Source organism: Panthera tigris, chromosome A2 (assembly GCF_018350195.1).
Source record: "Panthera tigris isolate Pti1 chromosome A2, P.tigris_Pti1_mat1.1, whole genome shotgun sequence".
In the NCBI taxonomy this organism is placed as follows: Eukaryota; Metazoa; Chordata; class Mammalia; order Carnivora; family Felidae; genus Panthera; species Panthera tigris.
In genome coordinates, this window is record NC_056661.1 from 7,443,320 (window position 1) to 7,554,748 (window position 111,429).

General features: G+C 52.3%; 4 protein-coding genes across 10 annotated transcripts; 2 read left to right on the forward strand and 2 right to left on the reverse strand.

Annotated features, from left to right (window-relative positions):
* Nucleotides 1-4,378: 4,378 nt before the first annotated feature.
* On the reverse strand, nucleotides 4,379-8,249 carry FBXL12 (F-box and leucine rich repeat protein 12). Its single transcript, XM_042978108.1, has 3 exons — nucleotides 7,927-8,249; nucleotides 7,737-7,809; nucleotides 4,379-5,332 (listed from the first exon to the last, which is right to left on the reverse strand). Exons 1-3 carry the CDS (start codon nucleotides 8,010-8,012, stop codon nucleotides 4,511-4,513), a joined length of 981 nt encoding a protein of 326 aa, XP_042834042.1. The 5' UTR covers nucleotides 8,013-8,249; the 3' UTR covers nucleotides 4,379-4,510.
* A 6,055-nt stretch (nucleotides 8,250-14,304) lies between these two features.
* On the forward strand, nucleotides 14,305-19,201 carry UBL5 (ubiquitin like 5). 6 transcript variants are annotated; one of them, XR_006214659.1, is made up of 6 exons: nucleotides 14,305-14,377; nucleotides 14,654-14,720; nucleotides 14,895-14,978; nucleotides 15,138-15,175; nucleotides 15,789-15,903; nucleotides 18,931-19,201. XR_006214659.1 is itself a non-coding variant. In XM_007079365.3 (5 exons), the coding sequence occupies exons 2-5, from the start codon at nucleotides 14,665-14,667 to the stop codon at nucleotides 15,830-15,832; spliced, it is 222 nt and encodes a 73-aa protein (XP_007079427.1). In that variant the 5' UTR covers nucleotides 14,305-14,377; nucleotides 14,654-14,664; the 3' UTR covers nucleotides 15,833-15,955. The 6 variants fall into 6 exon arrangements, 5 of the variants coding, with proteins under 5 accessions (XP_007079427.1, XP_007079428.1, XP_015391804.1 ...); XM_007079365.3 differs by lacking the exon at nucleotides 18,931-19,201 and having other exon boundaries at nucleotides 15,789-15,955; XM_007079366.3 differs by lacking the exon at nucleotides 18,931-19,201 and having other exon boundaries at nucleotides 14,319-14,389; nucleotides 15,789-15,955.
* A 3,898-nt stretch (nucleotides 19,202-23,099) lies between these two features.
* PIN1 (peptidylprolyl cis/trans isomerase, NIMA-interacting 1) lies at nucleotides 23,100-35,494 on the forward strand. Its single transcript, XM_042978111.1, has 4 exons — nucleotides 23,100-23,206; nucleotides 25,245-25,457; nucleotides 33,886-33,996; nucleotides 34,872-35,494. Exons 1-4 carry the CDS (start codon nucleotides 23,149-23,151, stop codon nucleotides 34,979-34,981), a joined length of 492 nt encoding a protein of 163 aa, XP_042834045.1. The 5' UTR covers nucleotides 23,100-23,148; the 3' UTR covers nucleotides 34,982-35,494.
* Nucleotides 35,495-39,095: 3,601 nt separating this feature from the next.
* On the reverse strand, nucleotides 39,096-98,573 carry OLFM2 (olfactomedin 2). 2 transcript variants are annotated; one of them, XM_042978113.1, is made up of 6 exons: nucleotides 98,481-98,573; nucleotides 43,803-43,952; nucleotides 42,335-42,481; nucleotides 41,652-41,871; nucleotides 41,213-41,319; nucleotides 39,096-40,235 (listed from the first exon to the last, which is right to left on the reverse strand). In XM_042978113.1, the coding sequence occupies exons 1-6, from the start codon at nucleotides 98,556-98,558 to the stop codon at nucleotides 39,558-39,560; spliced, it is 1,380 nt and encodes a 459-aa protein (XP_042834047.1). In that variant the 5' UTR covers nucleotides 98,559-98,573; the 3' UTR covers nucleotides 39,096-39,557. The 2 variants fall into 2 exon arrangements, with proteins under 2 accessions (XP_042834047.1, XP_042834046.1); XM_042978112.1 differs by lacking the exon at nucleotides 98,481-98,573 and adding an exon at nucleotides 82,560-82,694.
* Between the last annotated feature and the right edge of the window lie 12,856 nt (nucleotides 98,574-111,429).

Genomic DNA, 111,429 nt, shown 5'->3' on the forward strand with positions numbered 1-111,429 from the left:
ATTCCTACAAGAGCTTGGATAAATCCTAAAATCATCATAATGAGTAAAAGACAAGATACACATGTGTCAAAACTCATCAAATTATGCACCTAAATATGTGCTGTTTATTGCTATGAATTATACCTCAGTAGAGCTATGCAAAAATTTATTTATTTTTTTAAAATATTTTTATTATTTTTGAGACAGAGAGAGACAGGGCATGAGCAGGGGAGGGGCAGAGAGAGAGGGGCACAGAGAATCCTAAGCAAGCTCCAGGCTCTGAGCTGTCAGCACAGAGCCCGACGCGGGGCCCGAACTCACGAACCGTGAGATCATGACCTAGGCCGAAGTCGGACACTTAACCAACTGAGCCACCCAGGCACCCCAAGCTATGCAAAAATTTATATGTCTAGTCTTTGTCCCTTGATGGGGCACAACTGTTGGGCCAGGCTTTTAGAACTGCTACCTATCAGCTAGGCAGTTTTGCCTAATGGTTAGGATGTAGGATAAGATTACTCAGTTCTGCTACTTCTCTAGTTGTGTGACTTTGGGTAACTTAACTTCTCTGTGCCTCAGTTTCCTCCTCTGTACCTTCCTCACTGGGCTGCTGGTAAAAGTCCATGCATGAAGGACTGAGCATAGTACCTGACACAAAATAGACACTCGAGAAATGTTAGTTCTTGCGATTGCCCTTTACTTCCAATGGAGGGTGTATTCATCCTGTTTTTAATTTTCTATATTTTGTGATGCTTTGACACCTTAGGGCCTTGCAAACCTGGCTCAGGACCACCCCTCTGAGGGTTGGGTAATTCCTAGAGATAGGAAACAACTTGCTTTTGAGCACACTTTCATATGCAAACCAGCCAATCCAACTACCTCTGTTATCTCACTCCTAACACAGCAAGCCAATATTTCCTCTGCCCTAAATCACGCCAGGGCCAAGTAACAGACAACTAGGAATGGCCTCTAGAGCCTAGAGCCCACCAAAATTATTCAAAGTAGTCAATTCTAAGCTTGTTCAGCTTGCCTACCCTGCCTCGCCTATTTCTTCCTGCAAAAACCATAATAAAGGCGCATGCCTGTGCTTTCCTCCTACTTCTCCTGCCTCCTACAGACCCCATTATGGTTTTTCCCCATAATGGCTCTGTGAGACATTCCCCTCCTCTTGGGAATCACAAGTACTGTACCTTTTAGGAAAGAATCTGCCACTCAAAGCCTTGCTGGTTATGGATAATGCCCCTCCTCATCCTCCAGGCTTCGAGGATGACTTACTAGAGGAATTCAAGTTCATCAAGGTCAAGTTCCTTCCTCCCAACACCACTCCAGTCCTCCAGCCCATGGATCAGCAGGTCATTGCGAACTTTAAAAAAGTTTACACTAAAGCACTATTTCAGCGATGCTTCGAGGTGGCCCAAGAAACAAACCTTACCCTCCAAGAGTTTTGGAAAAAATCATTTCCACATCGTGAACTGCCTCAAGATCATTGACAGAGCCTGGGATGGGATCACCAAGAGAACCCTCAATTCTGCTTGGAGAAAACTGTGGCCTGATTGTGTTCTTAGATATGACTTAGAGGGGCTTGCTCATGAACAGGAGCCACCGGTGGTCGATGAAATTGTGTCCTTGGGGAAGACCAAGGGGGGGACTGGAGGTGAATGAGGATGTCATTCAAGAGCTGGTGAAGGAACATGGCCAGGAGCTGACCACTGATGGCTGATGGATCTGCATCACAAGCAACAGCAAGAGGTTATGGATGAGATCTCGTTTGCAGAGGAGGAGGTGGAGGAAAAGGCGGAGGAATCCCTCACCCCAAATGAGATTAGGGAGACGTGTAAAATGTGGGAAACAGTGCAAGATTTTGTAGAAAAGCACCACCCGAATAAGGCTGTAGCAGTGCGAGCGAGGAATCTGCTTAATGACAATGCGATGCCACATCTCGGCGAAATCCTCAGATGGAGGCAAAAGCAAGTGTCATTGGCTAAGTTCCTTGTTAAAGTTGCACAAGAAAAAGATTCCATGGAGCCAAGAGCAGTGATTCCGTTAGTGATAGTGAAAGTCGGTCGTCCTAGACAATCACCCTCCTCTCTCTTGTCTCCCTCACACCAGCCGTGAAGGTTTTCAAAGGTAAGTGCAGGTTATTTTTTTACTTATATTTTGCATTTTCTTTACTATTTTGTATTATATTACAGTATTGTAATCATTTTTATATAAATATTTTTGGGTTGTGGAATGAATCATCTGAGTTTCCATTCTTCTGGGGAAATTCGCTTTGATATACAAGTGCTTTGGATTACAAGCATGTTTCCAGAACAAACTGTGCTCGCAAACCAAGGTTTTACTGTAATCAAGTTTTCTTCCAAAGACACTTGTCTCCGTGTCCATCGCCATACGTGATTTTTGAAAAAAGATTTTTTTAAGTTTATTTATTTTTGAGAGAAGGAGGCAGAGCATGAGTGGGGGAGGTGCAGAGAGAGAGGGAGGCACAGAATCTGAAGCAGGCTCCTGGCTCTGAGCTGTGAGCACGGAGCCCGATGCCGGGTTTGAACCCATGAACCATGAGATCCTGACCTGAGTTGAAGTTGGCCACTCAACTCACTGAGCTACCCGGGCGTCCCCACCATATGTGATTAAAACAGATCTCAGGTACATTTCATAACAGAGGGCATCCTCAAGCCCCTGGCCCCTGGTCACGAAGGCGGTGGTCAGGCTCTGCCATAACCCTACCAGCCCTCCGAGCTAAGCCCAGAAAGGGGTCACTGAAATCGGGTGAGACCGGGAGAAAGACACCTCTTCAGTACCAGTGCCCCAGCCTGGAACAATCCAGTCCCCCAGGTGCCCTGGCCTGGCGCTGCCAGATTTGATCAGCACGGGACAGGTAGACACTCACCGTGGCCACACTGGATGAGCACTCATACCATAGTCCTCAGGTGGCCAGATGGAGAATTTCTCCTCCACCCCCTAGCGGGAAAGCATGAGAGAGACACCAGGTCCTCTGAGAAGTGAGCTTGGAACACGGAACCAAGGGTATCAGTTCAACCCCATCTTCTCTTCTGGCTCTGGCCCACCACGGAGCAGGCAAGCTGGGCCAGTGGGCAGGTGGTGATCCTGTCGCGTTCGTACACGCCCTCCTCCCCAGCTCGGGTCAGAAGCGACACTCCTCTCCTGATCACTATCGGCCTGCCACCTGCATCTTTCAAGTGGCTCAGACTCAACGGGCAGGAAAAGGAGTTGCTGCTTTCTGAACCCCTAAAGCCTGTGCCACCTGTGGGGACCCTCCAACCTCACCCCATCAGCTGACTTCGCTTCCTATTGCTCACCTCTTCTTCCCTCAGCCACGCAGATCTTCTTCCTGATCTTGAAAGAGGTCAAACTCATCCCTATCTCAGCCAGTGTCTTGGCCGCCTTCTTCCCCCCGCACTTCCCAGAGGGGGTTCCTCCTCACCCCTCAGGTCTCCAAACTTGAGAGGCTTGCCCCACCCACTCCACCAGGCACAGGCACCTCCATCATGTGAGCCTACTTCAAAACCGTCTCAGTCTCAGGGCGCCCGGGTGGCTCAGTCGGCGAAGCGTCCGACTTCGGCTCAGGTTGTGATCTTGCGGTCTGGGATTTTGGGCCCCGCGTCGGGCGCTGTGCTGACAGCTCAGCTCCAGGCTCCAGGAGCCTGCTTCGAATTCTGTCTCCCTCTCTCTTTCTCTGCCCCTCATCTGCTCACACGCTGTCTCTCTCTCTCAAAAATAAACATTAAAAAAAATTTTTTAATTGTCCCAGTCTTTAAAACCATCCCATCAATGTGTTCACCTGCAGGTCGACCCTGCCGTCTGCTCAGGTCTTGTTTTGTTCACTGCTGCAGCCCCAGGGCTTCGACCAGTGCTTGCAAAATAGTGGGCAGGCAAGAAACGTTTGTTGAATGAATAAACCAAATGCTTTTGGGAAAAAAAAAAAATTATTTTTCTTTAATAGCAAAATAATATATATATTGTGGAAAAATTTGAAAATATAGAATACCAAAATACCGAAAGTACAACTGAGAACCTTCACTGACACTTTCAATCGTCAAAGCAGAAGTCTTCCTGGGCTTTCTCATCGCATCCCTCGTGTATCAATGGCGTGTCAGCGTGGGGGTGCACATGCATAGGTAGTCTTGCCAGGCCTCCTAAAGGGGCCCTGGCCCCTCAGCTCCCCCTAACTCTTAACCCCACCCTGCTGCATCCATTCTGTTCCTGAGAATGACCCATCGTCGAGGACCTTTTTGGCCCAGGGGCTGGTAAAGAGTAAGGCTTCGCGACATAACCATGAGGTAGCTATGATCTTCCCCTCTTCCAGATGTGGGGATAGGCCCTCCGAGAAGCTGGCTGATGTCACAGAGGCCAAACAACTGGCAAACAGGGATTCCAACTGTCCGGAGGCCCCAAGGCCTTCGTTCTACCTTGTGGCTTTGGGCTCTCTCAACCTGGTTACGGGCCCTCTGCAAGGTGCTGTCCAGAGGGTCTGGGGCTCACCCATGAGAGCCAACATGGATGGATGGTGCAGTCACATCCACCAGTCCATGGACTCTTTGGGGCAGGCCCTGACGATGACCATACAGTGGGGCAGCCCCTTACACAGGATCCTCTCGGCCTCCTGATCCTCCCACCCCAGCCCCTGCAGCTCAAGGACCCTGAGCTTGGGCATGGCGAGGCAGGAAGAGAGGATCTCAGCCGGGGAAGGCATTTCTGGGGTGATGAGAGGGCCCAGCAAGCACAGACTCTCCAGGGCTGGCATGCCCTCCAAGACGGACAGGCCGGGGGCAGAGAGGCCCCTCACGGTCAGCCGGATCTTCCGCACATCTCGGAGGTGGCGACTGACGGCCAGGAGGGTGCTGTCAGCTGAGAGGGTGCAGCCCAGCACCTCCAGCCTCTGCAGGTAGCCCAGCTCCTGGAGGCCCGCATCCAGCCCCGTCTCGGTCACGCGGTAGGTACCGCCCAGCACCAGCGACCGCAGGGCGCGGAAGCGCGTCAGGCCCTGCAGGTGCTCATCACGGAAGGCAGGGACCCGGTCCAGCACGATGCACTCGAGCAAGGGCAGCACGGTGGGGTCCTGCTCCTTGAGGAGCCAGGCCATGGAGATCTCGCAGCTGTGCAGCTCCAGGGTCCTCAGGGTGCAGGGCAGGCTGGTGATGGGCACCATGCTCAGGTCAGCCACGTGCAGGCAGAGACGCTTCAGGTTAGGGCACTTCTGGCCCAGGGCCCTCATCAAGGCGGGGGACAGCCGGGGGGCCTGGGAGCCTGAGAACAGGTAGCCGCCCACCCGCAGGGAACGGAGCCGAGATGCCATGTAGCGGCGAAGGAGGTGCCACATGACTTTAGGCCGCATCTGTAAGAGCCAGAGGCGGGGGTGACAGGGTGAGAGATACAGAGAATATCCCAAGGCCCCTGCCTGCCTGGAGACGGACCAGCCCCAGCTGGGGCACTAGTGCTCCCCTGGGCTTCTGCCCGACCCCTGCCAGCCTCACCTCACCGTGCACCTCCCCAGGAGTAACAGGCCAAGTGAACCCCATCGTTTTGACTTCTAGGTTTGAACAAAAGCACTGAGAGAAAAGGGAAGATCATAACAGATCTGTCTTCAGCAACAGAGTGGGGTCTTTGTAAGTAAGAAAGCAGAACAAGTCACCAGCATTTATCCCTTTCTTCGTGGCCACTGCCACTAGGAATAAGCAACACAAAGCCCAACTGAAAAAGGCTACAACTGTCCAGAGTAAATTAAAGTCATCTTAAAAATAATAATAATAGGGGCATCTAGGTGGCTCAGTCGGTTCAGCGTCCAACTTCAGCTCAGGTCATGATCTCACAGTTCGTGAGTTCAAGCCCCACATTCGGCTCTGTGCTGACAGCTTGAAGCCTAGAGCCTGATTCAGATTCTGTGTCTCCCTCTCTCTGCCCCTCCCCTGCTCTCTCTCTCTCTCTCTCTCTCTCTCTCAAAAATAAATAAGCATAAAAAAATAAAAAAAAATAATAACAAAAATCACAGCCTAGTAATGGTGAAAACTGCAAAACTTAACCCCAGGAAGTTAATTACTGCAAAACAAACAAAATGTAAGTGGAAGCACCTTGCATTTCATTGTATGTACATTTAACCTTTTTTAAAAAAAGACGGTAGGGGTGCCTGGGTGGCTCCATTGAGTGTCCACTTCAGCTCAGGTCATGGTCTCACAGTTCATCGGTTTGAGCCCCACGTCAGCCTCTGTGCTGATAGCAAGAATGGAGCCTGCTTTGGATTCTCTCTCTGCCCCTCCCCTGCTTGCGCTCTCTCCCTCAAAAAATAAACGTAAAACAAAACAAGAAAGAAGAGAGCAAAAAGAAACTGAATAGTGTAAAATTTGTGCATAGCATAAAACCTGAGGGGCTGTTAGAAAATCAGAATCTGGGGCCCCACCCAGCTCACTGAATCAGAATCAGCATTTTATTATTTTCTTAAATTATTTTTTAAGATTTTTATTTTTAAGTAATCTCTACACCCAACATGGGGCTTGAACTCACAATCCCGAGATCAAGAGTCACATACTCTACTGAATCAGCCAGCCAGGTGCCCCAGAATCAGCACTTTAACAAGATCTTTAGGTGATTCATATACACGGTGAAGTTTGACACTATTTTATAACACTGTTTGTGAGAGTAAAAAGTTGGAAATAACCTAAAGGTCTGTCAACAGGAAAACAGGTAAACAAATTGTGGTATATTCACCTAACAAGTTGAAAGGAATGAGCTAGATTTACATGTGTCAAAAGCAATGTTGTGTAAATAAAGCCATCGGTGGATATATAATAAATAGCATTTAATTACCTAGACAGAACAGCATTATTTCAACTTTAGAAACACATTAACAAAATTGTATATTGCTTATGGGTAGTCACACAGGAAGTAAATAAAAACATGAAAGGAATACTACAAATCCATTTTATAATAGTGGTTACCTCTGAGAAGGGTTTCAAAAAATGCAATGAATACATCTATAAATGATGTATGCATATGCATATACATAAGTCTTTGCATGTATGTCTCACACAATCTGCAGCAAAAATGACCAAAAGTTTGGGGCGCCTGTGTGGCGCAGTCCTTTAAGCATTGGACTCTTGATTTCAGCTTAGGTCATGATCCCACATTGGTGGGTTTGAGCCCCAGGTTGGGCTCCACGCCTCAGAGTGCAGAGCCTGCTTGGAATTCTCTCTCCCTCTCTCTCCCTCTGCTCCTCCCCTGCTCGCTCTGTTCTGTCTCTCAAACTAAATAAACTTAAAAAAAAAAAAAAAAAGACTAAAGGTTAAAATGGGTTAAATCTAGGTGGTAAGTACATAGTTGTTTCAGATTATCCTCTATACATTTCTCTGTATATTTGAAATAGTTCATAAGAAAACAAGAAAAATACAATGCAAATGGGAAAACGTGGAAAAGGTTCAGTTGCAATACTCAGTAAATAAATTCTGGAAATTAAGTTGAATCTGGAGAATGATTTCTCCAGAAAAACTCATTAATAGCTAATGTAATCAAGAGGCATTTGTCATAGGCTCACCGTACGCCAGACACTGCTCTAAGCTCCCTGAACGAACTTGGCTATCCTCATTTTGGAAATGGGGAAACAGGCCAGGAGGTCACCGAAGGGCAGCTAAGGGACGCTGCCGGGATGCACCCTGGACTGCCAAGCTCGAACTCTAGGGTGCAAGGAGTGGTCCTTGCGGCCCAGAGACCCCACCGCGGCCCATGCCCGCCCGGTCGACCCCGTGTACCGTGTACAGAGTCAGGTCGACGTGTCGCCAGAGCCACCGGTCGTCCACCAGCCTCTTCCAGCGGTGACAAACCCTGGGGGGAGGGGACCCGCCGTTAAAAAACTAACCGCGGCCCCCCGGGGACCGGATTCGCATCTCCGGGTGCTCCCCCCGCCCGGCTCTTCCCCCCACCCGCGGGGCGGGGCCGCACCTGGAGATGCGAATTCGATCCCGGACCGGGAGGTAAGAGAAGATCTCTAACAGGACTGAGTCCGGCAGGTCCGCCAAAGTCGCCATGATCCCGCCGACACGCACTTCCGCTTGTGGCTGTAAGGGGATTCACGATCTCACCCTCCGGGGGCCAGCAGGCGGCGGGTGGCTGGGGGTGCCGGCAAGGCGGAGGCCGCCGCCTCCAGCAGCCGGCGGAGAGTTTCAGCTTTTCTCTCGCGGGGACAGGGTTGGGCCCCGGCGACAGACCCGCCCACTATCTGGATGGAGCGCAGGGGACACGCTGGGAACCAGGCCTGAGCCCGGAAGGCGTGGCTGAGGCGGTGACGCACCCGGAGGCGGGGTCAAGGGCGGGGACAAGGCTGTGGGCGGGGCTGAGGTTAGGGCAGAGCCCGGAGGCTTGACGGGGCAGTGACTAGGGACCCGAGGGCAAGCCTGGTGGGGTGACGGGAGACCTAGGGATGAGCTAGGGGCTGGAACTAAACCACGGAGCGGGATTAAGGGCGGGAACAAGGCTCGAGGCGGGGCTGGGGACTGGGATCCAGCCTGGAAAAAGTGGCTCGGTTGTTGACTGGCGGCCCCGGGTGGGCGTTAAGTGCGGTGACAGGCCCGGAGCGCGGCGAGTCTTCGGAGCGCCGGGCTTACAGACCCCAAGGCCAAGCCCGGAAGGCGCGCTCAAGCATTGGGGCGCCTTGACCGCGGGGGTTGGGGCGGGACGACCAGCGGCTGGCCTAAAGGAGAGCGAGGCCCTAACTTGTTTTTAAACCTAGTAATGCTTTTTGATGCCTATGAACATGAATAAATTTGTAGAACTGAAACAGCTTGTTAAAGGGTGTGTTCAATTTTTCGTTCTGATTGATAGTGCTAAGTTGTTCTCCACAGAGGGGGAGTTGACACTCCCACCAACTGTATATCATTCACTTCTAAAACATTCATTTTGGGAGCACCTGGGTGACTCAGTAAATGGGCATCTGACTTCGGCTCGGGTCATGATCTCGCAGTGGGTGAGTTCAAGCTCCGGGTGGGGCTCTGCGCTGACAGCTCAGAGCCTGGAACCTGCTTCAGATTGTCTCCTCTCCCTCTCTCTCTCTCTGCCCTTCCCCCGCTGTCACTGTCTCTCTCTCAAAAATAAAAACATAATTTTTTTTTTAATTTGTTTTTGAGAGCGTGCTTGTGTGGGGGCGGGGCAGAGAGAGAGAATCTCAAGCAGGCTCCAAGCCCAGCATGTTGCCCGGATGCCTGGCTTCATCCCACAACGTGAGTTCATGACCTGAGTGGAAATCAAGAGTCAGATGTTTAACCAACTGAGCCCCCCAGGCGCCCCTAGGATTATGTTTTATTATTTTTTTAATTTATTTATTTTGAGAGAGAGAGTGCATGCACGTAAAAAAGAGCAGGGGAGAAGCAGAGAGCAAGGGAGAGAGAGAATCCCAAGCAGGTTCTGTGCTGTCAGAAGAGAGTCCAACACGGGGCTCAGTCTCACAAACCTTGAGATCATGAGCTGAGCCGAAATCAAGAGTCCGATGTTTAACCAACTGAACCACCCAAGTGCCCCCTTTAATACTTTAAGCAATCGCTATACCCAATGTGGGTCCTAAATTTACAACCTGGAGATGCATTTTAAATTTTGTAATTTTAAGTAGGTTCCATGCCTAACATGGGGCTTGAACTCACGACTCTGAGATCAAGAGTCACATGCTCTACCGACTGAGCCAGCCAGGTGACCCATATCACTCTTTTTTTTTTTTTTTTTTTAAGATTTTATTTTCAGGTAATCGCTACACCAAACGTGGGACTTGAAACCATAACCGCGAGATCAAGGGTCACATGCTCCACTGATTGAGCCAGTCAGGTACCCCATCACTCATTTTTAAACTTTTTTTTCCTAACATTTATTCATTTTTGAGAGACAGAGACACAGTGCGAGTGGAGGAGGAGCAGAGAGAGAGGGGGACACAGAATCTGAAGCAGGTTCCAGGCTCCGAGCTGTCGGCACAGAGTCCACTGTGGGGCTCGAACTCACGGACCAGACCGTGAGATTATGACCCGAGCCGAAGTCAGATGTTTAACTGACTGAGCGACCCAGGCGCCCCTCACTCATTTTTAAATTAGCAATTCATAAGGGCAGTGAATTTCATTCAAACATTCCTGTATTGAGGAGTATTCAAGTTGTTCCAGATTTGTTACCACAGACAATATCGGAGCTAGGCGTTATTTTATATACGTATGTACGTGTACACATATATCCCATGTCTTTATTTTCATTGGATAAATAACCAGGAGCTGGTTTGATGGGTCAAAGGGGCATGTGAAATTTAATTTTGAGGTTTTGCTAAATCACATCCCCAAGAGCCTATAATGGCAATAAATGTTTTCAATACATACACACAGGTGCAGAAATTGGAGATGTTGAAAACTGTTTAAAAAAATTTTTGTTTAATGTTTGTTTATTTTTGAGAGAAACAGAGACAGAATGCGAGTGGGTTAGGGGCAGAGAGAGAGGAGACACAGAATCCTAAGCAGGCTGCAGGCTCTGAGCTGTCAGCACAGAGCCCAACACGGGGCTTGAACCCCTGAGCTAAGAGATCATGACCTGAGCTGTGAGATCATGATATGAGCCGCGGTTGGTCACTCGGTCACTCAACCGACTGAGCCACCCAGGCGCCCCATTGAAAACTGTTTTAAAAAGGAATGCATGGGGCACTTAGGTGGTGAGTCCGTTAAGCACTGACTTCGGCTCAGGTCATATTTCGGTTCATGAGTTCGAGCCCCTTGTCAGGCTCCACTCTGATGGCACCAAGCCTGCTTGGATCCTCGATCTTTCCTCTCTTTCTCCCTTCCCCTACTCACGCTTTCTCGCTTTCAAAATAAACTTAAAAAAAATTTTTTTTTTAATGCAAAATAGGGGCTCCTGGATGGTTCAGTTGGAAGAGCATGTGACTCTCAATCTCAGGGTCTTGAGTTTGAGCCCTAAAATGGGTGTAGAGATTACTAAAAATAAACTTTTTTAATGTTTATTTTGGGGAAGGGGGAGAGAGTGCACAAGCAGCGTGTGCATCCACAAGCGGGGGAGGCTCAGAGAAAGAGGGAGATAGAGAACCTTAAGTGGGTCTGTGCTGACAGCAGAGAGCCCTATGTGGGGCTCGAACTCATGAACCATGAGATCAAGACTCGAGCCAAAGTTGGACGCTTAACTGACTGAGCCACCCAGGCACCCCTAAATATAAATAACTTTAAAAAATACATAATTAAACATTAAAAATTTTTAAAACATGCAAAACTTATTAAGATGTAAATATTAAATGTGTGTAATTTTGCCTATCAACTGTACTTCAGTAAAGTTAAAAAATAATACATCTCTATGCTCACACTTATCCATAAATAAATACAAAGTATGGGGCACCTGGGTGGCTCAGTCGGTTGAGCATCTGACTTCGGCTCAGGTCATGATCTCGCGGTCTGTGAGTTCAAGCCCCGCGTCGGGCTCTGTGCTGACAGCTCGGAGCCCGGAGCCTGCTTCAGATTCTCTGTCTCCCTCTCTCTCTGACCCTCCCCTACTCATGCTCTGTCTCTCTCTCTCTCTCAAAAATAAACACTAAAAAAAATAATAATAATAAAAGTAAAACACTATGGTTTCCATCTATCAGGTTAAAAAAGATGAAGAAGCCAGAAAATACCCACACTGGCCTTGGTGTGAGGAAACAGACTCTTTCAACCCTGCAGAAAGGGCAGAATTGATTCAAACTCTTGAAGGCAATTTAGCAATATCAGATTGCAGCCTCTATTGGACCCAACGATCCCATGTCTAGGATCTCAAATTGCTAAAAAAAAAAAAAAAAAAAAAAAAAAGAGGCAGGTCTTTCAATGCTATTTGGAACAATCTCCAGGATATTGTTTGCTTTATTTTTTGTAATCTTTTTTTAATGTTTTATTTATTTTTGAGACAGAGAGAGACAGAGCATGAGCAGGGGAGGGGCAGAGGGAGAGGGAGACACAGAATCTGAAGCAGGACCCAGGCTCTGAGCTGTCAGCACAGAGCCCGACGCGGGGCTCGAACTCACAAACTGCGAGATCATGACCTGAGCCGAAGTCAGATGCTCAACCGACTGAGCCACCCAGGCGCCCCGATACTGTTTGCTTTAAAAAGCAAAGGGTGTTGGGGTACCTGGGCAGCTCGGTCAGTTGAGCATCTGACTCTTGACCTCGGCTCAGGTCATGATCTCGTGTTCATGAGATCGAGCACCACATGGAGCTCTATGCTGACAGTGCAGAACCTACTTGGGGTATTCTCTCTCTGCCCCTCCCCTGCTTGCCCTTTCTCTCTCTCTCTAAGTAAATAAACGTTTATTTAATTTAAAAAAAAAGGGGGGCGCCTGGGTGGCTCAGTCGGTTAAGTGTCCAACTTTGGCTCAGGTCATGATCTCGCAGTCTATGAGTTCAAGCCCCACTTCGGGCTCTGTGCTGACAGCTCAGAGCCTGGAGCCTGCTTCGGATTCTGTGTCTCCTTCTCTCTCTACCCCTCCTCTGCTCATGCTCTATTTCTCAAAAATAAACATTTAAAAAAAAAAAAGGACACAAATGCTTAGACAGCATTGTTCATAGTAGCAAAAAACTAAAATTAAAAAAATGCACACATGATTTATTATGTGTCTCACTCTTTTTTTTTAAATGTTTATTTTTGGGGCACCTGGGTGGCTCAGTCGCTTAAGCGTCCGACTTTGGCTCAGGTCATGATCTCGCGGTCTGTGGTTTGAGCCCCGCGTCCGGCTCTGTGCTGACAGCTCAGAGCCTGGAGCCTGTTTCAGATTCTGTGTCTCCCTCTTTCTCTGACCCTCCCCTGTTCATGCTCTCTCTGTCTCAAAAATAAATAAATGTTAAAAAAAATTTAAAAAAATAAAATGTTTACTTTTGAAATTTTGAAGTTTATTTTTGAAGTTTGTCCCCATGCGGGAACCTCAAGATCATGACCTGAGCCTAAGTCAAAAGCTTAACCGACTGAGCCACCCAGGTGCTCCTTGTGTAAATTCGTAAAGGACTGTCAGAGGCTGGTCCAAGACCCATTCTTACTACAATCCCAGGCTGGGAATTGCTGTCCCCTTTCCATAGATGAGGAAAATAAGAATAAGTGTGGGTAACTGTATTCCTTGAGATCATACAGTGTAATATAAAGCGGTAATGTTGAGGTTTTGACTCATCTAAATCCAAAGCCTGTGTCTCCAATCTCAGTAAGTTTTCCATTCAGAGTCCCTCCCCTCTCAAGCGCACTCAGAAGGGCTCTCAGAGGAATGACAGGTCAAAGTTCTGAACAGAAAGGCCCCTGAACCTAGTGTTTGTGGTAGGACCTCCTGGGCCAGCTCCCTACACCAGGTCAGCCCCACACAGGGTCACAGAGCATCTGCCCTTTCCACAGGATGACCTCTCATGTCTCCCACCTAATCTCATAGCCCAGTTTGAGAAGGTGGATTGGGCAAATCAGAAGTGGTGGCTCATTTTCAGGGCGAATGCCTCCAGGGTCACCAAACTGGGAAAATCCTGTCTGCCGAGAAAGAACGGTTGACCAGTTCCATTGGCAGCTGTTTGCTCGAACTCAGAGAAGGGTACCCCCTGTCCCACCAGCTCTGGGGAATCAGACCAGTCCAGGGGCTTCTTCGGGACTGAAAGGCAAGGCTGAGATCTGGTACAAAGTGCTCTCTGCAGGGCGGGAGCGTCCTTTCTTGAAGACACAAACGTTGGGTGGTTTTGCCCTTGTGCCGTTTTCAGTTTACTTGCCGGTGTTGACAGGCTGGCGTGCAACCTGGACTCCATTCTAAGTGCTGGCGTCCAGGACGAGATCAGGCGGCGTTTCTGCTTACTGACTGCGGTCTGCGCCCAGGTGTCTTGGAGGGGTGGGGTGGGAGGGGGGCGCTCAGGCGCGATAGCCAAACGGAGGGGTGAGCGAAGAGGCCGGAGGAGGTGACTGCATGACTGGACCCAGGCTCCCCATAGCCCCGAAGCTGCAATTGAGAGGCTTCGTCGGGCTCAAAAACGGGATGTCCCCGGAGCCCCCTCGCCCGCCCCATGTTCCTACCAGAAGCCACACAAGACGGCGTCTCCCCACATCTAAGGGGCCCCAACCGAAGGCTTCCAGCGGGCTGGGCGCCGGCCCCTGACCTCTGGCTTTCCTTCCACGCCCCTTCCCCGACCAGGCACGGGCCGGGACGCCGACTGGGCCCCACGCACCCACGGCAGGCGCCCCCTACCCAGCCTTGGGACCCTGCACCGCTCCTGGGAACCGCAAACCCACCCTGGGCCTGGGACCGGAAAGAAGTCGTAGGGATGTTGAGCAGGGAGCACGGACCTACGCTTCCGGTTGCTCACTTCCGCTTCCGACTCTGACCGGGGTTCCGCCTTCGAGAGAGGGGATTGTGGCGTCGGCGGATTCCAAGCGTTTCGAGGTCAGGGGCCAGGTAGAGAGGTCCGCAGTTGGGGAAAGCTGGTGGGACCCGGCCATCAAGGGTCTGTGCCCCTGCGAGAGGCGAGGCTGGGCCTTCGGGCGACCTGAAGAGGGGAGGCGCGGCTCCCTGGGGTCCGCGGTCCTGAGACTGGGAGGCCCGGGAGGACACGGATCTGGGAGGTTGAGGGGTGAACATAGAGCCCAAACCCGGGGTCTTGGGTCCTGGGAGACCCCTGAAGCCCTGACTCTGCTGCCTTCCACCCTGCGCCCTGTGTAGCTCCAGACAGGATGATCGAGGTTGTTTGCAACGACCGTCTAGGGAAGAAGGTCCGCGTTAAGTGCAAGTATCCACCGGCGGCCGAGAGGCAGTGGTTCCTGGGGCACCTCAGTCTGTGTTGTAGGGGGACTTTCCTGGGGGAGGGGGCGGATGGGGTCCTGGTAGAGTGCATTCAGCCCTGGAATGCCCTCTTCCACGTTCTACCTCCCCCTTCCATTTTCCTTAACTCCTCTGCGCCCAGCACTGATGACACCATCGGGGACCTTAAGAAGCTAATCGCAGCCCAAACTGGCACCCGTTGGAACAAGATCGTCCTGAAGAAGTGGTAAGTACAGTGGTAGAGCTGGGCGCTGGACAGGATCAGTCTAGAGGTTTGGGTTCCAGAGCCCTGCAGGCAGCCCTTTGCTTAGGCAGGGCTTCCTCGGCTTGCCTCTAGTATGAAAAGCCACCTCAGGCTTCTGTCTAAAAGGTTTCTATCCCACAGGTACACGATTTTTAAGGACCATGTGTCCCTGGGGGACTGTATCCTTTGTGTGACTTCTTGAGGAAGGGTCTGCATACCCACCTTGGTTCTCTTTGTTCCGTGCTGGAATCTATGTGCGATTGTGCATATAAAACGTTTAACTTAGTGCGCAGCACATGGTAAGCATTTCGAAAATGGGAGCCATGTAATTATTTTGTTGGGGGAGGAGGGTGGGTGGTGAAATATTTTGACTTGGCTTAGAAGACACTTGAAGGTCAACATGTTTCTTACTGAACTCTACCTGAGTGTGGACAGGAGGCCAGGATGGAGTGAGACTCAGGCATGTCTGTTGTGCAAAAGGAGCATCAACTTTTCTTTCTTTCTTTCTTTCTTTCTTTCTTTCTTTCTTTCTTTCTTTCTTTCCTTCCTTCCTTCCTTCCTTCCTTCCTTCCTTCCTTCCTTCCTTCCTTCCTTCTTTCCCTCCCTCTTTCCTTCTTTCTGTCTATCTGTCTGTCTTAAATGGTTTGGATTCTTTCCAAATCAAAATGACCCGGTTCAAAATGCCTTCCTTGGGCCTGGGTGGAGCCCTCAGGCCACCCTGACCCACCTGTGCAAGATGAGGGGGGTGGAGCTGGAACCCACAGTGAGAATTCCTTAACACCTTCACTTCAGATGAAATCCACGATGGGATGAACCTGGAGCTTTATTACCAATAGAGCAGAATTCCTTCCTGCTGACCATCCTCCCCTCCTGTTTCCTCTCTGCTCCCACCCTCATCCCCACACTGGTATGGATGCTTGTTTTTAAAAACTCCTGTTAATAAAATATTAGAAGTTGCATCATTGTTGTCCTCTTTGAGCGAGGCCTTATCTAACATGGGGAGGGTTGACATCTGGTTGTCACTCTACTTTCTATGCAGCTGCTCAGTGAGAGTTCAGGATCAACTGGGTGTGACCCAACCCGCAGCTCTGGGTTTTGCCATGGGTCTGTGAAAGAGGTCGTGGGATTATCGTCATCCTAATAGATTAGCGAGTGTCTGGGTAAGGACACTGGATGTAGTAGTAAGGAATACGGGTTCCGGATTGAGACCAACCATGGTTGGAATCCTGGCTCTGCCACCAAGAGTGATCCTGAGCAGAGTAGTTAACTTCTCGAAGCCTTCATTTCCTTATCCAAACTGGAACTGAGAGTGTTTACTTCATTGTGAAATGTAGATGAGCTAAAGCAGGGTTAAGCATCCACAGGTCCTCAACTTTTGAAATCCCAGAGGACAGAGTGTGGCAGGGGCTGAACTTTGGTCATTAGTGGTGGGATTTGGGGAAGTCCGCCTCTTCGATTCGAGGTGTCCTGCTCTAAAAAGGAGCACCATGATGGCACTCACATCTCAGAGGCAGTGCAGTTAAAATAGCGGGATGTCTGGCACAAAGTGTTTTCACCTGTCTCCAGCCTTCCCCCAGGTATGAGTAGACAGGACACCAAACACCCCATCTGTGTTCCCTGGGCCACAGATCCCAGGTAGATGTTGGCCCTTCCCCAGAGCTGCATTCTGGATCCTTTTTCAGGAGCTTCACCCAGAAACTTGCGCTGTCCCTTTTCCCCACTCTTACTGACCTGGGTGATTTTCTGCAGTACGTTAACATGTTCGAGTCTAGCCTACTGCTCCTCCCCTCCCCCTAAATTCCACCCAGTCTTCTGCCTCCTCCCTTCATTTCATTACCAAGCTTCTTGGGCGGTGGACCTGCCAGCCGCCTGGTTTTGCTGGCCTGTAGTTCATGGAGGATGATCTTGCCTTGGTCTCCATTAGACACCTCCCTACCTGCCTTCTTGGCTTCCCTTCTTAGGACTCCCCTCCCTCCTGACATCAGAAATAACTATTTCCTGGGGCACCTGGGTAGCTCAGTCGATTAAGCATCTGACCCTTGATTTTGGCCCCGTGTTGGGATTCTTTCCCTCTCCCCTCCCCCCGGCCACACGCACTCTCAAAAATCAATAAACAACAACACATTTCTGTTTCCTGATACCTTGTTCTTCCTAGTCTTAGAGTTGTCTCTCCCCATATTTGTTTATTTAGAAACATGGGGCGCCTGGGTGGCGCAGTCGGTTAAGCGTCCGACTTCAGCCAGGTCACGATCTCGCGGTCCGTGAGTTCGAGCCCCGCGTCAGGCTCTGGGCTGATGGCTCGGAGCCTGGAGCCTGTTTCCGATTCTGTGTCTCCCTCTCTTTCTCTGCCCCTCCCCCGTTCATGCTCTGTCTCTCTCTGTCCCAAAAAAAATAAATAAAAAACGTTGAAAAAAAAAAATTTAGAAACAAACCTCAGTTGCCTGGGTGGCTCTGTCGGTTAAGCGTCTGACTTCAGCCTAGGTCATTATCTTGCCAGTCCTGAGTTCAAGCCCAGCCTCCAGCTCCATGCTGACAGCTCAGAGCCTGGAACCTGTTTCAGATTCTGTGTCTTCCTCTCTCTCTCTGCTCCTTCCCCACTCACACACACACACACTCTCTCTCTCTCTCTCAAAAATAAACATTAAAAAAAAAAAAAAACCCAATAAGGTTTTTAAACATAATCAGTCTTTGACAAGGTGGTTGTTTGTTAATTTCAAATCAGCTAGAAAAGTACAAGCTGAAAATAAAACCCTTCTAGCCCCATTCTCTCTCCTGAGGTCAGGTCTTTTCCAATGCATTTATAGAAACTTCCAATTTTATTTTTAAAAGATGACTGCTGGGGCGCCTGGGTGGCTCAGTCGGTTAAGCGTCCGACTTCAGCTCAGGTCACGATCTCACGGTCCGTGAGTTTGAGCCCTGCGTCGGGCTCTGGGCTGATGGCTCAGAGCCTGGAGCCTGTTTTGGATTCTGTGTCTCCCTCTCTCTCTGACCCTCCCCCGTTCATGTTCTGTCTCTCTCTGTCTCAAAAATAAATAAACGTTAAAAAAAAAAAATTAAAAAAAATAAAAGATGACTGCTGAGGGGCGCCTGGGTGGCTCAGTCGGTTAAGTGTCTGACATTAGCTCAGGTCATGATCTCATGGCCTGTGGGTTTGAGCCCTGCATCGGGCTCTGTGCTGACAGCTCAGATCCTGCAGCCTGCTTCAGATTCTGTGTCTCCCTTTCTCTCTGCCCTCTCCCACTTGTGTTCTGTCTCTGTCTCTCTCTCAAAAGATAAACATTAAGAAAAAATTTTAAAAAATTGATAGCTAAAAGATGACTGCTGATATTTGCTTGTAAAAACAATCCAAATGTTTTGTTAAAAATTAAGGTTTTTTTAACATATTATTATTGAGAGAGAGCATGAGCATGGGAGGGACAAAGAGAGGGGGAGACACAGAATCCGAAGCGGGCTCCAGCCTCTGGGCTGTCTGCACAGAGCCTGACGCAGGGCTCGAACTCACAAACCACAAGATCGTGACCTGAGCCGAAGTCAGACACTTAACCCACTGAGCCACCCAGGCACCCCTAAGTTTCTTATTTCTCAACAGCACCCCTCCCGCCAGTAACAATTGTTAACATATTTAAATGAATCCAGAAATCTGAAATACAACCTGTAGTTTTTATACAATTGGGATAATTATGTGTTCTGTGATATACACTCTTCAGTGCTTTATTTTTTTGTTAAGTAGGCTCTACACCCAACGTGGTATTCAAACCCATGACCCCGAGATCAAGTCACATGCTCCACTGACCGAGCCAGTTAGACACCCCAGTAGCGTTGTTTTTTATGCTTTAGTTTTCACCTTTCTATATAAATTATCCCATTCTTCATTAGTTTGTTGTGTTTTTTTTTACTGATATTTGCTTGTTTTGCTTTTTTTTACACAAAAAAGGCAGTAGGAGGGATTTGTGATGATGGAACTCCCCTGCCTGGAACTGTGGATGCAGGACTTTGCATTTGTCACTCAAGATGTAGGAGGAAAGATGGAATGCAGCCTGTATTATAAATGAATCACATGACTACACCTAAAGGGGTGAGGAGAAAGGAGCTGACCCAAACAACTTCGGAAAAAGCATTTTGACTGGATACTGTAAGGCTAAAGACAAAAACAATTATACACAAACACTGTACTCTAGTTAAATAAATTCCTCACAGCATGGTGACTGAGCAATTCTGGAACGACTTTTGTACATACATAAACACAGGGTGGAACAGAGTGGTAAATAAATATATTGTAGATAGTGAAAGCCAGATTTCTCACTGCTGGAGAAAGAAGTTAACGGTGGGACGGAAGTAGATAGAATAATCCAGCCCTGCGAGGCTGGATTAGAGTGGGAAGCAGCAGTATGGACTCATGTTTGTAGTTTAGTGTGCAGATACCTATGTATACACATATATTTCCTTGCTTTATCCACTTGGGCCCAAATGAGTGACACCCCAGTAGCAATGGACATACCCAGCAACTAGATCTTGGTTTCTAAATACCATTCTCCAATGAAAGGAACCAAGGCTTGCAGAAGTGATTGGTTCCAGAGCTGGGACAGAGAATATACAAGCTGAGCCTGGAATATCTTGTGGTGCCAGGAAGTAGGAAGTGCTCAAATAAAAAGGATGAGAGCATGTAGAAAGGGCACAGAAGCCAATCTGTGAAAGAGCTCCCAGTGGCCAAATTTGGAACAATGTGCACAACAAAATAATGATAGTATCGGACTATAAACAGAAGAAAACAAATATCTTTGAGCCCATGCTGGTATCAATAAATAATTGAATATATAGGGGCGCCTGGGTGGCTCAGTCGGTTAAGCATCTGACTTTGGCTCAGGTCATGATATCACGGTTTGCGGATTCGAGCCCCACATCGGGCTCTGTGCTGACAGCGTAGAGCCTGGACCTTGCTTCAGACTCTGTGTCTCCCTCTCTCTCTGCCCCTCCCCCACTCACATTCTGTCTCTCTCAAAACTAAACATTTTTAAAAATTTTTTTTAATAATTTAATACATAAATGGGGAGAAGGGACAACTCTTATTTTTAAAAAAAATTTTTTAATGTTTATTTTTATTTTTGACAGAGAGAGAGAGAGACACACAGATCATGAGCAGGGGCGGGGCAGAGAGAGAGGGAGACACAGAATCTGAAGCAGGCTCCAGGCTCTGAGCTGTCAGCCCAGGGCTTGACGCAGGGCTCGAACTCACAGACCATGAGATCATGACCTGAGCCGAAGTCTGATGCTCAACTGACTGAGCCACCCAGGTGCCCTGGAACAACTCTTTATGACAAAAAGATTCCAGTTAAATGTAGAAGGAAAAAGGGAAATAAATCACCATAGTAAGAACTGTAGACCAGAAATACCAATAGATGCTAAGATTGGTGGGCAAAAGTTTAAGCAGAAGTAGGATATTTGCACAGTCTCAAAGTATCTCCCAAAAAGTAATTCATTACAAAAAGGAAAATAGTTGCCTTAACCAATCAATCAAAGTTAATAACATCACGAATGGTAGGCAGACTCTAAGATGGTCCCTAATGATCCTCTTGTCCCAGTATTCACATCTTTGTGTAACCCTTTCCTCTTGAACATAGACCAGACCCAGCTTCTGACAAATAGAACATGGCAAAGTGATGGGATATCACTTCTGAGATTAAGTTGCAAAGAGACTGTGGTTTCTGTTTTGCCTGCTCTCTTGCTTTGTCACTTGCTCATTGATGAAAGCCAGCTGCCTTACGGAGAGGCCCTCAGCCAATAGCTAGTGAGGAACTCTTCTTCAGTCTGTCATCCCCTCAGTAACTAAATCCTGCAGGCAACCACATGAAGGAGCTTGGGAGTAGATCCTGCTCCAGTCAAGCCTTCAGATGAGACCACAGCCATTTCTGCTGACACCAGCTAAACTGTGCCTGGATTCCTGACCCATAGAAACTGAAATAATATTAGTGTGAATACACTAAATTGTGGGATAATTTGTTTTGCAGCAAAAGATGCCTTAATGCAGCTAGTAATACATTGCAACATCATTGATCACCTGGTATGATGCACTGAGAAGGGCACATTGTCTCTGGATAGCCTTCCCAATAACACATAGCGTCAATCAGATCATGAGAAAAATACCAGACAAACCCTATTACAACAAAATATCAGAATGAGGGACATTCTGCTTTTTGAAAGTATCAAAGGTCATGAAAGACAAGAAAAGACCTACATGTTATGTACTGGAGGAAACTAAGGAGACATGACAATGTGGATCCTGGGAAAGCTGGGGAAATTCTTTTCTAGAGTTTAGTTTAATTAATGGTATTGTACTAATGTTGATTTCCAATTGTATTTACAAATGCTTGATCATTATTCTAAGGCAGGGTTTCTCAGCTTTGGCACAGTTAACATTGGGGCTGGATAATTCTTTGTTGAGGATGCTGTGCCTTGTAGAATGTTAAACAACATCCTTGGCTTCTACCTACGAAATGCCAGTAGCGTCTCCCTCCCTACCATTTGTGACAACCCCAAATGTCTTAAGACCTTGTCAAGTGTCCCCTGGGGAACAAAATCACCCCTGGTGATCTCTGTTTCATTATTTACTTTTTTAAAGATTTTATTTTTAAGCAAACTCTACACACAATGTGGGGTTTGAATTCATGACCCCAAGAGCAAGAGTCACATGCTCCATCGACTAAGCCAGTCAGGTGCCCTAGCTCTGTTCTATTATTATGTAAGATGTTAATATAAGAGATGGCTGGGTAAAGAGTATATGAAAAATCTACACTATTTTTGCAACTCTGCACTAAGTTGAAAATCATCTCTTTTTTTGAGAGAGACGGATTTTTAGGTAGACTCCATGCTCATTGTAGAGCCAGACGTGGGGTTCAATTCCATGAGCCATGAGATCATGACCTGAGCCAAAATCAAGTTGGATGCTTAACCGACTGAACTGCCCAGGCACCCCTGATAAATATTATTTCTTATCCTCATTTGCATATGGAGAAGCTGAAGCACAGAGGTTAAGTAATTTGTTCAAGGTCATAGCAAATGGAGGGCTGGGCTTTGAACCAAAGTAATCTGGCTCCTTAATGCTCTTAACCTACTACATCCTGTCTCAGATTCCTTGTAGACATATTTCCCTGTATTTCATATCACTGCGCCCCATTCTTTTTAATGGTCACATGGGCCTAGTTACAGATGAACTATCATCGAATTCTTCCCTGTTGGTGTCTGTGCTCTCATATCTGTCTCCAGCCCGTCCTCAGGCACCTCCTCAGTGTCCCACAGGTGCACACTCAACTTTAAATGGATTCAAACCGAGCTCACCATCCTCCTAATCGGTGGGTCCTCCTGTGTCCCTAGCTAAGTGGTAATGCCAACACCCACCAGTCACCCAGCACAGAGGCAAGAGCCAGACTGAGAGGGAATAAGTAAAGTAGGTTCCAAAGGAAGTAGAAGATGTTTGGGTCAGTGGCATCGGACAGGGTTAGCCTTGCCCCCCCCCCCCAAAAAAAAAAAAAGAGAGAGAGGTGGGAAGATAGCTTTGGACATCTGGAGAAAGCAGGTGGGTAGAGGGAGGATGGAGGAGCCAAATTTAGGCTTCTGGGTTCTTCGCGGCTCATCACCAAGGCGACTACGTCGCTATGGCAACAACTAAGGCAGCACCAACTCTTTCAAATACCTCGTGGGCTGCCGTCACCCCCAAACCACCCAGGCACTTCCGCATGGGGGGTTGCGGGAACGGTTTAGGAAGGCGGGATACTGACGCAGGGACCAATCGGATGGGGCCTGTGGCGAAGGACGCAAAAGATGGGGTCGGGACTTCTTTGTAGCTCGCCAAAGGGCGTTGAGAAGGACGGGCTCCTTTCCCTTCTCTACCAGTTAGGGGCCGAGTGAGGAAGGGGGCGGGACCGGGGTGAAGCCGTACGGGGGCGGACCCCAGGTGAAATGAGGGGAGGATCCGCCCAGTCTTGGTGCTACCCAATAGGAGGCCAGAACACCTCTCCGGACTGTTGGGGTGCCCAATGAGCATCGTCGCCGGGCCCCGATGCGAGGAGCTCCGAGCCAATCGGCGGCGGCGGTGGGTGGGCGCGGGCGGCATAGGCGGTGCGGCGGAGGCGGAGCGGGCGCTGCGGCAGGAGGGAAGATGGCGGACGAAGAGAAGCTGCCGCCCGGCTGGGAGAAGCGCATGAGCCGCAGCTCAGGTGCCGCGGGGGTCGGGGCTGGGGCGGGGCCGCGCGGGCCCGCGGAAGCAGGGCTCGAGCTCGCCCCTCGGGCGCAGCGCCGCCGCCCGATTCCCGTGGGGTCTTGGCTTCTCCGCGTCTTCCCAGGGTAACGGCCCGGGCCCGCCCCGTGGGGGCTGCGAACCTCTGGAGCGGGGATGCCGGAGGAAACTGAGGCAAGGGGCGGGCCCGGAGAGACCCTGCGCGCTGCCGGGGGGGTAAAGGGCCCGTGATTCCGCAGCACTCCCCCGGGTGATGGCCCTAGCCCTGCCCATCCGGCTGACACCTTTTGGCCTAATGCACCTGACGTCCCCGGGGAACGCCTGTGCACCCCGCTGGGCCCGGGGGACACTCCTGGGGAAGGACACCCCAACCCCATGCTCAGGGCGTGGCTCCAGGGTGGTGCTCGGCCTCGGGTGCACAGTCTACTCCTGCCATACCCACCTAATGCTGAGTCTGCGATATCCGCTCGGTGGTGTTCTGCCTCAGGATGGTCCCTGTGCTGGGAGCCCGATTTCAGGCTTATCCACAATAATAATATCAATAACAGGGCGCGTTCATCTCACCGTCCAGCATTGTGCCAGGTGTTTTAAGTGTGTTCTCTCTCTCGCTCTCTGAATGACCACAACTGTAGGAGGTAGGTAGTTACTATCCCCATTTTGCAGGTGAGGAAACTGAGGTCGGGAAACTTAAGGAACTCACCCAAGGTCATTCATTCCAGGGGGGGCAGGGGTTAGATTAGAACCCAGTCAGTCTGACTGCAGAGCCCCCTGCCCTTGTCACCGCAAACTCCTGAGGATCAGGCCCAGCATTTCACTGCACCGCCTCCATAACCCATAAAAATTGCAGTCACAGTTATTTCTGTTAATTGAATGCCAGGCACTCTGGTGACCGCTTCATGTGTATCATCACTATTCTCCACATTAACCCCATGAAGTTATGTCCTTATTCTTTTGCTTCACTCCCTCTTTTCAGATGAGAAAACCAAGGTTCGGGGGGATAGAGGCCGTTGCCAAGGTTTTAGAGTCGGTCAGTGGCTCAGCTCTCACCCAGCCTGCTCCAGCCCTGCTCTGTGGCTGCAACCTCGTGATGAATCTGATGCTCGGCCCAGTTCTGGGCCCCCTCTCTTGCCTTTTCTGCCTGCCCCCTCCCTCCCTGATGGTCTTCCTCAGGGGTGACACTCAGCTCTTCATGGTGCAGGGTGCACGTTGTCCACGCAGCCCAGGCAAAATGTCAGCCCCCGGAATGGTGCCTGGGCTCTACTGGGTCCTACTTCAATCTTCTTCTTTGCAGCCTTCAGTCCTTCATGCTCCTCAGGCCCTGGGTAATGTCTGGCCCCCAGCCGTGCTGGTCCCTAGTTGTGCAGCACTGTGCACCGAGTACGGATTAAGAAGAGAGCTTTTGTGTTTGACACCCTGGGTGTAATTCCTGCCTCCAACCCGGTGTGCCTGGCGCAGAGTTTACACTCAGGAAGCGTTACCAAAGATGGGGAAAGGGAGGCCTCGTTTTTGTCGTCTCTAAAATGGAGGTTATAGCTGTCACACTCTTCAGGTGTACCGGCCACTATCCTAAGCATGTTACAGATGCGAACTCATTCCCTTCGAACAGCCCGACAGGCGGGTACCGGTGTCTCCATTTTATGCGTTGAGAACGTGGAGGCCCGGGGAGGGGAGTTCATCCAGCGAGTGACAGAGCCAGATTTGGACAGGCAGTCTGGCTGCCGAGTACGTGCTCCGGTCCGCTCCGTGTCCCCCTGGCTTCCTCTCTTCTGTCACCCTGGGTTGTTTTCCTCCTTGAAGTTACCAATAACTAAAGTTGTGATGTTGTCTTATTTGCTTGTCTGGTGCCTCTCTGCCCCCACCTAGAATGTTAGCTCCCTGAGGGGCCAGTGGCACGTGGTGTAGGACCCAGTGGATTTGCTGCATGAAGGCATCCCATCGGCCAGTCCCTTATCTTGGCCTCAGGGTGGCGTCCTGTGAGCAGGTCCCAGCTGAATTCCTGCCCCCGCCCCCCCCTCCAGGCAGGGTGTACTACTTTAATCACATCACTAACGCCAGCCAGTGGGAGCGGCCGAGTGGCAACAGCAGCAGCGGCGGCAAAAATGGACAGGGCGAGCCCACCAGGGTCCGATGCTCACACCTGCTCGTCAAGCACAGCCAGTCACGGCGGCCCTCGTCCTGGCGGCAGGAGAAGATCACCAGGACCAAGGAGGAGGCCCTGGAGCTGATTAATGGTGAGCAGGGCTGGAAACGGGTTGTGGGGGGGGGGGGGTTGTGGAGGGGTCTCCGCTCCTTGGGGGCCAGAGCTGGCCTTGTGGAAATCACCCCAGCTAATTCAGCCGTCAGCGTTGGCTGACACAGAAGTGCCTGTACCCGACCTGAGCCTCGCCCACCCGGCTGCCTCTCCTTTTTCTTTCTCTCTGGCATTGGGAGGGTGAGCCAGGTTAGGAAGGGAGGGCCCAGCCTTGGGGGCTGGCAGACCCGGGTTCAGATGGTAGCCATGCCCCATAAGCTCTGTGACCTTGGGGGAGTTGTGCAACCTCCTTTGAGACTCAGTTTTCACCTCTGTAAAATGGGCACCGTCACATACCTGCCTCTGAGGCCCATTGTGAGGATTCAGTGAGGTGAGAGTGTTTGGTGCACGGTGGGCCCTTGGCCAGCGGGAGTTATTGTTGATGGTAATGTCATCGGTCAGGGTTCTGGGGCACATATGTGGGTGGGTCAGGAGAGAGGTTGGAAAGGTAGCAGCTTAGAACTTGCTAGCAGACTTTGGTTAATTAATTCTGCCCTGAGAGAAGAGGCTGTTCCTGTCTCTGTTCCACGGTTCCTCCATGGTCTAAGCAGTAGTGAGCAGACAGACTTTGTCTTAAAAGGTCAGGTAATAAATAGTTTAGGTTTTACAGGCATACGGCTCTGCTTTGTAACTGATAGCAGCTTGAGATAATATGTAAACAAACGGCTGTGTATGTGCCAATAAAACTTTATTTACAAAAGCAGAACTTAGCTCATTAGGGGCCATAAGTTGTAAACCCTGGTGTAGAGCTGCTGGGTATGGCCGCCACTCCCCACACAAGGCTGTTTTCACTTAAATTAATTAAAACTAATATTAGAGACTATTCCTCATACTGGCTGCACTTCAGGTGTTCAGTAGCCACATGTGGCCAGCGGCTGGCATCTTAGCGCAAATAGAAAACATTTCTATCCTTACGGCAAGTTCTTTTGGGTGGTGCCGGTCTGGATCTCGCGTGTGGTTTTATCATCCATTCAGGCTCTGCCACCGCAGACCCCAGACCCCTCCTGGGCTGCTCTTACCCCATATAACCAGTGCCTTACCCAGACCCAGACAGCCCGGGTTCCCATCTGGCTCTGCCCCAGCCCTGGCTCTGTGACTTCGGGAAAGTTACTTAACATCTCTGAACCTGTCTTTTGACTTGTAAAATTAGTATTTTGACCATTGAACCTATCTCCTAGGGTAGTTGTGAGCACTCTGACCTAATTAATGCAGTAAAGCCTGAATAACAGTTCCTGGTGTGCAGGAAATGTTCTCTAGTTGCTAGCGGTCATTAGGGTGGTTGTTCTTAGCCCAGGCCTGGCCAAGTGCACACTTGGTCAGTATTGGCTGTTGTTTTACTATCCCATCCCAGTATTTGGCCTATAGGATATTACTTACCCAAAACCACGCACCTCCCCCCCCCCCCCACGGTGTCTAGCACGATCCATGCATGGCCCCCGTGAGCCTCCTACCTCAGCATTATAGAGAGGAGCAGAGTTCATGCACAGAATCTGGACTGAGCTCCGTGAAGGCAGGGACTGGCTTTCTTCCCACCATATTCCCAGCGTTCAACACACAGCCTGGCCTACAGTCCCTGCTCACAGCATTGTTTCAGGAAGCAGCGGGAAGCGAGAAGGATTCCTAGCAGAGGAAATGGCAGAAGTAAAGGCCTAGGGCAAGGCTGTAGCCAGGACTCTGGGGAAAGACCCTTCAAGGGCATGTCCCAGCCAGGTTGAGGAGGGCTCTGAATGAGTTGAAGAGTTTGGGTCCTTTCTGGAGACGGCAGGAAACACACGGCTCCGTGTGCCTGGGGGATGGGCCTGTGACGCTTTGCTTTCAGGAGAGAGCTGTGTGGCTGGAGGGCGAAGGGCCGGGGAGGCCGGGGGTGCCCGGAGCCCAGCTGATTGGGTCTAGCAGTGAGCGACGAGGGGGGGGTCTGCCCGCCTCAGGGGAAGCAGAGGAAGTAGGTGGGGAAAGCCCAGAGAATCACGAGGGGACTTCTCGAGTCCTCCCAGCTCCAATGGTCCCTGTCCTGAGGCTCTTGGAGCCACGAGAGTGGGCAAGAGGTAATAGGCATTTGGAGATCGAGTGGCAGGAGGTGCCACCACTGGCGGAGGGGACTCGAGAAGGGGCGCAGTCTGGGGAGGGACTCCTGAAATCCGAGGAGCCCGAGGAAGAGCTGCTGGGGGCAACAGGCCAGAGAGGGAGACCCTTGGAACGATCCTGGCGAGAGATGGCGGGAGGCTGAGGCAGGTGGGCACGGGGAGATCTGAGCGCAGCTTGGAAGGAAGGCTGTCACACCCTGGGGACTGCCTGGGAGGGGCAGGTGAGGGTGCCTCCCCGTCTCCAGGAGGGACGAGTGTGTGCCTGGTGGGCTGATACTGTGGTGGGAGCGGGGGGAGGGGGGGGGTGCTGAGGTCAGCTTAGGCCTTGGCGAAGGGGTAACTGGGAGGTGCTCCCAGGAAGTAGCTGGGCTCTGGGGCCTAACCTTAAGTTGGTGCAGACTTGGGGGTGTTACTAGGGGCTGGCTGCACGTGCCTGCGCGGATGGCCTGGGGGCCCTGCGGCTCCAAGCAGTGTGACCTGATGGGCCAGGGAGCGGTGAGGGGAGCAGATTCTGGAGAGTTGAGAAGGCAGAATCAGGAGGACTGGGTAACGGATTAGTTGGGTGGGAGTAGGGTAAGGTCAGAAGCAGTGTGGCCCGTCCTGGAGTCACACGGAGATGGAGCCTGGTGCCAGCTGTGAGGCCTTGAGCAAGTGTCTTTATTCTCTGAGCCTCAGCTGCATCATCTGTAGAATGGAGACAGGATGGCCTGAGATCCAGGGGCCGGCAGCTGACTGCCCAGCAGAGCACTGGGCTCGGGGCCTGGCGCTTGCTGTCCCCACACGACCCCCGTCACTCGGGCACGCGTGGCTGGGCGCGGAGGTCTGGGCAGGGGTTCGGGAGCCTGGTGTGCTCAGCGTGCAGACCCTCCGGTGACCCTGGCCTGCTGACTCGGCGTCTTGGAGCGGGGCTGGGACAGGCTCCCGGGGGGGTCGTTGGGAGAGCGCAGTGAGATGGCCCAGGCCGCGGTGCGCTTCGTAACCAGACGCTCGGGTGTGCCGTGCCAGCAAGCTTGGGGTGTCGGGGCCCGGTTTTCTCTTCGTGAAGGTGGATGTTCCCTGCGTCCTGGGCTCGGTCCGGGTGATCAGGAGATCAGGATTTGGGGTTGACTCTCATCAGTACCCATTTAGATCCGGCGCTCCCCCACTGCCCCGAGGGGACGGGCTGCCCGCGGTAAGAACCAGTGTGCGCATTTTCTGCTGAGGCACCTTTTCCCAGTGTCGGCTCCACTGCAGCTGCTGGGCTACGGCCAGGCCCTGCCAGGGATCTGAGGACCAGCTGCCTGTCATTGCCAGTGTCCTTGTGTAAGGAGGCCGGGCTGTGGACAAGCCCTCTCCACCTGCTCCCCGTCCCTGGGGGTCCCAGGGAGGCCCCGGTGTGAGCAGCAGTCCCCTCAAACATACTCACACCCGGGGTCTGAGGGTCAGTGAGCACCTTTGACCTAGTGTCCCCACACAAGGTCAGTGACTCAGGAGTATTGCAGGGGCTGGCTGCATGTACCTGCACGGATGGCCTGGGGCCCTGCAGCCCCGAGCGGTGTGACCTCGCGGGCCAGGGAGGGGTGAGGGGAGCAGATTCTGGAGAGTTGAGAAGGCAGAATCAGGAGGACTGGGTAATGGATTAGTTAGGTGTGGGGTGGGTGCTGGCTTCAGGCTGGGTCTCTGGCCTCTCTGGGCTCCTCCTTCTGGATCTTGGGTCTTTTGGGACAGCAGACCTAATCCTGTCACCTTTTTCTCTGTCCAGGCCCCTTCCCTAGTTTGTCCCTGAACCTTTTTAGAGTCAGAGGCCACCGCATTATTCACTCACTTTCACCTAAATGATTATGGTGTATTAGCTCGGGGTGTTCTAACAGAATACCACAGACTAGGTATTTATTTGCCACAGTTCTGGGGCTGGAAGTCTGGGATGAAGGTTCTTTTTTTTTTTTTTTTTTTTTTTTTATGTTTATTTTTTTTTAATTAATTTTTTTTTTTTTTTAACATTTATTCATTTTTGAGACAGAGACAGAGCATCAACGGGGGAAGGTCAGAGAGAGAGGGAGACACAGAATCCGAAACAGGCTCCAGGCTCTGAGCTGTCAGCACAGAGCCCGACGCGGGGCTCAAACTCACGGACTGCGAGATCATGACCTAAGCCAAAGTCGGACGCCCAACCGACTGAGCCACCCAGGCGCCCCAATGTTTGTTTATTTTTGAGAAAGAGTGTTAGCAGAGGAGAGGCAGACAGAGAGGGAGACACAGAATTTATTGAAGCAGGCTCCGGGCTGTAAGCTGTCAGCACAGAGCCCAATGCGGGGCTTGAACCCACGAACTGTGACATCATGACCTGAGCTGAAATCAGACACTCAACTGACTGAGCCGCCCAGGCACCCCTGAGATGAAGGTTCTGACCAATCCAGTTTCTGGCAAAGACTCTTCCTGGCTTGGAGACAACTGCCTTCTCGCCGCGCGCTCATGTGGCCTTTCCTTGGCGTGTGCACGTGTGGAGAGAGAGACGGAGCTCTCTGGTGTCTCTTCTTATAAGGACACTAATCCTATGGGATCAGGGGCCTCCCCTGTGACTTCATTTAACCTTAATTACTTGCATGGAGGCCCATCTCCAAATACAGTCACATTGGGGGTTGAAGCTTCAACATATGAATTTGGGGGGACACAATTCAGTCCCTGACATATGGACTGACAGGTAGTAACTATCAGGCTTGTTTCACCCCAGCCACTGTTCCAGCAGTAACTACCCCTCCTGGTAGCCCTTCTGGTGGGAACTGCTAGAATCAGCCCATTTTACAGGCCAGGCAAGTAAGGCTCCGAGAAGCAGTCACCCCCACAGAGGGTCACAGAGCTCAGGATGGGAAGAGCTGAGGTCTGAATGCAACAGTTGGGGTCCAGAGTTTACCCTCCTTAGCCTCAGAGACGCACTGAGCCGGCCAGCCCATGATCTGTCAGCAGCGACAGGTGCCCTGCTGTCGTGCACACAGTTTCCAGGGCTCCTGATCTCCCCTTCCTGAAGCAGGTAGAAGTTCCCCACTCCAGACTGGGAGGTCCTTGAGAGGCTGCCCCTGGGTCTGCCTCACTCTCAACTGGAGCCCCTTTGGATGGGTGCCGTCTTGGTGAGGGGTGTTATGTGGGCAGGTTAGGCCAGGGCATTGCCAGGCGGGCAGGCGAGGGTTTCCTTTTCACCCTCTCTTGAGCATTTGGATCTGAGATGCACAAAAAAAAGACACGAGGTTCCAGCATTTCTGCCTGAAGAGCTGAGGGGGATCCCTCTCCCTCCTTCCCCGTGGCCTGTTTCTGTCTCATTTATTCATGAATTTCTTCAGCATTAGCACCTGTTCTGTGCACAGAGCCGGGAACTGGGAACCCAGCAGTGAGCAAGGCCAACCCAGCCCTGCCCTCTCAGTATGAGGTGACTGACAGACCACAAACAGGACATTGGTAAATGCACGGAGGCTTCCTCATGCAGTGGGGGTCTTAGGAAAGGCTCCTTGGTGAGGCCAGAGGACAGCAGGCAGGAGGAGACCATTAAACAAAGGCCTTGAGGTGCTGGGGGCAGGGCAGGACTGGGAGGGGCGTCATGGGGGATGGGGTAATACTGAGCTGAGGGGATGCACAGGGGTCTGAGGGTTCCCTTGCATCTTGGCTTGTGGGCCAGACTCCTGAAGGTCAACTTCTAGAAAGGGGAGATTGGAAAGGAGTGTTTTGTTTTTAATTTTTTTCTTTCACATTTATTTATTTTGAAAGACAGAGCATGAGCAGGGGAGGAGCAGAGACAGAGAGGGAGACAGAATCCGAAGCAGGCTCCAGGCTCTGAGCTGTCAGCACAGAGCCCGACGTGGGGCTCGAACTCACGGACCATGAGATCATGACCTGAGCTGAAGTCGGACACTTTACCGACAGAGCCACCCAGGCGCCTGTTTTGTTTTGTTTTTAAGTCACTTAAGGCTCCTGTCCAAGCAGAATGTTTTCTGAGAGTTGGCTGGCCAGGGAAAGATTTGCGTGCTGTGAATGGTGGTGGGTAAAAGCTTGGCTTTTATGAGATTTTTAGGCTGCTTTCAGTGTATGTGTACCTTGGCCAGGCCGTCTAGTCTCAGGGATCCCTGCTGACTCACGGCCCCAGCTGCTGGAGGATGTGGCAAGGAGGGGCTCACCCTGGGCTGGGGGGGCTGGGCCTGGCCCTGCAGGTGCGGGGCCTGTGCGGACAGTTATGCTTCCCGGAAGCAGGCGGGTACAGCGGGGAGCACCGCGCTCCGGATTCTCCGGCCAGCGTATTGGGGTCCACACAGAAAGGAAAGGAGGCAGAATCTTGAGGCTGCCCAGGTGAGGCAAGGAACGATAAGCAGAAGTCCAGGGAATGGAGAAGGAGGCCTGTATTCATGATGTCCGGTTCAGCTTGGATCACGGATGGACGCAGCTGGCACAGGGGGGCCCCCTAGCCGCCCCAGGGACGTGTTCGACCACACCAGGGCAGTGCAGGCAGAGGCCACCACAGCCTACAGGGGGTGGGGCTTGTGTGACATCGGCGAGCCTTTCTGACCAGGCAGCGTACACTGACGGCCGGACCAGACTGAGACGTGCAGGCGAGGGAGACCAGGGATGGGCAGGGCAGATCAGACAGAAATAGGGGTGGCGTTCTCACTGGGATGCACAGCCCTCACAGAAGGGAGAATTGTGACAGCAAGTGACATTTGTCAAGGTCTCCATGCCGGGCACTGTGCTGTGTGTCGCTGTGGCCTGCTGGAAAGTGGCTAATGGTTCAGAGGCAAAGGGATGGTCAGGACATGACAAGAGTGACAGGAACACGGGACAGGCAGGGTGGTGGGGACAGCCGTGGAAGCAGCCAGGCAGATCAGGTTCCAGGACATCGGTTGCTGCCTTGACGTGCAGCAAGATGGAATGATACGTGTGTGGTCATGGCTGTGTGTTTTGGTTGTGGTCCTCGCAAAGTCTGCGCTAGCTCAGCGTCAGGCAGATGGCCCTGCCTGGGTCTCTGGGCTTCAGTGCACGAGAGAGAGATTAATCAGCAGTGTCTCTGGCGCTCACACAGGATCAGTGGAGGGAGCGTCACGGTGGTGTTCAGAAACCCACTGGCAGGTAGGACAGGGTGATCCTCACCTGCGGTGTGGGCTGGGTGGGTGTGTGGAATGTCCCCAGGAGAGCAGCTGTCAGGGAAGCCACGTGGGAGCAGCTCAAGGTGAAGGGCCATTCTGGTGGTCTGGGGCTGGATGTCCTGGGGGCCCCGCCCAGTGGCTGCACCCGAGGTGGGGTGGGGGGTGGTGGTGATGCAGGGACCAGACTAGCAGGAACACTCACTCATGTGCCAGGCCAGCTGGTTGGAGGGAGGCCCTCAGGGGAGGAAGGGATGGCTTCTGGCTGCAGGAGCTCCTGCCTGGACTCCAGAGCGACTGGGGGCTCCTCCCCACGGTGCACACACAGTCCTCCCGCGCACTCTGCGCCCCACATGTGAGTCACCCAGGTGCGCTGTGCTGCCCCGGCCTCCCCCTCCCCGCAGGGAGAATCGGCACCCAGTGGGGACAGTTCGCACCCCACAGAGGGTGAATCCAATGCCTGGTACCAACACATCCTTTAGGGGCAGCTGGGGGAACTGTGTCAGCCACCTCTGGGGCCATAGTCGACGTGAACAACACGTGTCCCACCTAAGCTGCCTTGTGGTCTCTTCACAATGCCCCAGTGAGCAGCCTGGACCTTCATCCCGCTTTTTATACATTGGACAACTGAGGCCCAGGGGCTGAGGAGTTAGCCGGCTCCTGTGGCAGAGCTGGCCTGGTCCCCCGGGCTCCTCCCTTTCTCCTAAAAGTCTCTAGAAAGTTTCCCCATCACTGCTCCTGGGGGATCTTGGACTGGGTGGGAGGGGAAGCCTGGGTCCCAGCATCTCTCTTCAATGTCAGCCCAGCCTTCTGCTGTCCTCCCCGATGTATGTGTGCAGGGTAGGAAGAGGTCATGCTGTGTTCATGTCCCGTTTGTGGGGCGAGGCGGTGGAAGTGACAGCGGGGGTGGAAGAATGGGGGGCGAGCCCAGCATGGCTGTCGAGGCCACTGCAGGGCCAGGGTGTGCACACATGTGGAAGGCACCGTTTCATGGACAGTGTGACTGCACACACGTCAGGGGTGAGGAGGCGTTCGTGGATGTGTGTGAGGCCAGTGTTCACATGTGCATGTGTGCAAGGTAGGGCAGGGGTTGCATGCCGCCCTCCATCTGGAGCCCTCCACCTCGTCCTGGCCTGCCTTTGACGCGCCGTCTCCCTGTGTGTCCCCGTTTCGTGTATGTCTACAGGCTACATCCAGAAGATCAAGTCAGGAGAGGAAGACTTTGAATCTCTGGCCTCACAGTTCAGCGACTGCAGCTCGGCCAAGGCCAGGGGAGACCTGGGTGCCTTCAGCAGAGGTGCGCAAGGAATGGGCGCTGCCGAGCTCTGGGGGGGCTTCTGTCCCATCAGTGGGGGTCCCCTAGCCAGGTAGAGGTTGGGAGGGGCGGTCCCTGCTGCAGAAGCCTTGAGGCTCCACCAGGTGGCAGCACAATCCCTCAAGCTTCAGTGGTTGCCCTGCTTGGGGGTGGCTGGGCCACAGAGCCTCCTGCCTGGTGTCCTTCAGTCCTGGGGTGGGGGGGTCGGTCTGCGTGTCTCTGTGCAGTTGTCCCCATCAGGGACCCAGTAAGGTAGGTACTCTCCTCCTGTTGGGGGTATAAGGCTGAGTCCCCTGAGCGCCCCAGGGCCTGTCCCCTAGAATGCCCCTCCCAACACCACCTTCAGGAGTGGGGACAGCAGGAGAGAGGGGAGGAGGGTGAGGGGAGGGTAGCAGCCCTGGCTTTAGGCCTGTCTGGCTCAGGCAGTGCAAGGGGAGGAGCCACCACCCCCTCCTTTTCCTCCTCTCCCCCTCCATACTGGGGTCTGCAGAGCATCAGGGCTGGGCCAGAGATGGGGTGAGGCGGGAGGGGGGCGGTGTCGGCAAGGGGCTGTGAGTCGAGGCAGGCAGGACAGATGATGTGGCGGGGGCTGGGATCGGGGGGCCCAGGGAGGTGAGTTCATCACTGAAATGTGTCTCTAAGTGCACAGCAGCACCTCTGCCGGCCATCCTTCATGCTGTCCTCAGGCTTCCTGGGGCTTCTTAACGGCCCTGCCGCCCCACAGTGACAGGGCCATAAACCGCGTGATGGATGAGCAGGAGGCTCGGCGCAGGTGGGAGCCCCATCTGCCCGCCCTGCCCGGTCGTGGCCCGCGGCCATGTCTTGACCCCCACGCCCCATCCCTCACGCTTCCCCAGGTCAGATGCAGAAGCCGTTTGAAGACGCCTCCTTTGCACTGCGGACGGGGGAGATGAGCGGGCCCGTGTTCACGGATTCCGGCATCCACATCATCCTGCGCACGGAGTGAGGGGTGTGGGTGGCCCAGGCCCGGCCTGCAGGGTAGGGCGGGGCTAGACGGGTGGCTGGGCCCACGGACCCTGCTGCTCCCTGCTGGCCACCAGGTGCCCCTCCCTGCTAATGTCACAGTATTTATTGTTCCCAAAATGGCCAGGGGTGGGGGAGCTCTTCACCACTGGGGGCTCCCTCTCTGCCCCCAGTTGGGGCTGTCCCTGCCAGACTCCTCTCCCCTTTAGGAATTGACTTCAGAAGGGCGGCTGCGTGGGGAGGCTCCCAGACGGAAGGGGTGGGGGTGACCTGTCCCAAAGAGAAGGCCTAGTCAGCTGAGCTGTCCCCTGCGTCCCCCGACCCAAGTCCAGGATGGGGGCAGGAGGCCCCCGGTTGTTTCTGGTTATGCTATGTTCCTCTATTCAATTGCAAAAAGCACATGCTCCACTTGGGGCCCAGGCCGCCCAGCCGCCTTGGGGCCTCGCTGAGCATCAGTGCAGCACCCCCCTTGCCCTCCATTAAACTTGGAACCACTGCTCTGCTGTCCTGTGTCTCGTTCCCTCCCCGCTGAGGCGAGGGGGCAGCTGTCGGAGTGGCAGTCGTGTTCCGCCGACCCTAGTGTCCAAGCTGCATTTCCTCCCTGAGAAGCTTCTCTTCATCCTGGGCCCCGGGGGCTCCTGGCGGGGAAGACACCAGTCAGCGCCAGTGGTCCTCGAACTCGGGTGTTCAAGAATGTTCTAGAAGGCAAGAGCAGTGCACTGGCCCCACATCTCTGCATGCAGCAGACCCAGGTGGAGCTGGGGATCTGCAGGGGATCCTTGGAGAGCCAGACTGAAGCCTCCCGCCCCCACTGCGCTGGGTGCCCTCCACACACACACACACACACACACACACACACCCCCATACCCTCCACGGGCCACTCCTAAATAGAACAGATTACATCCAGCACTCTGATGCCTGCTTCCCTGTTACCACAAATGCTTCTGGCAGGTTGTTCCTGGGTCCTGCCTCCTCCTCAGATGTTGTTACCTTAGCAACACGGAACCGGTGGGAAGGGAGAAGGGCCACTGCCAGGCACCTCTGAGAGCGGGCATCCCACCCGGCCCTCTGGAGGAGGGTGTCCCTGGACTGGACCGTGGGTAAAAGGCTGTCTTGGGAGCAGAGGGGATCCCTGTGGCACATCAGGTGGACGTACCTGCCCGGTGGCCTCTGGGTGTGGCCCCCCTGGTTTCCGTCACCTCGCAGCTGCCCCTGTGCCAGGGCCTAGGCTGGGGGCCCAGTTCATTCAGGGGGTTTGTGGGTTTCACCCACTTTGCCCCCTCAGTTAATGGGAACCAGTCCGGATCGGGGGGTGGGGGATGGCAGGCTAGCAGGGCTCTGGGACCTGAGCAAAATAAAGGCCTGCCCAGCCCTACTGACCCCAAGGGAGGCCCCCGAGACTGTGTCTCATAAACAGTCACCTGGGCCAACTCCCATCTGGCTGGTTTCTGGAGCAATCACTCTCTGCTCACTGCCTGCCAGAGTGTCATTAGGAAGGTTTAATGGGTTTCCTCTCGGCTCTGGCAAGCTGTGGGGGGAGCCGGCGGGCTGGTTGCACCTCCAAGCAGAATCTTAACATCGCCTGTGGGGGCCGCGAGGCAGATAGCAGCCCGTCCCTCGTTTGCACCAACAATTCTGTGGGGTCCCGGAGGGCCCACCCCACTGAGACAGCAGAGCCTCTGGGAAGGGGCAGGAAAGAGGGCGGGGCGGGGGGGGAGGGTGTGGAGAGGGGGTTGAGACACCGCTGGGGAGTGTGATGTGTTTTCCTGGGTGGGGTTGGCAGGGAAATGGTCTTTGTGGCATTCTCTGTCACTTTGGGCGTGTGTGTGTGTATGTGTGTGTGTGTGTGTGGCCATGTGACTCTAGTTATCCCTAGGTGTGTGTCCTGGGTGACACTGGGAGTCCCCCCCGACTGGATGTGACCACTCCTCCTCCGTTTGTCCAAACAAAAGAATATGGCTGTTAAGTAAACGTGCCCGGAGTCGGCTCAGTGTCAGGCTGTGGCTCCCCTCACCTGCTGCACATTCCCACCCGCTGCCTCCTGCCTGGAGGTGGGGCTGTAAATCCCAGGCCTTCTGGGGACGACGACAAAGGTGCATTCGTCCCTCCTGGCCCTTTAGTCGGGCATTTCCCCGCCCCAAATGCCCTGGGGACGGGGGTGGTTTCCACTCTCCTGCCACATGCACCAGCTCGGGCTTCTGTGGCCACGCGGCAGGGCCGGAGTAGGTCACCTCAACTCGGGGTGACGCGGGCTCTGCCACGAGATGGGCTGCAAAGCTTCTCCAGGGAGGCCAGGCCCACGTCCGTCCGGAGGCGGAAAGCCAGAGTTGGCAGCAGGCAGCCTAAGGCACACAGATCCTGGCCTGGTCTGGGGAGGAGGGGTATTCCTCTCCTGCCCTACCTTGGTCGGCACAAAAGCTACAAACAAGCGTCAGGAGCACTGGGGCCTCCCTCTGTGTGTGACGGGGGGAGAGGGCGCTTAGGGCGCCAGGCGCTCTGGGCATCACTCGGGGGACAGGCGAACCGACGGGACGGACACCCACGGCCCGCCCGGTACTCTGCCCGGTTCCAGGTTTGTGTGTGTGTGGGACAGAGACTCAGCAGCCCTCAATCCCCAACCTGATTTTGGGAGTTGGAGAGACCAATGAACTTCTCCCCGCCCCCACTGTGAGCTATCTGGGGGATTTGCCTCCAAATCAATGTATGGGGGCGGGGGCTCAGGGGACCTAAGTGTCCCAGCCCTGTGTTTTTTTTGTTTTTTTTTTTTTTAAGCAGGTACATAGTGCCTCTCCGTGAGCTTATCTGGGAATCAGTTCTTTTTCAATGTCAAACTTGTCAATTTAAATGGAAATTAATTGCTTTTCTTGAAGATTTCTTTAAAAATTGGTTTTAAATGAGTGCATTAGGCAGTCCCATTTATTATTCATTGGTTTCATTCGCAGCATGGCCCTGTGTCCCGAGTTCCCGGAGATGGCAGCATGGAGCGGAGATGATTTAATCAGAGGTCATTAATTAGAGATGGGGGTGGGGGGTAGCTCCCAGAAGAGCGGTTTCGCCTCCTCCGTGGTCCCGGTGGGCTGGGATCTAGGCCTGTGGGGATTCTTTGCATAATATTCCTCCCTGGCTTCAGTGGGGGCCTGTGGTGGGGCGAACGTGGGTGGCGGTCAGCACAACCTTTGTTCCCGATCACCTGCCCCAGAGGTGACTCTACCCTCTCCTGCAGTCTGTCTCACCTCGGCCACCAGGGATCTGGCTAAAATAAAGCCCTCATCTGTTCTTTCCCTTCTGTGCAAGCCACCCCCCAACACCCCCCCCGGCACCCCCCCCCCAGTCACATTACCAAGGCTCCTAAGGAATGGGCCTCTGCTTCTCCGACCTCTTCAACTCCCTCTCATGCCCCTTCCTGCCTCCCATACTTCCTAGCTTTTCCCATCCTTCCCTCCAGGAGCTCTAGGCCCATCGCTACCCCAGTCCCCTCGAGGTAAATGGGCTCCAGGTGTAGGGTGTGGGTGTGTTCGGCTGAAGGTACCCAGTGCGCCTTCAGGCTGTTTCTTTTTTTTCAGTGAACTAGGAGCAGGTGCAACTCATGTAAAATGATTTTGAAATCACAAAGCAAAAAGAGAAAAGGAAAAATACTAGTGTCCCACTCTCTCATACCCAAATTCTTAAAAGCAGCCAAATTGTTAAAAAAAAAATTCTCTCTCTCTCTCTCTCTCTCTCTCTCACACACACACACACACACACACACACATTTAAAAAGTGGCCAGATGGCTCAGTGATGCAAAACCAGTGATGGAGAATATTCATCTGAGGCCTGTTTTCATCTTTGTGATAGAATTCTCGGTTGTTTGAATCAAATTGCTTTGAAACAAATTGTTTTTGAACAAAGCAACTTTGGATGGGGGTCTCTTCGCCCGTCTTCCCAAAGGGCTCGCCCAGCCGTGCCCCCCTCCTGCCACACCCCGAGGCTGGGCTTGGGACAGCTTGTGGCATGGGACACAGGGGGGCACAGGCTGGGATGGGTCTCCAGGCTCGGGCTGAGCCTCCCTCCACCTGGCCTCCTCTGCCCCGTCTGGACACACAGAGCAAGGAAAGCATCAAATGTCAAAGGTCCCGTTTATTCCAGCAACCCGGAAAGAACGAGTGTAAATAAAAAAAGAAACCGATCCATGCACTCAACTCTTAGTGGGGGGCAGGGAGGCGGGGCATGGAGTGAGGGAGTGGGGAAGGAGTGGGAAACAAGGAGGGAGGGGAAGAAGGAAGAGAGAGAGAGAGGCAGACAGGGAAAGAACTGGAGAGTCAGATCAATGAAAAGAGACGGACGCTAATAAAAAGGCAGAAAGAGTGAAGGATCAAAATTCGAGACCAACAAAGGAGAAAAGACACAGAATGCACTAAGAGAAACGGGGAGGCAGAGAACGAAAGCCCGGCCAAACGGGAGGGAGAGGAAAAAACGTACGGGACGGGGGAGAGCGAGGGCAGAACGGAGACAGAGTAAGGGACAAGGGTGGGGTAGAAGGGCCCCGGCCCTCGTGTGGCAGCCTGAGCCGCCGCGGCCCCTAGGGGTCCCCGGCGGTGCTGATGACGTGGAAGAGGGTGACGTTGTAGAGCACCTGGTGGCCGTTGTTCCAGGTGTAGAGGGCCCGCTCCCGGGGGTTGTAATCCAGCATGGAGATGTGGGAGTACTGGTTGTGGAAGGGCACGTCCGTGTACTCGTAACTGGACGTGTTGGTGAAGTAGGCGAAGTAGACCTTGGCCCCGGCCAGGTGGGAGTTGGTCACGTAGAGCACGCCACAGATCATGAAGGCCTCGCCAGCGCTGCGCTTGGGGTAGCCGGTGTCCCAGGACCGCACGACCTCGAGGGTGTGCGGGTCCAGCCGGCTGACCACGATGTTGCCCGCGTTCTGGTTGGTGGTGTAGACGGCCCAGAGCCCGCTCTCGTCCACCATGAAGTCCATGTCCGAGAAGCCGCCCCAGGAGTAGGGGAAGGTGTTGTTGTAGCCGGCCCCCGGGAGGCTCCTCTGCACCAGCACGGAGCGCGAGCGGAAGTGGTACTTGACCACCACGTTGCTCTGGTACTTGTTGTAGAACAGGGAGCCGTTGTATACCACGTGGCCCGTGCCCGCCCACGGCTGGGGCAGCAGGTGCTGGATAAAGTTCTGGCCTTTGATGAAGTCTCCCAGAGTGCGGAACTCCAGGACCCGCCGGCCCTTGTAGTAGCCATCCATGTACCAGACCTACGAGAGAGCCGCTGGTCGCTGCGGGACCACCGCCAGGGACCCGAAGGCCCCAGCAACCACACGGGAACCACCCACGGTCATTAGGGATCAGCAGTCGCTGAGTGGCCATCAGTCAGCCGTGGGATGTCCGGTGACCCTTCATGACCCCTCAGAGCCCCAGTAGCGGGATCGTTTGGTCGGGACCCGCCACCGGTCTTAAGACAGACACCGAGTGGATGGTGTTTGCTACCTAAGGATCAGGGGAAGTTGCAGCCCCTGGTGACTCTCGGGGCCCAGGAATTCACCGGTCATCGGAGACGGGATGGTTAGCGGTTACCGGACAGCCCTCGGGTGATGAGGTCAGTTGCGCTCACTGCCTGTGGGCAACCCCTGTAGCCACGAGATGGCCCTCCCTGGGGCAGACTGCTGGGCTAATAAGCACTTTAAAACCCTTAATGCCAACGGCATCACGACCATTTTGAAGATAAGGAAATCGAGGCTCAGAGACCTTAAGGAACCTGCCCAAGGTTCTCTAAGAATTGGTGGCAGCGGGATGCACATCCAAGTGTGATTCCCCATCCCAACCTCCTAACCCCTTGGTTGGACCTCATAATCCCTGGGAGGCCAGTGATCATCGTGAGGCACTGGCTGTTCACCACCTCTAATCCGGGACACTCAGTGGCCACCTCGTGACCAGTATCAGTCACTAGGGCAGTTAATGGATGGTTCCGGTTAATGGGTCAGAGGTGATGGGCAGTCGTGACCACGGGGGCCACCAGAAGTCCAAAGGTCAACAGACTTGGCGATTTTCAGGGCTGGAAGGCCCTTGGTCACCTGGTGGTTACGAGACAGTCAAGGGGAGGGTCAAGGGCCCCGGAGATCTTATGACACTTGAGGCTACAAGAAAAGAATTGGTGTGGAATTGCTGGGCACCTGTGGGTGGTCACAGGCTGTCTCCCCAGGCTCTGACCCCTGGGGTGGGCACAGTCACTCACCCGGCTGTCCGCACTGGGGGCCATCGTGTCGGTCATCCAGGAGCCGAAGCGGGATCCCATGGCCCGAACGGTGATAGGGTTACTGACCCCAGTCAGCTTCCCACAGCCTGGGAGGCAGGAACAGGGCCGATGAGGGTGGAGAATGGGAAGAGGCAGGGCAAGGACGGTGCGGTTCGATCAAACCGGGAAGAGCTGGGACCAGGGCTGAGGGAGGATCCAGAAATCTGGTCCCAAGATGGAGTCAGGTTGAGGGTAAGAGACTGGAAGTCAAGAGTCAGGGCCATTTCCAGTTTCTGGGTCTATTTTGGGCCTTGGGTAGGGAAGTCAAAGGTCAAAGTTCAGAAGTTGGAAGTCAAAACCGTGTCCAGCTTCTGGGCACACGGGTGGCATTAGGGTTGGGCGTGCAAGTCAGGGGTCAAAGTCAAGGGTCAAGGCATACCCAGCTTCTGGGCACAGGCATGGAGCCTGGCCTCCAGGGCCATCACCCGCCGCTGCAAGTCCTCGTAGCCGTAGGCGCCCATCTCCTCCTGGATGGCAGCAAGGCTGCTGGAGAGATTCCGTACTTCCTCCCGCAGGCGCACGATGGTCCGCGTGTCCGCCTTGTACTGCTCCAGGACTGAGCTCAGGGGCAGCAGCTCCGACATCCTGTCCTTCAGTTCCTGCCCGCCAACACGGAACCCTCACTGATCCTAGCCCCTGACCTTTGACCCAGGCCTGACCCCAACCTTTGACCCATAGCCTCACGCCTTATTATTTTTTTTTTTTTTGAGAGAAAGAGAGAGAGAGCGAGAGCTCACATGCATGAGCAGGGGAGCGACAGAGAGGAAAAGAGAGAGAATCCCAAGAAGGCTCCATGCCATCAGCACAGAGCCCGATGCGGGGCTCGAACTCACAAAACGAGATCGTGTCCTGAGCCGAGAGTCGGACACTTAACCGACTGAGCCACCCAGGCGCCCCCTCACCCCTTATCTTTGATGCACCCCTGGCTCTTGACATTTGGTCCCTACTAGACCCTAGATCCCAGCCTACCCTTGGTCCTCCTCAGACATGACTACTCTCAGAAGTAATGGGCGCTGATCCCAATTCTTTCCTCGGCTCCTGAGCTGACCCAGAAGGACCCACCTGGAAGCTCTTGGCCGAGAGGGACCCATCGGCCGCCCGGAGTCGTGCGTCCAGGCTTCGCATGAGGGTCTCCATGCTGCGCACGTACTGGAGGTCACGGTACGTCCGCAGCTCAAGGACCTCCATGGACTGGGAGACGTTCTGGACCTAGGAGCTTGGGAGGGTTAGGGAGAGCCAGACTCCTGCCCTCCCCGCCCCCCTGAGATGCCACAGACCGGGCCTGACGGAGCCAGAGGCCAAACACCCAGCCAACCGCCTCCCCTGCTCTTACCGGCAACCTCCCAATGACACGCCCAGGCGATCGTCAGCTCCCACCTCTCTCCCCTGCCTCCCTGCCTCCCGGTCTCCCTGCTTGCACTGTGGCCCCCAGCGGTCAGTTCTTCACTCGGCAGCCAGAGGGAGCTTTGCGAAAGGAACACGGGATCACCCTCCCCTGCAGGCCCTGCGGGCTGGTCCCCCCTCCTCACCTGCCTCCTCTTCGTGTCCTCCCACTGCGGCCACCAGCCCCCTTTCCCTCGCAGACTCCAGCTCCAGCCCTCTGCCTCCTTCAGGTGGGGTCCTCGCAGGCAGGCCCCGCGTCTAGCTTGTCCACAGCTAAATCACCGGGGCCCGGCGCTGGCCTAAACTAGACGCTCAGCAAGTGCTTTCCAGCTTCCCTTGCCCCAGCCTCTCCTAACGCAGAATGAGGACCCCCGGCTCCCGCTTCTCCCTGCCTAAGGTGAACTCAGAGACGATCCCGGCTGCTTGTCACAACACGCACTCTCCTGAACCCCTTGTTCACACGACACTTGGAAGGTCTCAGAAACCTAACGGCCTGACGCCCACCCCGACGCCACAGAACGTTTTTAGAGCCATTGTCAACAATCAGGGGATGCCACACGGATGTCCCAAACTGGCGGGGAGGCCAGTTCCGGTGTCGCGGGCAGGGCCAGGATCCTGCAGGGTTAGTGGCCGGGAGACTCCAGTGCTGACCAGGGTCTCTTCCGTTCCCTACGAAACCCTCAGCTTCCTCGTCTATAGGGTGATGACGAGAGGTAGCTGGTCCCTTTCAACACTGACATCGGAGCTGACTAGTGAGCAGGTCGGCTGGATACTATCAAGGGACAGCAGTCAGTCCACAAAGGGCATCAGAGCATCCTGGGGGCGGGCGAGGTTGAATGGGGACTGTTTTATATCAGCCCCAATCACAAGGGGATGGAATCTTACATAAACCTCTTGGGGTTGGAGGGTGAGACCCCTCCCCAAGGGACACACAAGACACTTTTTTAGCAGGCGAGTCCGGTGACTCGGATGCCGCCTCCCCACGCAACGCTCAGCTTCGCCTCCAAAGAAGAAAATATCCACCTGGAGGGCAGCCGGGTTATCCACCAGCTCTGAACAATCTGGATGGCTGGATCTGGCCCCGGCTGACCTGGACGGGGGCCGAGGGCAGGGTGGGACCCGAGCGCTTTTCACAGTCTGCTCTTACCTTCCCCATCAGCTGCCGCAGCTCCCGGCTCCGGCCGTCGCGGGAGCAGGTGCTCTGCGCCGGGATCACAGCCGTGCAGATGCATTTCCCGTCGGGCGCCTGGGCCGAGGTGTAGAGCTGCCAGCCCTCCTCGGGGCTCTGGAAGAGGGTCTGCGGGGAAGTCGGGGGGTCAGAGAGCAGGAGCCCGGTAGGGGATTCCCCCGGCCCATGCTGGGGGAGAAAGGGGACCCAGGGAAACGACAGATGCCCTGGAATGTGCTGGACCATGTGCTGAGCGCCTGGTGCCTGTGATCTCAATCCCTCCTCAAGGAGACCCATTTGCCAGATGATGAGACAGGTATGGGGGGGGGGGGTGGCGGTTCAGGAGCGCGGCAAGGAGTTGTGGGATTCGAGCCCTTCCACAACACAGGAATTCATCCTCGCACACGTGTTCGCATACACACAGCACTGCCTCCGTAACCGCCAGTGGGACGCAGACCCACTCGTACTGATCCCCAAACCTGGAGCTCCCTCTCTGCTTTCCCAGCCCACGGTGACACATGGACTCTGGATATACTGTTGTCATCTCCACCCTCCACCCCTGCTCCTGAGAAGCCCAGATAAGGTAACGGCGAGAGGGCGACAGAATCCTCACAGAGACTTCCAAGCCCTCGAATAGAAGGCATCACTTCAGACTCCTAAATTAAACTTCAGGTCGGGGCGCCCGGGTGGCTCAGTCGGCTAAGCGTCCGACTTCGCTCAGGTCATGATCTTGCGGTCCGTGAGTTCCAGCCCCGCGTCGGGCTCTGTGCTGACTGCTCAGAGCCTGGAGCCTGCTTCGGATTCGGTGTTCCCTCTCTCTCTTGCCCCGCTCCTGCTCTGTCTCTCTCTCTCTCTGTCTCTCAAGAACAAAATAAAAAACGTTCAAAAAAAATTTTTTTTAAAACGGAAAAAAAATAAAAAATAAATTTCAGGTCAATTTATGATGCTCATATAATTCAGGGATCAGGCACGGCTGTGTTTCCTGAGCCATGCTCCTTCAGAACACTAGCAATCTTTCCAGGTGTGCTCAGTGATCAAATAAATTTGTGTGTTGCTCCGTGAAACGTGTTCCTTTGATGCAGGACTTATCAGAGCCTTTGAAATGCTAATGTGCTTCAGGGAACTACAAAATTTTCTACACTTATTAGAAAATACCTAGCGAGTGCCTATTTTATGCCTGGCATAGGGTCTGGGATAGGGCTAGGAAAAGAGGGGTAAAGAAAACATATCTGGCCCGTTGTCCATGGATGGAGGAAACAGACATCAAACATGAAAATCCACGGATACTTCTGGAACCATTCACTGCAGTCAATGCTCCAAAGAAAGTGCAGGGAGTAACGGGGGTCTTCGTCAGGCTGGGATTTCAGAGGAGGTACCTCAGAGAAGGGACATTCAGAGTGAGCCAGGGGAAAACGAAAGGACAGGGGACACTTTTGACACCACAAATTCAAATCAATATCCGGACGTGTTTGAGCAACAGGGTTCGAAAAGAAGTGAGTGATCACAGGATAGAACATGGTGGTCCCCAGATCAGGCCCCCTGGAGTTTCACCAGAACATACCAGACTTAGTCACAAGCCCCAATCTTTTTGTTTTCATCAGGGAAGTACGGTCTCCTTTGTTCGACCAAACACTTGTTAAGCTCCTACTGTGTGTCAGGCTCCATTCTGGAGACTGAAAACACAGCAGTAAACAAAATGCCCAAACACAAAAGCTCTTCTAGGAGCTTACATTAGACAAAGACAGAAATAGGCAAGTAAATGCCAAATATTTAAAGGGTGATGAGTGCCATACAGGGAATCTGCAACGTCAGGGTGGCTCCAACAACGTGTCATTTGAGTCAAGACCTGAAGCCGGTGAGGGATGAGCCATGCAGATATCTCAGGAAGGAGGTTCCAGGCAGAGATAAGGACAAGTGCAAAGGCCCTGAGGCACGGTCATGCCTGGTAGGTTCGGGGCACACGGAAAAGGCTGGCGTGGCTGAAGCAGAGTGTGAAAGGTGGTGAGTAGGGGGGTGAGAGCAGGGAGGGGGCAGGACCGCATCTTCAGGACCTGTGGGTTGGTGGGGAAGACTTTGGTTTTTCCTCTGAGTGAGGTGGGAGCCACAGAGGGTTCTGAACGAGAAGGGATGTCACCTGACTCAGGTGTTCACAGACACAGGTGGTTGGGGGGGGCGGTTGCTGGGGACAGACGGGGGGGCCAGGGCAGAAGACCAGGGCAAATGACACTGCATCGGTCCCGGCGAACAAGGATGGGTGGTGGCCGTAGAGGTGGGAAATGAAAGACTGTGGTCCTATCCAGGATGCGTTCCTACATACCCGGAAAAAGTCCTCATAAAACCCAAGTGTTTTACAGAGAAACAAAGCCTCACAATAATTGTTCATTTGGACAGCGGTTAACTGATCGCCCCACAGAAGCTGTTCCCACGAGCCATAGCAGAGATAAGCCAGACCGTGAGTTACGAGCAATCTTGGAGACACCAGCTAATAGCCCACCTTTTTCTCTCCCACTCAGTGAATTCTTTTTTTTTTTTAAAGCTTATTGTAAAGTGAGCGACTGATGTAATTGTACAGATGAGCCTGACTCCCCCACTAATTTATAAGAAAAGTAAGCCATTCATAAACGCCATCTGAAATGATTGTAATTAGATATTCTTTGTGCCTTATTTATGTACACGCTTTTTGAAGTTGGGGGGGTCCCCCTTTTTGAATGTTTATTTAGTTTTAAATGTTTTAAATGTTAATTTATTTTTTAAGAGAGAGACAGAGAGCAGGCAGGCGAGGGGCAGAGAGAGAGGGAGACAGAGAATCCGAAGTGGGCTCCAGGCTCCGAGCTGTCAGCACAGAGCCCGACGCGGGGCTCGAACCCACGAACCACGAGATCATGACCTGAGCCGAAGTCAGATGCTTAAGCGACTGAGCCACCCAGGCGCCCCTGGGGGGAATCCCCCTTTTTAACAGTCCATGCCTCCCCCATGGAGCAGTGAAGTCACCCAGCCTTCCTTGCATGCAGGTATGATTGGGGGCGGGGGGGCGGGAAGCCACACTCAAGCCTCCCAGGCCTTAACTACAGAAACACCAGAATCCCCCACTGCAAAGGCTTCCTCTGTATGTAAGTCCCAGCCTGCTCTGCCTTTGCACTGGGCACGCAGCAGAAGCCCCTCCCACCCAGCAGTCCCCAACGAAGCCACACATAGGAGCCAGTGATAGACAAGTAGCCCTCTGGCCGGTCCCGTAGGAGAGCTCTGAGATGCATGCTGCAGGCAGCTTTCCAGGGCTGTGTCCCAGGTGCCCACGGGGACACCCTGTTCCTTAGCTCACCCTGCACAGGAGTCCTTCACTTCCCGGCTCACTTCTCCTACTGGTTCCTCCCGGTATCACCCCCCAGGTGGATACTTAACGCTCAACTCCTCCCCACCAGCTCTGCTTCTGCAGGGAGCCTGACCTAGGACCAGAAGGGCGGTCCAAGAACACCTTGCCCCTTGGTTCCAGGAGAATGTGAAACTAGCCTCGTCTCCTTTCATGACAAGTCTAGTTGTTTACAATGAAACAAGAAAAGAAAGGAAGGAAGGAAGGAAGGAAGGAAGGAAGGAAGGAAGGAAAAGAAAGAAAGAAAGAAAGAAAGAAAGAAAGAAAGAAAAGAAAGAAAAGAAAGAAAGAAAGAAAGAAAGAAAGAAAGAAAGAAAGAACTTGAGACTAAGCACCCCCATCCATGTTCCCCTGGCTCTGATCCCCAAGCCATTTGGACAACACCCCCCTCCTGAGATTCTCATTTGTTCAGAGACAAAGCAGCCGGTTCAACATAATGAACATCTCCTTTCTGCAATTCCTAGTGTGTCCTTTGAAGCAAACAAGCCATTTTCTCTCAACATATGAAATATTGAATTGTAAAAGAGAAGAAAGATTTAAGTGGCAAGGAGGGAAGGCCTCCACGGCTTTCCTAAAATAATTGTCTGCGCTGGACGCACCTCGCTGAAATGTTCTCTGCAGCAATGTAATTAAATGCCTGAGGCTCGGCTGCCAAATCTCAGCACAGCAGAGACCCGGACTTTTGCCTGGCGGGTTCAAGTTCAAATACGCAGTCAAGTTCATGTCCCCGGGACCCACTGGAGTCCTGGAAGGCTCCTTGTTTGAGAGTCCGCATGCCAGCTCTCTCAGACTGGGTTTAGCTCAGAACCTCGGTCATGAACTTGTGGAGGGCACAGTCGTAGGGGTAGAGAAGGGCCTGCCCTAAGAAAAATGCTCATAACAGCAGGTGTGCGAGCCCAGGAACCGTCCAGGTACAGAAACCTCCAGTCAGGCGGCCTGTCTCACCACTGCTGGGGCAAATGTACTGGAGAAGCCAGCTGCTCTCTTGGCCGAGCTGCTGGTACTGAGTTTAATATTCCTGCTAATGGGCTCTAAGCGGGTAAGCTATGCGCTCAAGTAGCCGCTTCTCAAATCGTCTTTTCTGGCTGCGATTTTTTCCAACACTTTCACCAAGGATGCTGCGCCCCAATTAAAGCAGCAGTCCCCCGTGACAGGTCCAGGATTGACACGCAGGAAAAATTCCTCTCGCTGTCACACCCTGGCTCATCATCGCGGCCTACGGCTCTGCTACTTACATCTTGGTTCAAAAACAATTCCTGGCTCTTCCGGGGGCAGAAGGATCGCTTACAGGATCCCGGGCCAGCCATCCGTGGAGCACTGGCTACCGGGGTTTACCCAACAGGAACAGAGCTAGCGGCTGCCTCTTAATAAGACAAGGATATTATTGCATTTGAGGCCGGGTAATTTCATCAGGAGGCAGAAGTGGCTTGGGGCATATATATTTATTTGTACCCTGCCTTGTTCCAGAGAGGACTGCAAGTGGTTTACAAGGGTATGTAAACCACCACACGATAGCTCCAATTAGATAGGAGAGTAGGAATTAGATGTTTCTGGAGGGCAGTCTGCCAATCCAGAGCGAAAGCCTCCAGGTTTCTGCTTGTGTATTTAACCCAGCCAATCCGAGTCTAAGAATTTGGCCCAGGGAAACCGTGTGGACAAGCACAGGACTGCTGCAACGATGCTCATTAAAGCGCTGTTTAAAATTGGACACCTGGAGTTTTCTCCCTTCAGTTCTTTGACGGCAGGGGGCTTGATTTCAAAACTTAAGGTGTATGCGCAGGAGGGAATACTATGCAGCCGTGAAAATAGGAGATTAGCGGGGATTTTTATGGTCATCTTCAGATTGATTTTATCTTCTAAGTTTCCTACAGTGAGCACATATTGGTCTTGGAAAGATTTTTCAACCTCCTCCCCCCCACCCCACCCCTTTTTTTTTTTTGCAACGGAGACGAGGAAGAGAGAGAAAAGTGGGGAGGTAGACAGAGCCAAAAATTAGGCTAAGAAAAACTCATCCCTTTAAAACCCGAACAGCCAGCATATGGTCAAGCCATAAATTTGGCTCGAAGTTCCTTAGCAGCCAGCTCAAAAAGGGAAAGCTGGTCATTTATATGGTTCCCAGTGTCCTGAAACAAAAGCACACCAGCTGCTTAGGAGCGAGCTTAACTATTTTCGGTACCAAGAACAGGCAAGGATCTCTCCCACGATCCTCCCAAAAAGGAGTCCCTGTGATGGCACCAGGATCTTTCCAGACAACATTCTTACACTGGGGAGGAGCGGGGGGGGGAAAGGGGGGATGGGCAAAATAGGTGAAGGGATTAAGAGGCACAAACTTGCAGTTTTAAAATAAATAAGTCACAGGGATGAAAAGTACAGCACAGGGAATGTAGTCAATATATTGTAACAACGTTGGATGGGGACAGATGGGGACTACACTTCTCGGGGTGAGCATTGCATAATGTATAGAATCATCAGATCGCTTTGTTGTGCACCTGAAACTAATACCACATTGCATATTTTTCCAGTTAAAAAACCTCACGACAGGGGCGCCCGGCTGGCTCAGTCCATGGAGCATGCAACTTTTGATCTCGGGGTTGTGAGTTCGAGCCCCATGTTGGGTGTAGAGATTACTTAAAAAAATATAAAATCTTAAAAAAAAAAAACAAAAGAAAACAAAACTTATCCAGAAACAACTCATTTCCTTTGGCTGTTTCTTACTCCCACTCGGATGGTAGAGAAGAGCCAGGTGGTTAACCGCAGAGTCCGGGGGTCAGGCTGCCTGGGTCTATGTCCTGACTTGGCCACTCGCTTGTTGTCTGGCCTGGGCAAGTCATTTAACCTCTGTTAAATGCACAGCCTCTGTTTCCTCATCTGGAAAATGGACACGGTAATTGTACCTACCTCATAGGGCTCGTGGGAAGCGTGAATGAATTAATGCTTTTTGTGAGAGCAACTGGTAACAGTCATCGGCACGTAGTAACTGCTATGTGTTTGCATTTATTATTATTACCCTCATGACTCTAAAGCCAATTTGCTAACTTCCTGAAGTCAAAATGGTCTGACCTTGATGCAGGCACTGAACCGAGATGATCCGGAAGAACTCGGGAGAGTCCCGTGGAGCTGGGGCGGAGGCTGCAGGATGATGAAGAGTTGAAAGGCCGACGTTGGAGAGGAGTGAGCCCCATGGAAGATGGGCAGAGACACTTGCCCCGTCCTCGTCCCCATGTGGCTCAGTCGGCCCCCTGTCCCGGAGCATCTCCTACGCCAGCAAGCAACAAGGTGACACGGCCGTTGTCTCTGGCCCGTCCTCTGGTCTTGCCCAAACACCCTGCTTTTCCCGCCTCCAGGCCTTCGCCCTGGCGGGACCCTCTGCCATCAACACTCTTGCCCCATCTCACAGCCGGGCTAACTCTTCCCGTTCCTGGGGCTGTCGCATAAATGTCTCTTCCAAAAGCAGTCTCGCTGTCCCTGCCCCATGTCACCCACCTCTCAAGGCATCCTGGGCTGGCTTTCCCTAACATTTCTGCTTCTTACTCTATGTCAAGCATCGTTCTAAGGACTTTGTAAGTAGGTGACCAGCAGGCACTGCCGTTCTCTGCCTTTGGTAAGGGGAAGAAACTGGGGCAGAGGGTTCAAATCTCTTCCCCAGAGCGTCACAGTCTCTTGTACCGTCCCGGGCTTCAAACGCAGGCCATCTGACTCCACGGTCTACACCTCCACGTCGCACCTTCTCAGTCCTCCTTCAGGGCCTGAGCCCGATGGCCATTAGGACCTCACGGGCGTGACCACTAGCCCAAAGCCTGCTTCTGCCCCTGCATGGGAACCGGCATGGGGGTGGAGAATTCTGTCTGCTTTGTCACCAACTGCAGCCCCCGGGCCTGGCACACTGAATGTTCGTTGGATGATCGGACAGTGGTTGGCCAGCGGGACAGAGAGCAAACTTCTTGATAGGTCCACCATCCATTCCCCCTTCTGCCACCAGACTAGCTTCCGTCTGTCCTAGGGAGGGATCAGGGATCTTGTGATGTCAGGCTGGAGAGAGACACCGGGCAGGCTCAGAAGCAGGCATGGCTTCTCCCTGACGGCCGCGACGGCAGAAGGGCCGTGATGAATAATCAGGGACATGCCTGTCTGCCACGTCTGAGCTATGACAGGGGCCACGTCCCTTTGGAGGGCTTGAGATAATAGCAGACTGCTCCTGTCAGACCCCGAGGTATTGGGCAAATGCCCCCCCTGAGTGATAAGCGTGACAGGTGTTAAGGACATTATCAGCTCACCTATGCCAACTGGGTCTCCGCAGCCTAAGCAGCTGGGGCTTTGCCGGTGACAGCCTGTGGCTGGTGGTGACTATGAGCTCATTCATTCATTCACTCACTCTCAATGCAGTTAACCCGCCTTGTCCTGAGAGGCTATCCAAGCCGGCAGCACGGCACAACCTCTTACCCTCGGAAGGCCCCCAAGCCTTGGCAGGAGGCCCTCAGCACCCCTGGAGCCCCTGTCAAGCCAGGACTTATGTTCCAGGACGTCTTGGGCTCTGCCATCATAGTGCCAGTGTGGACCAATAATCAATGACATAGATTTTCTTGGGAAATACAGGAAGAGACACAGGTCTCTCCGTTCGACTGACCTCCCCCACTCAAGTCCAAGGAAGGCTTGCATTGTGCAAGTATTTACAAACTCAGCCCCTTCCCTCCGAGTGTGGCCCAGACTGTGCTGGAACCACCATGAATCCCTGCAGACAGTCCTAAAGTAGGGCTTATGGACAGAGGTTTGCATCAAGGCTACAAGTTCTCATACAAGGGTCATGCCAGTCATCAGAGAAGCTTGCTTTGAGAAACTGTAAGTCCCTTCCACCCCACCCCCAACACTCAAGAACACCCTAGTTGAAGAGAGCTTTCTGGGAGGGAACCAACTCCCTCCTAAGCCTGCTGAGTTTCACAGGCCTCCTTTCAGATCCTCAATGACTCCTGAGTCTTTATCACCCCAGGGCCTTTGAACTTGCTGCTCACTGCACAGTTGTTCAGGTGAGCCATGATGAGAGCTTTCCCCAGGGTAGATGTCATGGGGACAGACAAGTCAGAGCTCACAGGATTTGCTGAGGGTGGAAGGAAAATGGGGGAGCCGAACAACAGGGTGGGTGGTGGGGGTGTCATTTACTGAGATGGAGAAGGCTGGAGAAGGGGGTCTGTGGCAGGGGGAGGGGCAGATGGGGGGTGGCAATCAAGAGTCTGGTCTGAGATGTGCATTTGGATGCTGGCTGTAGAGAGATGGGATTTAAATCGTGGAATGGATGAAGGAGAGGAGCAGCCACTGAGGTTTCATAGTTTATTTAACTCTTGAAGAGCGTGCCCTTTGCTATGGGCTGAACGTCTCTCTGTCTCCCTAAAATTCATATGTTGAAACCTAACCCCCAGTGTGAAGGTATTTGAAGGTGAGCCCTATGGGAGGGAGATCGGTGCCCTGATAAGAGACCCCAGAGAGCTCCCTTATCCCTCCCACCACGTGAAGATGCTATGAGCCAGGAATCTGGCTCTCATCAGACACCGAATCCACCGGCACGTTGATGGACTTCCCAGCCTCCAGAACTGGGACAAGTAACTGTTGGTTGCTTAAGCCCCTGCATCTATACTACCTGTGTTATACAGCCCGGACAGACTAAGACATTCGTCTAAGCTGCTTTACAAAAATGAAGTCCTTATAGCCTCCCCTCATGCAATGAGGTAGGCACTAACACCAGATCCATTTTACAGATGGAACAACTGAGGCACAGAGAGGAAAGTCAGATGTCCAAACTCACAGGGCTGGTAAGTATCCAAGCTCGCATCTGGATGCTGGCCTCTCAGACTCTCAAATACTTGCTTAGTCACTATGCTCAGGGAAGAAAAGTCTCTCCCTCCATAGAAGCTTGGCCTCAAAACTTACACCTCTGATCCATTCTCCCCAGAGAAGCCAGAGCTGGCTTTCAACAGGTCACCTCCACATTGAACCCTGCATAGCTCCAGGTGCCCTCCATATAAAGCTAGTCACTAGTCCTGCCCCGTCAAGCCTGGATGAATTCTCAGCCTCCCCTGAGTTTTTGTGAGTTCTTAAGCAGATCACTTGGCCTCTGTCATTTGTAAAATGGAGATTAAAAATGTCCTCTGACCCTTGAGTGCACACACGTGCGCGCGCATGCACACACACACACACACACACACACACACACAAACACACTTAAGCGTAAGCTGCTTGATGACTGCCCCTGCTCTGTATGGTTGGGAACTACATTTCCCACACTGCCTTGCCCTCTGGCTTCCAGGAAGATGCAGCCAATGGAAGGAATTTATGGATGATCTGAGGGCGGGACAAAGGGATAAGCAGGGGTATTTTCCCCCTTGCTGCCTCCTGTGTTATAGCCATAGCTACATCTCCTCTGTGGCTTAAGCTTCCACCAACAGCTCCACTCCCAAGCTCTGTTTGTACCACCTTTTCCTTTTTTTAAATTTTTTTTTAACGTTTATTTATTTTTGAGACAGAGAGAGACAGAGCATGAATGGGGGAGGGTCAGAGAGAGAGAGAGAGACACAGAATCTGAAACAGGTTCCAGGCTCTGAGCAGTCAGCACAGAGCCCGACGCGGGGCTCGAACTCACGGACCGCGAGATCGTGACCTGAGCCGAAGTCGGCCGCCCAACGGACTGAGCCACCCAGGCGCCCATGTACCACCTTTTCTACTTGACGCCAAGTCCTGGGGGATAGAGGCTGTCTGCTGTTGTTAATCTCTGGGTTTCATCTCCATCCCTTGTTTAGTTTCGTATCTCTTGCACCATGTTTGTAAACAATTCCCCATATTAAAATCCATAAAATCCCTCAAAGATGTGTTTCTTTACTCAGACCCTGAAGAGAATAATAGCTGCTCAGTTAATACATGTAATACAGTTAGTACATGTTAATACAGGCAGCCATAGAGTTTTACAACACAGGCTGCTTCAGTCCAAATTCTGATCTGTTCCTTTTTGTGTGGCTTGGGGCAAGTAGCCCAAACCTTCTGTGCCTTCCTTAACCTCTCTGCTTTCTCATCTAAACATTGTGATCATAAAAGCCAGGCCTCACACAGTTGTCATCAGGACAAGGAGTTAGTACATGTCAAGAGTCAACCACAGTGCCTGGCACATAGTGTGTGCCCGGTCGGTAGGACCTTTTATATCAACCCACAGAACCAGCAATGTTCTAGAATAGTTCCATGTCCCCTGCTGTCTTATTTTTAATTTTTTTTTAATTTTGGAATAATGTTAGATTGACAGCAAAGTTGTGAAGATAGGACAGACAGCTTCCATATGCCCGCCACCCACCCAATTCCCCCCGGTGCTAACCTTTTACATACCCACGGTACACCTGTCACGACGACGGAAACCAACCCTGGTGCGTCACTACAACTAAACTCCAGGCTTTATCGGATTTCCCTAGTTTTTCCACTCATGTCCTTTTTCTGGCCCAGAGTCTCACGTTGTATTTAGTTATCACAGCTCCTTCATCTCCTCCGTTCTGTGATAGTTTCTCGGTCTTTCCCTGTTTCTCAGGACCTTGCCAGTTTTGAGGACTAGTGGTCAAGGACTTTGCACATGCCCCTGTGCTTTGAAGGGCAGAAACCGGGTCCTGATTTCTCCCTGTGGTTTCCTGGCACACAGCCCGATGCCTGGCACACAGTAGCTGCTTCACAGACACTTCCTAAATGAATGAATACATGAATGGCAATCATTTCTTTATTCTCCCACACCCCGTGTTCTGTAGGCATCCCTGCCAGAGGCTAGATCTAGAAAAGTTCACAGCGAAATAAAAGCTCTTCTCTCTTCAGAAGGGTTCCTTTTTGATCCTTTCTTTGTAGACATCAAGGATCTATTTCTTTAATATTTAGGGGGTTTTGTACCAAATAGAAGCGGCTACATTTGCATCAGATGTCTCGTTTTTCAAGGCAAGTGAGAAAGATCTTTATAGCAGGATGGGTTTCTTCCTTCCCAGATCTGTCACTCGATTTCTCTGTTTCCCCCTCCCCGGCTTTTGGGCCTCTGGCAGGGGCAGGGTGGGGGGGTTGGGGCCCTGGAATCATCCACACTTTGATGTCCTCTCTGTCCCAGGCCCAGGAAGCTTAATTAGAATCTCACAGGTGGCTAGGTGGCTCAGTCAGTTAAGCGGCTGACTTCGGCTCAGATCATGATCTCACGGTTCCGTGAGTTTGAGCTTTACGTCGGGCTCTGTGCTGACAGTTCGGAGCCTGGAGCCTGCTTCAGATTCTGTGTCTTCCTTTCTCTCTGTATCCCTCCCCCTCTCACGCTCTGTCTCTCTCTCTAAAGTAAATGGAGAAACATTAAAAAAAAAAAAAAACTCACAAAGTTGCCGAGACTGAGCCAGCCTCAGGAGCTGGTGCGGGAGGCTGGCTGGTGATGGAGACGAATTAGAAGCTTTCTTTCCCATCCCTCTGAACGGTTCAATATTTGCCATGGGGACCCAGGGGCCTGCCTTCGGGTACACAGAGCATGCCCCTCTTCTGACATTAGCAGGGCAGAGATGGGAATTCCCTTTAACCGCCCAGGCCTGGGGGTCTGACTGCTTTTTATTCCTCAGCCCTGGCAGGCCAAGCTGAAAGCAGGGATGGGAGAAAAATGCCCCCATCGAGGTCATTTCCCCGCCACCACAGCCCCTGCTGCTGGAAGACACTGGCTGGGGTTTAATCTCTCGCCTGAAGTTTGTCAGAAGTAAAAATGAGCCTGGGTGAGCTTTTCCGACACTTCCCTCGACTTACAGGAATTCAATTTCTGGACTGGGCATAAATTTGCAGCCATCAGCGCCCGCGGCGGGGGCTGGGGCTCGGCATATTGGCCGGGGATGGATTTCTGAAATCAATCCGTCGGCGCGTGGAAAAGGTCGTCGTGGGGGAAATTTATCTTCCGTGGCTGGCTGAGGCATTTCATGCCACCGCCAGGGACGCCCCTGCACAAAATGGAGGTGTTTGCTGCGAGGCTCCCAGGTGGGGGCTGGAGGGAGGAAGCCTTGAAGGCTGGAGAGCGTGGCCGGGAGGTGACAAGGGACCAACCTGCCAGCTAATAACTCACAGGGGCAGCCAGGTGCCGGGACTGCCTGAAAACCCAGTTCCACGGGCTCCGTGTACGTCCCTGCGGGCGGCAAGTTAATGCGGGGTTCAGACCCTTTGTCATTTGGTTGCATCTCTGACACACATTCCGGGGTTTCAAAGAAGTGAGTCGCAAAGGCATTCAATTCCTCCAGCCAAAGTGAGGCCACAGAACATAGTCGTTGAAGGCTCTGACTCTGGAGCCGGTCACTTGAGTAGAAGTTCCAGCTTTGTTGCGTGACCTTGGGCACGTGACTCAACCACCCCGAGCTTCCATTTCCCCATCTGTAGTATGGCGTTAAGAATAGCAGTGATGTGGGCGCCTGGGCGGCTCAGTCGGTTAAGCATCTGACTCTTGGTTTGGGCTCAGGTCATGATCTCACGGCTCGTGAGTTCAAGCCCCTCATCAGGCTCTGTGCTGGCAGTGTGGAGCCTGCTTGGGATTCTCTCCCTCTGTCTCTCTGCCCCTCCCCTGCCTGCTCTTTCTCTCTCTCTGTCTCTCAAAATAAACTTAAAAGAAAAGAATGGTAGTGATGTTATTGAGATTGTTGTTAATATATTCGAATGGCTTAACACAGGCAATGTAATACACGAGTGCAATAAAATTGATCATAGAATAAAAATAAGCAAATAGGTGCTGACAGGGAACACAAAAAGGCAGCTCAGTATCTGGGGACCAGACAGTCTGCATTTAAATCCTGGCCCTGTGTTACCTTGGGCAAGTTACTTACCCTCTCTAAGCCTCAGTCTGTCTATCTCTCAAAGGGGAGGGAGGTGATGACAATGTTGGTGTTTTGAGGGGTAAGTGAGCTAATATATTTGAGAGACAAGTGAAGGGGCGATTATAAAACAGTTTGGCGAGTGCCATGCTGGGGGCAGTACAGGGTGCTGTAAGCAGAGGCTGGTTGGCTATGGAGCCCGGTTTTGAGGGTTCAGGGACAGCCTTCCAGAAGAAGCCAAAGCTAAATAGACAGTATGAATGGGCAGGATTCCGCAGGGTGAGTGAGGGGGTTCCAGGCAGAGGGAATAGTGTGGGCAAAGACCCAGAGGGGAGAGAGCAACTGTGCATCCCACCAGTATTTACTGAGCACCTGCTATGTGCTGGGCACGCTGTAGGCACTGGAGACACAGCAGCAAATGGGACAAAGATCCCCACCCTCGTGTCAGTTCCACTCTGGTAGGAAGACGCGTGGCACACTTGAAACTTGTTCAGTGAGGTGCCGAAGCTCAAGTTGGGAGGCGGGAGGTGAGCTGGGTGTTCTGCTGGTCTCTCCGGATCCTCTCGCCCCACTCCTCCTTCCTCTCTGTGCTCTGGGAGGCTGACCTCTCCAGCCCTCACCTCCCAGAATCCCCTGCCCTCCAGCATTCAATGGAGCCTGGCCAATGACGGCAGCCACAGGAGACAGGGGGGCAGAGGAGAGAGAGTCTGGGGGGGGGGGGACACGGTTTAGCACATAACCATGTGTGAGTAGGGAAAGGATCTGGTCAGGAACATCATGGAGGACAGACTGGCCAGAGCAAGACAGAGGGGCAGAGAAATCCAGCAGATGAGCACATCGGAAGGCTGATTTGGCCCATCGTTGTGAGTTTTCCAGGGCTTTCAAAGAAGTGAATCTCAAAGACAGAAAACAGCTCTAGCCGGGAGACACGTCCCCCTCTCAGAGGGGAGGGGGCAGTGACAGCCACCGGGGTCACCGGAGCCCTTTGTTAGCGAGAATGGGCCACTTGAAGGGAAATCGATCCCAGCTAAGCGTCGAGCAGCTGCTCCCAGCCAAAGCTGCCGGAGAGAGGCCCTTTGCCCCTTCTCTTCCAGGTCTGGGACGAGAGCCAGCAGGATCCTGAAGATTGTTCTGCCAGGTGGCCAGTCCCAGAAGAGCCTTCAATCAGCATGCATTGTGGTGTCCATCCCAGGTGGCATTCCAGCATCACCTCCAGCCTCGGTACTAACCAGAGACCAGCTCCACATGTAATGATTATTATTGTCACCAGCCTTGCCGGGCACTGCCTGTGTGCCAAGCACTCTACATGCATAATGCATGCATGAGGGACCCCCCCCCTCGTGCCACTTCCTAGCCATGTGACCCTGCGCAAGTGACTTGAACCTCACTGTGCCTCGGTTTCCCCATCTGTAAAACAGGGCTAACAGTAGCGCCCCCCTCGTCGGATTGTTGTGGACGTAAATGAGTGCCCATGTGCACAGCTTCAAACCCTACACAGTGGGGGCCGTGTAGGCTCAGCTACTGAGAGTATTGTCCCCATTCATCTCACAACAGCTGTGTGGTGTCAGGCTGTTATAAACTGAAGGTTGGGGAGGAAGAGTCAAGTGGCAGAGACTGCTGTGGAACAGAGGGGGAACAGAGGCCACGCTAGATGGTTCCATGGAGGGAATACAATAGGGCAAGTGTGATACAGAGGAGCCAGAAAGGCTGAAAGAGGAAGTGGGGAAAGCGAAATGATATAAAAAAGAGTAAATGCAAGAAACTTCAGGGTTAGCAGGGGCAAAAGGAGGAGGGGTGTTACCAGAGCCCAGGAGCAGGGACCACCAAGCAGGAATTGTGGTTGCCTGAGCGGATGGCAGCCGGGAGCTGGACCCAGGGACGAGACAAAGCCACCGCCTGAAGCAAAGAAACAGGGGGAGAAATCCTCTGGCTTCTCTCTTCCTCCCACCTCCAACTGCCACCACAGCCTCCCATTGGCTGAACCCAACAGGAAGCCAGTGAGCAAGGGAACTTGGGAGATGTAGTTTTCAGGGGTCAACTGTCCCGCAATACAGAGAACAAAGGAAGGGCAAGGAGCAGATCCAAGGGACACCAGGTAAATAACAAGCCCACAGGACTACGGCCCCATGCTGCCTCTCCCTAAAGTTGTCTTAACTACCAAGCTACAAACTTACAGAGCACTTGCCTAAGTCAACTGTCCCATTTCATGGCCCACAGTAAGTCTGAAGGAACAGTGATAATGCTGAATCCTCCTTGTCCATAGTTAAGATCTAAGTTTAAAAGTCACCACCTCAGGGAAGCACTCCCTGATTACTTCCTTAAAGAAGCCCTTTTCGGTCCTCAGCTCCCTGTCTGGCACTTGTCATGGCAGACACCATGCTATATATATAATTTGTTGGCTGGTATGGCTCCTTTCCACAAGGAAGCAAACATACAAGTACGAACACCTCGTATCTTGGTCACTACCATGTCCCCAGTGCCTAGACCAGCACTTGGCACAGAGTAAGTGCTCAATAAATATTTCTACAATTTCTTTTGCTTTTTACAATGCTGCTTCTTTATGTATTAGCTAGAACCGCAAACCCAGGTCTGTGGGGTTATGCAGATGCTGGTGTTTCTACTCTGTTACCCTCCAATAGGTGACCCTACGACTCTCCAAACTCTGTGCACCTTTCAAGGCTGAGAGCAAACATCACCACCTCCGGGAAGCTTCTCTGTCCCTGAAGACAGATCGGGGACCCCTCCTGTGTGTGCCTCCATAGTTCCCTACCCCTTCCCTCTCACAAAGTTCTTATACTTTATACCTTTCCTTGCCCGGGTGGGTGTGTCTGTGTCCTATTAGGCGATGCGCTCCGTAAGGGCAGGGCTGGTCTACTTTCCTGCTGTGGCCCCAATACCAGCACAAGCTGGACAGAGTAGGCAGGCCTCATCAGGATGTGAATGAATGAATGAATGAATGAACGAACGAACGGACGAACCAATGCCTCCTGCATACTCCGAGTCTCCCACGGGACCTCTTTCTCCTCCACTCCGCTCACACCCTCTATTCCATTCTCTCGGGCTCACCTCCCTTCTCCTCCTTCCTTCCCAGGATGGATACGAGGGCTCTGGGTTTTGAAGGAGTCACGGGGCCTAAGGCAGTTGACTGTAGCTTGGAAGCACACAAACCTCAGAGCCTAAAAGCTTGAGTTCAAATCCTGGCTCCCCCGCTTGCTGGCTGTGAGGACTTGGGCAAGTGACTTAACTTCTCTGCGCATCCGCTTCCACATCTGCAAAGTGGGTACAATAGCAGCGTCTCTCGAGAGGACTGTGGGGGAATTAAACGAGCTATTCCGACCTGTTTCGGGGCAGCGTCTCTTCTTCTCAGTTCCCTTCTGCAATTCCCAGGCAGGTCCGGGAAGCAGAAGGCTGAGTCTCCAGCAGTTCATGAATCCAGAAAGGATCTCAGCTGTATCAGGGGAGCCCCAGTGCCAAGTTGGCCTGATTTTCATCCCGAGAGAGCTGAGAACAGACATCCGCACTATGATTGGCATAAATGGCTGGTGCTCCTGCGACCCTGTTCGTTGGAGCCTTGGGGGTACAGGAGATGTTCTTGGGCCTCTGCCCAGATCTCCTCACTGGGCACACCCACCCTGCATATGCTGAGTGGGAGCTCCCAGCTAGCACCTGTGACCTTTTCTGGAGACCTGCCCTTGGCTTTTGGGAGTCACCACACCCTGGAGAGGCATGGGAGGCGTTCCCTACCCCCAGAAGCAGCCAAAACCGAACTGATACAGTGGTCCAATTTATATTCCAGAGGGACCTCCACCCCCATGGAGCAGGCCGAGCCTGGAAGGTACCTGAGACCCCCATTCCCTGTCCACTCCTGCTTTCCTCACGCTCCACTCACAATTAATCATATGCTCCAAACTCCCGTCTCAGGTTCTGCTTCTCAGGAACCCAACCTAAGACGGGGGCAAACAATGAACATTCAACGTAAGAGGGCATTTACGTGGGTGTCCCTTGCAAGCTCATATTCACACCCAGGCACTAAGTTCTCTCATTGCCACCTACACATGCAAGCCGCCTGCCAATCCTGAGAGCGGCTCTCGCTTCGAAATGCATCCTGAATCCTGCCCAGTACAGCCAATCTCCACGTGCAGCCCCCATCGCTCTGCAAGGCTCGCTCTGCTACAGTTTGCACATAAAATGTACTACCCCTTGATCCTACATTAAAATGTATCTTGTTTCTTGCGTGTCTCCCCCATGATACCGTCAGTTCCCCAAGGGCAGGGATGTTTATCGCTGTGTTCTCCAACCAGAACAGTGCCCGGGACATAGTACGTGCCCAATAAACATTTCTGGAACTAAAGAACGAATTATTGAATGCATTCACTTAGAGACAGCTTTAATTACCTCTTTCTCTTACAGCTTTACAGTCAGAATCTACTCCCTTCTCCCTTCTCCCCATCTCATCTCCCCAGGGCAGTCGCCTCTGCCTTGGTCCCCCCGCGGCCACCCTCGCTCCACAGCAGCCAGAGGGTGTCTGTGAGCAGCTGAGTCAGGCCATATGCTTCCTCTGTTCAGAACCCTCCATGACTCCCACCTCCCCTGAGTAAAAGCCCAAATCCTCACCACTGCCCACAGGACCCGTCCCCTCCCTGCCCTGTCCCCATACCCCTCTCTCCCCCTCCCTCCCTCTGCTCCAGTCACAGGAGTCTCCTCCCTGTTCCTGCGACACCTCAAGCCCGCTTCTTCTATCTCAAGTCTCAAGACTGGCTATTCCTTTGGAATGTCCTTCCGCCTCCTCCACATCTTTACTCAAATGTCATTGTTTCCAGAGCCCTTCCCGGACGGCTCCCCCACCAGTCAAAACTATAAGTGTCTCAGCATTACCCACCCCCTCTCTACCTTACCAACTTCTGACACACTACCTCATCTGTGTGCTGATTTCGTGTGCCATCGTTCTTCCCTCCAGAATGCCGGGCAGGGATGATTTTGATCTGCTTTTGTTCACTGCTGTGTCGCCCGCACCTACAATAGCACCTTACACACAACAGGTACTTGGTATTTGGCTTGTGAGTTTTTTAAATTCCGCACGGCCACCCTAGGAGGCAGCGACTCTCAGTGTTCCCCTTACGCAGACGAGGAAACCAAGGCCCAGAGGGAAGCCATGGGAAGGCCCAGGAGCTGGGAGCGTGGGCGTTTCTATGGTGTGTGCGACTGTGTGTGCTGGTCTGAGCCCGAGGGGCTGTATCTGCCTGAATGTGAACACAGGAGGCTGCCCCGGACTTGTTCAAGCAGATTTTGCATGTGAGTGTCTGTGTGCGGAAGGGGGGCAGTGGGCCAGACCGCAGGCAGGTGCAAACGCGCGTCTGCGTCCTTGCTGTGTGAGTATGTGTGTGTGACAGTGTCCTGGAGGATGGAGATTTGTGCACCCATAGCCAGGCGGTGTGCGTGCGTGTGTGGAGGGGTAGCTCCGGGAGGCTTGGCTGGGGTTGGAACTGAACTTGAAGGAAATTGGTGGGTGAGGGAAGAACCCCATCAGCCACAGGCCCGTTATTTATAGACGGATCTTGGTTCATAAATTCCGAATGTGTTTTTTTTTTTTTTTTATCTCTCTCACTGCCAGGCCCCTATAAATATTCATGAGCTTCCTGCCTCGGAATATTTAAGTAGTCGAAAGGAGGAGTGGGTGGACCGTGAGGGGAAGGAGAGGGTCTCCCGTGGCATTGGGAGGACACGCGGGTGGGGAGGACGGGGGTCTCTCTGGATTTGCCCCCTTCCAAGCTGCAGCTGGCAAGACGGGGAAGGTTCTCAGCCAATACAGAGATCTCCCAATGCCTATTATTATTCTTTCCCAGTGTCTGTGGAAAAATACCGCCCACTCCGGGGGCAGAGAAGGTGTCTGCGCTGTTTTCTCAGCTCTGGCTTGGAAACTCGTTACCCTGGGACCCCCAGCTCAGGAGGGAGGGGCAGGCCCCTCAGATGTGCCAGGAGGTAAGGGAGCTCTGCAGGCAAACCACGGGGAGGGCATGTGTGGCCCCCTGCCTGGTCCCAAGGAGAGGGGCGGGTCATAAAGACTGGTCCATACGGGAGGAGATCAAGCGTGCGTGTGTGAGTGTGTAACTCTCTAGACGTGTTAGAAACTGGGGCAGTCAATACAGCTGTTCACAACTTTCCCGCCTCTTCTCTCTCGGGCCCAGATAGAACCGTGCTTCCCCGGTGTGGCCCCGTGACTCCCTTTAGCCAACGCCGTGTGTTAGTGACTTCCCGGTGACAGCGTTAAGAGCCGGTGCGTGACCTGGAAGCGCGTGTTGATGAGAAGCCTCTGTCAGCTGGGGTCCCCAGATGACCACAGGAGGCAGAGACGCCCCCCCCTCGACTGCCTGCAGCACGAGCTCATTTGATGAGTGTGATGGACGTGGGGCACGTCTGTGTCTGTGTGGCCAAGAACGCACAGCTGTGCATAGTCCTTTATAAGCCTGAGTGTGTGAGCACGAGCAAGTGTATGCACTTACACAAATGCGTGTATAAAGCAGGGATGAGTCAGAGTGTGCTCGACTGCACCTGGGGGGGGGGGGAAATGTGAATGTGGAAGGCGAGTCACTGAACGCACACCCTCCAGGGGGCGCTGTTCTCAGAGCACAACACTCCCTCTAGAATCCTGCCGCTTCACGGATGTGAAAATGTCATCGTGTGGGAGGCTGCGTCTTAGCGTGCTGCCTAGGTTGGCCGAGATTGTGTATGTGTGCCCAAGGATCTGTGTGTGGCTGCTGTGTCACTGTCCATGTCCGTGCAAGACATGTCACTGTGTGTTTGAGGCACAGGCGTGGGTTTGGTGCTGTGTGTGTGTGTGTGTGTCTACCGCAGTGTGAATGTGTGAGCCCCTGTGTGTTACGTGCCTGTGTGGAATGCAGGTATTGTTCTAGTCTGCATCAGAGTGGCCACCATCAACATGGAGGCAGGGACGGCCACCCTGGGCATTCCCAAGCTGTCGGCTCTACTGAGCGTGTTTCTGGGCTCAGGCGCCTGCACTGGCTCAAACTCGGGTCCTAGGATGACCTTACACTGGAAAGTAATTCACTTCCTCTTATTAGTCCTGGGACACACCGTGTCATTTGCAATGGGCATTAATCACAGAGGGACCCAACAGTTTCAGGGAAGTGTCTCAACAACTAGAGAGATCCCCACAGGGCAAACCTGATGTGAGTGTGTAATTCAACTCCCCCAAGATAAGCCTATTTTCCGTTTCTGTTGTCATTAGCTCTGCTCTGCTCTATCTCAGGACCTGGGTTTGGTTTTGTCTAGCTCAAGCTTCCACCGTAGCCCTGGTTCACCCAGGACGTGCATTTGTTCCTGATTTCCTGGGACCAGGTTTATCTTTGGTCTATCCCTGGACCCAAGTTCAGCCTTTGTCTACCCAGGGTTTGGGCCTGACCCTCATCTGTCTCAGAGTCAACCATGGAGTATCTTAAGACCTCAGGGGTGTCTCCCTGTTCTGTCCCAGGACTTGAATTAATCCCCAGCCTTGGAACCCAAGTTGAGCCTGGTCTATCTCAGAACTCAGTTTCCCCCGCATCTATCTCAGTATATGGGTCCACCTTGCCTGAGCTCGACCTTCACAATTGGGTGAGAAATCTACTAGCTGAAGGTTCCTCTTCTCAGTATCTCCCCACTCACGGAGCGCTGCCCCCCCCCCCCCCCGGAGCTCAGGCCTCTGGGATGGATGTCCACTGCAACTGACTGTCATGCTCCAGGATCAATGAGGGTAGGGGAACTTGATTTTTCTGAAACCATTATCTAAAATTCATCAAAGTGGATTTTATGGGTATTCTTCAAGGATTATTACAAGGCTTTCTTGATGGGCTGTTATAAACAGCATTAATCTTCAAGAATGGGGGACTTTACGACAACCCATCACAAGTCTTACCTCATAAATCCTGGACTTGGACATTCCCCCAGATGAGCTCTCACTAGGCTCAGAGGTCACACCTCAGGCCAGGAGTTCAAGAGGGGACTTTGAAGAAGGCTTTCCTCATGGTTGTGTACCATGGGGAAGACCGGCACACCATCACAGGGCAACCTGAGTGAAGCAGAAAGACTACACATTCTCTATTCTCCTCCAACCTTCCCTGATTTCCCAGGGAAAGTAAGAGCCATGACATGGAATCCCTCTTCTCCTGCCATCATTTGCAAACTTCTTCCCCCTCCTGGTCCTTACCTCCTGTAACAGAGGAGGAGCTGTCCTTCATCGTAAGGTTCATGCAGCTAATCTTGTTTTGGCCCTTTTCTTCTGTCTTGGGAGTCTTATACAATCAATATCCTGTCTTTGTCTTGCATATTCAACTTCTCCCTCCCAGGCAGAACTTTCTCATTAGTTTTTAAATAAACTCAAGCCTCCCTTATTAAAAAACTAAAATGCCTCACTTGATTCCTCCTTCCATCTGTCTCCCACTTCTCTCCTCTTCCCAGTTGCCTACACTAACTGCCTCTATTTCCTCCCTTTCTGAACTCCCTCCTCCACCATTCCTATCTCGTTTCTGACCCCATCATACCGCCAACGCAACTCTTGCAAAGTCCACCAATGGCCTCCATGTTTCTAAATCCAATGGATGCTTTTCAGCCCGCCATCTTTCTTGACCTCTCCACAGGATTTCACTCTGTTGCCTTCTCTCTCTTTCTTGATACATTTCCTTCCCTTGGATGCCATGACAGATGCTTACATGGTTCCTTCCTACCTCAATGCACCTCCTTTTTAGCTTCCTCCACCTAGCCGTTGAGTGTTACTCCAGACCAGGGATTCTCAACCTCAGCACTGTTGATATTTTGGCTGGATAACAATTCTGTGCCCTGTAGGATGTTTAACAGCTTCCACCCACTAGACACCATTAGTACCTCCTCCTAGTTGTGACAATGAAACATCTCCAGACATTGCCAAATGTCTCCTGAGTGTGAAATTGCCTCCTAGTTGAGAGCCACTTCCCCTTGCCAAGCTTCCATCACCACCTGCATGCATAAATGTCCTCAGAACTCCAAACCCATTTATACCTCTGACTCTTTGACCTGCCCCACCCCCTCAGAGGTCTCGAAAGCATCTCAATCCCAACACACTCAAATGAAATGCAAGATCTCCTCTCCTGAGCTTAACTCTCATCATCCTCACAGCATCCCCCCTCCCACTGCTTCCAAGTCAGATGCCCAGGCATTATCCTCACCCCCATTTTTATTCCCTCACCAAGTCTAGTTGACTTTAACTCCTCAATACTTTGTGTTCATGCATGGTTGTTCATCTTTATGGACTGAATGATTGTCTATCACTCAATAGTCCAACTGAGTCCAAATGGTCCACCCTCACACTTCAGAAAGTCCATCTGGTCTACCTTGATGGACCCTCTCCCTTGAAAGTCCACTCTACACACGAGAACCTCAGGGAACTCTCACCATGCACATCTGATCATAACATCCTCCCAACCCAAACCTCATCGGTATATTCCCTTTATTCTTAGGATATAGACAAAACTCCTTAACATACTAATGAAGCCTTGTGGGTCTACTCTTTACTTACCTCTTCTTTCATCCCACACAGTCTCTCCCCTCCAAGGTCTTCTTTAGTCTGTCATACTTTCTCTCACCCCAGGGCCTTTGCATAAGCAGTTCCCGCTGCCCAGAGCGCCCTTGCTCTCAGCTTCAGATCCCAGCTCTTGCTTCCTCCAACCTTTCAAACTAGATCAGATCCCCTTATTAGAAGCTCCTATAACACCAGGGATCTTTTCCTCATAGCTGCTGTCACAGCCGCCATTTATATTTATTCGTGAATATTGGATTACCTGTCTCCCTATTTTGAAGGAACCCCCATGTACTCTGTCTGCTTGGCTCACCATCTTCTCTCCTGTGATGTATATATTAGGTCCTCAGAAGTACTTGTTGAATAAATACATGGCTAGAAAAATGGCCCCAACTGCTTTCAGGATCAAGCTTGTCTTGCCCTGGCATTTGAGGCTCTCCATCACCTTGAGGACTGAACTCTCAGTCTATGTAAAGGTCAGAGCAGACACCAAAGGGCACAAGATGCCAAATGGAGAATAATAATTCAGCAGAAGCAGGAAGTCAAAGATAAGGGATGACCAAGAGAATACAGGTCCCCCCCGGGATGGAGGGAATCTTGGGAAGACACTGGCTTTCCACAGAGCACAAAACGGGGTGCAGACCATTATCTCTTCCTGGCTATTAAGGGGCAGGGTGACCCAGAGGACATCTGGTCCCTTCTTCTTTTAGAAATTCTCCTTAGGATTCATGTTTCCCTGCAGCTACCATCCCCTTCCTATGTTCCTTTTTCTCATCCCTCACATATCATCCATCAGCAATCCTGGTGGCTCTACTTAAGACATATGCCAAATCTGCCCACTGCTCACCATTCTGGATGCTTCTATTCTGGCCCAGCCACCACTGGCTTTTGCTTGGACTATTGCAGTTACCTCCTCCCTGATCTCCCCACTCCCACCCTCACTCCCTGAAACCCATTCCCTAACAAGGAAGTTAGAGGGATCTTTAAACAACATGAGTCAGATGATGGCACTCTTCCCCTCTGCCACTGTCCAACAGTTTCACGTTGCATTTCGAATAAAAACTGATAACTCTCTTTGGCCTGTGAGGCCCTGTCTGCAGGGAACCCTGCTGACCTGTACAACCCCATCCCCTCCTTCTCTCAAGCCACCCAGGCCCTGTCTTTCCAGAAAGGCACCAAACCTGTTCCCATGTCAGGGCATTTGCACTTGTTAGCTCATGCTCCCAGGACGCTCTTCTCGCACACTTTCCATGACCAAACTCCCTCTCATCTGTCAAGTCTCTGCTCAAAGGTGAGTCTCTGCTCACCTCCCCCAAATTCCAGTGATAATACGAATAACTTCTGGGGATCTAATGTACACCATGGTGAATATAGTTAATGATGATGTGTTATATACTTAAAAGTTGCTAAGAGAGTAGATCTTGAAGTGTCACCAAACACATAACACACACACACGCGCGCACACACACACACACACACATGCGTGAGCGCGCACAAAGGTAATTATAACCCTACTGTGGTGATCGTTTCACAATATACACATGTATAAAATCACATTGTTGTATACCTTAAACTTACACAATGTTATGTGCCAATTATATCTCATTAAAGATGGAAAAAAATGTCACCTCCCCAGAGAGCCTACCGAGACGTCCTGACAAAATGAGGCTCCCTGGTTACTTTCTTTCACGTCTCCTCACTGTTTTCTTTACAGCGCTTGCCTATCCAACACGAACTTGTTTATTTGTTTGCTTACGTGTTTGTTGTGTGTCCAGTAGAAAATACACATGATGAGACTGAAACAGATCCATCCTGCTCACAGCTGCATCTCGGCACCTACAACAGTGCCCGGGACTCCAGGCACTCAATCAGTTTGTCCAGTGAATGAATGAATGCGTAGGTGATGGTGTCTATCATGGCCTCCCCTCCCAGTACTCTTTCCAAAAGAAGGCTCCTACCTGTAAATCCCTACTGAGAAAGACACCTCCATAATCACATGTTCCCAGGTGCCCGAGGCGTCCAGTCTCAGCCAACTGGACAAGTGGATTCCTGATACACATTGAAAGAGGCAAGTTCTCCAGGTGAGGGAGATGGAATTGGAACATGGAGGTCAAGGCAATTAAAAGGTGTGGAGCTGGGGCGCCTGGATGGCTCAGTCAGTTGAGTGTTCAACTCTCGATTTTGGCTTAGGTCATGATCTCATGGTTGTGGGATCAAGCTCTAGGATGGGCTCCACACTGAGCATGGAACTTGCTTGGGATTCTCTCTGGCCCTCTCTCTCTGCCCCTCCCCCACTAGTGCTCTACGTTTGTCAAAAATAAACATGAAAATAATAAATAAGTAAGTAAGTAAGTAAGTAAGTAAGTAAATAAATACATAAAAGGTGTGGAGCCTGGAGCTGAAGGTGCCCGGGGGATCAGGGGCTACAGAAACCCAGAGCTGGAGCGAGGGGGTCCCAGAGTGGAGGGGGACAGGAGAGTGGGGACTCTCTCCTGAGTCCAAAGTAACCCTGCCTCTGCCACTATCCCTCGTCCTGTTTTAACTCTCTGCACAGTGCGATTACAGGATAACAATTTCTTGCTTGTTTCTGGTCTCTTGTCACTAAAATGCCAGCTCCATGAGAGCAAGTGTCCCGTCTCATCTACCCGGCACATAGTAGGTGCACAGTAAATATTTGCTGACTGAAGTGATAAGTGAGTGAGGGAGTGATGGCTTTCCAAGGCCCTGGAGCCCCAGGTATTGGGTTGTGTGAGATTCTCTGCATTCCCTACCTAAAGGTCCTCTTAAACTAGACCATTTTAAGGGTCTTTCTATTCCAAACACACTCTCTGACACCCACCCACCCCAGGCAGACAGATAAAACCATGATGCTTAGAGGCAAATGAGAATAAACAGAGATGTCAGGGAAGAGCCAACCAATGAGAAAGGAAACCATGGATTTCAAGGACTGACTCTCTCAAGCGAGAGCAGGAGAGAAACAGGTGAAGCTGGAAGGCCGGAGGGACACTGCTGTGGGTGCCAGGACAGGACAGGCAGGGGGGATGACAGAAAAGGCTGGAGAACTGGATACAAAGAACCAGGATCTCTTTGCATTTTAAGGCGAATATTCGTAATGGTAATAATGATTCTATCCAATGATAATGATGGTCCCTAACATTCACTGAGCTCTTCCTTGTCCCAGGCATTCTAAGCCCTTTGTCAGCACTGGCCACCATAATTATCTCTGATGGCAGGGGAGAATCTCAGTTGAGACGTCTGGTGAGTGAGGCTGGGCTCAGGGCACTATATTCCTGGATGGCATTGCCGGGTCACCCTGGTGCCCATGTGACTGTCTGGATTTCCCCTCCTTGTTCTTCCGAAAAGGGCCTGGGGGCAGTTCCAAGGCCAGTCCTCTTGGCTTTGAGATCTCACTTTGCCAGGAGTCCAGAGAACTGGCAGGGGGAGGAGAGAATTGGTCATTCACTTCCCTAAATAGTAGCATGTGGATATTAGGATACACAGGAGTTCTCTGACTGTGTGGGCATCTGTGTGTGTCTACAGGCACCTGTGAGCATCTATGTTCTGGGCATACATGGAACATCTGGACACGTCTGTGACTAGTCATAATAGAGTGCACGGCAGCGTAAATCCAGGCAAGTGCTGGTGCACGGCAGTGAAGAAGTGCAAGTGTATATGCATCAGCAACTGTCGCCCATGGCCATGAACAGTCCCTTCACTCTGACACGTTCCTAAGTGTTCTACTCCCATATGTTCTGTGAACAAGTCATGAGCCCACAAGTCCATCTGCATAGCTGCTCTTTTTACGTGTACCCCGGGTATACTTGTGTCTATTTGCTTTTTCCTCGAGCATTCATGGCCACGTGTGGCTCTACAGACGTATATGTAAATGTATATTGCTTATACCCACAAACAGCTCTGCCACCGTGTGAAATCACCCAGGTGAACACCTCCCTATAAATACCCATGACCTTCTGTGTGACCCCATGTGCAGGTCGACCCAGAAGCCACACACCTTACACATCTGTGTCTATTCAAGAATACCAGGGGTACCTGGGTGGCTCAGTCAGCTAAGCGCCTAATCGTGGGTTTCGGCTCAGGTCATGATCTCATGGTTCGTGAGATCGAGCCCCGCGTAGGGCTCCGCACTGACATCACAGAGCCTGCTTAGGATTCTCTTTCCCGGGGTGCCTGGGTGGCTCAGTTGGTTAAGCACTGGACTCTTGATTTCAGCTCAGGTCATGATCTCATGGTTTGTGGTGAGTTCGAGCCCCATGTCGGGCTCTGTGTTGAGAGCGCAGAGCCTGCTTGGGATTCTCTCTCTCTCTCTCTCTCTCTCTCTCTCTCTCAAAATAAATAAACTTAAAAAAATGGATTCTAGGGGCGCCTGGGTGGCTCAGTGTCCGACTTTGGCTCAGGTCATGATTTCTCAGCCTGTGGGTTCGAGCCTTGCGTTGGGCTCTGTGCTGACAGCTCAGAGTTGGGAGCTTCTGTGTCTCCCTCTCTCTCTGCCCCTCCCCGACTCACGCTCTGTCTCTCTCTCTCTTTAAATTAAATAAACTTTAAAAAAATTTTAAAGGATTCTCTCTCTGCCCCTCTCCCACTCTGTCTCAAAATAAATTAACTTTAAATTAAAAAAAATTTTTTTAAATGTTTATTCATTTTTGAGAGAGAAAGACAAAGCAGGAGTGGGGGGAGGGACAGAGAGAGAGGGGAGACACAGAATCTGAAGCAGGCTCCAGGTTCTGAGCTGTCAGCACAGAGCCCGACGCGGGGCTCGAACTCACAAACCACGAGATCATGACCTCAGCCGAAGTCGGACGCTTAACCGACGGAGCCACCCAGGCGTCCCTGAAAAAATTTTTTTAAAAGAATACTCATGCTCTTCCTAATTCCCTATGTCCGTTTGTGTCTACCTGTATCCATCAACATTCTGTCAGTAGGAACTGACATCTGTGTATATTCTGTCAGCCGCACTCTTAGGTCTCCCTGACTAACTCATTAGCATTGCAGTCAGTCCTGAAATATTCCTGCAGAATTTATGCTTTACTAATAAACCTGGTGTCCTGCTGAGGTCACATGCCGCTTACAAGGGCTAATGGAGCCAGCCACAGCCAGCAGCTTTGGGGAATCCTGGCGTCCTGGAATAGCCAGAGAATGCACTCACTATAATGAGCAAAGTCCTCTTCCTTCTCACTGCACCAAGTGTCCCAGCCAGCGCCTGTCGAGATATGTTTATGGTCCCTACGCTACCCTGGCATCACTCACACAGAAGACCGCATCTCCAGATCTGTCATTGTACTGAAGGCTGCATCACTCATCAGGGTACTACACTGAGGGCTGCATCAACAGACTTGTCATTACACTGAAGGCTGCATTACCCTGTTGGGCATCACACTGAGGGTTGCATCATCCAACCTGTCTTTATGTGAAGATGGAATCATCCTTTGAGTCATAACCCTGAGGGCCCCAATCCCAGGCTGAGCATTATACTGAGGGCTTTGTAACTAGAAAGTAAAACTTGAGAAGCGACATTCTCCTTCCGCATTGATAACTCCTCTGTGTGGGGTGAGAAGGGGCAGGCGGAGGCGAGGCTGAGAAGTAATCCGAAGGGAACTGTAGGACTACAGCAATGGGGGAACTGGGGACTCTGAAGCTATGCACTGGGGAAGGGTAGCCACAGAGTTGAAAATAGTACATCAAGAGTTGGGGAAATTGGGGCACGTGGGTGGCTCGGTCGGTTAAGCATCTGACTTCGACTCAGGTCATGGTCTCGCGGTTCGTGGGTTTGAGCCCCGTGTCGGGCTCTGTGCTGACAGCTCAGAGCCTGCAGTCGGCTTAGAATTTCGTGTCTGTGTGTGTGTGTGTGTGTGTGTGTGTGTGTCTGCCCCTCCCCCTCTTTCTCTTTCTCTCTCTCTCAAAAATAAATAAACATTAAAATAATAATAATAAGAGTTGGAACTCAACCCTTCTGATCCACCAGTGCTGAAGGGGCTGGGGAGATTCAGAGTGTGTAGCTGAAGGGGTCCCTGACTAGCTCCTCCTGGAAGCTATAGATACTGTCATTGCTCCGCTATTCCTGCCAGGGAGGCCTACAAGATGTATCTTGCCATGTCCTTGGGGATAGATGTCTAACCTGTAAGTGCAGCCCTTCATAGCACAGGACATGAGCCATGTTATGGCAGGTCCTGTCATGGGCCACATCCTCTGTTGTGCTCCACACGCCCCTGTTGCACCCCGACACGCTCACACACGCTATGCTCGGACAGTCCCATGTGAGAGACACATTCTGACCTGCTCCAGCGTGCCCCATGGGCTCAGACAAAACCAGCGGCCATCCGATTCTCTTTATACAAAGGGGCATACCTGCCATGAAGACATGCCCTGTCACGTTCTAACATACTGTGACACACACGACATGTGGGTCTCCAACCGACAGGCACACGCCCCAGCAGGCTCCAGGGAAGCTGGCAGGTCTCCAGCCTCTGCCCCTGAGTCTACACATTCGTGGCCACCTTGCCCTTCCGGATGGATTGATGGGGCGGCGGGGAGAAGGCTGTTATAAATTAAACATTGAGACACCGCCTGAGCACCAGAACCTGCCATCTATTCATTGGCTGGTTCTCTCCCAGGAGGCTTTGGGACCACAGGGTGGGGGAGAGGGCAGGGGAAGTGGCTCATTTAATTAATTAGTCCTAATTGAGATATCTTTGTAAATATCCCTTTATTGAAGGACACGATCCCATCATTTCCTGGGAATTTTCCGTCTCTATTTGTCTCCAGCCCCTGAGTATTGCAGAAACGACAAGAAAAGAAAGAGCAATCCAAAGGGCTGCTTGAACTCTAGTCGTGCTTCTGACAATGACAGCTGCACCAAGGGATGGGCGGGGAGGCTCGGAGAGAGACACAGAGATCCAGGCGGAGTGGCGGGAGAAGAGAGACAGGGAGATACGGGCAGAGAGAGATGAGAAAACTGAAACACGGGGCAGGAGGTAGGGCAACAGGCAAAAGGGAGATTGAACAACACCCTCAGGGCCGGGTGGCAGGCTCTGAAATGCAGGAAGACGGAGAAACTTCACGACAGGGAGACCAGAAGTGGGGACAGATGGACCGTGGCTGGGCAGACAGATCTCCCTCTGCCTTTTCCTGCCGTGCCTGGTCTGCCCATCTCTTGGGCAAAGTACCCGCTGCAGCAGCAGCAACAATCAAGCCTGATTCCTCTTTGGCCCTTGCTACCTTCCCCTTCTCTCTCCCTCCCCCAATCACCCCTGCAATCATCTCCCTTGTTCAAAACGAGCTTCCGCAGCTGCAGCCCAGACAGCTGTTCCATCTTGGAGCCAGCGCTGGGGCCTGATGGCTGGGTCCTAGAGGGAGGCCCTCCTAGGTGGCAGCGGGGCAGTACGAATAGGAGGTGGAGGAAAGGGGTTCACCTGGAGCTTGGGACCCACCCACAGCCCACCCTGGACTCCCATTAAAGCTTGGCTCCAATCCCCACCACCCCCAGGGGTCCAGATACCCCAGGCCCCCTCTGGGGCCTTCAAGGGCTCGTGCTGGTCTGGCTCATCCTGTCCCATGCACTGAATCCTGAACACACCCAACACTCGTTCTGGTTCTGTCCTGTCTCAATAACCCTCTCAGGTCTGAGAATTCTGGTCTATTCCCCACCCCTTGTCAGAGTCCTGGATTGTGATACAGCAACTATGGTGATATAGAAATGGGATTCCAGAGAGAGAGAAACAGAGGCAGACAGAGAGATATAGACCTAGAGATGGGGATGAAAGAGATATAGAGACAGAGACACCAAGAGACAGAGATGGCAGAATCAGAGACCAAAGAAACACACAGAGACAAAGACAGGGACACATAGAGAGAACTTAGAGACCGACAGAAACATAGAGAGAAGACAGAGTATGACAAAGAGACACAGGCAGACAGAGGTAATCGCCAACATCCACTCAACAAACATTTCCTGAATGGCAACCATGTGTTGTAAATACACAGTTAAGACAGAGAGAGGGGAATACAGTTAATAAGACAAAGATACAAGAAAGAGAATGCAGAAGCAGAGACTCAAGAGACAGAATTTAACAGCAACGAAGCATCAGAGGTGCCTGGGTGGCTCAGTTGGTCAAGCGTCCGACTCTTGGTTTCGGCTCAGGTCACGATCTCATGCTTCGTGAGATCAAGCCCTGCATCAGGCTCCATGCTGACACCTCGGGATCCTCTCTCGTGCTCTCTCTCTGCCTCTCCCTGGCTCTTGCTCTCTCTCTCAGAATAAATAAACTAAAAATGAGTTTAAAAAATTAAAAAAAAAACAAGATCGGGAACCAGCCTGCCCCCATAGGTGGTAGCGTCTTTACTCCCACACACAGACAGACCCAACCCCACATCAAACTCTCTTAAAGCGCCCGGGGCCTCCCCCAGGTGGCTGCTTTTCTTCCTTGCCCAGCCTTGGGACTGCTCCCCACTGTTGCTTCACAAAGGCGTCAGCTGCCCAGAGTCAGAGGGGAGAATGATGCTGGGGGCACGAAAGACACCAAGAGGCAGAAACCAGAGCATCCCTCTGGAAGAAGACTGTTTTAGCCACACTCAAGTGGCCCCAAGGCCTAGACCACCCTCCCTTGGTGGCTGTCCATGGTGCTGACGGGATAGGCAAAGGCTGCACCTCAAACCATTTCTTACGTTGGTCTCAGACCCAGGTAGACGGGGTCTAGGGCTGTGGTCAGGAACACCCAGTGGGCTAAGGCTGCTACCTATGTCACAAGATTCTCAGACACACCACTTGCTGTCCCCACCCCGACACCTTCACACACCCTGTTCTCTTGGCCTCTCTCCCTCCACCTTACCAGCTTTGTCTCTGCCCAACTCTTACTCATCCTTCATGTCTCAGGGCAAATGTCACCTCTTCAGAGAAGCCTTCCCTGACCACCCCTTCCCAATTACATGCCTTCATGGCTCCATATCTTCTCCTTCATGACCCGTAACAAACTGTGATTACACAGCCATTTGCACCAATTCCACATTCACGATGTCTCCCTATGAAGTTTTAAGAGGGAGGCGACAGTCTCCCTTGTTCACTGCTCTATTCCCAGCCTCCCCCCCCCACCCCCCCACCCCCGCACAGGACTTGGCATAGAGAGGGACTCAGTGATTGCTGGTTGGGAATGACTGTGCTCTCTGGTGGCAAGACTACCCCATATCTTTATGTGGGAAGTTGGCAAAGTGCACATTCATTGGACATCCATCCAAACAGAGAAGGATTGAGAAACAAGGACACATGAAAAGAAGCTTTAAGAAACAGATGCTTCCAATCCACTGGAAAAGACTCAGGAATCACAGAAATAGTCATCAAAGTTCAGAGGTGTCATCCGGAGGAAGAAGGGGGCAGAAAGGGGGGCTGTCCCACGGAGGCAGAAAGAACGGAGACCATTCAGGAAGTACCTACTGCCCTAAATGAGAAGATCCCAGTGATAAACAAAAGGAACAAAGTGCTTGCATGGCACTTCTATTCTGTGGGTGGCAAACAATTACCAAGATGATTTCAGATAATTATGAGTGCTGGGCAGAAAATAGAACAGGTCCAAATAGCAGTGTGGGGACATTTTAGCTGGGGTGGTCAAAGGAGGTCTCTCTGAGGAGGTGACATTTGAGCCCGGACCTGAGCAGGCTACAGGAGGTTCCCGGAGGGTGGCACAGCAAATGCAAAGTTCCAGAGGCAGGAACACAAGAGGGATGGAGGAGTGGTCCAAGACCTGACTCAGGAAGGTGTGGTCTTGTAATAATAGCAATAATCATTACAATAACCAACCTTTATAGGCACCTTCCGTATGTCAGGTACCCTGCTGAGCACAACGTTATATGGAGCATTCCACCATTATCCCCATTTTGTGGATGAAGAAACTGAGGCTTAATGAGTTCAACCAGGAGAAGCAGTTTAGATTTGGTTCCAGTGAGGTGGGCAAAAGTTTAGAGGAGGCAAATTTCACACACACAATCTAGAAGGATTTTCTAATGATTACGGGTCTTTTTAGAAGTGAAACAGGCAACTTCATATACCTTTTCTGCTCTAACCCCCTCCAGATATCCCTTCCTTTGACACTCAGAAGGAAGTAAAGGCGCCTCAGGCCAAATCCCTTTGTGACATGGACCCTTCTGGCCACACTCCTATCAACCTGGCACATTCGTCTCCAAGGAACTCCGTGGTCTCTCCCTGCTCACCAGGACGCCCATGATCTCTAAGACTTTGTTCATGCTGTTCCTTCTCGCTCTGTCTTCACCTGGCCAATTCCTTCTCAACTGTAAGACTTGGTTTGAGTATCACCACCTCCAGAATAGCTCCATTGCACACCCTGGCTGGTTTCAGTGCCCTCCTCTGCAACCCCCATAACATTCCAGAAATATTCTTCTCACCACACAGACCATGTTGTGTCACAAGTACTGCTGAGGAGGCTGCAAACTGATTGAAGCCAGAGGTGTTATTCATCGCTACATCCCATAGTCTGGGACCCTTCCCAGCACAAAGTAGGAGCTCAATAAATGTTCCCTCACACTCTGAAGTGTTTGAGCAGAAATTGGAAGTCCACAGTTTAGGAGCAGGTAAATATGGTAGGTGGGGGCCAAATCCACAATATGCCTACTTTTCTCCACCCCACTGGCCCCTATCCTGGTCCAGTCCCCATCATCACTCACCTGGACCAGTACAGTGGCCTGCTCCCCAGTCTTCTGGCTCCTGCCTTCATCCCCCGTAGTCTGCCCTCTTCCCAGGGGCCAGAGGGAAACCGAACACCTGAGCCAAGGCCTGTCCCTCTTCTGCTCAGAACTCTCCCTGGGATCCCATTTATTGAATATCTACTGTTGTTAGACTCTATGCAAGGCACCAGGGCTACGACAGTTAACAAAAATTAAAAATTGTTTTCATGTTTATTTATTTTTAAGAGAGAGAGAGAGGAGGGACAGAGAGAGAGAGAGAGAGAGAGAGAGAGAGAGAGAGAATCTGAAGCAGCCTCCAGGATCTAAGCTGCCAGCACTGGAGGTGGAGCTCGAACTCACGAACTGTGAGATCATGACCTGACTCGAAGTCAGATGCTTAGCCAACTGAGCCTCCCAGTCGCCTCAACAGTTAATAAAAATTTTTAAAAAATTAATTAAAAAAATCCCTGCCCTTGGGGAGCTGACATTATGGGGGGGGGGCAGTGAGCCAGACAACAAGATAAAAAAGTCAACTATGTGGAGTGTATTAGAAAGTTAAAAGTACAACAGAGGAGAGGAAAGCATGAGGAGTTACAAGTGAAATGTAAAATCCCTACAAGGCTCCCCCACTTCCCTGCCCTCCCCACCCTACACCGCCTCCATCTCCCCACCTCCCTGCCCTCATCTCCCCCTTCGCTCACTCTGCTTCAGCCACTGGTTTCCTCAGTTTCTCCAACATTTCAGGCATATTCCCACCTCAGGGCCTTTGCACTTGCTCTTCCCTCTACTTGTAACTCTCTTTCTTTAGATACGAGCCCTCTCGCAATTTCTTCAGATCTTTGCTCAACTGCCACCCGCTCAGAAAGGTCACTCCATCTACAATAATCCCCTATCACACTCCACTCCCCCTATACTGCTCTATGCTTCTTCATAGTACATGTATCACCATCTAAAATAAAGATTTATCTATATACTTATTTATTTCTCCCTGTCCCTGCTCTAGAATGCCAGTGCCCTGAGGACAAGGATATCTGTCTGTTTTGTTCACTGTTATATCCCAGGCACCTAGAATAGTGCCTAGCACATTGTACATGCTCAGTAAGTATTTGTTAAATAAATGGGCGAATGAACCAATGGAGATACCCTCTAAGAATTCTTGTTACTTAGGATAAGAGGGGGGAAGGATGAGCAGGCTGGGGTACTATTTATGGCTGTTCACAAATATCTGCCTACTCCTCTCTGTTCTGGTCATGGTAGGACCACACTTCCCACCCTCTTTGAAGTTAGGCATGTCACCTGTGTTGACCAATGAAATGTGAGCAAAAGTAACATTCCAGGGTAGAGCTTTAAGACCTGATGGGGGCTTGCTGCGCCTACCTTTTTCTGTCTCAATGATCATGTCACCACAGAGCCTCCAACATCCCAGGTCCCTGAATGACTACTATGGACAAAGTTCTCCAGCCAACAATGGATACATAGTGCCAGAGAGAAATATATCTATGTTGTATCAAACCACTGAGAACTGGCTGCTTGTTACCACAGTGTAACTTGACCTGTCCTGACTGACACAAAGTATCTGGGGCCTTCCTCCCACTCCCCCCCCCCACTCCCCCCGGGAAACTGTCAAGGAAAGACATGGATTCTGAGCTTTGGTTCTTCGCAGGAAGTCCTCAAAGAGCCTCTTGTGGATGGCTGCTTAGACCCTCCCCATTCCTCCCACGGGGAAAAGGGTCTTCCCCAAACAGAACAACTCTTCTCTCCCCTTCCTTTTTCCAGCCCTTAAAGAGGGGTGAGTGGATGGGCAAGGACATAACATATAAGATCCAGGTAACTGTCTTCAGGTGCTGTAATGACAGCAGCCGCTGGCAAGGGGCTGACAGTTCTTAGTCTGGTTCTGGATTTACAACCCCCAGGTGAGAAGTCATTCCGCTGAAGGCTCCCATCCCACGGGGATGGTTTATGGCTGAGAGATGGCCAAAGGGAGTAGTGGTGGTGGCAGCTTCCTCCCTGCCTCCTTCCAGAAATGGCCTGGAACAGCACCCTTAGAATTCTTAAAAAGAATGCTAAGCTGCCTCTCCAGAACGAATCAGGGAGGGAGAGCCCGAGATGAGAATGGCCAGAGGGTCTGGGCTCACCCCCACCTCACCACTGAGGCCCTTTATTAAGTCAAAATCAGCACCCAGTCTTCTGCCTTACGACTGGGGATTTCGCTCCCTGGGTTCAGTTAAACCATGTTGGTGGTCTACGCTCTTCTACAACTCCTTCTTATGGAGCATCTCAAATGTTCCCCTCCATCTTGATCTAGACACCGGACAAATATTTATTCTGTGCCTCCTATGTGCTTGGCTACAACGACAAGCAACTCCTCCTTACTGAACACCTCCTATGCACCCAGCCATTTGTATCCATTTGAAGGTGGAATCCATGAATCTTAACGAAGATGTGATTGTTGGTTCAGTCACTTGACAAATACTGATTGTAGGCCTACTATGCATCGGGCCTTAGGGTTCACTAATGATGTCGTCTGTGGGTCCTCATGGATCCTAGGGTCTAATGGGGACTCTAAGACTCTCCTTGACTAATGAGGATATTGAAGATTAGAGAGATTAAATAATTTCCCCCAAGGGCATACTGGTAGTAAAGCCCAGGGCCAGAATTCGAACCCAGATGTGTTTGACTTAGAGTCCTATCACTAACTGATTATCTACTATGTCAGCCACTGACCTGGGGCTTTTAGGCATAAACATGCTTGACAGAGAGGAGGCAATCAATAGTTTTGCTGAATAAACAAAATGGATGGCAGGATGGATATATAGAGGACAGATGAAGAGATGGTTGGATGACAGATAATGGATGGATAGAGGGATGAGTGGAACACGGATAGAGAGATGGATGGATGGATGGATGAAGAAGAAACAGATGGAAGGATGGATGGGTGGAGAGCTGGACTGTAGATCTGTCAACAGTCCTGTCAGGTAGGAATTATCATTCCCATTTTATATCTGGGATACCGCAGCTCTGAGTGGTGAAGTCACGGCGCCCAGAGTCAAGAGCAAGTCATAGAGCAAGAAGGCTGAGAGTGGATTCCAATCTTAGTCTGCCAGACTCCCAGGATGCTTTCCAGAGTGCTCTCAGGTGACGGTGCCCTCCCCGGTCCTCCCCTAAGTCCCCTGGCATCTCACTCCACAGAGTGCTTGCGGCAAGGCTTAGTGAGACTGAGGGATGATGAGAGGGGATCGTGGAGGGAGGAAATACTACCTTTCAGCAGGTGATTTCACGGAAGCAGTGGATTGTGGTCCCATTAGCTATAGACGGGCCGGAATGGAGACCAGGTCTGTTTGGGTACACGTGTGCGCACACACACACACACACACACACACTTACAGAAAACACACGGTTCACATGGGAATCCACCCACAGGCATACAAGGCAGGCACGAACACCATTCATAGGTACACGCTTCCACATATGTGCACACACTTCTAAAGACACACGTGTCTACACTTACAGGTGCACAGACACATGCAATACACAAAATCGTAACTTAGAGACATAGTCTTCCACACTTACGCACACATTCCCCACACACCGGATGCTGCCCATGTTACACGCACACGTTCACACAGACTCACGTTCTCTGAGGGTGGAGGAGGGGGAGGGGAATCTGGCTTCTGATTTCAATGAGACACCATCTCTCTTCCCCCTCAGAAGGCAAGAGCACGAAAGCTGTCACAGACTCACGTGTCCAAACTCGCATGGGCACACGCAACCCAGAGTCTGGGACGCAGACTGCAGACACACACTTAGGCCCATCCACACCCAGACGCACTCACTCAGGGACACACTCACACGCATTCTGGGACACACCTCCACACACACAGGAAGATCCGCGTGGACCTTCACGCTGGCAAAGCTCATAAACTTTCTCCCTCAATTCGCACACAGCACTGTTCACACACCAAAACTCAGGCCTGGATAAGACGCTCCAGGATATATACTCGCATAATATCCCTCGATGTGAGACACACGCAGAAAGACACTTTCACATGCTGGCTTCAGTTCCGAGGATTTGGACTGAAAGCCCTCACCGGTGCCAAGCCCGGTGCCACTGCACCCTCCCCCCCGCCCCAGGAGCTGGGCACAGCCTGGGCATAGCGCACGGCACCCCCGTCTCCACTTGGCTTCAACCCTTGGGAGCAAAGACTTCTTTTCTTTTCAGCAAGGGGAAAGAAGGACGTGGTGTGGAGGCCACTGGGGGCTGAATGGGGGAGCTGGCGAAGTTAAGGAAACAGTGAGCAGGAGAGGGAGCTCCATGCATCCCAGTCCCACCTACTGGGAGGGGTCCCGCAAACAGACTGAAGAGGGGAAGAGATGGGAGGGGAGGACCAAGTCTGGACGAGACTGAGGGAAGTTTGTAGTGGAGGCTGAGCCCTCTCCCCAGATCACCAGGAACACCGGGAGTGATCACAATGGAGTCCCCTTGCCACCCACCCCTCCCAAAAGCTCTGTGGCCAGGGAAGCTGGAGGATGAAGGGGATAGAGGAAGACAGAATGGGATGAGGGAAGGGGCCGTCCCGTGCTTCTGGGGGCACTGTCAGCCTTCGCTCCGGCCCCCAAAGTCTGAGACCCATCTGCCTCCTAGAGAGTGCGAGTTCTGGGGATAAATATTCAGCACATGGTGAAGCAGGTAACCAGAAAGGAGATGCGGGGGGGGGGGGGAGAGAAAAAGAAAAAAAAAAAGAGATAGGTACAAAGTCAGAGACAGCGCAACAGAGATAGACACAGACAGGGAGAGACAGAGAGAGGCAAACCAGAGGGAAAAGAATGGACAGAGAGACAGAAAAAGAGAGGGAGACGGGACGACTCAGAGATGCACAGACAGGCAGAGATCCGGAAGGTGGAGACACCCGGAGAGCCCGCGGCTCCCGCATTCAGAGGCAAGGTCCCTCCCGGGCCCCCGGAATCTCCGCTCCCGCTCCGCCCCACTCAGCCGGACCCGGCTCGGTTCCGCAGCCCTCGCCGCCTCCGCCCCGGGCCGAGCGAGCCCGGTATACCGTTGGCGCTCGGACACTGCTCACTGAAAATGGGAAGCGATCATAATAATAACAAGAACAAGCGGCGCGGAGGCGGCTGGGGGTCCCGGGGCTTCTCCGCGTCCCGCCCCCAGCCCCCGGGAGGGCGCCCCCGGCTGGGCGCGCAGGGAAGCTGGCGGGGGGGGGGGGGGGCGAGGGCCCCCGGGGGCTGCGGCGGCGGCGGCGGCGGCGGCGCGGGCACCACGCCCCCCCGGGAGCGCCCCCCGCGCGGCGGCCACTCACGATTTTCTCGGAGGCGCCCGCGCGGGACACGGTGCCGTTGAGCCCCACGAGCGAGGGCAGCGTCTGCGACATCCAGTTGGTGACCATGGCCATGGTGCTCAGCACGGCCCCGATCTTGAGCAGCGGCACCGACATCGCGCCCCCGCCTCATGCCCCGCGGCCGCCCGCCGCGCGTCCCTTCTCCGGCCCGCCGCCTGGCGCTCCGTCCCTCGCCGCCCAGCCGCCCCGGAGGCGCGAGCGCGAGCTGGGGGGCCGGGGCCCGGGCCGGCCGGGGGGCTCGGGGACGCGGGCTGCGGCTCCGCGCGCCTGGCGGGCTCCGCTTATAAAGCGCCGGCTCGGCCACCCCCCCCCCCACCCCCACCCCCTCCCGCGCCTCCGCGCCGGGCACTTCCAGCCGCCGTGACGTCACGGCTCCTGCCCGGAGCCCGGCGGGGGCGGGGGGCGCCCAGACTCCCCCCCCCCGCCCCCGCCCTGCCCAGGCCGCGCCGCCGCCCCGCCGGGACCGCCCCCGCCCCCCCTTCCCGCCCCACGGCGGGAGGGGGCCCCCCGCGGCGGCGTTCCCCACCTGCCCCACCCCCACCGCCGCGGCATTCCCAGCCCCGCCCCCCAGCGGTGTTCCCGCCCCCCCCACCCTCCCCCAGCCGCCCCCCGAGGCACTCCGGGGCCACCCTCGGCGCACCGCCCCTTTCCGAGCCCTCAGCCCCCACGCACCCCTCCGGGGCTCAGCGCGCGGCCCCCACCAGCGGCCCCCCCAGAGGCTGGCAGGGGGCCGGAGTCACAAGTCCCCACCCTCCTACGGTGAGGACGCCGACCCCGGCTCGCCGGGACCCGGGAGTGCAGGCGTCGGGGGCCCGTGGGGGCGAGACTAGGGCGCGACCGTGAACGGGCAGCCCAGGGTCTCCTCGCTCCAGGGGAAGGGGCTCCCCCGGCACCACTCTGGGGACCCCTCGGGGCTTTCGGGACCGGGGACGCCCAGAGTGGCGGGTCCGGAGCCGGTAGACGCGAATGCTGGGATGGAGGTGCGGCAGTGGTGGCGGGGGTGGGGGTCACCCCGGCAGCGGGAGGATTTGCCACCGCGCCGAGGGGCGGCATCGTAACCCGGGGCGGCTGAGAGCGAGGAGCCGGCGCCGTGCAGGCGAGTCCCCGGCGGGTCTCTCCGCTCGCAACTTGAACTCGGGTGGGGGCGGGGAACTGAGCCTTCGCACCTGCCTCGCGGCCCCGGGGCTCGGGGGTGCGCCCCCTCCGCGGCGGGGGAGTGCAGAGCCGCCCCCACCCGCCCACGCACCAGCCTGCCGCGGGGGTGGCGAGGCGGCCGCGAGGAGCGCCCGGCGGGTTTTAATTTCCTCTGTTTTCCCTGCGCTCACGCCCCCTCCCGGCGTCCCCGCATCACCTCGCGCCGCCGCCCCGGCCGCCGCCGCCGCCGCCGCCGCCACCGCCGCCGTCGCCCGCAGCCCGCGGCCGCCGCCGTCTGGAGGCGGCGATGACTCAGGCCTTTCCCGGCCGTGGCCGCTCGCCGAGGGCTCGCCGAGGGACAAGCGCCGAACAAGGGGGTAGGGGGCTTGAACTGCCCTTCTTTCTAAGCTTAACACGGAGAGGCAGGTGCTGACCCTCTGTGACCTCCAGCAAAGACCTCTCCGCCTCAGTTTCCTCACCTGCAATGTGGGTGGTGGTAAAGGGCTAGCGTGTCCTGAGAGTCAACTGAAAGATTTATTGAACATCTACTATGTGCAAGGCACTGTGAACAACAGATAAAAAATGCCCGTCTTTGTGGAGCTGCTGAACGTTACGTGGGGTGAGACCGACAAGAGATAGGAGAGGGGAAAGTAAAATATATAGGCTATGGGGAGGAAGGGGCATCCAGACCAAGTAGGAGAGTAAACTTTAGCCAGGAGGGTTGGGGAGTGACACTTGGGCAGAGACTTGAAGAAGGTGAGGGAGGGAGTCGTTGGGATATCTGAGGGAAGAGTGCCAGACAAGAACAGCAAGTGCAAAGGCCCTGGGGCAGGAACACAAGTATTCAAGGAACAGGCCAGTGTGGTTGGAGGAGAGCCAGCTGCAGGAAAGTGGGGTCCGGAGGGGGAAGATGGGCTTGTAAAGTACTTTGCGGGGTGTCTGGGACATGGTGTTTCATAAGCAGTCGCTGCCATTGTTATTATTTGCGACTGATGATAAGCTCTAAAAAATGAGATGTGTCCTTGCCTCCTTGTACTGCAGCTCACATTTACAAGTGCTGAACGCTTTGCAAATGTGCTGGCTGAGCACCGGCTGCAACCTCCCTATTTGCAGGTGAGGAAATTGGGCTTAGAGAGGAGAGGGGACCTGCTCAAGGTGACCCAGCAGGTAAATAGGGGGCCCAGAGTTTGAGCCCAGGTCTGTCTGATTTCAGACTCCAAAACCACTGGGCTCCAAGGTCTCCCAGCTTAGAGGATTTGGAACCCACTGATACCCTCTCACTCTCTCACCATGGGTATTGTGGGAAACTACCCTAGCTCCTTCCTGTCAAGCTTCTCCAGGGAGTGGTCTACACTCCAATCTGCATCTGCTGCCTCCACTCCCTCACCTCCTACCTCCTGAATGTTTCCAAACTCCTTTCACTGAAGGCAGCGGCGGCCTTCCGATTTGCCAGTCCCACAGCCTCATTTAGTCTCACAGGTTAGTCTTCACGGATCATTCCCTCTTTCTTAAAAGTAATTTCTCTTTTGATTTCGGAGACACTTTATTATTTCCTAGTTCTGCCCCCACCTCTCTGTCTCCTGCCTTCTCCCTAAATGTCTGCAACTCACGGGGTCTTGTCCTGGGTCCCCACTCCTCTCATTCTGTATACTGGGCCTGGATCATCACTTCCACTCGCAAAGTCTTGGTTCTATCTGGCATACTCCCACCTCAGGACCTTTGTACCTGCTGTGCCCTGCTTGCTATCTACTTTACCCAGAACGTTATTACCACAGATACGCATATAGCTGCCTCTTTACTTCATTTATATCTCTGCTTTATTATTCTGTGGGTCAGGGCCATGCCCTACCTTTCTCCAGAGAACTACATTTCCCAGGTTCCCTTGCACACTGGTTTCCTGTTAGGTTCACCCAAAGGGAGGCACTGAAAGGAGACTGGAGGGGAGGGAGGAGGGGAGAGGCCAAGGTATTTCTCCCCTCTCTTTCTGCTTGGGGTTGTGGTGTGTTCTTACAGTGGCCACACCCCCTCCATGGTCCCACAACCACACAAGAGCTCCTTCCTCACCACAACACCCATTTATCGGGTCCCTTAAGCAGCCTTGTGCTGTGGCTTATTGCTGGATTCCCTGATCATCCCATCAGTTTGGCTTCTCAACTCCTCCATTTAACCAATTCCCTGTGTTGAATTTCCTCTTTTGAAAACACCTAGAGTGCTTCATTTCCCTCACTGAACTCTGAGTGACACGGCCACTCTGAAAAGACCATCCCTGGCCACCTCATTGATGATATGAGTCCACACCACTCTCTGTCCCTTACTCTGCTCTATTTTCTTGAACAGCAATGATCAACGTGGGAGGTTACTTTTATTTGTTATGATCGGTCTTGTCCATAAGACTTTCAACTTCACAAGGGCACCTACGTGCCTGTATTCTTCACAACGAAACCCCAGGGCTTAGAATCGTGCTTGGCACGTGTATAGCAGGTGCTCAAAAAAATGTTGTTGATTGACTGACTAAATGAACCCGTGGCTGAGGCTCCCAAAGGTATATCTACAGCCCAGCTCTCCAACTGGAGTTCAGACCCCTCTGCCCATCAGCTTCGTGGACATTTCCATTTGTCTCTCATAAAACTAACAGCACATGACACCCACCAGCACAAACTCAAGAAAGACAGGCAGTGCTGGTGATGATGTGGAGAAATGGGAACCTATTGCTAGTGGGAATATAAAATGTTACAACCACTTTGAGAAACGATTTAGTGGTTTCTTAACACATTAAACAGAAGCTTACCATAAGACCCAACAATTCCATCTGCCCGAGAGAAATAAGGGCATACGTCCATGGAAAGACTTGTATGTGAATATTCGTGCGAGTATTTTCCATCGTGAACGAAGCTATCCAAATGCCCATCAACTAGCGAATGGATTAAAAAATTGTGGTACGTCCATACAAGGGAATGTTACTCAGCAATAAAAAGGAACAAACTACAGATATACACTACAGCGTGGATGAGCCTCAAAAATATTTTGCTGGGGCACCTGGGTGGCTCAGCCAGCTATGCATCCAATCTTGATTTCAGTTCAGGTCATGATCTCACGGTTGTGAGAACGAGCTCCCCCCATCAGGCGCCGTGCTGAGCATGGAGCCTGCTTGAGATTCTCTCTCTCCCTCTGTCCCTCCCCGCTCATGAGTGCAAGCACTGTCTCTCTCTCCCTAAAAAATTAATTAATTAATTAATTAAAATAAATTAAAAAGAAAATATTGCTAAGTGAAAGAAACCAGATACAAAAAGCCATGTTTTCTGTGGTTCCATCTACACACACCGTCCAGAAAAGGCAAATCAACAGAGGCAGAAATTAGATTAGTGACTGTCTGGAACGGGGGGTGGGGGGGGGATGGACTGCAAATGGGCATGAGGGATCTTTTAGGGGTGATGGAAATGTCCTAAAACTGGCTTGGGGTGACGTTTGCACAACTCCACACATTTACTAAAAAGTCGCTGAATTGCACACTGAAACAGGTAGATTTCATGGCATGTAAACTGTTAAGAGGGCATTCTTAAATTTCCCCTGCAAGCCCTCTCCCTGAGGTGCCCTACAGTTGTGCTGATGTCAGAATGAGTCCTTAAATTTTGTGCCCCAGTTTCCTTGCTTGCCTCACCCTGGTCCTGGCCCAAATAGATGCACAGTTAGAAACTATCGAGGCGCCTGAGTGGCTCAGTTGGTTAAGCGTCCGACTTCGGCTCAGGTCATGATCTCACAGTTTGTGGGTTCAAGCCCTGCGCCGGACCCTGTGCTCACAGCTCGGAGCCTGGAACCTGCTTCGGATTCTCTGTCTCTGTCTCTCTCTGCCCCTCCCCCACTCACACTCTGTCTCTTTTTCCTTCAAAAACAAATAAACATTAAAAAAATTAACAAATAAATATTAAAACAACCCAAAACTATTGTCTGTGCTCCCATTACCCTTCCTTCTCCTTCCCTACTCCATCCAAACCAGCACCAATGCCCCCTGATCTTGATGCAGAAATATCTCCAGAAAGTATCCCTTCTTCTCCATCATCATTCTCACTCTAAGCACTGTGTTGGAGAGTGCTACAGGTTGAATATTTATGTCCCCCGCCCCCAAAGTCCTATGTTGAAACCTAATCCCCAATGTGACAGTATTTGGAGAAGGGCCTTTGGGAGCTGATTAGGTCATGAGGTGGGGCCCCCATGAATGGATTGGTGTCCTTATAGAAGAGACTCAGAGAGCTCTCTCTCCCTCCCACCGTGTAAGGACAGAACGAGAAGACATCAAATCTGCCAGCACTTTGATCTTGAACTTCCAGCCTTCAGAACTGTGAGAAATAAATGTCTGTGGTTTATAAGACTCTCAGTCCATGGTATTCCATTAGAGCAAGGTGAATGCACCAGGACCAGGAGCTACAGAAAGAAATGTTTTTTCCCTTCACCTGAAGATTCTCAGGAGGAGAAGAGTTCACAACAGTCAGAAACAATAACAGTAGTTGCTAAGGCTTGTTGAGTACTTATCGTGTACTAGGTATCATTTGCAGGAATTTACATGTAATAACTCACTTAGCCATCAGACTATCACTGAGTAGAAGTAGACAGGATTACAAGACTAGATAGGATTATAATTCCCATTTTTAAAATGAGGAAACAGAGGCACTGAGATGCTAAGATAATTTCCCAAAGGCCCCCAGGATACTATACGAGACAGTCGAGCTCCAGAGTTTACATGGTGCACAGTCAACTGGGTGTATTCACAGGGGAAAGAATAAATGCTGATCCCTACCTCACATCCTGTGCAAAAATCAATTCCGTATAGATTGTACATCTAAATGTGAAAGGTAAACACAAAATCTTTTAGAAGAAAATATAGAAGAATATCTTCATTACTCTGAGGGTAGGCAAAGATTTCTAAAACAGGACACTAGCAATCACTAACTTTAAAGGGGGGAAATATGATTTGGACTACATTAGAATTAAGAAATTCTGGGGCACCTGGGTGGCGTCCAATTCTTGATTTTGGCTTGAGTCGTGATCCCAGGGTCATGGGATTGCCCCATATCCGGTTGGCATTGAACGTGGAGCCTGCTTGGGATTCTCTCCCTCTGTCCCTCCCCCACTCGCACGTTCTCTCCCTCTCTCTCTCTCTCTCTCTCTAAAATAAAATAACATTAAAAGTTGAGGAAGTCCATTGATCAAAACTCCATTAAGAGAATGAAAAAACAAGCCACAGAGTAGGAGAAGATATTTGCAATCCTTATATAAAACAGAAAACTCATCTTAATTTTTTTAAAGATTTTTTGAATCTTTATTCATTTTTGAAAGAGAGACGAGCGTAAGTGGGGGAGGGGCAGAGAGGGGCAGAGAGAGAGGGAGACCAGAATCCAAAGCAGGCTCCAGGCTCTGAGCTGTCCGCACAGAGCCCGACGTGGGGCTCAAACCCATGAACCATGAGATCAGGACCTGAGCTGAAACCAAGAGTCAGATGCTTAACCCACTGAGCCACCCAGGTGCCCCATTCTTTTAAAGAGTTTTTAAAGTAATCTGTACACCCAACATGGGCTCAAACCCACAACCCCGAGATCAAGAGTCACATGCTCTATTGACTGAGCCAGCCAGGCGCCCCACTCATATCTTAGTTTTAATTTATATAAGATATGGATGGATAGATACAGACACGGATACAAAATCTGGACACACACACACACACACACACACACACACACATTCCTACAACTCAGCAATTCTTCTCCTAAGTGTATACAGTTGAGACTCATCGTTTGCAGATTCCATATTGGCAAACTCACCAACTCATGACAACTTATTTGTAACCCCCACATTGATACTCCTGGGGCTTTGGTGGTCATTCATGGACATGCACACAGCAGCAAAAATGGAGTCAGCAACACACAGGTTCCCAAATGAAGTCCAATACGACCATACTCTGCCTTCTTGTTTTAGCTCTGTTTAAAAAAAAAAAAGTGTATATATTTATTTTTGAGAGACAGAATGCACACAAGCAGGGAAGGGCAGAGAGAGAGAGAGAGAGAGAGAGAAAGACAGGGAGAGAAAATCCCAAGCAGGCTCTGCACTCTCAGCGCAGAGCCTGATGTGGGGCCCGAACTCACGAATCATGACCAGAGGCTCCCGTGACCGGAGCCTAAGTCAGACGTAATGAATCAACAATATATAAGAAACAAGGTGTGGGGCGCCTGGGTGGCTCAGTGGGTTGGGTGTCCGACTTCAACTCAGGTCACCATCTCGCAGTCTGTGAGTTCGAGCCCCGCGTCGGGCTCTGGGCTGACGGCTCAGAGCCTGGAGCCTGCTTCCGATTCTGTGTCTCCCTCTCTCTCTGCCCCTCCCCCGTCCATGCTCTGTCTCTCTGTCTTAAAAATAAATAAAAAACTTTTAAAAAATTTAAAAAAAAAAGAAAGAAACAAGGTGTTTTTTAAACAGAAACATACATAAAACTAGGCGGCATCTTGTTCAGTCAACAAAAGTGTGACCACAGGCTTGGAGACACCCAGCCCTGCGACGACTCAATGCGTCAATCAGTATTTACTAATACCCAACGGAAATGCGAATGAGCGTTCACCGAAGACAGCGTCAGAATATTTATAGCCACACCTTTCCTGTCAGCCAGAAACTTCGCCAGCCCAAATGCCCAGAAACAGTACAACGAATCTATCACGGGAGAGTCACATAATAGAATGTCATCAAGTGATGAAAACAGGCAACGAAAACAAAACAGTAATATGTGGAATCTTACAAACATAATGTTAAGCAAAAGAAGCCGGGCCCCCAAAACTACATATTTCATGCCTTCAGGTTATAAAGCTGGCCGGGGCGCCTGGGTGGCTCAGTAGGTGAAGTGACCGGCTTCGGCTCACATCATGGTCTCATGGTTCGTGAGTTCGAGCCCCGCATCTGGACTCTGTGCTGGCAGCGTGGAGCCTGCTTGGGATTCTCTCTCTCTCCTGCCCTCTCCCCCTCCCCCACTCACGCTGTCTCTGTCTCTCTCAAAATAAATAAACTTAAAAAAAAAAAAAGAAAAGAAAACGTACTCAAATATATGAATTCAGGTATCAAGTATGAAAACATAAGTTCCATCCCTGTTTGAGGTGCAGCAGGTAAACATGATAGAACGTTCCGGTAGAAGAGCAAGTAACGCAAACCAAGCAAAACTAAGCGTGCTTTGCAGTCAGCCACGTGCCCTCTGTCGAGGCCATCCTGGCCCCCCCCCCCCCCCCCCCCGGTACTCAGGCACCCTTGAGAAAGGCACGAATTCACGTCCACACATACACGGCTTTGCATGCCTCAGAACACAAACGGTGTTCATCTTCTAGCCCGTGCCTGCCTTCAGCGTTGGGTCTGGTGACAAGTGTTTGGAAATGGTGTTGCAACATGTCTCCCCTTCTCCTTGGAAGACTCAGAGCCCCACACCCTTCCCGACATCTCTGCTTTCCTGCCTGGTTCAGAATTCTCCAGGAGGTGGCTGGGAAGGAGACGTCTGTCCCTGTCAAGGACCTCAGTCCCCAGACAGCGAGAGGCACAACATTCCCCAAGTGTTGGTTCCATTTGGCCTCTGGCTGCCACCAGTGGGCTTCAGGCCCTGTCGGCTCCTGAGGTGATCCTGTCTTCATGCCTTTACTCTCCCGCTCCAGTGTCTTCCGCGTTATAGCCAGAGGCTCTGGCCCTCACACAAATCCAGCCCCGTCTCATTCCTGGCTTTAAAACCTTTTACTGAACCAAAAGAAAAACAAACAACCTGGTTTCAAAAATGGGCAAAGGAGGGGTTCCTGGGTGACTCAGTCAGTGGAGCAGTTGAGCATCTGACTTCGGCTCGGGTCATGATCTCAAAGTTCCTGAGTTCGAGCCCTGCATCGGGCTCTCTGCTCTCAGCCCAGAGTCTGCTTCAGACCCTCTGTCTCCCTCTCTTTCTCTGCCCCACCCCTGCTCTCTCTCCCAAGTATAAGAAAAAAGTTTTTAATAAAAAATGGACAAATGGAAGCTATACAAACAAAAATAAACACATAAGAAAAAGCCCAACATCACTAACTCTTTAAAAAAAATTTTTTAATGTTCATTTTATATTTGAGAGGTAGAGACAGATTGTGAGCAGGGGAAGGACGGAGAGAGAGAAAGGGAGACACAGAATCCGAAGCAGGCTCCAGGCTCTGAGCTGTCAGCACAGAGCCCGACGTGGGGCCCGAACCCACGAACCGTGGGATCGTGACCTGAGCCGAAGATGGACCGTCAACCGACTGAGCCACCCAGGCGCCCCACTAACTCTTCACGAAATGGAAATCAAAGCCAAAATGAGAGATCACACATCACGGCCCATCAAGATGGGCTGAAGTCAAAAAGTCAAGTGGGGACGACAACGTTGGCGAGGAAGTGGACAGACCGGAACCCTCGTGCACTGTTGGTGGGTATTTAAAATGGCACGGCCGCTGTGGGAAACTTTTCGCTCCTCAGAAAAGTAAACATGTTATTATCATATGACCCAGCAATCCCACCTCTGGGTACACACCCGAGAGTTAGAAGCAAGGTCTCAAAGAAATATTTGCACCCGACGCTCACAGCAGCACTATGCACAACAGCAATCCAAATGTCTATGGAAGGACAATCGGAAAGACCAAATGTGGTAAATCCATGCAGTGGAACAGCATTCAGCCTTAAAAAAGGAGGGAGGTCTGACACGAGGGAAAGAAGCCATTCTCAAAAAGACAAATATCTCCTGGTTCCACTTACATGAAGCACCTAGCGTCATCAAATTCATAGAGACGGGAAGCAGAAGGGGGTTCACAGGGGCTGGAGGAGGGGGGAATGAGGAGTTGTTTAAGACGGAGAATTTCAGTCTTGCGAGATGAAAAGAGTTCTGGAGACTGACGGTGGGGACGGTCGCACAACCATGTGAACGGACCTAACGCTAGGGGACTGCACATTTAAAAATGGCGGAGGGGCGCCTGGGTGGCTCAGTCGCTCAGGCATCCATCCGGCTCTTGATTTTTGGCTTGAGTCATGGATCGTGGGTTCACGAAATCGGGGCCCACAGCAGGCCTCGCACTGACAGCGTGGAGCCTGCTTGGGATTCGTTCTCTCCCTCTCTCTCTGCCCCTTCCCCACTCATGCTCTCTCTCTCTCTCTCTCAAAATAAATAAATAAGCTAAAAAAAATTTTTTTAAGTAACATAAAAATGGCTCAGACGGTAAATTTTATTTTCTGTGTATTTTACCATAATTAAAAAAAAAAAACGAAACACACACACACACACACACACACACACACACACACACACTTCCTTAATCCTGAGAACTACCCCACAGTCAGCTGTGTCACACCCTTCCACATGCCCAGTGGCTCGCCTGGTGTCTTTCACACGGGAATTAATATAGAAATTAGGAAGAGAAAGAATCAGGTTTATCATATATTTTTCTTGGGAACAACCAGAACTTTTTCAGGGCCCAAAAGGCGAAGGGCTATTTGCCATTTCTTTCAATGGCTTCAACTGTCTTTGCCTTTTGGTTTCTTTCTTCTCACGTTGTGACTCCCTGTCTCCTCGTCTGCTAAGCAGGGCTTCGATGCGAGCTGGCCGGGTTTGCTAGAACTACGTGTAAAGTAGGAGTCAACAGGCACCGAGAGCCTCCGGGGGCTCCCAGAAGCAACACAAATAAGCTTCTGCACACAGACTCCATGGAATCTGTTCTCACTCGTCTCCGTTCTTCCTGGCTTCTCGTTGGTTTGCGGCTGAGCTGTGGATGGATGAAGTGGTGTGATACGCCAGCCTCCCACTCAGCACAAAGGCATATCCGTGTTCTCGGACAAGAGTGCCCGAAACACGGGGACGAGTTCTCCTGCTCCTGTCACAACTCCCTTCTCCCCAGCACAGCTAGACTCCGCTTCAGAGAAGCTAAATCTTCTACATCCCACCCCGTGAGAGCTCAAGCCATCATCCAGACCTTGGTGTCCAGTGTGAGGCTCAAAATACAGAAGACTCCAAATGAACATTTTCTAAATGAACACGTGAATGCACGAATACGTGAAAACAGCAAGTGACTGCCTCCAAGGCCCTGACACTGAACTGCAGGGACACAAAGCCACGGCCCACACCTGATGCCAGGCTCATGAGAAACCCATACACGTGCACATGGTCAGCCCATATGAAAAGAGTCACTGTGAACACATACCCACAGACGTGATTATGGCACACGCATGTCCCTATGCCCAGCTTGGTCAATGCCAAGGACGTGGTTCTGAAACAGACACACACACACCAGATGAACTCCTATAGAGCCAGGGGCAGAGTGAGGCAAGTGAGAGCTGAGTCCTTCAAGTGCAGGGTTAGTGCCCACGTTTATTTACAATTTTGACATTTTTGTATCACAGATTTTTTTTTACATCAATTTTGATTTTCTTAAGATATTATTTATCTTGGTTTCTGACTTCTTGGGGGGCACCCCCTACAGTTCTGCACCTGAGACTAGTGCCTCAGTTGCACTGACACCTCAGTTGGCCAGGGCAGTTACACACACCGGGACATCTGCCTGCACATCCTCACCATGGCCACGGGGACACAGAATCTCTGCACAAACCTCATTTCACCACTAGGTGGCAGCCCAGCTCTTTCGTCTTGGGCGCAGGCTTGACCCCATTCTTCCCTAGGAAGAAAATGTCCAATTCACTTACTTTCTGAGAGTCCTCAAGACCTCCTTTTGCTGCCTTCTACCTGGGACATTTACATTTTCTAGTATATGTGCTGCCTAAGCGAGCACCGGACATTTCCATTTGCTAAAGGAGCCCAGGAGAACAGCGTGTTAACCCCAAACAGTGGTGCCCTATAATGGTGGAATTTGAGGCACAGATAAAGAAGATGGGTTTTCCTGATGCCTCCGATCCAAGAGCAGTGGTTGACTTGAAACGGGTACAGGATGGCCCGAGGGGATAGTTGTTCCCTCACCCCTCCTTTGGTACAAGAGTGCCACTGTTTCCGAAAGAAAGAGATCCTGTGGGAGGAGGAGGGACATTCATCCATCCAGTCACTCAAGTTTCTATTTTAACAGATATTTGTTGAGCACCTACTGTGTGCCAGGCTCTGTTGTAGGCACTGGAGATGCAACAAAGCCCACTGGCCCCTGATGAGCTGCCGCTCGACGGGGAGACAGACAATGAGTGGAGAGGTAGTGACAGGCTATGAAGAAAAAGAGGAGTAACAGATCAGAGAGGGGCCACGGGAAGGTCATTTTAGATGGTTGGTCAGGGTGGGCCTCTCGGAGGAGTTGTCATTTAAACAGAAGGAGAGGGAGGGAACGGTGTCCCAGGCAGAGGAAATGGCAAGTGCGAAAGCCCTGAGGTCTGCAGTACAAACTGAACTACTCCCCACCCCCCATCCTATGGGGACCCCAGGGAAGAAATGACTTCAAACCCAGACAGTGGCCAAGAATATAGCTAGATCTTAGGGAGGACTTCCCAGGGGTTAGGAAGTGGGCCTCTTTCTCACAGGGAAAGCTATCTGGTAGTCTCCAGAGCATTCACAGGCCGGACCCAGAACACGTGAACAGACCCTGGATGGATGGATGGATGGATGGATGGATGGATGGAAGGATGGATGGATGGCTCCTCTGACAGGGGCCATTCTCCTGTTCTCACAGTCAAATCTTAACTCCTGTCTACCGCCCACAAGTTCCCACTTGGTCTGCCCCCTCCTGGCTTCCCTGGCCTCATCACCACCACCACCACCTCCCCCTGCCCCTTCCCCTCCACTCACTCCTCTCCAGACACACCAGCCTCCTTGCTGCTCCTCAAACATCCCAGGGTGTTCTCCCATCAGGGCCTTCATACTTGCTGTTCCGTCTGCCTTGAATGCTGTTCCCCTGGGTACTCAGAAGGCATCCTCTCTCACCTCCCTCAGAGGTCACCTCAAGTCCCGCCTCCTTAGAGACACTATCTTGGACCACACCTGCTCAGATAGCCACCCACACCATCACTCTTTCATCCCCTTCATCCGATGCATTATTCTTCATGCCAGTTGCATTTTACATATTCATTTCATTGTTGACACTGTATTATATATTTGTTCAGTTCTTGCCTGTCTCTCCTGCCACAAGATCAGCTCCAGGAGGGCAGGGATTTGATAACTTGGTCCATGGCTATATCCCCAGTGCTTACTCATATCTGTTGATCGGATGGACACATGAAGGATTTCTAGCCTGGATTCATGGAGCCCAGGGCCCAGCAGGGACTGAGAAGGGGGCTATGGGGAGAAATGGTGGGGGAGGTGGAGAGGGGACAGAGCATTCATTCTTCAGGGCCCTTCCTTCTCTGGGGCGCCAGGCTGGGCGGGCAGCGAGGGGCAGAGACCAGTATATGACCCTGTAGTGCCCATGGTGGCCGCCTGGAGGCACTGCAACCAGCTGCAGGACCCCCCCACCGACCCCAACCTATAACCTCAGTCTAGCTCCGCTCCACCCACCGTTTAGCCCCGCCTTCCTAACCCAGTCTGGTCCCGCCCCCACGCAGCCCCCTTTGGCCCCGCCTCCAAGAATCCCCATGTTAGTCCCTCCCCATTCTGGGGTCTGTAAACTTAACCCCCCCCCTCCCCCGCCCCCAGCACCTTTCACTGCACTCTCCTGCGCCCCTAGCCGACCTTGGCGACAGGTCAAGAAATCTAAAGTTCCCCAGGGGCTAGCAGGGGTGCGGGAGAATCCCGAGGTGGTGGTTCCCCAGGATCCTTCTTGGAAGCCAAATTCACCTTCACTCCTGGTGCATTTTTAACCAGCATTCTCTCACCCTTATGCCTCTTTTGGTCTCTCTCTACTTCTCTCTGGCTGACATATCAATTGAGTATCTACCGTGTGCGGACTGAAGCCAGGCACTGAGCACGCTTCCGTACCCAGCCAGGATGTGGGTCCCTGGGACCCCACAACCTCTCCTAGTTGTCTGAAGATCCTATTTAGAGTCTGGCCTCCACCCCTCACAACGCCCCCTGGGGTGGGGATAAGGGTCTGAGTCCTTCCTTCTCTTGACCAGGAAAGAGAAGGTACAGCACTATTTTTCCTCGGAGCTTCTACCTAAAAAAAAATCTTCTAGTTTCGACATAGCTGCTGTCTACACCCATGGAGTGAATTATTTAACAAGAAGGTAAATGTGTGGGCTCAGGAACCGGACTGCCTTGGTTCAATCCTGGCTCTGCCACTCCTAGCTATGTGAGCTCGACATAATGACTTCACTCTTCTGTGCCTCGGTTTCCCCATCTGTAAAACGAAGGCAGTACTAACGTGCTCTAGGAGGTGCCGGGAGGGTTCAACGCTTTCGCTCATGTTGTGTGCTTGAAACAGCGCCCGGCACATAATAAACACTTAATAAACGTTAGCTGTATTATCATTGTTATTTTAGACTCCGGCTTCCTTCTGAGCTCCTACAGATCTGAGGAGGAGGAACGAGGTTTCCCGATAGCCGAAGAAAACCGGGACCCCCCCCCACATTTTGCAAGGCCCCTCAAGCCTGCCGGAGAGACGGGGGTACTATGGAGAGGAAGGCTTGCTTCTTTCTGTGAAAGCATGGATGGAGTGCACAAGGCACCAGCGCGCGCGCGCACGCATGGATGCACACGTTTGCACACACAGCCCCTGCTCTTCACTCCCCTTTAAAAAATTTAATGTTTTTTTATTTTTGAGAGACAGAGAGCAAGCAGGGGAGGGCAGAGAGAGAGGGAGACACAGAATCCGAAGCAGGCTCCAGGCTCTGAGCCGTCAGCACAGAGCCCGACGCGGGGCTCGAACTCACCAACCGCGAGATCGTCACCTGAGCCGAAGCCGGACGCTCAACCGACTGAACCCCCCAGGCGCCCCTTCGCTCCCCTTTTACAGTGATTCACTCAAAGGCGCAGAATAGCACACGGTCACCCCAGATTCTTGCACGGCCACACACCTGCTCACGCACATTTTGTACGACCCCCAGGCAGATGGACGGAATCATGGGGACGCAGACCTTCACACACAGCTCAGTTGCCCAAATACCGCCGGGATGAGCACAGTCCTCACTCGCTCCCATACACCAGTCACACGGACACACAACTCCGGGTGGCAGCCTCCCAAGCCTCCCACGGTCACATCAACCCTCCGGCCACAGCCTCCCGCTGTCACACACAGACCCCCCGTCACGTACAAACACCCTCTCCCATCACACCCCCAACTCGCGCACAGCCCAACCCACAAACTCTCAGTCACACCCAGCCGCGACACAGACACACGTTTACCCAGCAGCCCCCCAACACCTCACACACGTCCCCGTCAGTCACTCGCACGTGAGTCCCGCCCTCTTCCCCACACTGGGGGTTCAGGTGAGGAGTGGGGAGGGGCGGCTGCAGAATTCGGGCACCTCCTGCCGTAACGGGGGAAGTGTGGGGTAAGCACCACCCCAAGGCCCCCTGAAGTTGCCCTTGCAACCCCACTCAGCCCCAGTGAGATGGCGGGTGTGGGCTCCGGGGCAATGAGAGGCTGAGAGCCCTGAAGCTGGGGTCACACTGTCCCCCAAGGCATGTCAGCCTGAGGCTGGATGTGAAGCCCCTCTTCCCCCCAAGCCGGGGTGCACGTCCAGCCCCTCCCCCGCTGCGACCCCCGCCCCTCTCAGCCCCGGGGGGGGGGCTTATGGAGCCCCCAAATCGCGTTTCTGCCGGGACCCGCTCGGACCCTCTCCCCTCCTGGAGCCCCTCGCGCCTGCACCTGCCCGCCAGGCCCCTACCTGTCCGGCGAGGCCTGAGCACAGCAGCAGCAGCAGCAGCAGCGGCGGCGGCGGCGGCGGGACCGTGAGCGGCCACATGACGCGCCCCCGGCCCGGCGTCCCGTCCCCCCGCCCGCCCTAGCGGCGCCTGGGCGCGGGGACCGCCACCTCGCGCGACCCCGCCCGCCCGGCAGGGGCGACCCTCGCCGCCGCCTCCCCCGCCTCGCCGGCGGCCGGGATTCCGCCCCACCCCCGCCCCCCCTCGCGCGCTCCTAGTCTTTGTTGCGGGCTCCGCCCCCCGCCCCGCCCCCAGCTCGTCTGCGGGCGCGGACCCAGCGTGGGTCTGGGGGCGGGGAAGGGGGAGGAGCTGGCACTGGGGAGGAGAGCTGGGGACCGGGCCCCGCAGTCCCCTAGGCCCGATGGGAGAGGGTCACGGGGATGGGGGAGGGGTTTCCGTCACGTGTTTGTAAATTTCACCCTCCCAGCACATTTCCCACGTTGAAAATAGGGGTGGGATGGGGGTCAAGGGGCGGGGGGGAGTAAGAGGAAGGCCTGGCAACCAAGAAGAGAACGTGAGAGGCCCCCTCCTTAAAGAACTCAAGAATCAACAGAGAAACTGAGGCAGAGCCTGTGCAATGGGACGTTGAGGGAAGGGGGTCACTGCCGGGACAAGGGAGGTGGAACGGAGATGGAAGGAGGAGTGAGAGACAAAAACAGGGAGACCGTTAGACCGGCGGCCGCTGGGGATGGCCAAGGGGGGGGGGGGGGCTGGCCCCCAAAGCGGGGTACCTTGTTTTCACTCTCCCCCTCCCACCCATTTTCCAGGCCCCTCTTCCTCAAAGTCCCCCTCCCCCGCCACACCTGAGAGTTTCTCACCCCCCTTTCAATGGCCCAAGATGGGAGACCAGATCCCCAGATCCCGAGAGGATCAAAATATTCACGCGCCTCCAACGAGAAGCCATTTGCATATGAAGGGCGTCCTGGTCCAGCCTCCAGCCTTTCTCTGCCTCTCCCCCCTCTTCTCCGCAGTCACAGTCGCAGTCTTCCTTCCCTTCCTTGTCAGAGGCTTTTTTGGTGGGGGTGGGGGTGGGGTGGGGAGCAAGCCCGTCAGGTTACAGAGGAATCAGCTATAACAGAGGGGTGGGGAGGCCTGGCACTTCTCCGACCCTACCGTATGCCAGGCAGATAACACACTATGGGTGCTTTTGTCAGAGCAAGAAAGAGGATGGTGTCCAATGGACAGGGGTTTGACCCTGGTCCTGTCACGTCTTGGCCATGTGACCTTAGGCCAAGAGCTTTCCTTCTCTCAGGAGACCTGTTTCCTCATGGAGTTGTAGGGAGACATCTGTGACCCTTAAGATAGAGCCCCCAACCAGCCCTCAATCCCCTGAGAACGTTACCACAGTGAAGCATGGAGTTGAGGAAATTGGCCATGGGGTGTGGGACACAGAACAGAATCTGAGTCAGGGAAGGCATCCCATATCCCACCCATCCCTCTACCTCCTTTCCCAAATGGGAGATTGCTGGGGTGCCTAGGTGGCTCAGTCGTTTGAGTGCCGGAATCTTGACTTAGGCTCAGGTCAGGATTTCACAGTTCACGAGTTCCAACCTTGTGTCCTGCTTCAAGCTGATAGTGTGGAGACTGCTTGGGATTCTCTCTCTCCCTCTCTCTCTGCCCCTCCCCTGCTTGCATGCTGCTCTCTCTCTCTCAAAATAAATAAATAGACTTAAAAAAAAATAACAATGGGAAATTGCCCTTTGCTGACAACTCAGGCCAAGCCCGCAGTAGGTGTAGAGAAGAAAAGGGCTGTTGTTGGTTAGTGGAACCTATAAGCTTTTGACCGAGTGCGGGCTGTGGTTAACAGTGGGGGGAGGGGAGGCCCTGCACGTCCCCTTACTACAGAGTGGTGCCCTTATTAGAGCTGTTTCAGGACCATGAACAACATCCTCTGGGCTCATGTCATTGTCATGGTCAAGCATGGCCTGTGCTATGTAGTTGACATTGGTCAGTATGTCCTTAGGTCCATTCCCCCTCCTTCCCCAGCTCTGCTGTTTCAGGGGTGTGGCCTCTGCAAACTACATTTCCCAGGCTCCCTTGCATCCGGCGAGGCTCAGCCAATGGGGTGGGGAGTGGGGGTGGGAAGAAGCCAGAATATTTCTCCCCCTCTCTCTCCTTTCAGTGTTTCTGGCAGTGGCTGTTGTGTCTCCTCTGTGGTCTCAGCCACTGGGACCGGAGTCCCTTTGGTGGTTCAGCTCCTATCAGGTGGTGGCAGGTTCTGGACTCTGCTAACTACTTCGTCCCTTCAGTTACTTCAGCTCTTGGGAAGATGGTGGCTTGCTACTCACTCTAGAATCAATTCACTTCTCCCATTTACTCTTTAAAAAAAGCTTAACTGGGGCGCCTGGGTGGCACAGTCGGTTAAGCGTCCGACTTCAGCCAGGTCACGATCTCGCGGTCTGTGAGTTCGAGCCCCGCATCAGGCTCTGGGCTGATGGCTCGGAGCCTGGAGCCTGTTTCCGATTCTGTGTCTCCCTCTCTCTCTGCCCCTCCCCCGTTCATGCTCTGTCTTTCTCTGTCCCAAAAATAAATAAAAAACGTTGAAAAAAAATTAAAAAAAAAAAGCTTAACTAACGTCTCTGTGGCTAAATCCCCATGTGAAAGTTTGTTGCTGAACCACCTGGTGTGAGCTTTGTTTTTCTCACTGGACCCTGGCCAATACATTCAATGCTGTGGTCACGGCCACAGCTGTGGTCACTAGCAATCTGTCCTGATCACACTGTGGTCAATGTCCTATTGAACTGGGATCTGTGCTGCCATCAGCATCCTGGTTCTACTGGGGTCAGCATTGTGGTCAGTTCTGTGGTCTCTACGGGTCATTCCTGGTTGTGTTGTTGTTAGCGTGATGGTCAGTTTCCTGGCTGAATGTCCTCAGGGTCACAATCACTGTCCTGGCCATGCTGTAGTCATTGTTCTGACCTTGCTTTGGACAGTGACCTGGCTGTGCCGAGGTCAAAATTATGATCAGGTCACGTCCTGATCAGGCTCAGACTCAGCGTCCTGGTTGCACTGTTGTCAACTTCAAGGTCAGCACCACGATCAATGCTATGATGAGCATGGTGTCTACCTCCCTGTGTGGTCAGGGTAGTGATCAGGACTGTGGACCATCAGTGAAGACAGATCAGCTTCTTGAGAGACCTCATGCGGCAAAACTGCTGGACCAGGTGACTCAGGGTCTGGCTCTGGGCAAAGTCTGCCCTCCACGATGTATGGAGGCAGGACGAAGGAGCGTTGGGTCCCTGCCAGCTCTCACCAGCTCACCATTGGCTTTTCCTAATTGGTGCCTGGGCAGCCATTGTCTTTACTGCGACCCCTTCCTGAGTCTAGCCAGAGGAAGAAACATCCAGAGCTTTCCTTTCCCCCTGCACAGGGCCTGACACAGAGATGATCAAGAAGTTAATGAGTGAAACAATCTACGCCACGCGTGTCTACACATGCCTTTGCTCTTGCGGATCCCTCTGTATATTTATTACTCAGAGGTCCTTTGGTAGCAAGTGGCAGAAAGGCAGCTAGAACCGTCTTAACAACAACAAAAAAAATATCAGCTCACACGGCTGAAAAAAAAAATCCAGGGGTAGTTGGATTCAGGCATGGCTGGATCCAGGGGTCCTGGGATATCATCAAGATTCTGTCTTTCTCCATTTCTCATCTCCAAAACTGGGTTATTTGTTGTGCGTCTTTCCTTTCTTGTCAAATCCACACAGGCAACCGAGGGTCAGCCCTGCTGGGGACCCTTGGGAGAGAGTGTGGAATCTGTTCCTCGCAGTTGTCCTGCTTGAGGGCAAGGGAGGTGGCCGTTTGTTCTCCAGGTCCTGCATGTCATTAGGGGAGGGCTGTCCCCAGGGGTACCCACTCTTCGACATTTCTGGCCTGGCCAGTATGTGGACTGAGCCCTGAGGCTGGCAGAAGTGTGCAGAGGAACGTGTCACGGCCAAGGGGGATATGGGCAAGGCACTGACATCATCTGCCTCTGTCCCACTTTTCAGATGGAGATATTGAGGTTCAGAGAGCTTAAGACACTGTATGAAGGCCACAGAGAGGACGTACAGCAGAGCTAAGACCACAATTTGGTTCATGTCTGGCTCCAGACATGAAGTTCTTTTTTAACTTATTTTTTAATGTTTATTTTGTTTTTGAGAGAGAGAGAGAGAGAGCAGGGGAGGGGCAGAGAGAGGAGAGGGAGACACAGAATCGGAAGCAGGCTCCAGGCTCCGAGCTGTCAGTGCAGAGCCTGATGTAGGGCTTGAACTCAGGAACCGTGAGATCATGACCTGAGCCGAAGTCGGACGCTCAACCGACTGACCCTCCAGGCGCCTGTTGACATGAGGTTCTTTATGCTGCGGGGATACCTGGGCCGGACCCTGTGGTCTTCACATGGCGTCAAGAAGGCCCGGCCCCTCCCAGGGGAGTCAAGCATTGCATCTTGGCCTTCCAAGCCCATGCATCTTCACGGGGGTCGTTCCAATGCCCTCCAGGTCCAGGGCTCCCAATCCCACACCTCCAAGTGCTCACGCAGAATGGAGCACAGCCCTCCTTCCATGTCCCAGGAGAGCTCCTGAGGTCAGCCCTCATCCAAGGGGGCTTCCCGCAGGCTACCTCCATGGTTCAGCCCCGTTCTTTCCTTTTGTTGGGCATTTCTCACTGGGGAGCTTCTGCCAGCACTGGGACTCCCTCCCTTCCAGGCTTCACGCAGACACACACACGGGCAGGCACACCCACACACGCACACCCACACATGCACACTCATGCACACACCCACATGCACACACATTCATAAAACACACCCACACATGCACACGCATGAACACATACCCACAAATAAGCACAAACACACACACACATAAGCACCTGCACATGCATGCAAACATACCCACACAAAAGCACACACACATACACACACACCCATGCACACACATGCAAACACACCCACACATGCACACACTCCACACATACACACAAGCACACACATACAAACATACCCACACATAAGCACACACACACACACAGAAGCACCCATACATGCACACATACCCACACATGCACACACATGCAAACATACCCACATAAGCACACACACATACACACACCCATGCACACACATGAAACACACCCACACCCCATACATGCACACACACCCACACATGCACACACACATGCATATAAACATACCCACACATAAGCACACACACATATACACACACACCCATGCACACACATGCAAACACACCCACACATGCACACACCCCACACATACACACAAACACACACACATGCACACACATGCAAACATACCCACACATAAGCACACACACACATAAGCATCCACACAGGCACACACACTGAACGACCTAGCTGTGGGAACAGGAACTTGTCCCCAGTTGCCCAAACTGGCACACAAACACACGACATGGGCACACAGTCACCCAGGGACACTGTACTGGGATATAAGGTCCAGGCACATCACACCGAGACAGAACGGTGTCACCCAGAATGAGCACACACAACCACATGCAACACACAGCCAGATACACACATCCCAAGCTCAAGGGCCCACAGAAACACACATCTGTTGTCAGAAGGGGGAAGAAGACACAATTATCTCACGCATACACCTGACCCAACACACACACACACACACACACCCCCAACACAAGAAATACGCAAACCCCACCATTCAGGCACACAGCTCACACACATAGTTCTTCCCCAGTATGGACATGCAGTTCACCCACAAATCCACAACTCATTGCCCACAAATCCACAATTTAGCCACATGAAGACAGACGCACCACAACCACGCAGCCCCGTGTGGAGGTTCATAAAACGGGCACAACAGTTCATACGGGAACACGTGTGCAAACCTACCAGATGACTCACAGAGTAGGCAGGTAGTTCACACACAAGCACACACGCACGACAGAGGCAGACCGCTTGTACAAGACACGCCCACAGACCTACGCTTCAGACCCCGTCACACACACACAGGGACCCGCAGGGACCTACAACACTGCACAGACACCCTCTGACACGCAAACCCCAGGCCAGGGCAGCGTGGGAATGAGGTTGTGGGAAGAGGGAGGTGGACAGAATGACTAAGGAGGCCTCTCTAGGGGAGGGGGGGGGGGACGGAGGACGGGTGGGCCTATGTCCAGCGCATGTGGTTCCCATTACCGGCCTGGGAATTGAGGCATGAGTTGGCGGGACAAGGAGACCCAGCATCGCTTCCCAGCCCTGCCAAGCCAGGAAGAAGCAAGGCCCTAATCTGAGGTTACAGGCCCGGAACTTGGCTCAGAATCACAGCAGCTCCTACCAAGAGGGGTCTACCCTGAGCCAGACCTGGCTGGGACTCACTTCAACCCCTGCACCATCCCTGGGAAGGGTTTCAGAGGAGAGGCAAGTGAGGGGCTCAGAGAGGTTAAGCTTCTTGCCTGAGGTCACACAGCCAGGAAGTGGTCGAGCTAGGATTGGAATTCAGGTCTCTGCGCAGCCCTGGCTTCTCCATTCATCCACCAGTAGAGACACGCCACTGGCCCCGGGCCTCACCTGCACTGGATTTGTGGCTACAAACAAGAAAGTTCCTGCCCTAAAATAATTGAGAGTTTGGTGCACGAACAGATGGGCAGAGTTCTCTGAGCATGTTTGGAGAGCCCTGATCTGGCCTGGGGGCAGGGTGGTTCAGAGCCAAAAGCTGAGCAAGAACTGGCAGGGCTCAGTGGGCAGAGAAAAGAGCAGATGCAAAGGCCCTGAGGCAGCAAAGCACAGGAGGCTAGCTCTCCTGGTGAGGGATGGTGACAAATGAGGCCAGAGCTGCCAAGTACAAAGACCTGGACTTTAACTCAGGGCCAACAGGGAGCCTTGAAAGCTTGGAAAACTGGTGGGTGGAAAGGGGTAGAGTGTGGTTTGGGCAGCCAGTGTGAAGATCGTACCCAGGACAGCTGAAGACGTACCTTCCCCCTAACCCAGAATTTCCATTCATGTATATTCATACACCCCAGACCCGTTTATCCTTGTGCCCCAAGACACGTGCTGGGATGTTTGAACAGGAACAAAATGGAAAGCACCTAAAAGTTTGTGAGTCCCACGGATAACCGATAACCGTGCTGAGGGAAGCACTTACAAAGACACGACTAGAAAGAAATACTTGTAGAAATACTTGTGTCTAGATGGAGAAGATACAAAGCCTGTGGCTGAGCTAACAAAGCAAGTTGCCAAAGCGTCTTCAATATTGTAACAGTCAGAGATAGTTTCAAAACCTGCCAAACTATGCATCACCCATGGATACAGCCCCCCCCCCCCCCCCTGCGTGCAGTAAACACCAGGAAATACTCTTGAGGACAGAAATCCCCGCACTCAAGGGAAGACAGAAACGGGGCATCGCGTTTAATGGGGACGGAGCTTCAGTGTGGGAAAAGGACAAAGTTCTGGAGACGGATGGCAGTGATGTGTGCCCAACAGCGTGAACGTGCTTAATGCCACCAGACGAGACACTTAAAAATGGCTAAAGGGTAAATTTTATGTGAGGTATATTTGGTCACATGTTTTAAACACCTTAATTCTCCACACTCATTTACCCATAATCGGGGGAAAGAAAGGCAGATGATGGCAGAAATGGGTACAACAGCTTCAAATGTGCGTGCAGCGTTTTATTTTTTAGGGTGGGCGGTGGGCACGTGTTTATCATAAAGTTCCCCCCATATGTATTTTTTATAACGGCAACACTTTTACAGCACTTGCCGCACGACTTAGAGCATTGCTCTAAGTGACCTATTTTAAGTAATTTAACCCTCACACAGCCTGACGTTTAGATGCTCTCAGGCACCCCGTCGTCACAGCTGTGGAGACTGTGGGGCACGGTGAAGGTCACGCTTGCCCCAGTGAAGAAGTTAAACCCGGACCAGAGGGCTTGGCTCTAGCCATGATACCACACTGCCTCCATACACCTTCCACGTTTCATTCATTGGCTTTGTAACACTAGGAACGTACCCAAGAAGAGGTGGTGTCTTAGAGGGGTCATGGGAAGGGATACGAGGAACTTCCTGGGGGCATTGGAAACAGTCTATATCTTCTTTAGGGCATGTAGACCGTCGTCAAAATTCATCACACAGAACACTTAAGACCCGTGCGTCTTATCATATGGTGCGTGCCTCTGTGCAAACAATTTTTTTTAAGCTCATTAATTTTTTTTCCTTTAGTAATCTCTACATCCAACATGGGGCTCAAACTCATGGCCCCGCGATCTAGAGTCACACGCTCTTCTGACGGAGCCAGCCACGCATCCCCATGCAAACACATTTCGAGTATAGGTCCAAAAGAATTGAAAGCAGGGTCTTGAAGAGATGTTTGCAAACCCATGTTCACAATAGCAGCATTATTCACAGCAGCCAAGAGTTGGAAGCAACCCAAGTGTCTATTGATGGATAAAAAGATGTGGTATGTCCATCCAAAGGAATAGTATTCAGCCTTAAAAGAGAGGGAAATTCTGACATACTACAAGGACCCTTGAGGACATTATGCTCAGAGAAATAAGCCAATCGCAAAAGACACATACTGTATAATTCTACCTGCATGAGGTCCTCAGAATAGCTGAAATCATAGGCACTAAAAGTAGATGGTGGGTGCCAGGGGCTGGGGGATGGGCGCAGGGAGTTGTTTAATGGGGACCGAGATACAGTTTTAGAAGATTAAAAACTTCTAGAGGTCCGTCTGTCGCACAGCGATGTGAATGTACTTAACAGTAATGAAGTGTACACTTAAAAATGATTAAGATGGTAAATTTTACGTTTTTTTAACACAGAAGTAATGAAATCAAGTAAGAAATATACCAAGGGTGGAGGAGAAGCATGTATAAAAGTGAGACCAGCTTGGAACGGACAGGACAGCCTCTCAAGATCAATCTGGTCCTCTGTTTGCTCAGCTTCTGCTGTCTCCCTAGGATCTCCCCTGTCCCTTTAAGGTACAGGCCCACACTCTCAAAAGAAAACTCTGGTGTCTGGGGCACCCTGGACACAAGGGCACACATCCGCTCTTGTGGGGACAGGCCCTTGTAAGTCTGCATGGCACATGCCTGTTTGTAAATCTGTACCTTGTTGTCAGTGTTGGTGAGAAGTCACAAAGCACCCTCCCTCTCTCTGTGTGAGCCTCTGCTTCAAGGATGCCTCCTCCAGGCAGCCTTCCCTGACCACCCTGTCTCAAAGAACACCTTTTTCTTGTCCTCCTCTCTGCCTTTTCTTTTCCTTTCTTTTCTTTTTTAATTTTTTTTAACGTTTATTTATTTTTAAGACAGAGAGAGACAGAGCATGAATGGGGGAGGGTCAGAGAGAGAGGGAGACACAGAATCTGAAACAGGCTCCAGGCTCTGAGCACTCAGCACAGAGCCCGACGCGGGGCTTGAACTCACAGACTGCGAGATCATGACCTGAGCCGAAGTCGGACGCCTAACCGACTGAGCCACCCAGGCGCCCCTCTTTTTTTTTTTTTTTAATGTTTATTTTTGAGAGAGAGAGAGCAAGCAAGGGAGGGGCAGAGAGAGAGGGAGACACAGAATCCGAAGCAGGTTCTAGGCTCTGAGCTGTCAACACAGAGCCTGACACGGGGCTCGAACCCACAAACCGTGAGATCGTGACCCGAGCCAAAGTCTGATGCTTCACCGACTGAGCCACCCAGGCGCCCTGCCTTCTTTTTCTTCATGGCACCACTTGATGTGTCACCTGTGTATTTGCTTACTGCCTGTTGGCCCCACTCGAGTGTAAACTCCACGAGGGCAAACGGACCCTTGTTTTATTCCCTGCTGGATCACCAGACCCTACAGTAGTACCTGGCACAGAGCAGGTGCTTCAACGAATGGATGAATGTGTGGTGTGGGGGAGGGGACCTCGAAACGTGAATGACGCCTGCAGTTCGTGCTGGTGGCAGGTCTCCCTGTGTGGGCCTGGGTGTCCCTCTGTCTGCCTGGCAGACCCCGGGATGTCAGACCCCGGGATGCAGCAGCTCGCATTCTGACAACGGGGGTCTCAGGTGTGGCTACACATCTAAGTGTGGGTTTATGAACATGACTGCGTGTGTGTGTGTGTGTGTGTGTGTGTGTGTGAGATGTGGGCTTTGGCTGTGTGTCCAGGCACAACTGGGTGTGTGCAACTGTGCGTGTGGCCTGCTATGCGTGTCAGCACGTCTGGAACCGGCTGGAGGTGTAGGGCTGGGTATAACGTGGGACTGACTCTCTGAGTCTGCCTGCGGATCTGGGGCAGGACAAGACGAGGGTCTGATTCTGTGGGCCCTTGGTCGGTGTATGTCACTGAGCATGACTATTTCCAACGCCCTGTGCATCTGGGTTAAATCGCGACTCCACCCACCCCCTACAACCATGTGTGAAGCCACAGGCGGCTCTCACACTGGCCGCCCTGCCCCGCCCCCAGTTCAGAACACGTGCGCTCAGGAAGCACAAGTGCTGTGATTAATTATGGCCACTGAATATGCAAATCAGCTGGGGGTTTTCCCAGCAGCCGCCTGGGTGCTGGCCACGATGCTGGGTAAATACACAGAGCCCAACATGCGGTCCAGAATTCCCTCCTTACACCTTTGTCAATTACCTTCGTTTAGCAGAGCCGAGATTCTAGTTCTTCAACCAGCTTTTAGCTAATCAAAGAGTATTCATTACATTATTAATTGTTCCTCCCTTCCAAAACACCTGCACCAGGGCTGGGACCGGAGTTGCAAAACCAGAAGCGGGCCGACTTGCGTTTGTAAACCCTGGGCTGTGTATTAGATGCAATTTTTTAAAACAATGGGAGAAAGTTCCCCTGAAGGAGAAGACGGCTTTTTGTTTAGCAAAATCTCTAGCTCCAGACTCCGGTCAAGTTACTCTGTTCCTCAGTTCTATTACCTAAAAAAAATGAGGATAACAGAACCTTCCTCAAAGGTTGTGATGAAAATATATAAATTCATCCAGGGGAAACATTTGATGAACACTGCCCGGCATGTAGATACTCGATCAGTGGTCATTTAACAGTGTTGGTTGAGCTAATCACGGATTGCATGGGTGTGAAGATGTGGTCTGCAAGAAATGTTGTGAATGGTTCTTTGTAAGAAAGTGAGATTTTAAAAAAATTTTTTGAGAGAGAGAAAGAGTGCAGAGGGAGAGGGGCAGAGGGAGAGAGAGAATCTCAAGCAGGTTCCATGCCCAGCATGGAGCCGGACGTGGGGCTTGATCGCACGACCCTGGGATCACGACCTGAGTCAAAATCAAGAGCTGGATGCTTAACCGACTGAGCCACCCAGGTACCCCAGAAGGTGAGATAAATTTGATCTAAGTGTAGACAGCCTTAGAGGAAGGGAGTGAAGAGGGTAGACAAGCGAGGTGTCAGGGAGGGAAAGATGGCAGAGGGCAGCAGAATTGTGGGAAATCCAGGCTGGGGAGGGGGGAAACATACCAGCTGTGACAAATTTACAGTGGGGGGACTTTCAAGAACAAAGATATTGCATATTAAATTCTAAGCTGTTGACCTTGTTGCAATGGGACCTCCCAGTGTGCACACACGCTTCCATGCTGACCTTTAGTAAAAGTTGGATTCCTTTGCTGGGTTCGTCAGGATAATTACTAATAGCTGCTGTAATAAGCAACCCTTCAACATCTCAAGGGCCTAACGCAATCAAGTTATTGATGGACCTCTCCTCGTAGTATTCCTGCAAGCAGTATCTCAAGGAGGGTGGCTCCTTTCTGGTTCCATAGGAGACCCTCCTCTTACTTACAGATGTGATCTCCGAGGCCATCATGGACTGAAAGAGCTCAGGGGATCAAGCAGGAGGTTGTATGGTTACCCACATCCTACTGGCCAAGACCCAGGCACGTGGCCCAACCTAACTGCAAGGCAAGCTGGGAAATGTGTTCTCAATTAGGGATTCTCAGGAAGAGGAAAACACATAGCATTGGTGTTACCATATGCATTCTTGAGCTAAGGAGGTTTGGAAGAGGAAATAAATGGGAAGCAGGCCTGGGCGTACAGTGGGGTTGATAGAACAGTGTGGAAAAATCAGCAAAAGCAACAAATCGGGAGAAGAGGGGACCAAGGGAGACACCATCTCCTCAAGAGTCTTCATTCGTTTTTGAGGGTTTCTGGGTTCTTCTCTGTGTGGGGGGATACTTCCCCAAATTTCGCATGGCTTTTCCCTTCATCCTTCAGGTTTCAGTGCTCAAATATTGCCTCTTCAGTGAGGTCTCTCCTGTGACGACCTCATCTCAAATTTACACCACTCCATCACGCTGTAACTTGTTTGATTTTCCTGAAATCACATTACATAGCTGTATGTCTGTCTAGTCCGTCTCCCTCAGGAGTAAGATCCCCACATCTCTCTTCTACCCCAGCATTTGGAACAGTGCCTGGCAATGAGTAAATAGTCAAGAACTATAAAACAAACAATTAAGCAAATGAATGAATGAGTGAACTCATCAATCAACCTCTGAGCCCCAACATTCTTCATAGAGTTACAATCCAGTAATGTTTATTGAATGCATGAGGGAATCCAGGGCAAGCATTCAGGGGGGCTTGTGGGGCCTGGTGGCAGAGGTGGTAGGGTAAGCCCTGACTTTGAGGGAGACCATTCACCCCAACCTGAAACCTATACCTACTCAATCCCACCTGACCCAACTCAACTACACCAGCCCTCCATCACTCCAATTTGGCACTCAATTGGGCAATGTCCAGCAACCGATGAATGGATAAACAATAGAATTGTTTCCGACAATGGAAAAATTCCAGACAATGGAATATTATTCAGCAATAAACAGGAATGAAGTACTCAGAACCAAAGGGCCACATATTATATGATTCCATTTATGAAATGCCCAGAATGGGCAAATCCATAGGGACAGAAAGATTAGTGGTTGCCTACCACTGAAAGGTTTGGGGGAAATGGAAA

Bases quoted from the DNA above. Each gene is read 5' to 3' on its own strand.
- FBXL12 (XM_042978108.1), bottom strand. From the start codon at position 8,012: ATGGCGACTTTGGCGGACCTGCCGGACTCAGTCCTGTTAGAGATCTTC. The intron at 7,810-7,926 runs GTGCGGCCCCGC...CCCTCCCCCCAG, and splicing joins GATCGAATTCGCATCTCCAG to GGTTTGTCACCGCTGGAAGA. The intron at 5,333-7,736 runs GTACACGGGGTC...TGGCTCTTACAG, and splicing joins TCGACCTGACTCTGTACACG to ATGCGGCCTAAAGTCATGTG.
- UBL5 (XM_007079365.3), top strand. From the start codon at position 14,665: ATGATCGAGGTTGTTTGCAACGACCGTCTAGGGAAGAAGGTCCGCGTT. The intron at 14,721-14,894 runs GTATCCACCGGC...CTCTGCGCCCAG, and splicing joins AAGGTCCGCGTTAAGTGCAA to CACTGATGACACCATCGGGG. The intron at 15,176-15,788 runs GTATCCTTTGTG...CCTTCACTTCAG, and splicing joins CCATGTGTCCCTGGGGGACT to ATGAAATCCACGATGGGATG.
- PIN1 (XM_042978111.1), top strand. From the start codon at position 23,149: ATGGCGGACGAAGAGAAGCTGCCGCCCGGCTGGGAGAAGCGCATGAGC. The intron at 23,207-25,244 runs GTGCCGCGGGGG...CCCCCCCTCCAG, and splicing joins GCGCATGAGCCGCAGCTCAG to GCAGGGTGTACTACTTTAAT. The intron at 25,458-33,885 runs GTGAGCAGGGCT...GTATGTCTACAG, and splicing joins GGCCCTGGAGCTGATTAATG to GCTACATCCAGAAGATCAAG.
- OLFM2 (XM_042978112.1), bottom strand. From the start codon at position 82,694: ATGTCGGTGCCGCTGCTCAAGATCGGGGCCGTGCTGAGCACCATGGCC. The intron at 43,953-82,559 runs GTGAGTGGCCGC...ACTTCCCCGCAG, and splicing joins CGGGCGCCTCCGAGAAAATC to ACCCTCTTCCAGAGCCCCGA. The intron at 41,872-42,334 runs GTGGGTCCTTCT...GTTGGCGGGCAG, and splicing joins TCTCGGCCAAGAGCTTCCAG to GAACTGAAGGACAGGATGTC.